This window comes from Carcharodon carcharias, chromosome 9 (assembly GCF_017639515.1).
Source record: "Carcharodon carcharias isolate sCarCar2 chromosome 9, sCarCar2.pri, whole genome shotgun sequence".
NCBI lineage: Eukaryota > Metazoa > Chordata > Chondrichthyes > Lamniformes > Lamnidae > Carcharodon > Carcharodon carcharias.
In genome coordinates, this window is record NC_054475.1 from 33,217,100 (window position 1) to 33,361,278 (window position 144,179).

General features: G+C 41.9%; 1 protein-coding gene and 1 long non-coding RNA gene across 2 annotated transcripts; one reads left to right on the plus strand and one right to left on the minus strand.

The window, feature by feature from the left end:
• The first annotated feature begins 35,579 nt into the window (after positions 1-35,579).
• Positions 35,580-66,705, plus strand: LOC121282129 (LEM domain-containing protein 2-like). The gene is made up of 9 exons (XM_041195623.1): positions 35,580-36,943; positions 43,295-43,335; positions 44,482-44,557; positions 54,973-55,049; positions 56,740-56,819; positions 58,325-58,470; positions 60,689-60,790; positions 63,545-63,647; positions 64,525-66,705. Exons 1-9 carry the CDS (start codon positions 35,581-35,583, stop codon positions 64,676-64,678), a joined length of 2,142 nt encoding a protein of 713 aa, XP_041051557.1. The 5' UTR covers position 35,580; the 3' UTR covers positions 64,679-66,705.
• Positions 36,857-118,990, minus strand: LOC121282130. Its single transcript, XR_005943997.1, has 3 exons — positions 118,903-118,990; positions 39,138-39,241; positions 36,857-36,919 (listed from the first exon to the last, which is right to left on the minus strand). It is a non-coding gene; the product is annotated as an uncharacterized LOC121282130 (long non-coding RNA).
• Positions 118,991-144,179: the final 25,189 nt, after the last annotated feature.

Below are 144,179 nucleotides of genomic sequence, written 5' to 3' on the forward strand. Positions count from 1 at the left end.
TCAAGGCTGTCCTTTTCTTTTCCACTTAATGATTTTCAATCTTTTTCTCTCTCTTTCCTTTGAAATTGTAATTCAAGTTTTTGCATTTCACTTTTATTTTCTTCTCTTGCTCCTTTGGAATTCAAGTTTAGTCATCAGCAACTGAATCCTAGCTAACTCAAGCTGCGTTGGACTAACTTTTTCTTCCTCAAGGTTCAACTGGTGAGTCAATATTGCAACTATTTCTACTTTATAGCACGTACTTTTAACTCAACTTTCAACTGTTCTGCCACAGCTTTTAAATTAACCTTTATTACCTGTTGCAAGCTACCCAAAGACAAACCCTCTCTTTTGAGAAAAGCACAGCAATAGACATAGCCATCCTTAATTTTTCAACAAATACAGGGAAAGTCACTGTGAAATCTTGTCCATTTAAACTGTAACATCTCTCATCGTACCTGCCTCGCCCTGTAAAACTCCCCTAATTTTGTTATGGGGCAGAATTTTATGTCCTGCGGGCGAGCGCGCACCCAACCGATCAGGCGTAAAATCGCGCAAGACGTTGGGCAAGCGTCCTGACGTCATTCCGTGATATTTCACACGGTGGGCGCACACAAAAGTCGGAAGCGTGGCCGCTGACACCTAAGAGGACAATTACGCCCATTAACGGCGCAATTGTCTCCGATTGTTCATGGCCCGTCCAACCCTACGGTTGGCGGACAGACAGATCGGCCAGGCGGACTTTTTTCACCAAACTTCATCCAAGGACGGGATGAGGTTTCTGTTATTAGATAAAATAAGAATAAAAATCTGTGGACAGCATTTTTATCATCTAAACGTTCAGGTGCTTGGTTATGATGCTTGGACATTTTTTTCCTGATTTTCAAAACTTTATTTCATGGATTCTGGGCCTGCTGCTCCCCGAGGCAGCCCTCTGCCTTCAGGACGCTTTCTCTCAGCGTTTGGCCCTGCCCACGGAAACGACATCGCCCAACCTCCTCGCGCCCCCACCCCAGCAGCACTGAGCTTTTCAGCACGCGTTTCACACCGGCTAGCTGTTAATTGGCCAGCCAGCGTGAAATCGCGGTTAGGGGCTGATCGCGATCGGCAGTCCGTTTCCCAAATGTTCCTGAGCCCCTCGATCACGCCCACCTGCCGAGCTGAAAATTCAGGCCATGATCACCACAAGCCAATAACGGTTTACAGAGAAATTCCAGTTTTTTGGTTGAAAGGACAGCACATCAAGATTTCACGTTTTAAAATAACTTTTACCGTATCAGTGAATAAAGACAAAATACTATTACCTAAACACTATTCGCTCTTTGTAGATAAAGGAAATTTAAAACTTCTCTCATACACGGTACCACAACTGACCTTTTAAATAATTGACATCTCTGTAAATGGACATGGCAGTTTCAACTTCTGTCCAACTTGAAATAATCAGAAATAAAGATGGGAGTCCTTTATCGCACATCAGTTTTCTCAATATTTCATAGAGTAACTGGGATAGTTACTATACATACAATTATTTGTTTCATATATTACAATTCAGAATGTTCCCATTGTTTCTATTATTCACTTCTTTATAATTGTAGGTTCCAATATTATGTTAAGTTTCCACACATCACTTTTTACACGTAGCACTGGATGTCATCTAGACCCCTGAATAGTTATTTCATGACTGATAAATATATTAGCCAGCATTTTCTGTTTGGCGTGGGAGGGCGGGCCCTGCCTGCCAACGCGTAAAATGACACACGGTGACGTTGGGCATGCGTCTCGACATCACCGCGCGTCATTCTGATTTTTCATTCGGCAGGTGAGCACCAGAGTCAGCTGCGTACCCACTGAACTGTCAAAGGTCTGTTAAGGCCATTAATCAACCAATTAAACAATTTGACAGGGCTGCCTGTCTAACCTTAAGGTTGGCGGGCAGGTGAAGAGCTCAGGGGGCCTTCGCATTTTTCATGATTCATGAAGGGTTCGTTAAATTGATAAATATCTTTTAAACATTTGATAAAAATGACGCTGTCATATGAGGGGACATGTGTAAATGAATTTTAACTTTCTTTTATTCTGAAGTTTCACATTCGGCACGGAGCTGCCTCAGGGAGATTTCTGCGCTCTTTTGCGCGCAAGCCTAGCTCTCCCTCCTTCTCCCACCCGCACAGGTAGCACTGAGCACTACTGGATGCACATCATGCTGGGCAGGCCTTAATTGGTCTGCTTACGTAAAATGGTGGCGCGCAGCCGATCGTGGGCGGTCACTGGAATTGCGAACCAAGGCACCAACAGAACAACAGTTGGGTAAGACTATCAGAATGCCAATTTTCAAAGCTAATAGTTAGGGTGATGCCGGACTAATCCGAATGCTCCTGATTAGGTTGCTTGCATAATAGATCAACAGTCAGGAAGAATGGATAGCTTCTTACATGCCTTCAATTTCTATAAAAAGCAATTAAATAGCTGAATACATAGAAAACATTAATTATTTTGCAAACCAGGAACACAGTAGATTAGCTTTTGTATATATTTTTATCTTCCAAAGAGTACATTTCCTAAATTGATGGATCATATATCAGCTGATTAAAATTTAAGCATCTCACACAAACAATCAGCTAATTCGGAAAATAATAATTAGCTACAGCAAAGTATCTCAAAGTTCACAGTTTTTGAGGGCACTGTCCTAGTCTTAAATGACTCTGGTTTTATTTTCTCATGTCTGAGGCAAATTAATGAGACTGAAATAAATATCAGTAATCTAATTGTGGTAGACTTATAACAGGCATGTCAACACAAAGCAGGCATCACAACTGGGGCAAATGTGTTTATTTTGGATCACATTTTTGTAAATTCTAATTATGTACATACATATATACATAATTAATTAAATAAGGTTAGTAAAATCTAAGGAGTAGTTTTGTTTACAACATCAGAAACATTTTAAGTAGCATACATGTTGACAAAATTACACCTAATGCCTTGCAAAGTGTATTCCTTATTTTCACATTTTCTTTAGAAATTTCCAGTTTAACTTAAAATGTTCTCGTATGGAATGTCTGTGATAATTTTTGGTATTCAACAATAGATCTAAAAAAGAATAATCAATACTTAGAAGTGACTATAAGACAACAATTTAATCAATGATGTTCAGATAATGTCCTAAACTCTGAGATGATAGTGCTTCCTAACCTGCAACCTCCCAAAATCAGTTGCACGTGAATTACAACAACCCCAAATCCTTCAATCACCCCTTCCTGCACAACACTACACCCACCCATGAATCTCTACTGATTCCTTATTTTCTAGTGCATGAAGTTCAAAATTCTTATTTTAATCTTTACATGTTTTTATGCCCTTGCTCTACTTTGCTTTTGCCATTTTCTCTAACCCTATAATCCAACATGCACCATTCACCTTTCTGATTTTGTTGTACTCCATTTTCCTGTACCTGTCCTTTTGTTCCATTATCAGCATGATAACCATCTGCCACTCCACCCTTGTATTATGACACCATCTGCCATTCCACCCTTGTATTATGACACCATCTGCCATTCCACCCTTGTATTATGACATTCTGTTCTTAAACCTCTATGCCTCATATTCTAAGTTACATTCATCGATTATATCCACCTTCATGAACATTCACTATTTCAAAACCCATCATGTTTTATGCAACTTGAACTGTAAACAAGAATTAAGGTGCATGCTGATTAAACCAAAATAGGTCTGCATGACTTCTGAATACACCTAATTTAAAACAAACTGATACCTCATTCACTTTATTTATTGGTGCTTCATGCTATTTGAACAAGAGAGACTAGTCGACTAAACCATCGCAAATACTTTCTATCCAAGCCATAGAGTGCACATATCTCCTATTTTTAGTTCCAATATGTGTAATACTTTTCATTTGCCTGTATTGAACTTTCTTTGCCTTAACTCTGAATCATTTGCAAAATTAACTACCTTGGATTGAAGTATGACTGCACATCAGTTACGTAGACCAGGAACAGGACGGGTCTCAGTGGAGCACTCCGCTTATTACCTTCCTTCACTGTGACTCAGCCCTTTTGCAACCAGTTGTTGTTTCCTATAATTTAATCTGGATTCAAATGGATGTCATGCAATTAATTTCATCTGAGCTTTCTTGATTAAAAAGTAGCCTTGCAATCACCACTTGGCTATTTCATTAGTCACTGGTGAAACCAGTACTAACAGCTATATGTGCCATTTTAAGCACAATGTTATAGATGACGCAAAGCAGGTACAAACAGTTTCAACATATTCCTGCACTGTTGTTATCACTGTACTGAACCTAAAAAATGTTATGAAGTATAGTTTTTTTGTTATCTTTTAGGCATGCATTTGCTTACGGATAAATGACAGTGGAATGTTGTTTCATAAATATTGTTGAAGTATTGCCATACCTGTTTTCACTTTTGTTTTCACTTTTGTTAAAATAAATTGTACAGGGGTAAGGTGGGAGGGGACGGGTCAGGTTTTTAATCAATAACTTTCAGAATTCAATACAGAAACATGTTGGTACCACAGTCAGATTTCAACAGGTACTGTTGAATGCATGACTGAAATTTTCAGCCACTATTTGAATCTACAGAATTAGACTAAAGGAAACAGCAAATAGTTGCAAAGGGATTGACCGAACCCACAGTGAGGGAAGATAACTTCAGAAGCATTCCATTTATTATGCTGGGATCCCTCTTGTTCCTGATATACATAATTGATATAGAGTCTTACTTCAATCTAAGGCAGTTAAATTTGCAAGTGATATTGAAGTAGGATAGTCACACGAAGCAGCCAAGATTTTATAAAGAGCTTGACAGTGTTTTCACCTGGGTGGATCAGTGGCAAACAAACTTCAACACAAACAAATGAGAGGCCTATTGAAACTAAAAATTGGAGACGTGCGCGCTGTATAGCTAGAACCTGCCAAGAGGGAAGAAAGAAGTGTTTGAAGGGTATTAGTCAACTAGTCATCATTTTCAAATAGTATATGAGGCATCAATACACAAAGTGAACAAGATATTGGCTTATTTTGTTAAAATAGTTGTGCTCAGAAATCATGCAGAAATCATGGCTGGGATTTTCCATGCCTGCTGGCGTCGGGCATGCTCGTTGGTGCGAGTGGACAATATGGCGAGATCAGTTTCACGCTGCCGTAAAACCAGTTTGTGATTGTCTGTTCAGGCCACCGATGGCAGGCCGTGTTTCCTGCCATTGGACGTTGGGAATCTCATTGTAATATATCAGCATACCACTATAAGTTTAGCCCGCCAGACTCATCCCCTGCACCCCCCCCCACCGGATCGTCCACCCATGTCAGTGGGAAAATATGCTGATGTGTCTTGCAACAGCACACAAGCAACATGGACCTGGTGGGCTGCACTTCCCTTGAGCTGGCAGTAAGTGAGATGCTAGTGAATGTGTGATGAGCTTGAGTGTGTGACTTTAGAGTGATAAGCTGGTTGCCATACCCTACCTTGCTTCGGTCAGCACTCACAGTCATCAGTGCCAGGCCTCACAGACAGCACCATATCACTTTTAGGGGGGGCTCACGGGTAGGTCTCTACCTACCAGACCAACCATATGTGGGTGGCTTTTCAATGGTTGCAGTGACTTTAGAGTGATGAGCTGGTTGCCATACCCTGGCTGCACGGATGAGATCATTTGTCCTCTATCTGCATTGAATGGCCAAACTGTTCTGTGCGGCATTGGCACTGACCACCGCTGCCCAGGACCTGCCATGCTGGATTGGTGATGCCGCTGCCCATCCTGCGGCCAGAGCAGGGGTATAGGACATCCTGGCTGGCTCCATGGCGTCAAAATGGCATTCCAGTGACACGTCGATTTCTCATGAGATTCTGGAAAATTGCTGTAGGAAAAGAAAAGAAAGGCTTACATATTTTTGGCTTCTTTCATGAACTTGTCCGCTCCAAAGTGCTTCACAGCCAATTCAGCACTTTTGAAGTGTAGCCACTGTTGTAATGGAAAGCACAGCGGCCAATAGTGCACAGAAAGGTACAAAAACAACAAGGAGACAATGAGCAGATCATCTGTTTTAGTGATGTTGGTTGAGGGATAAATATTGGCCAGGACACTGGTGAGATCTCCCCAATTCTTCTTCAAAAACGTGCCATGGGATCTTTTCTATCCACCTGTGAGGGCAAAAGGGCCCTTAGTATCATGTGAAAAGAAGAAACCTTAAGCTTGTTTTAAACAATTAATAATATTCATAAATAATTTAGAATAATTAGAAATTCACCTTGTTTCTAACTGATAGGTGTATAGCAACATTAACTTCTTGGCAAAGGATGATGAACCTGCGTGTTTGATGCTGATTCTATTCTCTTAGAGCAAGTCTATCTTGTTGTTGTTGTTGTTGTTGACTATTTGAGCCCCCACATCTTGGGTGTGGTCAGGACAGGTGGATGACTATAACCAACCAACCCGAGTAGCCTTTAACAGGCATAGTGATCTGGTCTGCAGTGGCATTGATTTCAGACACAGTACTGACATGATTCACAACAATTCTAATACTGTTTCTTATGTCAGAGGGAAAATAAGGACTGAAATAGATAGCTTTAATCCATGTTTCTGTTGGCATTAATGCAAATTCAAAAAACATTGAGATGGTTCATTTCTATTTTTAATAATTACTAGCACATTTTTAATAAGCCTTTTAGTAACTTGACTCAGAGAAAACATTTTTTTTAAATAGTGTTTATCATTTTTCTCGTACTTAAGAAAATATCAAAGGCCAGATAGGTGTTTGTAATATAAGTTGGATTTTCAATTTAATGCAATACTACTTCAATTAAAAATCATGATACAAGCATTAACCTGTTTGTAATGTGAAATGTTTTACACCATTTAAATAGGCCATCTTCATGAAAAAAGTGTTCGGCAAATCCATGTATTTTATAAGTTTTCGACAGAAGAGTGCCAAAGGCACAACATATGATTTTCATCACTATCACTTATTGCAATTGTGCATTTTAGCATCAGATTGTATTTACAAACAATTATCTGTCAAAGATTTATTTTTGCTAGGTGGTGTCGCTTACAAATGCAAGCTTAAAACCAAAGTGAATGTCAATAAAATGCCAACTTTGTATTTTTTTTTCAACATAGGCTAACCTAAATCTGTGTATTTTATAACAAGAATATTTGATGTGGCAGGCGGTATGTGCCAGGTGGACCAAATCCACAAGGAAAACTTGGTCACACTATCACAATGGTTTTGCAATTTGTATTTATTACAAGAAGATTTGTGTACTGAATTCAGAAGTAATGAGTCCACTACCAACTTCAGAGATTTAAAAAATTAAATTAAAACATTTATTAATAAAAGAAAAGAATTCAAACACACAAGATTATAGTTACTTGATATTGTAACAAATTCCAAAATTCCTAATTAACCTGACTCCCAACTATACACCCCGCTTAAGGCAACAGTCCAGAATAGATTTGAAATTTAAATAGGCAGTCCAGCAAGTTTACCACAGTACCCACCCGATAGTGGAATTCCAAAGACTTTTAACATAACTTTAGTTACTGGAGCAGCACTTCTTCTTCAGAGTGGCTAGAGGCTTCTGTTTCAAGGTATTTCATCCAGTGTACCTTTCAAGATTTTACATGGCTACACAGCCACATTACCTTCCATCCTTCTTTATATTTGTTTCTCTCTCTTTAATGTGTAAAATCCCATTGTTCTACATGTCTTTGGAAATTTACTTTTCCTACAAATATCTTTCATGTCATCATTATGGTCAGCACTTTTGGGAAAAATAAATGTATTGCTTTGCCTCACTTATCTTATTAATTGTAAACATGACAACATCCCTTCGAAAAGCAAACAACCCCTTCACTTATCTAAAAATGCAAATTTCATTCACACCCTATCTGTGGAACCCTAATCCTAGTTTGTCCATCTCCATTTCAAAAGTCTGTTTTACACCTACTCTTTTGATAATCCAATCTTGTAGTCTAAGCATCTCCATTCTAATTAAAGCAGTCACACAGAGAGAACCATCCATACTCACTCCCATAAGGCTACAATAATATTATGAAAAATATGATAGTTTTGAGACTTTTAATTTACACGGGAGAGGAGGAGAAAAGGGTGAGTTTACACAGCATATATATTTTGGGGAGCCCTCTTCATCTGCTAATGAGATTTTCACACATTTCTTCCCAAGTAGGATTAAATCTTCAAACACTGATAGGATCTGATCGAAAGTAAATGTTATCAGTCACTTCTGTGGTGGTACATCAGGATATCTGCACAAGTATGTAGATCATGTGGTTACAGCAGATGAAAGGTGTTAGGGACTGCTAGATTAAATTTGACTATTGAAAGATTTTTGCTTTCGATATTCTAAATTTTTCAATCACAATTGTGAAGTGATAATTTATGGGCACGTAAACAAGCATCTAACTGTGTTTTATATTATTACATTATTCTTGTCATAACCTTCATGGGTGTCCAGAAAAAATAATGATTGCTTAGGTAGCTGTCTAACATATGCTGGCAACAGCTGAGAAAGTGACCATTCAAAAATATTTAATTAATATTTGCATTTAATTTTAGACCCACACTTTAGAAAGATAATAAACAGGTTACAATTGGATTTCAATATTATTTCTGTTTTGCTGAGATTAAATCTGCTACCAGCTGAAAATAAGAATATTCAGGCCCTTTTTTGATAAAATGTGTGATTTCAGCATATTTATTTTGCTTTGAATCTCCAATTTTTCTTTACATTTTTTTCTGAAAAATATCTTTCAAAGAAAATAGTTTGTATTAGGAATATTTTTTGTAGCTTTATTAAAATGAGTGTCCCCTAAAAGTTAAAAGAATTGACACATTAAGAAAATTGTAACATCCTTGTTTTATTAATTCTTCAATTTGGCCTTTATTGCATGGACATTAAACATCATATATGATAGAACTTTCACTCTTCACAATTCTTTAGAAAAAGCAAGTTGTGGAAATTGTACTGACTTTTCCCACCCTTGTCTCCTGTGCTTGCCCGATCCCCTGGTTAATAGTAGGTTACCAGATGAATTTTTAAGAACCTGGAGGGTTTCATTGGCAACTCAAGCCTGTCTTCCTTCATCAGAGCTCAAACTTGTACACAACTTGATTATAATAGTTAGATGCCTAATAATTCAATTAACAATAATGCAAGATTCAGTATCATTGAGGGAAATTTTAACATGGGTGTCTGTATGGGCTGAATTTTCCCCCCATCGGGGGGGAGTTGATGGGCGGGCGCCATTTTACTTGGGGGAGCAAATTAAGGCCCGCCCAGCGTGATGTCCGCACAGAAGCGCTATGCACTCCCTGTGCAGGCGGGGGGAGATCCCAAAATCGAGAGTGTGCTCTTTCGTGCGTGCAATGTCACATGAGTTGGGACATGTCCATAATTTTTACAAAATCTTTATTAACTTTTTAAAAAACCTACATGAAACCTCATCCCACCTGTGGATGAGGTTTCATGTTTTTTCTAGTTCTTGCTGGGGCTCCTGGCCTGCCCACCAACCTTAAGGTTGGACGGGCAGGTCCTTTAAGTACTTAATTGATCCTGTCAGTGGCCGCAATTGGCCATTGACAGATCAGCAGGCACGCAGCTGATATTGAAAATTTAAATTGGGCACCGTGACGTCTGGAGTTCCCCTCGACTTTACCATGCGTCATTTTACGTGTCGGCAAGCGGGCCCCACCCCAGTTTGCCGACTTGTAAAATTCTGCCCTAAAATTAGTCTGGATCTGGGTGGGGTGGGGGTTCAACAGGCAAAAAAAAATGGAAGAACATTAAAATGTTTTTAAAATCAATTCCATAAAACAAATTAAAACCTTGGACAAAAGCATGTCAACTCTACTCAATCAATTATTGGCAAAGAATGGTCAGGACCTTGAACAGAGCTTAGAAATTCTCCATTAAGGGTCTCGGTGCACAGTTATATTACCAACTTTACATTACTGTGGATGCAAAAAAGACAGTATAACTCTAGAGACATAACCCAATCTGAATCCAGTGAGGAATAGTGTGACAGCACATGAAAAGCAATTTAAGTTGCTTGGATACGATGCTTCAGTATGAAAATTGCATTCAAACCTTCGAGAACTTTAGAAACTTACCCTGAGCATTTCGTAACATGTCAAAAAATGGAAAATCATCCTAACACTCACAGTATCAGCTGGAAGTGAAGTTCTGTGTATTTGTGGTGAATAAATAGGCACAGAGCTCTTTACTTATCCGATAAGTGCAATCTGCAGCCAAGTGGTACAATATAGACTGAAATAGAATCTAAAGATACTGATCTAAAACTAGTATAAACATACTGCTGATAAAAAGAGACACGTCTAAGCTTTTTGTCTTACACCCATCAAAAGAGCCTGCAAGAATACCAAAATAAGAGGAAAAGGTTTTCTTGCGAGGTGTACTGATGAGTGCAAGACGAAAAGCTTAGACATGTCTCTTTATTCAGCAATATTCAAGTTCTGACTATTTATAAACATATTCCAAGCTAGGACTAAGGAATAGGCTGCGAAAGAGGAATTTTGAAACATTACAGTTTATTGGAGGAAGTTTTATTGTATTAGGAGTTAAAAAGAGTTGAAAAATCAATATTCAATGCAAAATTTCTGGCAGACCATAATAAGAACAGCATTGTAATTTACAATTTTCAATAGAATTAATTTACAATTTTCAATAGAACATAGCTCATTTTTTTCTGCTGAGTTACATTATAAACAATGAAATAACAGAAAAGAATTATACAAATTTCACTACGAATCTTCCCCATTACTGTACCCTATCCTCCTTTGCTCAAAGAGCTACTTCTGACCTACTTCAGTAAAATAGTTTTTCTTCAAACACTTTGTAATTTTTCCATGCATTATTGTATACTTTTCATCTTAAGTTACCTTCTTTTAAAATCAATCCAATCTGTTATACTGAATTTGATATAATGTGACAGAGTAACCTAAATCATTGGCTAATGCAAAAAAAACCTACAACAAAAAACTAAAACTTTTTGAATCACTCCCAGATTATGTTAGGGGAAAAAAAATCAAGAAAAACTTCATTTTCTTGTATTTTATTGAAAGAGAAAGATAAAATGAAAAGCGAGTTAGAGGATGGATAAACCAGGATAGTGAACTACAATTACCTACTGGTGTGAAACAGCAACGGAGGCAACTCTGAAATAAACTCAATATAAAAGTGACTTTACCATGAGTTGAGATACAATGCACTAATTTAAAACAATAAATTAAAACATGGAAAAATATTACCTTAAAATAGAAATCATTGGATTAATTACTTCAAAATCAAAATTGGAACAATTGTTTTAAATCTTGCTTATACACAACTGCAAATCTCTTTGCATCACATCACTTATCATGCATGATTCACTTAGTTCAAAAGATCAGACTATTACTATATAATGCCAAGAACATAATAATGTTTGGGTATCCACCTGTGTTGTTTAAATGACACCAATAAAACCCATGGCAGCTAGGTCCCTGTCAAGTGCTTCCTGTTTTTATTGCAATTATTTGAGAGATGATTATTTTGTGTATTGTTACAAATACATTAAACTATTTGGTGAGATTCAGAGTTTCCTTCAGTGCAACACTCATTACTGCTGCAATAAAATCGAATACCACGTTTCCCAGTGAGGCCATTATTTTTACATCAGTTCTTGACATACGCAGATATAACTGACAACAGATCTATGCCACTTAGTATAAATTACAGGAATGCGAAGTGATATAGATTAGCTAGAATAGACTTTGCAGAGATAGCATTATCTTTTTGTTTTTACCTATGCAAGCCTAATTTCAAAAACTATTAAAATACTATACAAAAATGCACTTAACTTCTGCAAATAAAATATTCTCAAGCATTAAACATTGAAATGTAGTTTGATTAGTGAGAATTTGCAACCATTCAAATATTTATCAAATAACAAATCCATAAGATATTTCAACATAACCACCTGCTGATTCCATATCCAATTTCAGATTGATAGAAGCAACTGAAGTTAGCTCCATCGATTTCTTAAATTGTTCAGGTTGTCTTTCCTATTGCCCAGTGTGAACTATTATTTTTCTGGTTGATTTTTATCATCCGTTCACTATATTGTCCCACTTACATATTTCACATAGCGTGTCTAATGTCTGCTGTCTAACTCAGTTTTCCTCTCCGCCAATTTTACCCTCTCCTCCTCTTATGAAGGAATTAACTCCTCAATGAGATACATTTCCACAAATATCATAATTTATTGACTGGGACCATTCTCCACCTGTAAGCCACCAGGTTATTTGACCGCAGTGGATATCACAGAAAAATATTGATCCTCAGTAGACACAAGTAAAATTCCAGCCAAACTCACTGGAAAGCTATCGCAAGCTGGTTCCTGTCTGATTTTCTTCTTTCAAACCAGGAAGACTGAGGTGGATTTTAATGTGTCTATCCCCATCTGATTAATATCAACTAATGGTGGAGTAGGGAATCAAACTTGTGACCTTTCTGGTCTGTATGTTGAAGTCACTAACATTTATAACAACCCATATTAATGGTGGCAGTGCCACATAGACAAATCATAAACTTGTGCTTGCTTAAGCTTCAAATATAACTGTTCTCCTTTATGCAGCAGTTATCAGTTTAAAGTTCTGTTCAAGCCAACAGTTGTCATTTGTATTTGAATGAGCGAATGAATGAATTGGCGGCACAAATAGAGGTTAATGGGTATGATCTTACAGTCATTTAGGAGACATGGTTACAAGGAGATCAAAGCTGGGAACTAAATATTCAGGGATACATGACTTTTCGAAAGGACGGGCAGGAGGGAAAGGGTGGTGGGGTAGTTTTCTAAGTACGAGATGGAATAAGTACGATAGCAAGAAATGATCTTGGATCGGAAGATGTAGAATCCATATGGGCGGAAGTAAGAAATAACAAGGGGAAGAAGACATTGATGGGAGTAATCTATAGGCCCCCTAACAGTAGCTATACTGTAGGACAGAAAATAACTCAGGAGATATTGAAGACATGTAAAAAAGGTAGTACATTAATCATGGGTCACTTAATCTTCATGTAGAATGGGAAAATCAAATTAGTAGAGGTAGCCATGAACAAGAATTCATAGAGTGTATTTGAGACAGCTTCCTAGAACAATATGTTATGGATTCCAACCAGGGATCAGGCTATTTTGGATCTGGTGATGTGTAATGAGGCAGGTTTTATAAATGTTCTCAGAGTAAAAGATCCCTTTGGAAACAGTGGCCATAACATGGTAGAATTTAGCATTCAGTTTGAGAATGAGAAACTTGGGTTGGAAGCAGAATGTGGAAGCAACTATGTTAAACTTAAATAAAGGTAATTACAAAGGAATGAGGGCAGAGTTGGTTGGAGTGGATTGGAGAAGGTGTTTAGCAGAAAAGACGTTTGATGAACAATAGCAGACATTGAAGAAAATAGTTTGTCACTCACAACAAAGATATATCCCAGTGAGGAAGAAGGATTCTAGGAAGGGGATAAACCAATCATGGTTAACTAAGGAAGTTAAGGATAGTATCAAGTTGAAAAAAAAACGTAAAATGTGGTAAAGATTAGTGGTAAGCCAGGAGAGTGGGAAAGTTTTAAATACCAACAAAAGATGACCAAAAAATAATGAGGGAAAAAATAAACTTTGAGGGTAAACTAGCAAGTAATATAAAAATGGATTGTAAGAGCTTCTTTAAGTATATAAAAAGGAAGAGAGAGGCCAAAGTGAACATAGGGAGAATGAGAATGAGGCTGGGGAAATAATAATGGGCAACCAGGAAATGGCAGAGGAGTAGAATAAATACTTTGCATCAGCCTCCATGGTAGAAGACACTAATAACCTTCCAAAAGTACTAAATAATCAAGGGGCAAAACAGGGGTGGGGGGAGAAAATAAATACAATAACTATCACAAGAGAAAAAGTACTGAGGAAACTAATGTGCCTAAAGGCTGATGTGCCTTGGACCTGATGGGTTGCATCCTAGGATATTACAGGAAGTAGCTACAGAGATAGTGGATGCACTGGTAGTAATCTTCCAAGAATCCTTAGATTTTGGAAAAGTCCCAGAGGATTGGAAAACTGCCAATGTAACACCCTTATTCAAAAAGGAAGGGAGACAAAAAACAGGTAATTATAGGCCAGTTAGCTTAACATCTGTCATTGGGAAAATGTTAAAGTCTATTATAAAGGATGTAATAGCAGAGCATTTAGAAATTCATAATAGAATGAAGCAGAGTCAGCATGGCTTCATAAAGGGGAAATCACATCTGACAAATTTATTAGAATTCTTTGTAGCTAGTGGAGTGCCACAGGGATCAGAGTTGGGGCCACAGTTATTTGCAATATATCTAAATAACTTGGATGAGCGAAGTGAATGTACTATCACCAAGTTTGCAGATGACACAAAAATAGGTGGGAAGGCAAGCGGAGAGGATGACGCAAAGAATCTACAGAGGGATATAGACAGGTTAATCGAGTGAGCAAAAACTTGGCAGATGGAACATAATGTGGGAAAATGTGAAGCTATGCACTTTGGCAGGAAGAATAGAGGAGCTGAAGATTGCTTAAATGGAGAAAGACTGCAGAAAGCTGCAGCACAGTGGGATTTGGGGATTCTCATGCATGAATCACAAAAAGCTAGCATACAAATTCAGCAGGTAATAGGGAAGGCAAATGGAGTGTTGACCTTTATTTCAAAGAGAATGGAGTATGAAAATAGGGAAGTTTTGCTAAATCTATACAAGGGCACCAGTTAGACCACACCTAGAATACTGTGAACAGTTTTGGTCCCCTTGTCTAAGGAAAGATATACTGGCATTGGAGGCAGTCCAGAGAAGGTTCACTTGTTTGATCCCAGGTATGGAAGGATTTTCTTATGAGGAGAGGTTGTGTAGGTTGAGCCTGTACTCATTGGAGTTTAGAAGAATGAAAGGCAGCCGTATTGAAACATATAAAATTCTTAGGGTGTTTGACAGGGTAGATGCTGAGAGGTTGTTTCCCCTTGTGGGAGAGTCTAGGGCCAGAGGGCATAATCTCAGGGTAAGGGGCTGCCCATTTAAGACAGAGATGAGGAGGAATTTCTTCTCTCAGAGAGTAGTGTATCTGTGGAATTCTTTACCACAGAGGACTGTAGAGCCTGGGTTGTTAAGTATATTCAGGGCTGAGATAGACAGATTTTTAATCAGCAAGGGAACCAAGGGTTATGGGGAATAGGCAGGAAAGTGGAGTTGAAGATTATCAGATCAGCCATGATCTCAATGAATGGTGGAGCAGACTCAATGGGCCGAATGGCCTACTTCTGCTCCTACGTCTTAAGGTATTTCTTGTCTCAGACTGTAACTCTCCTGCGCAGGAAAGAACTCCATGGTCTGAACTTTTACTGCATCGGGCGGGCTCGGCGGGAAAGGGTGGGCGTGGTCGCAGAGTTGACTATTGACTGTCATTTTACGCGGGTGGGCCAATTAAGGCCCGCCCATCGTAATGCACGGCTCCGGCATCAGCTTGAAGGGGCGGGCGGGGACTGGAGCTCAATTTCCCTTGGGTCCAGTGGAACCCGGCAGCCTATTCAAAAACAGCGCATGCAGCCACATGAAGGCTGCCATCAACATGGAGTACCATTGCCATGCAGAACGTAATAGCAGAACAGGGCAGGTGGGAGGGCAGGTTGGCCAGGCAGTTGGCCCCGTGGTTTTCTGACAGGTGTCTCACTGCCCTCCTGGAGGAGGTGGCAGCATGCTGGGATATCCTTGTCCCCAGGGATGGGAGGAGGAGGCCCCCTCCCACCTCACCAAAAATGCCGGGGAGGAGGTGGCATCCAGGGTCAGCTCCCAGGATGTGGTGAGGCATACATGGATGCAGTGCCCCAAGAACTTCAATGATCTCCTGCGATCGGGGAAGAATGAGTACCATGTTGGCGTGAGTCACTTAGTGGTTGCCCCCACCCCCCTTCAAAGTTCTTAGAGCGTGAGTGACAAATGTCAACGAGGCAGCATCAGGGCAAGGGGGTGAACCCTGGCTGCTTGGAATGAATGTCTTGCGGCTCCAGGATCATGAATTGGCTGAGCCCTGCTAGGTGTTCCTCAGGTGGGGTTGGCCAGGGTGCAGTGGCAATGGAGCTACCGGGTGGACTATTCAATGCTCCTCTCTCCTTTCAGAAGAACACAGCTCACAATAATGCTGAGTTGCTGCGGACTGGCGGAGGAGCGCCCCACCTTCTAATCCTGTCCAGAAACGAGCAGGAGGCACTGGAGCTGGAGAGGCACCATGCGGCTAGATCAACCGGCCATGGTGAGGTTGGGGGTGCCACAAGGAGGTAAGAGTGCTGTGTGCTGAGGTCAGAATGTCTGTCATAGCAACCATTTCACTGTTGTCTGTATATTGATGTGAGCCTCGAACATGGAATCCCCATTGGTAATGGGAAGACAAGGGCACCCTAATCCAGGTGCCAGGCATGCACAGTAACAGTGTAGCAACTTCAACTTCATGTCCTTGTTCTTCCTTTCACGCTCACCAGAAGACTTTCGAGGTGAGAAGCCTGAAGGACCACTGCTCACCCCAGAGGACACGGGGGATATAAACGCACTAGCATCACACCATCTCAGCCAGGCAGGGAGCAGCGCAGATACAAGCACCTCAGTGGGCATTAGATTGGCAGATAGTATCTTGGTGCTCAGCGGTGAGGGCACTTCACACTCTCCTGAGGTGCAGGAGGAGGCAGAGAGTGCCCAGGGCGCCAACAGTCGGAGGACTGCTGGGGGCCAGGAACATGCTCAATCAGTGGCTGATGATGTGCCTCTGGAGTCGTCCATGAGGCAGCAGATGCTGGAAGTCCAGCAGGGTGTGTGGGAGGATCTGGCGGAGATACATGAGAGAATGCATGCCATGGTCTCCGTTGTGGAGGAGTCCATGTGGAGCATGAGCAATGCAATGACCCGAGCACACTGCCTCCTCCATGGAGAGAGTGGCGACTCTCATGGAGAGGGTCCTCCAGGAGCTGAATCAGGGATTCCTGGGGATGCACTCGGACCTGCAATCCCTCACAGCGGCATTGACCTCAGGTGGTCAGTGTCAGTATGGGTGATGGATTGGGCACCCAGTATCCCAGCTAGGTGCCTGTCCATCAAAGATGAGCAGGGAGGTCCAAAGTGACCTGACATTGGTGCACGAGCTGGTTGTTGTCTTTGCGGGCTCCTCTCAGGGCGCTCTGGATGACGCAGCAGCTCCTCCACCCCTCTGCTCGTTACCGTGACACCTAGTGAGGCTGCGGCAACTGGGGAAATGCCAGCCGTGCCACTGGCTGCTACCTCCCTGGTGGGGCCAGCACAGGCTCCACGGGCCAAGGACGCTTGTCAAGGTCATCAAGGCCAACAGGACAGCAGAGTGAGCAGGCTGTCTCCAATGCCGGTGCCAGCGAGGGGGGAGCACCTAGACATAGTACCCGTAAACACAAACTTAAAGCACCTTAGGCACAACACAAGCTTAGCATTGGTGTTATTTTATTGCCCCACTTTTAAGTTAGTTATAAGTTGGTGTGATATTGAACACCTTTCCATTTAATTTGAATTATGTATGCCTGGCACCACACCAGTAAATGTATTTGTTTTCATCAAGCCTCTGTGTGTTTCATTACTTCTGCAGGTGAAGGGTAACCCATGATGTTATAAGTGACTCGTTTGTCATTGAGCTATATTGAAATGGCACATAGTGCATGTTGCTCACTGAGCAAATGTTCCTATCAGGTATCGAGTATGGAGCTTGCAGCCCTGGTGTTTGGCAGTGGTTCACCTTTGGTAGGCTAGCTGAAGGAGCATTGGATCAAAGCTTCCCAGGGGTCTCTGCCTCCGTGGAGGTTGCCCAGGTCAGTGTCTATCCCCTCAGCGTTCTCCTGACTATGCTCATCCTCAGACTCACTACTGGACTCATCGTCTGCTGCCAGAGCAGCTGCGTCAACATCTTCTTCCTCCACTGTGTCGTCCCTTTCCAGTGCCAGATTGTGGAGAGCGTATCATGCAACTATGATCAGTGACACATGATCTAGGGGTATTGGAGTGTGCCGCTTGATTGGTCCAGGAATCGGAAGCGCATCTTGAGAAGACTGATGGTTCTCTCTACCACTGCCCTTGTGGAGGCATGGCTCCTATTGTACTGCTGCTCGGCCTCTGTCCTATGGTGACAGAGAGGATTCATGAGCCACCTTTTGAGGGGATAGCCCTTGTCGCCCAGCAGCCATCCATCCAGCCGGGCTGGAGTACTGAAGAGCCCCAGCATCTGGGAGTGTCTCAGGATGTAAGTGTCATGGGAGCTGCCTGGGTACCTTGCACAGACCTGCAGAATCTGCATCCTCTGGTCGCACACTATCTGCACATTCATGGAGGGAAAGCCCTTCCTGTTAACGAAGGCACCCGGCTCACCTGTCTTGATGGTCACACGTGTGTACCCTGGATGTGGGGGAATCCAGCAATCACTGCAAAGCCTCTGGCTCACTCAGCCAATGCTGTCCTCATCCGTGCGGTAGTGAATGAAAGTCAATGCACGTCTGAACAGAGTGTCTGTCACCAGCTTGACACAGCTTCACAAAGATCACCCACTGACCCCTGGAAAGAGCCGGAGACATACAAGTTGAGGGCCACTGTTACCTTCAGTGCCACTGGCATGGGGTGTCCACCCACACTGTTGGAGCTGATTCCAGGGCTGATCATCTGACAGATGGAGGTCATGCTCTCCCTTGAGAGGCGGAGCTTCCTTCAGCATTGCATCTTGGACATATTGGGGAAGCTGCATTGCTGTCTGTAAACCCTGGTGGCAGGATAGTGGCGTCTTCTGCGGCCCCTTCTCTCTTGGACTTTCTGTTGGCCCTGCAAGGGTCTTGTGCCTGTGCCTCTCCTCCCACTGGTCATTCCCCTAGATGCTGAATAGGGACACCTGGCCTCCTCCCCTTCTGGCCCTCTCTTCCTCCTCAGAGGAGGTGCCTCCAGCGGACATCACAATCCCCACTCCCAGGGTACGGGAAGGCTGTCTGATACCTGGAAGGCCCCAAGTGATATGCTCCTCTAGAGTCCTGAACTGAAGCCTGTTATTTATGTCAAAGCAGTTCTGAAACGAAATGAAGTTGTCCTGTTCACAGAACCAAGTAGCAGTAAGTTTTAATCTAAAGTACTAACAAATCACATTAGTGAGCCAACTCACCCCTCTTATCCTGCCCATGGATGAGGTTTTTGAAAATGTGGCCTACCCACTTGCCTGTTGCGCCCGTGCGACACTCTGAAAATCGCGCGGGCTGCAAAAAATCAAATTCAACTCAAGTGGCTTAACTGGCCCGTTAATTAATGGCGGGTGTGCCTCCGTCCTCATAGCACGCCTGCCTACCAAAATATCGTGCTGATGCGCGTAGACCTCAGGGCACTTGCCCAACGTCACGTTCCGGTGTGTTGGGCCCGCCCCCGCACGCCGAATGTAAAATTCTGGCCCATGTGTGTGGTTACAGGCTTGTGCTGAGCTCCCTTTCCCCTCATCAATTTTAAATGTTTTGGAAGTGTGAGTGGAATCGTCTGCACTCTCTAAATATTTATTTCAACTTCCATGTAAGTGTATAACATGTCAAAGGGATCTACATTTCTAGACTAGTTTTGGCACCAATAACTCAAGCAAAGTAGGGTTGCTTTTTCCAGTCCCTCATATCATTGCATTAATGTACCCTTACTTATGCTGTCATTGTAAGTGCTTTAAAAACCAAAGTTCTAGATTTCAAGCTCTTACCTCGCTTTGAACTTTCGAAAATCAGTAGACATTTTTACTAGCCAACTTTTTGAACAAAAATAACACAAAATCACACTGTATATAGTAAGCTAATCATTTGTAAATAACTTTTATGACTTCAACTTTTTCTTTTAGTATTATTTTCTAACTGCAGCAGCTAGTTATTCTAACCCATCTCTCTGAAGCTTCAGCAACTCAGTCTAACTCTATTCCAGTTACCTCAATTATACTCCATTCTACACAGTTAATTTCATTAAATAGCCCCTCCTTACACTGGTTTGCATTTATAACGAGAAGCTAGATGCATTTGCTCTCATTCGAAGTTTTGAAAGTTCCCAGGCAGATTGATTGGCTGCTTGCGAAATAAAATTTCACATTGCTTTCACCAATGCTCCTTTGACAGCACCTTCCAAACCCACGGCCTCTATCACCTAGAAGGACAGGGGTAGCAGAAGCATAGGAACACCACCACCTGAAAGTTTCCCTCCAAGCTATATACCATCCTGACGTGGAATATAATCGCCCTTTCTTCAGTGTCACTGGATCAAAATCCTGGAACTCCCTTCCTAAGAACACTGTAGATGAACTTGCACCTGAATGACTGAATGAGGTTCAAGGCAGCAGCTCATCACCGCTATCTCAAGGGAAATTAAGGATGGGCAACACATGTTGGTTTTGCTAGTAAAGCCCACATTCCATGGAGGAATATAAAAAACATGGAGTTGGAATAGTACTGCAGTAGGTGAAAACTCAAACTACTATGAGAAGATCCCTCTGAGAGTGTGTCACATTGGTTGGCTTCCTGTTGGAATCTGATATTGGAGCTATGCTGACACTTTTGCATTGTTACACAATCAAAATCCATTAAAAGTGATAGAATTGTCGAAGTCTAGGAGGCATATTGAAAAGACTTCTTCATTTTTGTATTTTTGCATATTGGTGAAATTGTGGCATTGCATCCAGGGAAGTTCAGAAACAGATAACAGCATACTATGCCTACATAAGATCAGCCAGCTTTTTAAAAATGTAAATAAAGCTTTGTTGGCTAAGCATCAGAACTTGAAATCAGTCACTTTTCATGAACCTTGTTATGAACAATATTGCTCTTCATTAGGCAAAAGCTATTTTGTGGTCTATTCTTCATTTTGAAAACTGATCTGAATCTCTGATCTGGCATTCAAAATAATGCTAAAACTGTAATACATAAAAATATAACAAAGTAAAAGTTGATCCTGATATTTGGATAGTGACTTTAATGCTATCATCAAAAAAAATTACAGACCATAAAAATAATGCTGCACAAATCTGGATGGCTGAATAACTTACCAATCAATATGCATTAAGCTGTCATCACATTGTAATGTGATTTTGGAAACAATCCTTCAAGTAATATTTTTTCATTTTTATTGCACTACAAGGATGTATGCTCCTCAGAGTAATTATAGAGAATAGGAAACATATTTGTTTCCATGAAAACAAAATATTTTAATGAGAGTTTTTTGTTTCAGAAGGTGATGCTTTATATTGCTATGGTACAAGGAAGATTCATTCAATAAAACAGACATCTCTCCACAATATAAAAGCTCAGCAAGCAAGCATATATCTTAAAAGGAGAATTGCAAAACAGAGAACTCAACCAGGAAAAAAATCACAACGGTGAATACTGCACTTAGACATCAGTATTTTTTATATACGAACTTAAATATGTGTATGCGGATTGATGAATGCAATTATGGGGAGTTATAGTCAAGTCATAAACTTGCACTTATGTTAACCTCAAATTTGGTTGTGTTTTTCTTTACAGTGCACCCATGTATCAGCGACAAGTCCTGAAGTACTAGTTCTTGCAAAGTTGCTGTCATTTATACTGCTAAGAAGAGAGCTCTGCATATGCATGATGACAGGCTTGTGCAGAGCTTCACTTCTGATCATTCATATCTTTCATTTTTAAGTGTCTTGAAAGTTGGAGGGGGAATGTATAATTTTTCTTTGGAGATCCAAGATTGTCTGACCAATTTTTATATAAAAATAGGTCATACTTGCACTGGAAGATGGGGGAGGGATGTAAATGCAGAGAAAAGTAAACCCTTTCAAAATACCTATGTGTAAAAAGTTATTTTTAAGGGTAGGATTAACACTAATCTCACTGGAGAAATAAAGATTGATCTATTTTTTCAAGTCTGTACTAATGCTTCCTTTACTTGAAAGAAAAACATTTTGATGTTTGGGCTGCTAAGTGAGTATTACTAGGGGTATGTAAATCCAGTTACTTTTGAATGAAAGTTTATTGAAATATTTAATATAAATGATTTGTGTTTCTGAATAGTTTTTTCCCCAACAAATCCTGTTTTCTGTTTTGAGTATAACATTTGCAATTATTCACCTCAAAAATATTTATTATTTAATGCATGTAATTTTGATTTACAGTATGTTACTGTTAATAGTTTGAAACTAGTATCTGATATCTCCAACTAATTATAGTTGATATAACTGTATACAAGTCTGGATGAATAACTGAATGGATATATGGATAAATTATTTACTGTGGTGTATTTTTCATACAGATTGACTGATCTTGGTTAAAACATTCATTCCTTAAAAAAGCATGTGTTTTGCTTTTAGGTCAAAGATGATTTCTAAGGGAGTAATGATAAGCCTGATGGTGGTTTGCATTGTAGCAATGCTGGCAGAAGAGACTGAGGGGTTCCTGAGTTTTCTGAGCCCAAGTGATTACCAAAAGAAATTTGTATGTAAAACACATTATACAGATTAAATACTTGACTGTTTGTGTTGTAAATACTGCTGTTTGATTGTCCCATTTTCTGTTTAAAAGTTTGTGATATATAAGTTCTGAAGAAAGAAGGGTCACATTACAATACCTAGTATACAGTCCAGATTTGGTCCAATCTTGCCCCAAGAAACTCACATCTGGTTTTGTTGGGATTCATTTACTGTTGTTGAAATGCCACATGACAATATCTTCTTGTTCAAAGCAAAATGACAGAATCAGAGTGGGAAAAAAGGTGCCAGTGCACCTCCAACAGAGATCTGAAGAAAATAGCTTATCAGAAGAGTTGGATATGGAAGACATGAAAGAAGTAATAAAGGTATGTAAATGCAAAAATTGTAGCATAGTTCTTTGTACAAACTGATGGGATGTCTTGTGGTGCAGTGGGTAGCGTCCTTGCCTCTGAGCCAAAAGCTCAGGTTCAAGTCTCACTCAGGGACTTGATGGTCAAGAAAGGTGCATTCAAAATGCAGTCAGATTGGTTGAGTATCAAATTGGAAATCCTTCCAACATAAGTCAATGGCAGGCAGTAAGAACGGGAGAAATTCCTAGTCAGACCTGTGGTGGAAGGAAATTGGGGCTCCTACCATCACTATTCATAGCTCCAAGCTACAACATGCGTGTAATAGTGCATGTAGCGGGGAATCTGGTGGCAATGCTGTAGATGACGGGGTCCCCCGTCACCCACATTAAATTCTGCCCTATGTTCCTCTGATTCTGTCTCTTACGTAACCCATCTCTTTACCCCATCATTGACAATTGTATGCTTAGCCATCTAGTTCCAACACTGTAGAATTCCCTCCCTAAATTCCCAGTGCTTTTCCATCTCCTTTAAACCCATCGCTTTCCCAAGTTTTTGGACACTGTTCCTGACATCCCCTTTAACTCAGTGTCCAATTTTGTTTGATTATATGTCTGCGAAGCAATGAGAGTTTTTTTTTACATTAAAGGCACTAGACAAATTGAAGTTACTGCAGTGGCCAGATATTGTGCGCAGGAAATATTTGTATTTGATTTTGTAATTTTCTTCTTTAAGAATTTTCTTTTTTTTTTTACAGGTCTGTGTTCCTCTGGAAATTGGAATCAAGATGAACACCAAACAATTTCAGAAGTATGGAGAACTCCTGGTTGAGCTTCTGAATAACATTTTGTCAGATGGCACAAATGGTAAGACAGGTTTTACTCAGTCTTTAAAACATCATCTCCAAGAATTTAGAGAAAACTAAAACTTAAAACCTTGCAATGATCACATTGTAATATACTGCTGATAATTAAATCAGGAATGAAATATATCTCTTTGGCAATTATACTTCATCACTTATTTTTGAATAAATCATTTTAATAAATGGATTTGAGTTCAGTTTACACAGTTATTATTGATCTGATCTAGCTTCAGATTTCAGCTTAGTTGAGCAACCAACACCTCTTAAAAACTGAAGGAGTTTTGAAAAAGTTATATGGTTCTTTGTGACTATACATGCATTATTATTATTATTTTTTAGCAGAACCAACCTCATTCTTTCCCCTCCATCTGTTCCTGGCATATGGGCTATGAATTTGAAGGTTTCTGAGGGTTTCTTGAAATTATTTTTGTAATAAGTTTGTCTTTACCCACACAGACGATAGTAAAGCTTAGTTGTATTAGTCGAACTAATTAGTGTTCACCTCACCATTTACACAGTCAGTCCAACAATGTTTTGATAAAATGAGAAAATAACTAACCTATTGTCTTTAATCTCAAATTTATTTAATAAAATATAAATGCACATTTAAAAATATTTGTGGTAATCTTTGAACAAATTTATTAAAAAATATATATCCAGTCTCAAAAACTACAGTCTCAAATTTTGATCAGCCTTTTAAGAAATTTCCAGCCCTGTATCAGTCTTTACCAGTGCTTTTAAACTACAAGAAAAACAATTTTAGTATTATTCATGTAAAATATGACACAGTCTAATAAACATGGGGAATAAAACCTGTCAGACTGCCAGTTTTTCAGTGATTATAAACATGATTCAGAATTTTCACATTGTGCTAATGAGACTGTCTCATGCAATTCGGTATGAGAAAAATGAAGAAAAAACATAATGGGATCATGGGGTACAAGCCCAATGCTCATTGCATTCATATGAAAATGATTTTTTATTTAGTGAAAGTATGAATACATTTATTCTAAACAGATTAACACTTCCCCAAAATTGTTTTAGATAGCAGCATGAAGTAAAAATTGCAGCACATGCTAGAGATCTAGATTTAGGGTCTCTTATCCCATGGTGTCACTTTAGGATCAGTACAGCTGATTAGAAAAGTTATCTATACTATTAGAAGTCTATTAAGATAATAATTGTCACTTGTTCTTTTTTCACATAAAAACTATCTTGAAATCAAATGTCTTTTTTTAAGGCTTTGACATTGTGTGAGGATTATATGATGTTGCAAAATTTATAACACTGAAGGCAATTTCAATTTTTTTTAACAGGCCAATGACGTCAACAAATCAGACTGATTAATTGTTGATGTATAATTCATACGTTCTGTATCTGTACATAAAAAGGTTGTGGAAAGCTGTTATGTACAGTGATGTTTAGTAATTAATAAAGTTATGATGTAACTATGACTTCTGTGTTGTGTTGCTTTATTCTGCTTATAGTTGCTTCATGCAGCATTAATTAAAACAATTCTGGAGCTGTCTTGGGATTAATTTTTCCTTCACTCTGTGGATTGTCTTAACACTTCCCCATCATGATTCTTCCCTTCTGTCCTGAAAACAGTGACTCATGCTGAGATATGGGGCTAGATTTAATGCAGCCCATTGCGGCAGGAAACATGGCAGTTGGGCCCATTTAACACGGGAGAGGCCTCAAGTCAGTCCCCTGGCGGTGGCAAAACCTCCCCCGATTAAGTCGGAGGGCGGGGGGGGCTGACACAGAATTCTGGGCCGACAATCAGGAGTCAGAATTAAGTTTCGTTTTCACTATTGCTAACCAAGAGACACAGGAACAAACTGTATCGTCCCTATTGCTACGTCACCTGGGACATGCTAATTCAGCAGAGGCAAGCATTGCATTGGAAAATCAGTCAAGAAGTCTTCACTAACAAAGGAAGAGAAAAAAGAAAGCCATAGTACTTTTCATGACCAAATGATATACCAAATCACTTTATAGCTAATGAAGTACTTTTGAAGTGCAGTCAATGTTGTGAAAGGCTACCATATTGTTGCAAAATTCTTTTTAGGTTTGGCATAATTTACAGGACTTCTTTATTATCTGTAGCAATGTATGAAGCAGATATATTTAAGTAAAGTAAGCCAATGCTTATACTTCAGTGTGTCTATCTCACACAATTGGAATTAATGATCCTCAGCTTTATTCGACCCTCTTAATTTTTGTGCTTCCTAAGTCTCTACCATTCGTGAGCTAATTGACACCCATTGTTCCTGAGCCCATCGCAATTTAGTGGTGGCTCAGGGATTAAATGGGGAACACACCCATTTAATCCTGCACCCTCTGAAGTCTGCCTGTTTGCCAGTGGGGTTCGGAGGTTGTGTCCCCCTCATTGTCAGACAGTCTGTGCCTGACCAAGGGACCCAGCACCAGGAATGGGGGAAGGCCTGCTGAAAGCCACCCTCTACCCTTACCTCCGACTCCCCTGTACCTCTCTCCCATGACCTCCAATCCGCAATCTCCATCCAGCCTTCACTTACCTTTGGTCTGTGATCCCACAATAGTCCTGGGCCTCTGGTGGGTGCACTGCTGCCAGCTGCCACTGCTCCTGTTGGTGCTGGTGGCATGAGGAGCCGCTGGCCTCTGATTGGCAGGCAGCTTTTGGCTTCCACCCACAGGGATCTCAGTTGCGGGGAAAATCCCAACGATGGCCAATTAAGTGCCTGAAGGACACTTGATTCCATTGGGCCTTCCCTATGTAACTGATGGGGGGGTGGGTTCTCTGCCAGTTCTCCAGCCAGTGGGTGAGATCCCCATCAGCCCAACAGAATCCCGGCCATGATTCCAGGGGCACAAGCAGCTTTCTGATATCTCTCCTCTGCCTATGAGCTTAGTAAGTATTCCAGTATGGGGTCAGGGCATCACAACTGAGCCCAATCCTCCTCTATCCCTTCACCAATATCCAAACACCCTCACTTTCTCAGTAAGGATCATTCTGCACCAATCAAGAGTCAGAAGTAAGTTTCGTTTTCACTATTGCTAACTGAGAGACGCAAGAACAAACTGTATCGTCCCTATTGCTACGTCACCTGGGACATGCTAATTCAGCAGAGGCAAGTATTGCATTGGAAAATGAGTCAAGAAGTCTTCACTAACAAAGGAAGAGAAAAAAGAAAGCCATAGTGCTTTTCATGACCACATGATATACCAAAGCACTTTATAGCTAATGAAGTACTTTTGAAGTGCAGTCAATGTTGTGAAGTGCTACCATGTTGTTGCAAAATTCTTTTTAGGTTTGGTATAATTTACAGGACTTCTTTATTATCTGTAGCAATGTATGAAGCAGATATATTTAAATAAAGTAGGCCAGTGCTTACACTTCAGCGTGTCTATCTCACACAATTGGAATTAATGATCCTCAGCTTTATTCGACCCTCATAATTTTTGTGCTTCCTAAGGCTCCACCAAATAATTGAAATAGCATAAGTTTGCCTTGGCAGCCAATACAATGGTGCTTGAAATAAAAATAAAGCACAGATTGTTTCAGGAAAATGAAAACTCAGACATTCATTTTATGCCATAAACAGAGGAATAATGACCCTTTTCTCTTCATCACCCCTTTCCCTTTTACCCCAAGATTAAGTTACAGGTATATACTGGTCATTAGGGTAAGTAAACAAATGTATATGATAAAACAACAAAATACAGAAGCAAAAAGTTTCTTTTAAATAGCCGAAATGTCCCGAAGTATTTCACATTGAGTGATTTTTTTTGGAGAATACTTATATATACAAACATTTCCCAAGATCCCTCAAAAAGTAATTAGATCAAAGAATCATAGAACGGTTACAGCATAGGAAGCCATTCGGTCATTTGTGTCCATGCTGGGTCTCCAAAAGAACAACTCAGCTAGTCCTACACCCCTGTCCTTTCCCTACAATCCTGCATGTTTTTTCCTTCAAGTAATTATCCAATTCTCTTTTGAAAGCCACAATTGAATCTGCCTTCACCATGCTTTCAGGAAGTACATTTCTGTGTAAAAAAAGTTTTTCCTTATGTTGCCTTTGTGTTATGGCATGGTTGATGGTAAATTCCAAGTTGCCCAAATCCCAAAGGGAAACTTGAAACAGGAGATCTAAACAGCTATCCCACATAGGCTTCAGCTTTTCCTTAAATGTATTCCTTCCCTTTGATCTCTCTATTGTCTCACCCAGTCTCTTCAGAAATGCTTTCTTCCCAGAATTGATTAAACTAATTTCTTCACTCTAACTCTTAGGCTTTAAAAAAAAATAAACTACCCTATCTTTACCTTACACTTTTTACAACCTACTTTACACCCCCCTTTGAACTAAAACAACTCAATTCAAAACTACTCCTGTTGTTGCTGTATGTAAAATTCTGACTGAAATTCCTCTTGGGTTCATTCACATAGCAAAACCACTTCTTACTGTTGGTTTTAGACTCTCACCGTTACTGTCTCTTACTCCAATTACCATTCTTACAACCCCCAACAGCCTATCTTCCAGTACATAAGAAATGTGACAGTGATATTACCAAAAGAAAAATATTACAATTTCTTGTTTTCTTGACATTTTGATTCTTTCATCATTAGCTTTAAATTAGTGTCTGCTGGTACTCAATCATTCTGCCAATGCTTTTGCAGACCTTTCATGATTCTGGACATCTCTATCAAATCCATCCTCAGCCTTCTTTTCTCAAAGGAGAACAGCTCCAGTTTCTCCAATCTATCCATATAACTGAAAGTTCTCATCCCTGGAATCATACTCACAAATCTTTTCTGCACCCTCTCCTATACCTTCAGATCGCCTAAAGTTGGATGCTCAGAAATTGGATAGCTGAAGCTGAACCGGTGTTTTATAGAGGGTTACCATGTGACATTTAAAAAGGTCAAGAAGTTAGGAAAAGGTGGAGGGGTGGCTCTGTTAATTAATGATGGTATTAGCACATTAGAGAGGGATGACCTGAGTTTATAGAAGCAGTTTGGGTTGAGATGAAGAATGATAAAGGCAAAAAGTCACTTGTGTGAGTGGTGTACATTGTAATGTAATGTAATATCATGTCATTATAACTATACAGTAGGACAGAATATAAGAGAAGAGATAATGGGGGCTTACCAGAAAGGTACAGCAATAATCATGGGGGATTTTAATCTACATATAGGCTGGAAAAATCAGATGGGCAAAGGTAGCGTAGATGAAGAGTTCATAGAATGTTTTCGGAATAGTTTCTTAGGAAAGAATATTCTAGAACCAATCAGAGAGCAGGCTATACTAGACCTGGTATTGAGCAATGAGAGGATTAATTGATAACCTCCTAGTGAAACCGCATGGATCGATTGGAGCAGCAGTTGGATGCACTTAAGAGCGTTCAGATGGTGGAAAGCGCCATAGACAGGAGTTTTGCAGACGTGGTCACACCCAAGGTACAGACAGAAAGATGGGTGACCTCTGCAGTCAGTGCAGAAATCCCCTGTGGCTGTCCCCCTCTCTAACAGGTATACTGTTTTGGATACTGTTGGGGGAGATGGCCTATCAGGAGAAAACAACAGCAAAGCCAGAGCAGTGGCACCACGGCTGGCTCTGTTGTTCAGCAAGGCGGGGTCAAAGCACAGAAGAGCAGGGAACTCTATAGTCAGGGGCTCAGATAGGCGCTTCTGTGGTCGTGAAAGAGACACCAGGATGGTATGTTGCCTCCCTGGTGCCAGGGTCCAGGATGTCTCTGATCGGGTATGGGACATTCTGAAAGGGGAGGGAGAACAGCCAGAGGTCGTGGTACACATTGGTACTAACGACATAGGCAGGAAGAGTGAAGAGGTCCTGCAGCGGGAATTCAGGGAGTTAGGCAGAAAGTTAAAAAACAAGACCTCTAGGGTTGGAATCTCAGGATTACTCCCTGTGCCACATGCCAATGAGGCTAGAAATAGGAAGATAGTGCAGCTAAACATGTGGCTGAAAAGATGGTGTAGGAGGGAGGGTTTCTGATATCTGGATCATTGGGATGTCTTCTGAGACAGGTGGGACCTGTACAAGAAGGATGGGTTGCATCTAAACTGGAGGGGCACCAATATCCTGGCTGCGAGGTTTGCTAGTGTCACTCGAGAGGATTTAAACTAGTATGGCAGGGGGGTGGGAACCAGAGCGATAGATCAGCAGGTGAAATAAATGACTGGGAACTAGTGAATATGGCCTGTAGGACTAAGAGGAAGAGCAGGCAGGGAGAAATTACTGAACGCAGTGGGACTGGGGGTCTGAAATGCATTTGTTTCAATGTGAGAAGTATAACAGGCAAGGCAGATGAGTTTAGAGCTTGGATTAGTACTTGGGACTATGACGTTATTGCTATTACGGAGACTTGGTTGAAGAATGGACAGGATTGGCAGATAAACATTCCAGGACTTAGATGTTTCAGGCAGGATAGAGAGGGATGTGGAAGAGGTGGGGGAGCTGCACTGCTGGTTAAGGAGAATATCACAGCTGTATGACAGGAGGACACCTCAGAGGCCTCATGCAGCGAGGCAATATGGGTAGAGCTCTGGAATAGGAAGGGTGCAGTCACACTGTTGGGGGTTTACTATAAGCCTCCCAATTGCCGGTGGGAGATCGAGGAACAGTTATGTAGGCAGATTTTGGAAAGATGGAAAAGCAATAGGGTTGTTGTGGTGGGTGATTTTAACTTTCCATATAATGATTGGGAATCACTTAGTGCTAGGAGTTTGGATGGTGCAGAATTTGTAAGGTGCATCCAGGAGGGTTTCCTGAGACAATATGTAGATAGTCCAACTAGGGAAGGGGCAATACTGGACCTGGTATTAGGGAATGAACCCAGCCAGGTGGTCGAAGTTTCAGTAGGGGAGCATTTCAGGAAAAGTGACCATCATTCAGTAAGTTTCAAAGTACTGGAGGATAAGGATAACAGGAGTCCTCGGGTTAAGGTGCTTAATTGGGGGAAGACTAATTATAACAATATTAGGCAGGAACTGAGGAATCTAGATTGGAGGCGGATGTGTGAGGGCAAATCAACAACTGACATGTGGGGGGCTTTCAAACGTCAGTTGATAAGAATTCACGACTGGCACGTTCCTGCTGGGATGAAGGATAAGTATGGCAAGTTTCAGGAACCTTGGATAACGAAGGATATTGTGAGATTAGTCAAAAAGAAAAGGGAAGCATTCATAAGGGCTAGAAGGCTGGGAACAGATGAAGTCAGTGGAGAATATAAAGAAAGTAGGAAGTAACCTAAGCAAGGAGTCAGGAGGGCAAAAAGGGGTCATGAAAAGTCATTGACAACGAGGATTTAGGAAAATCCCAAGGCCTTTTATACATATGTAAAAAGCAAGAGGGTGGCCAGGGAAAGGGTAGGCCCACTCAGGGACAGAGGTGGGAATCTGTGCATGGAGCCAGAAGAAATGGGAGAGATACTAAATGAGTACTTCTCATCAGTATTCACCAAAGAGAAGGACTTAGCGGTCAATTTGTCTAGGGAAGAGTGTGTAGACAGCCTGGATCATGTTGAGATCAAAAAAGAGGTGTTAGGCATCTTGAAGAATATTAAGGTGGATAAGTCCCCAGGGCCAGATGGGATCTACCCCAGAGTACTGAGGGAGGCAAGGGAAGAGATTGCTGGGGCCTTGACAGAAGTCTTTGTATCCTCACTGGGTACAGGTGAGGTCCCAGAGGAAAATGTTGTTCCATTGTTTAAGAAGGATAGCAGGGATAATCCAGGAAATTACAGGCCGTTGAGCCTTACGTCAGTGGTAGGGAAATTATTGGAGAAGATTCTTTGTGACAGGATTTACTACCATTTGGAAGCAAATGGGCGTATTAGTGAGAGGCAGCATGGTTTTGTGAAGGGGAGATCGTTTCTCACTAACTTGATCGAGTTTTTCGAGGAAGCAACAAAGATGATCGACAATGGAAGGGCAGTGAATGTTATCTACATGGATTTCAGTAAGGACTTTGACAAGTTTCCTCATGGCAGACTGGTACAGAAGGTGAAGTCGCACGGGATCAGAGGTGAGCTGACAAAATGAATACAGAATTGGCTTGGTCATAGAAGACAGAGGGTAGCAGTGGAAGGGTTCTTTTCTGAATGGAGAGCTGTGACTAGTGGTGTTCCGCAGGATTCAGTGCTGGGACTTTTGCTGTTTGTAGTATAGGTAAATGATTTGGAGGAAAATGTAACTGAGCTAATTAGTAAGTTTGCAGATGGCACTAAGGTCGGAGGAGTTGCAGATAGTGAAGAGGATTGTCAAAGGATACAATGGGATATAGATCGGTTGGAGACTTGGGCAGAGAAATGGCAGATAGCGTTTAGTGCAGACAAATGTGAGGTAATGCATTTTGGAAGGTCTAATAGGTAGGAATTATACAGTAAATGGCAAAACCTTTAAGTGCATCAATGGGCAGAGGAATCTGGGTGTACAGGTCTCTGAAAGTGGCAACGCAGGTGGATAAGGTAGTCAGGAAGGCATATGGCATGCTTGCCTTCATCGGCAGGGGTATTGAGTATAAAAGCTGGGAAGTCATGCTGCAGCTGTATAGAACCTTGGTTAGGCCACACTTGGAATATTGCATGCAATTCTGGTCGCTACATTACCAGAAGGATATGGAGGCGTTGGAGAGGGTGCAGAGGAGGTTTACTAGGATGCTGCCTGGTCTGGACGTTATTAGCTATGAGGAGAGGTCGGAGAAACTTGGATTGTTCTCACTAGAGCAATGGAGATTGAGGGGCGACTTGATAGAAGTTTACAAAATTATGTGTGGCATGGACAGGGTAGATAGTCAGAAGCTTTTTCCCAGGGTGGAAGAGTCAATTACTAGGAGACATAGATTTAAGGTGAGAGGAGAAAACTTTAGCGGAGATGTGCAGGGCAAGTTTTTTATGCAGAGTGTAGTGAGTGTCTAGAATTCGCTGCCAGAGGTGTTGGAAGCAGGTACGATAGTGGTGTTTAAGAGGCAGCTTGACAAATACATGAATTGGATGGGAATAGAGGGATACGGACCCCGGAAGTGCAAAATGTTTTAGTTTGACAGGCAATATGATCGGCGCAGCCCTGGAGGGCCGAAGGGCTGTTCCTGTGCTGTGCTGTACTTTTCTTTGTTCTTTGTTCTTTGAAGGCACCCATAGGTAGCAGTGATCATAATATGATTGAATTTCACATTCATTTTTAGGGAGAAACAAGTGTGTCCAAGACTACTATTTCAAACTTAAATAAAGGGCAATTATGAGGGTATGAAAGCAGAGCTAGCTAAAGTGAAATGACAAATGAGGTTAAGTGATATGTCTATATAAGTTCAGTGGCAGACATTTAAAGGGATATTTCAAAATACACAATATATACATTCCAATGAAAAAGAAAAATTACAAGGGGAGGTCTTGTCATCTGTGGTTAACTAAACAAGTTAAAGACAGTATAAAACTTAGAGAAAAAACATATAATTACACAAAGATAGGTGGCAGGTCAGAAAATTGGAAAGAATATAAAGAACAGCAAAGATTGACAAAAAGGTTAATAAGAGGGAAAAGTTAGACTATGAGAGAAAGCAAGCAAGTAATATAAAGTCAGATAGTAAGAGGTTCTATAGATATTTAAATAAGAGTTAACAAAGTGAGCGTTTGTCCTATAGAAAGTGTGTCTGGGGAATTGATATGGAAAGTGGGGAGATGGCAGATGAATTGAACAGGTATTTTGTTTCAGTTTTTACTATAGAGGATAAAAATAGCATCCTGGAAATAATTGTAAATCAGGAAATGGAAGGAAGGGAGGAACCCAGGAAAATTACAATCACCAGGTAAGTGGTATTGAGAAAATTGTTGGGGCTGCGGGCTGGCAAATCCCCAGATTCAGATGGACTTCAAGGTCTTGAAAGAAGTGGCTAGTGAGATAGCAGATGCAATAGTTTTAATTTTCCAAAACTCCCTAGATTCGGAAAGGTTCCATTAGATTGGAAAATAGCAAATATAATTCCTTTATTCAAAAAGAGAGGGAGACAGAAAGCAGGAAAGTCAGTTAGCCTTACATCTGTCATAGGTAAAGGGTTAGAAGCTATTATTAAAGATGTTATAGAAGGGCACTTAGAAAATTTCAAGGCAATTAGGCAGAGTCAATATGGTTTTGTAAATGGGAAATCATTTATTGGAGTGCTTTGAAAGAGTCACATATGCTGTGGATAAAGGAGAACTGGTGGACGTACTATACTTAGGTTTCCAGAAGACATTTGATAAAGTGCCACATCAATGGTTATTGCAGAAAATAAAAGCTCATGGTGTAGGGGATAACATATGGCATGGATAGAAGATTAGCTAACAAGAAGAAGAGAGTTGGTACAAATGGGGCTGTTTCTGGTTGGCAGGATGGTGTGCCACAGGAATCAGTGCTTGGGCCTCAACTTTTCACAATTTATATAAATGACTTGGTTGAAGGGACCAAAGGAATAGTTGGGAAATTTGCTGATGGCACAAAGAGAGGTAGGAAATTAAATTATGAAGAGGCCATAAGGAGGTTACATAGTGTCATAGATAGGTTAAGTCACTGGACAAAGATCAGGCAAACGGAGTATAATGTCGGCAAATGTGAAATTGTTCATTTTGGCAGGAAGAATAAAAAGGAAGGTTATTATCTAAATGGTGAGAGATTGTAGAGCTCTGAGATTCAGAGGGATCTGAGTGTCCTAGTGCATGAATCACAAAAGGTTAGCATGCAGGTACAGCAAGTAATTAGGAAAGTTAAAAGAATGTTATTATTTATTGTGAGAGGAATTAATTCAAAAGTAGGGAGGTTAAGCTTCAGTTGTACAGCTGGTGTGACCACATCTGGAGTACTGTGTACAGTACTGGTCTCCTTATTTAAAGAAAGATGTAAATGCGTTAGCAATTCACAAAAAGTTTACTAGATTAATACCAGGAATGGGCAGGTTGTCTTATGAGGAAAGGCTGGTGAGGTTAGGCTTGTATCCACTGGAATTTAGAAAAGAGGTGACTTAATTGAAACCTTTAAGATCCTGACGGGTCATGACAGGGCGGATGCGGACAGGATGTTTCCCCTTGTGGAAGAATCTAGAACTAGGGGGTGTCACTGTTTAAAATAAGGGGTCACTCTTAAGACAGAGATGAGGAGAAATTTTTTCTCTCGGAGGGTTGTGAGTCTTTGGAACTCTTCCTCAAAAGGCAGTGGAAACAGAATCTTTGAATATTCTTAAGGCAGAACTGGATAGATTCTTGATTAACAAGGGGATGAAAGGTTTTTGTGGGTGGATAGGAATGTGAGGTTGATGTTACATTCAGATGATCTTATTGAATGACGGAGCAGGCTCGAGGGGCCAAGCCTCTCCTGCTCCTAATCACAGAATTTTAACTGCACAGAAGGAAGCCATTTGGCCCATCGTGTCTGTTCCAGCTCTCCAAATGAGCATTATGACCTAATGCCATTGCCCTGCCTTTTCCCCGTACCCCTGCACATTGCTTCTACTCAAAAAATCATCTAATGCCCTCTTGAATCCCTTGATTGAACCTGTCTCCACCACACTTTCAGGCAGTGCATTCCAGAATGCACACGAACCACTGGTCGTATGAAAAACCTTTTTCCCACGTCACATTTGCAAATTCGTATGTACCATATGTATTTCTAAAGCCCAGGAACCTGTGCACCTTATTAATCCTTTCTCAAGCGGTCATATACCACCTTCAATGATTTGCGTCCATTTACCCTCAAAAGCCTCAGCCCTTCCACCCATTGAACAATAGCCAACCTGGAGCTCTGCCTAGTGCGCATGCTCACTGCCGGCTAGGTGGAAAATGGCGTCGACAGTCAGCGATAAAGATTTGCGGCGCGAGCTGAAGGCCCTGGGCTACACGGCCGGGCCCATCACCGACAGCACCAGGTCCCTGTACTTAAAAAAATTAGACCAGCTGCAGTACGAAAAGAGTCAGAAAGAACAGAGCAGCCGGGCGCCGCGGAGTCGCCAGAGCCTCTGGCAGCGGGAGAAGGACAGCCCGCCCCCGGAGCCGGAGCCGGAGCCGGAGCAGGAGCAGGAGCCGGAGCAGGCCAGGAGGAGGAGGCCCGGCTTCGTCAACAGCACCAGGGCCGAATTAAACCGCGAGCAGGCCGACCCTGAGCCTCCTATCACACATTCTACAGGTTACTTTACAGATCGACCTCATCCTGTGGCTGACGGACACGAGGGGACATCTGACTGCCTGAGTTCGCCTCGATACACGGGGATTTCTGGCAGCTTTTATTCAGACCCCTATGGCAGGAAATCCGACAGCTCATATTCAAATCGATATACAGGGGCATCTGGCAGCCTGAGTTCAGATCCATTTACCAGGAAAGCTGACAGCTCCTATTCAGATCGATTCACGGCAAAATATCAGAGTCTGGATTCAAATCAATATTCAAAAGATAAAAATAGCTGGAAAAACTCAGCAGGTCTGACAGCATCTGCGGAGAGTGATACAGTTAACGTTTCGAGTCCGTGTGACTCTTCATATTCAAAAGAATCTGACATCTTTTATTCAGGCCCATCTACAAAGAAATATAACAGTTTATATTCAGATCCATATACAAGGAAATCTGACAATTTATATTCAGATCCATATACAAGGAAATCTGACAGCTCATATTTAGATAAATATACAAGGAAATCTGACAGCTCATATTCTGCTCCATATACAAAGACATCTGACAGCTCATATTCAGATCCATATAGAGGGAAATCTGACATCCTGAGTTCAGATCGATATACAAGGAAATATCAGAGCCCGAGTTTGGATCCATACACAAGGAAATCTGACAGCTCATACTCAGATCGATATGCAGGGAAATCTGACAGCCTGAGTTCAGATGTATATACAAGAAGATTGAGCAGCTTGTATTCAGATCGATATATGAGGAATTCAGGCAGCCTCTATTCTGACAGTCATTACAAAGGAAAGTCTGATAGTTTGTCTGAAACTAAACGCTACACAAGACAAACTGCTGCTGGGATTTCCAAACAGGGAGAGCAGAAACCTAAGAATCATCTAGATAAATTCGAGTTTTACCTGTCACGATTTCTCCAGGTGGCCACTATTGTCCTTTGTCTTGTTCTAGCGGGGTTAATCTGTGTCAAAACCTTAGGGTTGCTTGAAGGATCTGAAGAAGACATAGGTGAAAATAGTAAGTACACATGTTGCTTTTCAAAGTAACTAATCTTGATGTTTTGTTTACAGCTTTTGATGGTAGTACAAAAAACATTATGAGAAATACTGAGAGATTAAATATATGCAAAACAAAAATGTCATTTGACTCAGTTGAGGTGTAATTTTAAAATTTGGGAGCTTCCTGCATTCAGAAATTGACAGGCAGGAAAAATCTAGCTGCTGCATTAATCCTGTCCCAAACCATGATGACCAGAGCTTTATGACTAAATACAAATTCCCGAACCCCTCTCCAGGAGAATGGTAAAAACTCAAGGATAATAAGGGAGAAAAGATTCTGGAAAATTCTTCTCAAACCCTTTAAGACAATTGAAACTAGTCCAGGAGACTACCTGGACCTTGCGTTATCTAAATATACACTATTCAAGATAGAGATTAATAGAGGAATATGGGGAATAGTGCAGGAAGGTGAAGATGAGCCATGATCTTAATGGTGGAGTAGGTTCAAAGGGCTGAATTGCCCACTCCTATTTCTTATGCAATGATGCAATATCTCCTTCAGTCACCTCCTTCTTGAAGGTATATTAAGAGTCAGCACCCACCACCAGACAGTAATGTATTCCAGAAGCTCATTGCTCTCTGGGAAAAGAAGTTTATTTCTACTCTTGGATCATTTCATCTCATGTCCCCTGGTTCTTTTGAATTGGTTAAACTGAAACATATCAATAGGGATACCACCCAGGCCGCAGAAACTCATCAAGGCTCCTTGGGCAGCATCTTCCAAACCCACAACCACTATCATCAAGAAAGACAAGGGCAGTAGATGCATGGAAACATCACCACCTGGAAGTTCCCCTCCAAGCCACTCACCATCCTGACTTGTAAATATATCGGCATTCCTTCACTGTTGCTGGGTCAAAATCATGAACCTGTCTCCCTGACAGCACTATGGGTGTACCTACACCACAGGGACTGCAGCGGATCAAGAAGGCAGCTCACCACCGCCTTCTCAAGGGCAATTAGTGATGGGCAATAAATGCTAGCCTAGTGAGCAACGCCCATTTCCCATAAATAAACAGAAAAAATCTATACCTGTGAACCTGCATTGCTGTAAAGTGAATGGACCAAGGACCTTGGTCCATCAGAGTAGTTGAAGTTTTTTGAGTGAGGAAACAATGTTGTAGCTCCCCTCTCCAGTCCACTATATCACTCACCATGTGGTAAGATCAAAATTGGGCACACTGCTCCAGATGCAGTTTGACCAGTGACCTGTATAGTGACAAAATGATGTCCTTCAAGTTATACAGAATGGTTCTGTTAATACAACTCAATACTTTGTTAGCTATAGCTACAGTTTCTGATTTGGTAATGGACTTTGTTATCCGTGCATATTAACACCTAGGACTGTTTCTCAAATCTCTCAGTATTCTTCCCTGAAGAGAAGACCTGTCCTCTGCTTCCAAAAATTTTAAATACATCTGTGTTTCAAAACTCATATCCTATATATCTCAAAGGCAGCCTATTTTTACTGTCTCAACTTTGTCCATCTTGGCCACATCACTCCTTCCCTTGCTCATTCTATCAGTATATCAGCCCTTGAACAGTTTCCTTACTGACCTTCCAAAGTAACTCTTTTACCATGTCCAAAATTAACCCTTACTGGATCTCACCACCCTGTCCTCTGACTGTCTCCCAATACAAAAAATTCACATTTGAGTATTACTGAAAAAAAGCCATGCTATCACCAAAGCTTTTTGTCTTTCACTCATCAAAATAACTTGCAAGAAATTACCAAACTGTAATGGGGGAACAACAATTTATACTGCATGAGAGGAGAGTGCTGGTTGGTAGGAAAGTGGACTCTGATTGGTGGAGTGTTGCCGTAGAGAATGCAGCATGGAGCAATTAGATGCCCAGCTTTGTTCAAATTCAAACTGAGCAGGTCGACTGATTGGTCAAGGCATTGCCCTGGGGAATGAAACAGGGAATGACTTTTCCTGAGCTTTTGTTCAGATGAAAAAGGTGCAAAGTTAGACAGTTCCTTCTGTCTTCAAAGGACAGGGCCCTGTGTGTAAATATATGTGGTTTCCAGCATGCTTAAGTTAGCCACACTGCGGGTTCGACTGACAATCCATGGCCTCACTTCACTCCATCTCTGTAACCACCCACGAAGCGCTCCGATCCTTTAACTTTCAGCACTTTCTATGCTTCACCTTTTCTCCAGGAATTCCTCATTTAGTGGCAGAGTTTTCAGTCATCTTGGTCCTGTTCTCTGAAACTCACTCCATGCCTTGTGAATTTCCTCTCCATCATGGTACTGAAACAGAATAATCCTCTTTTATATAGTGATTTGTAGCCTCTTTGTGTTACAGGCATATTAAAATCAGTAGACCACTATCCTACGTTAGAAGTGTAGCAACTGCAGATAAACCTGTTTATCTTTATATTTCTTATTCATTTATTTGTACTGTTTGAAATTTGCGTGCCTGGATATTTGCAAAGGTCTGTTCTTAATACCATTAGTTAATAAATCAGAAGACTAAAATTGGTAATATTAACAGCTTATTGAGAATATGAATTTAAACTTTATCGGCGGGATTTTACAGTCCCTCCGAAGTCAATGGACTTTTGAATGACTCGCCACATTTTATAGCCCCACCCCCGCTGCGAGGGGTGGTAAAATTCCACCCATGATATGGCTCGAAGGCCCTAAAGTATACACCACGTGGCCCAAAAAAATAAATACTTGAGTGCCCATCTCCTGTATAATTATGTGTCTCATTCAGTAGGGACAAAAGCAGCAGGGTTGTTGTGACAAACAGACTTCCTGAAGATTAAGATTAACCATGAAATGTGGGTTAAAAACTGAAAATGCTGGAAAAACTCAGCAGGTCTGACAGCATCTGTGGAGGGAGAAATATAGGGGAGAATTTTCTCCCCATCGGGGGGGTTGGGTGGGTGTGCAGCCAATCGCTGCCCGTGATCAGCTGTGCACCACCGTTTTACATAGGCGGGCCAATTAAGACCAGTCCAGTGTGACGCACATCCGGAAGTGCTGAGCGCTTCCTGTGCGGGCCGGGAGCAGAGGCTGAGTCGGGGCACAGAGCTGTCTTAGGGAGATTAGTTTGATTTTTTAAAATTTTAATAAAGGAAAAATAAGTTCTTAAGACATGTCCTCTCATGTGACAGTGTCACATGAGCTGGGACATATCTATGAATTTTATTGAAAATTTTTATTAATGTTTTAAAGCCTTCATGAAACCTCATCCCGCCCACAGATGAGGTTTCATGATAAATGCAAAGGCCGCCTGGGTTCTTCGCCTACCTGGCAACCTTAAGGCTGGATGGGCAGCTCAGTTAATAACCTTAATTAGTATTTAAATTGTCTTAATTGGCCTTTGACAGTTCGGCAGGCGCGCAGCCGACTCTGCTGCGCATCTGTCAAACTAAAGCTCTGAATGACGCGAGGTGATGTTGGGATGCACTCCCGACGTCACCGTGCATAATTTTACGCGTTGGCACGCTGACCAAAGATTCTGGCCATAGTTAATGTTTCAAGTCCATATGACTTCTTCAGAGCTAAAGAGAAGTAGAAATGTGATGGAATTTATACTGTTTAAGGGGGCCATAGCAGGTGAAGCTGGATAGAAAGTCAGCAATAGGTGGGGGCTAAGAAGAGATTGACAATGATGTCATGGGCACAAGACAAAGGGAGTGTTAATGGCAATGGTAAGGGATAAAGAAGGTGCTGATAGTGGCATAAAGGTAAGAAAGCAGAATGTGTGAATAGCAGAACAAGGGTCAGCACCCTGTGAAAGAGCAACATGGAACAAGTAACAGATGGCCCTTTTTGGGGGTGGTGGTTGAGGTAAAGGGATTAGGGGGCAAAAAAGGGGATAAAACAATTAATAAAAATAAAAACAAGTAAATAAAAAATAAATTTATAGAAAGGGATTAAAAAAGGGGTGAAGATAGAGGAGAGAGTTCATGGTCTGAAGTTGTTTTCAAACACCAGGAGGGAAATGGAAAGCAATGAAGGTGAACAGGATGAAATAGACAAACAGAAATTCTGTTGGAGAGAAGAGCAACACTTCAAGCAGCACTTCTTTGTCTTGTGTCCATGACAATCTCTCCATAGCCCCCACCTATTGCTGACCTTCTATCCAGCTTCACCTGCTCCACCCCCCTTAAACAATATAAATTTAATCACATTTCTACTTTTTTAGCTATGAAGAAGGGATATACGAGCTCAGAACGTTAACTGTTTCTATATCCACAGATGCTGTCAGACCTGCTGAGTTTTTCTAGCATTTTCTGTTTTTATTTCAGATTCCCAGCATCTGCAGTATTTTGCTTTTATGAAATGTGGGTGTTTATTTTCCATTAGGGTGATAAAGTGTTACTTCATTTTGCACAATAAATCCCTCACTTTCTTTGTGAGTGATGGTGCATGTCCACATCTTGTAGTAAATATTTTAGATAAGTAATGAAGGACCTTTTGACTGCTTTTATTCAATCAGGGTGATGTGATCGAGGTGTTTAAAATGTTAAAAGGATTTCATAGTGTGGATAGGGTGAAACTATATCCTGTGGCGGTGGGAATCAAGAAAAGGACACAATCTTGTAATTAGGGCTAGGCCATTTAGGAGCAAAATCAGAGATCACTTTCACACAAGAGATGTGGAAATCTGGAACTCTCTTTTCTCCCACCTCCACTCCATTCCAGAAGGCTGGGATGCTAGAACAATTGGAGTTTTTAAGATAGATTTTCTGTTGGGTTAAGGTTATAGAGTAAAGGTAGATAAATAGAGTAGAGGTATAGATCAGCCATGATGTAGTTAAATAGCAGAGCAGCAGCTAGGGGCTTAATAGCTTACTCCTGTTCCTAAAATTCCTATATTAATAGTTATTATACATCCTGGTAGAAAAAACTAATATCCACAAAAGCTGCTGTCTACTGTGAACGGTCATGTAGCTACTAGTTATATCAATATGCATAACACTTGTGTTTTAATTCTTAAGCCAAGGAATGATGAAAATTGGTGATACAAAAATGTAAAAGCATGCTATGCAGCTTTGGTGCATTTGTATGAAAATACAGGGCAGCCACACTACATTGGGATAATGCAAATGGATTTAGACAGGCACTTGTTTGTCTAATCTATCAGGTTAATGTCTACCTGGTGTTTTAAAAAATAAATCAGCTTTTGCTGTAAAGAACTTCTTTTCCATTTTGTTTAAAGTTTTTCAAATGTCATGAAGTTACTAATTGGCACATTTGAGTTCACTCCCATCTGTCCTTGAGTCAGGTGATGAATTGTGCCATGTGTTTGAGAAACAGAGTGTGCAAAGTTTTTCCCATTTCAAGATAGAGTTACCAGGCACTTTGCCAATGATGCTAAATACAGTTTCTTGTGTAATAAGTAGGTTTAGTTTGTGTCATTGGACATTTATAGCTTCTTAGAAGCAAGAGTAAATTCAGTTCAAGAGAAATAATTAAAGAAATTAGTTTATTTAAGTTGAAATTTAATGCAAGCAGCAAACTTTTTGTAAATGTAAATATTGTAGTTTTAGTTTGTTTCCAATAAAGATAATTTCAAAGTAATTTTAAAATAATTTTCACATAGGTCAAAATAAGTTTAAAACATAAAAGTATAAAATGTAGAAAAATTTTAAGTGCAGCAAAAATGTATCTCAATTGCATTAGCAGTCACTTAAAAAAATGCTCTTTATACCAGGGTAAAAAATTCATGAGGAATTGTAGCCATCTGCATTGCTACATAATTGTAAATGTACTGAAGACAAATATCAATATGATAGGTGTCATCACAGCCAACAGTACCCAGGCCCTTCTCTAATAATTGGATGCAGACGCAAGCGCGACACATGCATGGTCTCACACACACACACACACACACACAATTAGTAACACTGTTGCTCAGGCTTGGATCATTTAGTTCTGTACAGAATGGGAATTAAATCTGGACTATCCCTCTGATTTTTTTTCAAGAAATCTAATGTGTAAGGCTCAGCTAATAAATTTTTAATTTTTCATGCATTGTTTTTTAATTTATACCTGTTATATTTCTGAGATTTCAGCACTTTTTCAACCTTCATCCTGAATCCTTGTTTAACATTTGTACTATCAAATTGCTGATTCTGAATATTTCTTTAAACAAGACTACATGACTGTTTGCAATGATATTAACATGAATTGCTATATTAAGACTACCTGCTTTTTAACCATTTTTCTACATGTCAAACTGAAACCTTTTATAGGAATCCTCTTCATAACAGATTAGATACTCGTATTTAGTTATCTCGTGTGTGTCTACAACATTTTATAATCGGTGTTTTTCTTTCATTTTAGTTAAGATGTTGCCAATGGATTGCAGCGGTAAAACAGATGCAGTGAGTAACCATTTTGTTTTTAGTTACAATTAATTGACCCTTGGTTGATGGAAGATCTGGAGCTTGTTATAAAATTCAATACAGAAATCCAAATTTGATAAACACTCCACCTCTCCACAATATCAGGAGGCTTTGGGAATATTGAGGAGGCACAATAGAAATGCATGGATCTTTTAGTGTATTTAAGCAAGGTTATGTTTCCAATTAATTTACTTCAATCTGTATTAAAATTGTACTTAAAACTTAGGTTTGAATTGATGGATGACTAATTTTCCAGATCTAAGTGTCACCAAAATAATTACAATATGCCTTCTGGTAACCCATAACAAATTAGTTGTAGAACTGCATAGTCTTCTCAACAATTACTCCTGTGGAGCTCTGTCTTCCTCAGTACAGGAACAATCTGATTTCTTAAAAGAACAATTAGCCCTTTAGCAAATCGTGATCAATGTAGCACATTGAATGTTTTCTGAATGGTTATAATTTAACATATACATAAGTTTTACATTGATAACACTGATCCATTCTTGTTCAGATTCTATTTCCTTAATATAAAAGATAGAAACTATTGGTCACAGTAATGTTAAAACTTAAAATTATGGAAGAGTTTGAGAGAGTAAATGATGAGTTTTAACTATAATTTTTTTCTAACATTTTGACTTCCCTACCGACATTGGACAGTTGTAATGTTTCATGGCAAATTCAGATCAAGAATAATCTAAACCTAAGGCAAAATCTGATTCAGACTCATAATGCTGATATATATATATATATATATACACACACACACTATGTTCAGAAGTAGTTCAAAAATGTTGAGCATCCATATGCTGATGCTTGGCTATGGCATTAATTGCTCACTGGAGGTCACTGTTCTGTACTAGATGTGCAGTGCAGAATGCCAGCATAAAGGTTGTTTGCAGTCTAAAGCAAAACTGAGCTAATGAACAGTTCTTTATTTGTTTTTGAATAAAGATAGGCTGAATTAAATAATTTGTGACTCTTCTCATATCTATATATACTTGTTAAAATACAAAACTTTTCACAGTATTTAGTTTAGCCTTTTTTCATTTTTAGATTTATGTTGTTTCATGAATTATTTTTATTAATATTTTAATTTCATTTAGTGAGTTTTCTTTTTTCCAGTTTTGCCAAGCTGAAGAACACAAAATCATGATGCTCATATTGTCTGAAATTTATGAGTATTTGGCAGAAATGGCAGGTAAGTTCAAGGATAATCTCAAAATAGGGAAATACTCTTGCTGTAAATTACAATATCTAACTACAAAAATTGTAAGTTATAAGCTGCTAAGGAAAATATGAGTTTTCCAAAACTGAGTTTAACACCTGCCATACCATGGATTTTTAAGAAGAGAGTAAGTTGCTCTAATTTAATCAGAATTGTGGATAAGATGACATGCAACTGTGTTAAAATTAATTACATCCAATTTAACAAGGCTGGAGGATTTTAGCTGGTCTATGTCATTAACCAAACTCTAAATTCAGGTCTGAGAGGGCAGTTTATTACAAAGACAGTGCCTTAAATCCAGCACGACTCTCCTTCAAAGTGTTTTATAATTTGTTTTAAAGCACTGTGTTATACATCACTGTAACATGTCTGCGGTCCATCAGAATTGAGGATGACATCCATCAGGCTTGGTGAGACTTAAGATGACTGAAGAGCCCAATTCTGGATCCACATGCCCTTCCCAGTAGGGGCACGTTGTTGCTCAGGGGAATGGAAATCGCAGCCCCGGGTTGGCTTCCTTCTCCTTCCTCTGCCGCCGCCATTCTGCCTTGCTGTTGAATCGCTGAGCCTCAAAGTGGCTTGCACCAGGTGGTGCCATGCTGAGGCTATCAGCAGCATTCTCCTCCCTGTCAGTGGTGTTAATGCCTCCATGCTTTAGGGCGACCTTGAGTGTATCCTTATACCTTTTCTTTTGGCCGCCCTTTGAGCGTTGATCAACGGGGAGCTGTGAGAAGAGAACCTGCTAAGGGAGGCGGTTTTTGAGAAACCCAATGTAATGGCCTGTCCATCAGAGTTGGTTTCTCAGGAGTAGGGCTTCAATGCTGGTAGACGCAGCTTCATGGAGGATGCTCGCATTAGTCCGCCGGTCCTCCCATTTGATCCCCAGGATTCAACGCAAGCACCTCTGATGGAAGCGCTCAAAGATCTTAATGTGGCGTCAGTAGACAGTCCATGTTTCGCTGCAGTAGAGAAGGGTGATCAACACAATGGCCTGATAAACCAAAACCTTTGTTGACTTGCAAAGGCCCCTGTTGTCAATGACACATTGACGCAGCTTGAAGAAGGCAGCGCTGGCACAGTTGACTTGGTGTTGGACTTCCTCATTGATGGTAGTCCCTTGGGAGAGGTGGTTGCTGAGCTAAGGGAAGTGTGCACATATTCCAGAGCCACCCCATCTACGTAGATGGCGCAGGGGATGCTCAACTAGCCTGGGGAAGGTTCGTGAAGGACCTTCGTCTTGGTGATGTTTAAGGACAGGCCAAGGCTCTTGTACGAGGTGTTGAAGAGTTGAAGCGTCTTTTGCATGTCCTGTACAGAGTGAGCCATCATGCAGCAGTCATCCACAGACTGAAGGTCATGGATGTCCACAGTGGTGAGTTTTATTTCTGCCCGCAAGTGACTGAGGTTGAAGAGCTTCCCATCCAGACAATACTGAATACTACGAATACTGACACCAGGTGGTAGGTCATCACGGATGAGATGGATCATGCCAATCAGGCAAATGTTGAACAAGGTGGGGGCAATCACTCAACCTTGTTTGACCCCGGTCCAGATGTGAAAGGTGTTAGTTTCAGGTCCTCCACTCAGGACCGTGGTGGTCATGTTGTCATGCAGGAGTTTCAGGATGGTGACAAACTTCAATGGGCAACCAAAACATTGGAGGACGATCCATAGAGCTTCATGATTTAAAAAATCAAACGTTGTGGTCTGGTCGACGAAAGCAAGGAACGATTCTTGATTTTGTGCCCGACATTTTTCCTGGATTGTCTAGCCAGAAAGTCCATGTCCACAGTACTCTGGGACAGTCTGAAACCACACTGGGTTTCCAGGAGGATCTCCTCAGCGACGGGATGAAGGCGGTTCAGGAGGATGCGGGCCAGGATCTTACCCACGATGGACAGGAGGGAAATCTCCCTGTCGTTTTCACAATCAGATTTGTCCCCCTTCTTGTGAATAGTAATGATGGTCGCATTTTTTAGATTCTGGGGGATGCCCCCTTTGTCTCAGAGGTGGAGGATGAACTGCTGGAGCCATGACATGAGCTGATAGCTGCCAACTTAGTAGACCTCTCCGGGTATACCGTCTTGCCTGCAAACTTTGTTGATTCATCTGTTGGATGGCCCGCTTAAGCTCATTGATGGTTAGTGGATCGCCAAGGATATTGTGGTGTCTCCTCCAATATGGTAGAATCCTGATTGAGGAGCAGTTTGACGTGCTCCTTCCAACACTGACGGATGGCATTGTCCTCATTGAGGAGCCGGGAGCCGTCCTGTGATCTGAGAGGTGTTTTGTCCAGTCAAACGGGGTCCATAGATCGTCTTGGTAGCCTGGAAGAAATTGTGCTGGTCAGTGTAGGTCATAGAGTCATAGTGGTCTTCAGCACAGAAAAATGCCCTTTGGCCCAGTGAGTCTATGCTGGTCAAACAAGTACCTAACTATTCTAATCCCATTTTCCAGCACTAAGCCCATAGCCTTGTAAGCCGTGGCATTGCAAGTGTACATCCAAATACTTCTTAAATGTTACTGAGGTTTAGAGGGGCTGTGAACAAGAATGTTTTCACCCAGAGGGTGGTGGGAATCTGGAACTCACTGTCTGAAAGGGTGGTAGAGTCAGAAACCCTCATAACCTTACCTTAAATCTATGACCCTGGTTATTGATCCCTCCACCAAGGGGAAAAGTCCCTTCCTGTCTACCCTATCTATGCCCCTCATAATTTTATACACCTCAATCATGACCCTCCTCAATCTCCTCTACTCCAGGGAAAATAATCCCAGTCTATCCAATCTCTCCACATAACTATAAGTCTCCAGCCCAGGCAACATCCTGGTAAATCTCCTCTGCACTCTTTCTAGTGCAATCACATCCTATAATGTGGATACCAGAACAGTACGCAATACTCTAGCTGAGGCCTAACCAGCATTTTATACAGTTCCAGCATAACCTCCCTGTCTTATATTCTATGCCTCCGTTAATAAAGGCAAGTATCCCATATGCCTTCTTAACCACCTTATCTACCTGTCCTGCTACCTTAAGAGACCGGTGGACATGCACACCAAGGTCCCTCTGATCCCTGGTACTTCCCATGGTCCTACCATTCATCATGTATTTCCAGTGCTTTGTCTGAATCTCGTGTCCTTCTCCACCCACCAGTTGTTTTTCATGCCTCGAATGTGTCACTGGACCTCAGCCTTCAGTTGGAGGTACACTGCCATCATTCGCATGGCTGACTTTGCCAGGTGATGAAGGCTGCTCACTTCTGCTCAAGGAGACCGTGGATCGTGGTGTCTTTGGCGTCACACCAGTCCTGGTTCTGTCGTGGTGTGAAGCTGATAGTCTGTGCACAAGTGTCTAGGACAGGGGACTTGAGTTGATCCCACTATGCTTGGATGGAAATGGCATCAGTGGCAGGCACTTGCTCCAGTGCACTGTGCAACTGAGCCTGGAACTCTTCCCACAACCTCAGGTCTTTCAATGCTGCAACATTCGCCTTTCTCCATGCAGCTTTTTGGGTCCTCTGGTGTCTTGGCGCCAGGCAGATGGTCATCACGGAGCGTACAAGTTGATGATCCATCCATCAACATTCTGAACCCTTCATGGCCCTCGTGATAAGCATATCCCTCAGGCCTCTGCCTCGGACAATGATGTCGTCCAGGAGGTGCCAATGCCCCAACCTTGTGTGCCTCCATAGTGCCTTAAATCAAGCACGACTATCCTTCAAAGTGTTTTCTAATTTGTTTTATAGCACTGTGTTATACATCACTGTAACGTGTAATGTGCAGCCACTTTGCACAACTTGGATTGGTACAATGGGGAGTTCTGAATAGATGTATCATTTTTAAGAATGACACAGATAAACAGCTATCAGATGTAATATTTTTCTCTTTCTGACCCTTTTCTGGAAATGTTAACTCCTTGCCCAGTTGGCCATTATTCAACATCAGTGACTTCAACAGCGTAAGCCTAATTTGTGCCACTTGGTATTCCCAGTGATGAGAGGATCCTGGCCAGTTTGTTCCACTGAAGCAATGAGGCCTATTGTAGCACTCTCAGCTAAAATTCAGCTCACTCTACATAATCAAGTATCAAACCTGAGATCTACCTGGTTGTGTGGCTTAGCTGCTCAGTGAATTAATTTACTAAGTCATCGGTAGAGCCATTTTGCAGATGCTCAAGCTATTAACCCACTCTTTCTACACAAGATTTTGCCCAGTTCAGTAGCTGAAAAAAATTGCAGTGGAAACATAAAAATCCTTTGAAGGCCTGACAATATACTTGCATGGAGTCTGTTTTCCCTGCCTGGTGAGTAAATTTAGGGGTCATAATCTCAGAATAAGAGTTCAGCCATTTAGAATTGAAATATATTGACTCAGAATTCTATGCCCAGAAAACTGCATGCTTAACCATTAGATATATTCAAAACTGCACATGATAGATTTTTTGCATATTATGGGATTTTGCAAATAGAATGGGAAAATGGAGTTCACTAGAAGTTAGCTATGATCTTATTGAATGATGGAGCAGGTTTGAGGGGCTGTATGACTTGCTCCTGCATCTAGTCCTCATGTGTAAGCCAGTTTCATTCAATAGGATGTTTAGGGTATTATTGATGAAGATAAAGAGTCTAAATATTTTTGGCACACCTCCATGTTTTTGTGTAAAATTCTTTATTTTGCATCAATCAAGCCTGCACATTTATACTTAACCCCACTTAAAATTAGTCAGTCTTTAGTTTTTCACTGGTTTTGAATCCCGTGCATCAGTCATAACTATAACCAAGAGATGTAAGTAGGCGATGTATTGGCTGCACTGTCTCTTATCAGTCATTGAATGATGCCCAGTGATGACTGACCTTTCTGTGTGGAAACATATACCTCTGCTTAGCTACTTTCCACACCAATGCATAGGTTATCAACCCTGCAGGATTACTTGGAGTCTTCAGAAATTCTCCAAAAAACTGCTATGAGGAACTCAGGAGAAAAATCATAGAAGTGTAAAAATATTTTTTGTGGGTTTTTTCATTGAACACATCTGTTTATTAGTTCTAAAAATACTGGAGTTGGGGTAAACAAGGCCTTTTGGCTCGGGCAAATGGTTGGAGGTGAGAGGTCACATGATTGAACCTCCAGGAAAATGTTACAGCAGAAGTTACAAGAAGTTGCACTGGAAACAAATAAAAATTATTTGAGAGCCTGATAAAGTTCTCGCATGGAATCTGCAACTAACGTTGAGATAGGAGAGATGGTGAACATGGGTTCTTGACTGATATTCTGCCTGTTGAAGTTACTGTTTAAAGTAACTAATGGAACTATTTAAATTTACTTAAGATATAGTGGATTAATTGAATTTTAGGAACCATTGAAACATCCTCTGAAATCATATGCTTCTGGAAAATGGACAGAAAAATGGCATATTCAACTGAGTCTCCAAGATGATGCATTCTCACACAAAAGAGTACATTTCACTGTTTAAAATCAGTGAGGAGGGAGCTGGGAGCTTCACTGTTTAAAATCAGTGAGGATGGAGCTGGGAGCTTCACTGTTTAAAATCAGTGAGGAAGGAGCTAGGAGCTTCACTGTTTAAAATCAGTGAAGAGGGAGTCGGGAGCTTCACTGTTTAAAATCAGTGAGAAAGGAGTTAGGAGTGCGGCCATTTCAGCTGCTGAAGAAACTGAGTGATTTGCCATGGCACCATGGTACAAGAAGCTGTTCAAGCAGGAGAGCAAAACACTAGGTGAAAGTATGGTGACGGGGATTGACAATATTCTTTGCAGCAAAGAGCAAGAGTGCAGAAGGCTGTGTTGCCTGCCTAGTGCCAGGATTCGTGATACCTGTTCAGGGCTGGAGAGGAACTTGCAGTGGGAGGGGAAGGATCCAGTGGTCATGGTACATGTAAGTACCAATGACATAGACAGGACAAGGAAAGAAGTCCTACGCAGTCAATATGATGAGCTAGGCATCAAATTAAGCAGAATCTCAAAGGTAATAATCTCTGGATTATTACCTGAGCCATGTGCAAATTGGCATAGTGGAAATAAGATTAGAGGAATGAATGTGTGGTTCAAAGACTGGTGAGGGAAAAGTAGGTTCCAGTTCGTGGGGCATTGGCACCAGTACTGGGGAAAGTGGGGGCTGTACCATTGAGATGGTCTACACCTGAACCATTCTGGGACCAGTGTTCTTGCAAACCGCATAAGTAGGGAAGTAGAGAGGGTTTTAAACTAAAGAGTGGGGGCAAGAGATCAAAAGTGGGAAGATGTGGTATATCAAAGAGTAGAGACAAGGTAAGAGGAAGATATTAATATGGGAAATGATAGACTGACAGGAAGGGACAGAGTGTGCAAATCCAAGAGCAAATCAACAGATAGGGCTAGAGGTTACAAAAATAATAAAAGGACAAAACTTAAGGTTCTGTATCTGAATGCCTGTAGCGTTCGAAACAGAACAGATGAACTGATAGTCAAATAGAGATAAATAAGTACAATCTAATAGCCTTAATAGAGACATGGCTGCAGAATGGCATAAATTGGGACCTGAATATTGAAGGGTACATGACGTTTAGAAAGGACAGGAAGCTAGGAAAAGGTGGAGGGATGGGTCTGTTTATTAAAGATGACAGCACAATATAGAGAGGGATGACCTAAGTTCAGGAAACCAGGATATAGAAGTGGCTTCGGTAGAGATGAGGAATGATAAAGGCAAGAATTCACTTGGGGAGTGATGTACAGGCCCCTAACAGCAATCATATGGTAGGACAGGGTATCAAGGAAGAAACAGCGGGAGCGTGTCAGAAAGGCACAACGATTATCATGGGGGATTTTAATCTACATATAGAAAAATTAGGTGGGTCAAGGTAGTGTAGCTGACAAATTCATAGAGGGTTTTATGGATAATTTCTTAGATCAGCATGTTTTGGAGCTGAGCAGGCTGTACTAGACCTGGTATTGTGAAATGAGGTTGGATTAAATAATGATCTCAGACTGAAGGTGGCCCTAGGTAAAGGTGATCATAAAATGATTGAAATTTACATTCAATTTGAGAGAGAGAAGAGTGGGTCTAAGTCTAATATTTTAAGCTTAAATAAGGGCAATTATGAGGGCAGGAAAGCAGAGCTAGTGAAAGTGAACTGGCAGTTTAGTTAAGGTATAGGTCAATGGGAATGCAGTGGCAGACATTTAAGGGGAAATTTCAGAATATACAGAATAGATACATTTCAACAAGAAAGAAAAATTCCAAGGGGAGGATCCATCATCCATGGTTAACTGAACAAAGTTAATGATAGTATCAAACTTAAAGAAAAAGCGTATAATTGCACAAGGATGGGTAGAAGGTTGGACAAAATATAAAGTACAGCAAAGAATGATAGAAAGATCAACACAGAGAGTCCGAGAGAAAGCTAGCTAGAAATATAAAGACAGATAGTAAGAGTTTTTATAGCTATTTAAAAAAGAAAAGAGTTAACAAACTGAGTGTTGGTCCTATGGAAAATGAGTCTGGGGAATTAATAATGGAAAATAAGGAGATGGCAGATGAATTGACCAGGTATTTTACATCGGTCTTCACTTTAGAGGATACAAGTAACATCCCAGAAATAGCTGTATCAGGAACTGGAAGGGAGAGAGGAAATCCAGAAGGTTACAATCACCGGGAATTGGTACTTAGCAAATTGCTGGAACTGCGGGTTGACAAGTCCCCGGGTCCTGATGGATTCCGTCCTAGGGTCTTAAAAGAAGTGGCTGGTAAGATAGTTGTTGTGTTGGGTTTAATTTTCCAAAATTCACTAGATTTGGAGAAGGTTCCATTAGATTGGAAAATAGCTAATATAACTCCTTTTTCCAAAAAAGGATGGAGACGGAAAGCAGGAAACTATAGGCCAGTTAGCTTAACATCTGTCATAGGGAAAATGTTAGAAGCTATCACTAAATACATTATAGCAGGGAACATAGATCACTTCAAGCTAATCAAGCAGAATCAACATAGTTTTGTGAAAGGAAATCATGTTTAACTAATCATGTGCTGTGGATTAAAGGGAACCAGTGGAGGTACTGTACTTAGGTTTCCAGAAAGCATTTGAGAAGGTACCACATCAAAGGTTATTGTGGAAAATGAAAGCTCATTGTGTAGGGTGTACACTGTCATGGATAGAATATTGATTAACTGACAGGAAACAGAGTGTAGGTATAAATGGGTCATTTTCTGGTTGGCGGAATGTGACGAGTGGTGTGCCACAGGGATCAGTGCTGGGGCCTGAATTTTTTACAATTTATATAAACGATTTGGATGAAGGGACCAATAGTGTGATTGCTAAGTTCGTTGATAATACAAAGACAGGTAGGAAAGTAAGTTGTGAAGAGGACATAAGGAAGCTACAAAAGGATGTAGGTAGGTTAGGTTAGTGGGCAAAGATCTGGCAAATGGAGTATAATGTGGGAAAATGTGAGGTTATCCATTTTGGCAGGACGAATAAAAAAGACGCATATTATCTAAATGGTGAGAGATCGCAGAGCTCTGATGCAGAGGGATCTGGGTGCCCTGGTGCATGAATCACAAAAGGTTAGTATGCAGGTGCAACAATTAATTAGCGAAGCTAATAGAATGTTATTGTTTATTGCAAAGGGAATTGAATACAAGAGTGGGGGGGGGTTATGCTTCAGTTATACAGGGCATTGGTGAGGCTACATCTGGAGTGTTGTGTTCCATATTGATCACCTTATTTAAGGAAAGATGTTATTGCATTGGAAGCGGTTCAAAGAGGGTTTGCTAGGCTAATACCTGAAATGGGCAGATTGTTCAACGAGGAAAAGTTGGACAGACTAGCTTGTATCCGCTAGAGTTTAGAAGAATAAGAGATGACTTGATTGAAACTATAAGATCCTGAGGGGCCTTGACAAGTTGGATGTGGAAAGAACGTTTCCTCTTGTGGGAGAATCTAGAACTAGGGGTCACTTTAAAATAAGGGGGTTGCCCATTTAAGACAGAGATGAGGAAACTTTTCGTTGTCTCCGAGGTTTGTGAGCCTTTGGAATTCTCTTGCTCAATAGGTGGCTGAGGTAGAGTCTTTGAATACCTTTAAGGCAGAGACAGATAGATTCTTGATAAGTAAAGGGTGGTGAAAGTTTATCAGGAGTAGGCAGGAATGTGGAGTTGAGGTTAAAATTAGATCAGCCTCGATCTTATTGATTTTTATTTGTCCAGCCTACTGTGGCTCCGAATTCATATGTTCATATATTTATGTTTATACTGAAATCCTTAGCTTATCTGCTTCATTAATCCAAATCCTTCTGAATGATAAAAACAAAAAGCGACCGCTTTGCAGAACACCTGCGGTCTGTCCGCAAGAATGACCCAAACCTCCCTGTCGCTTGCCATTTTAACACTCCACCCTGCTCTCTTGCCCACATGTCTGTCCTTGGCTTGCTGCATTGTTCCAGTGAAGCCCAACGCAAACTGGAGGAACAACACCTCATCTTCCGACTAGGGACTTTACAGCCTTCCGGACTGAATATTGAATTCAACAACTTTAGGTCGTGAGCTCCCTCCCCCATCCCCACCCCCTTTGTTTCCCCCTTCCCTTTTTTTTCCAATAAATTATAAAGATTTTCCTTTTCCCACCTATTTCCATTATATAATATATAAAAAAAACCCCACTAGAGCTATACCTTGAGTGCCCTACCATCCATTCTTAATTAGCACATTCGTTTAGATAATATCACCAACTTTAACTCTAACACCTATGTGTTCTATTGTACTATTGTCGTTGACATCTTTTGATGATCTGCTTCTATCACTGCTTGTTTGTCCTTACAACCACACCCCCCCCCCTCCACCTCTCTGTCTCTCTATCTCTCCGCCCCCCACACACACACCTTAAACCAGCTTATATTTCAAATCTTTCTTGGACTCGAACTCAAGTTCTGTCGAAGGGTCATGAGGACTCGAAACGTCAACTCTTTTCTTCTCCGCTGATGCTGCCAGACCTGCTGAGTTTTTCCAGGTAATTCTCCTTCTGAATGATGTTTATCTTTATGTTTTTCACCCAGTCAAGGGGTTTTGTGGTTGGCAAAGGCCAAACATAATGTGTTCTTCACGTCAATCCATTAGCATTTACCAAGTTACATTCCAACTACAGCAATGCGGTATACTGTTAAAATATAACTTGTTACTTTCCCTTTGTGCTGCTTAACTGAATAAGTAATTCTTTCTTGGACTGATTTTAAAATAGCGGCAGTCCATGCCAGAATGAACTAATAAATTGCATTTAGATGGATTTATGCTTCTCATTAAAGTGTCAGTTAATTTTGGATATTTGACTCTCCCTTAGAAATACACATTTTAGTTATTAAATGGATGATTTGTATTTAAAACGAAATGTTTAATTTTTGAACTTCTAGGTGAATTTGAATGTGGATCTGAATATCCACTGAAGAGCAAATGTATACCAGTCATTGATGTAAAGCATCACTTAGCAGTAAGTAATGCATTTTAACCTGAAAGTATTTTTCAAGCTGAATACAATCAGTTAAAGTTTAATTGCGGCTCAGAGGATGGGGAGTTTTGGGCTATAAAACATGACCATAGAAATTAATAAAGAAGATATGGGTGAAATTCAGATGTGTAATATTGCCATATAAATGTCAAAGCGTTTATCAGAGATTTGTTTTCCTACATGTTAATGCTGACATTGACCCATTTAACTTTGAATGAGTTAATAGTCTTTTAAAATAGTGGACAAAAGAGACTCATACAAATATGCTACTGTTGTTTTATACTGGTATTGTGCATAATAATTTCATTATTTAATGAATGTCAGTTTAGAGGAAAGGGAAATGACATTAGAATAATGTAGCAAACTATTGTTGGAGTATGCAATGAAAATGATCACAATTGCTCTTTTAAACTAATCACTATAAAAATTAATTATGTTTTTTTCAAGTCAGCACATAAGTAACACCACTATATTTAACAATAACCATTGGTCATTAAAAGCTGCAAACATAAATCAGAATTAGTCTTTGGCCTCAGGAGAGAAGAAGCAAACTCTTGCACTGAGTTATCTCTTATCACTGGATTGATTTAATTGACATTGTACATCAGCAGAAACCAAAGAATAAGTATGAAAAACAAATTGATTATATTGCCGTGTGTTGTTTCCAGCAAAATGTTACAACCATGTTTACAAGATTACCTTCAGTTTGGAGCTGGAAAATTTGACTATGATATTTGTTTTTACATCTTCTCTATTCCATTTGTCTAATATTCCTGGTATTGAGGGGTAAAAATTTAGATTTGCTATTCCTTGCTGGGTGCTAGGAGCGTGTTTCATAAAATAGCACACCCAAAGGCCATAATTTTCTGTTTGTTAACTATAATGTATGAAAAATTGTGACCCGGGAGTGCACAATTTCGTAATATGAGCTCTTGACTCACATGAAGAAAGAAACATAAACATTTTTACCCCTAGGTTATAGGCCTGAACATTCAGGGCATTAAATCCTTTCACTAACTAATTTTCTGTTACCCTTAAGAAATGTGCTGGCCATGCTTCTTTCTGAAAGATGGGTTGTGTGCAACCAATGGCAATCTCAATGTAAGTTTACTAGACTTTGCTAAATTCTGCACTTGGAGCGATCTAATAATGGATCTTTTCAGCAGCCTTATTTAATGAATCAGACACAATTACTGGTAATTGTGAATGACCTGCATGTTGAAAGTTAGAAGCACTGATAGCTCTGTATATCCTGTGTAAAAGCTGATGTAAACACTTGATTGGTGACTTTGGAAACTAGTTTGTTATCAAGCAACGTTTCTGCATGATTTTAATATGCTGATAGTGCCACTAGCACCTTTCGTAAGAGACCACTTTCTACTACTTTCCTTCATTTTTATTAAATGTTGATTTTTGTCGCTGAAATTCCAAGGCTCAGTAACTGGATTAGCAGGAAAATCTTATCCTCAAACTATCTGTGGTTCAACGTTAAATTTAGGTTTGAATTCATAAATCTCGTAAATGCACCCTGAAATTCCTCTTAAATGACCTGTACCATTTTGACTGTGACAAAAAAGAATTTTTACAGGATCATCTAGCAGAGTGGCTGAAACATTTTTTTAAAGTCTCCATTTGTTATTGCTTACTCATTTATATTAAATTGCATTCCCAGATTTCTGATGTTTCGAATTTAGAAAAATTTGATGAGGCACTAGTGTGGATCATTCAGAGTACCCGGGACCTAGGGATTAGGTGAGTTGTGTGTTTTCCCATATTTTAGCTGGAACTAATTCTTGAAGTATTTGAATGCATAAAAAGGAACATAATTTTTTGTAATTGTGCATGGGATTCTACCACTTTTTTCCCCATATCTTTTTTTAAAAAATTTTAAACATACAAAATGATGAATTGGGAATACAGTTCAAATTTCAATTACTTTTTGACCAGATTTGAAATAGTATTTTTATCTCCTCCTTTATTTCTTTTGAAAGAAATTTTTTGAAAACTGCACTTGTTTCCTATGCAAATTTCACCAAAATGAATAAGTAAACTTCTGCAATGGCCATATGACTGTGTCTTAGAAGGACTTATATTTCACTGTTAGAATGTATGTACAAATTAAGAACAAGAAAATGCAATTAAAATGTCTTTCCTGGATGTCAAGAGTTCAAATTTAAATCCATTTTGGCAAACTCAGGAAAGTTCACAATTGGCAAAATGTTCAACTGTTTCAGCATTTAAGTGTTATATTAATAGAGTTCAAACGTTTTTGTAAAAAGATAATGTTTGAACAAGTAACATTAATGCAGTACTCCTCTCAATAAACTGTAATCCACTTTGTAAATTTAGATGGATTGATGATAAGAAGTTAGCTCATTTTCTTTTTTCTTAGTCATTCATTTTTTGAAAAATTAAGCTGCTTTGGGTTCAGCAATATTAATCAGTGAAGTGGTAAGATGTGGCTTTGAACTTGGGATTTGGCACGCAACAAGTTGTCAGTTTGAGGCCCTCCCTTCATGGAAGGTGCTGTTTTCAACTGAAATGCTTTCTCATAGGACGAGAAATCAGTGAGCCTTCCCCTTCTATTGGTGGGATCAAAAGCAGCTTTGGTTGATGAGGTAACAAGACAACAAAAATTAGGTGCTATAAATTTTCCCTTTTGTCTTTATCAAAGAAAATCCCATCTGCTTTGTACTGTCATGAGACTTTGTTTTTGAATCACTGTTCCTTAATTGGAAACAGCATACAGAAAAATTACAGCTTCATGGAAGAAGTCAAGCCATGTGTCATATTAAAGGTTTTCAATATTAACTTTCCTCCATAAGAACTATCAAAACAATGGCTGGGACCACATGGTTGGTTATTTTGACCAAGAATTCTCATAACTGTTTGAACTTAAAATGGACAAAAATATCAACAACTATAGAAAATTGTTTCTATTATATATGTTCTCTAAATGGTACGTTGCAGAAGCTTCTGGTTAAAATTATGCCTAAGCTACTTGATGTATGGTAAAAACAATCAGTTGACTTGCGATGGCCTCATAATTAATGGCCTTGCAATTATAGGTCCTCTCGAGCAAAGTACCACAACACATTTGGTAGTTATCCTTAATAAAGATTATCACTGTCAAATTTCAATAATTGACTTGAAACACCTTATCTTATATATAATTGATTTAAAAACTTAGTGACAATTGCAGCCATGTTCTTGAAGAAAGTTCACGTAATTGTCATATCTTGCATATCTTGTTATAGGCTAGTTGGTAAAGATTCTGAAGCAGAGGTGACTTCAGTGGATCAAGTGACTTGTCTTGAATCTACGCGCCCACAAATGAATTTGTATTGTCGCCTCCGTAATGCAGTTTTTAATATTCTTCACAGAACATTAATCTTTATCTTGGGTAAGTCATTGGAAGTATTAATCTGTGTAGATGTAACATAATATTTTAGATTTTAAAATGATCAGCCTTACAGTAGTGGTAGTCTCAGGCCAAGAACAGTGACAGATTTGGCAACAATCTTAGCAAAAATAATCATCTCAAAAAGTTCACGATGCAAGATAAGAGGACCACTCATGCTTACTTCTAACGAGGAACTAGCAAGAATCGCTCTAATCCAAATCTCATGTTTGTTGCATTATGGATATAATATGTGGGAAAATGTGATGTACCTTAATGCATTTGTTATTTTCAGAAGGTTACTTCATCTTTATTACTTCTTACTCAAATTTTTTAATGTTAACAATATCTTTCCAACTATCTTAATGCATGGAATGAAAAACACTGATCATATTCTGTTGTTCATTGCAACAAAACTATAATTTTAACAAACCACCTCACCTCTATAATTTGATTATTGTGGCAAAATGTATATCATGAAATCACTACTTGTAGTAATAAATCTACTTCTGAGTTTGTTATATAAAGGAGCAGGTAATCTCAATAATTAGTATGGTTTTGCACACCTGGGGCTACCAAATGGACAGTATCTAGGCTCCATAAATCATCACCAAAAGTGCTTTTCGCTTTTGTATAAGTTGTACGCCAAAATTCTCTTATTATTTTTCACAATTCTTATTCTACCTTTAGCCTCTTCCATTTTCCCTGGTCTGCTTTCACATAACTTTCACCTCTAAAGTGTCAGCTTGACTTAATGGTGATATTCCTGGCTTTGAGTCAGAAGATGTGGGATTGTTCGACTCCAGGATTTGAACACACAATCTAGGCTGACAAAAACCAAAAACAACTTGTTGCTGTTTGTGATATTTTACTTATACACATTGGCTGCTGTATTTGTCTAAAAATGAACAGTTTAATTATATAAAACAATTTATTAACTGCGAAGCACTTTCGGAACATCCTGAAGTTTTTTTTTATTCATTCATCGAATGTGGGCATCACTGGCTAGGCCAACATTCATTGCCCATTCCTAATTGCCCTTGAGAAGGTGGTGGTGAGCTGTCTTCTTGAATTGCTGCAGTCCTTGTGGTGTAGATACACCCACAGTGCTGTTAGGGAGGATGTTCCAGGATTTTGACCCAGCAACAGCGAAGGAATGGTGATATATTTCCAAGTCAGGATGGTGAGTGGCTTGGAAGGGAACTTCCAGGTGGTGATGGTCCCATCCTGAAGTTTTGAAAACCACTAAACAAATGCAAGTTTGTTCTTTTAATCCTATTGATGTTGCTTGGTGTTTTACATGGATTAAATAAGTTTCATTTGTGGTTTAAACAAGGCAAACCTGTAGCCCACTCACTGGCTGAACAGAAAAGTAAACCCTAGTACTCTACTACTGCCAGTGGACCACAGCATTAATATGTAACATTGATCCCAACAATTACATATACGTCAGGTAAGGATGGCAGGTTTTCTTGCTAAAAGGACATTACTGAACCAGTTAGGTTTTTACAACAGTCCAGCCTTTTACTTGCAGAGTTTGTTTAAATTGATTTCAAATTCTCAAACGGTTGGGATTGGGACTCGTGTTCTTTGGGTTGTTAATCTTGGTCCCTCAATTATCAGGCCAGTAACATAACCACTGCGCCACAGTACTCAGCTGTCACTATCCGTATCGCAGCCTTCACTTTTCCTAGCTCTATAATTCCTTCCCTAAATCCCTCCTCCATTAAAAGCTTCCTCAAAACCTACTTCCAGATGAATGTCTTGTAGGTATGTAAGTCCTAATGATTTTAACCACTGTTGTTTATATTAACCATAGATTAACTATTGCATATAAAGTTCTTTGTGAAACTCTGAAACCTTACATTCTAATGTAAGGACTGATGCAACAATATACATATAAATAACACCTGTAATCCCAAGCAGTAGAAAAGTAGGATATGATAACCAAAAGCGTGGTTAAAAAAGGTTTTTCAGAGATTTTTACAGGAGAAGGAACAAAGTGGAAGGATTTAGGGAAAGTGTTCTGGAGAGTAGAGACAGGACAGCTGGAAGCTGCAGTATGGACAATGGAGCTGAGAAGAAGTAGACACAGAAAGCCAGAGCTGGATCTTTAAAGATCATTCCTATTGTAGAACATATAACTGCTTAATCAATTTATTACAAAAGAGCCAGAAAAAATAATTTGTGAGCTTATGAGCTTTTCTGTGTTTTTATAAAGTTTTAAGCCTTTTGTGGATTATGTTGATACTTCTGAAGTACCAATTGAAGAAAATGAAAGAACAACAACAAGCTGTGTACGAAATGGTGAACAAAATCATAGGTACTGTATGATTTTTTAAAAAATCTGTATGACGTTGCTAAAATTGAGAATGTTTAGGTTTGAGTCATTGCTTATGTCTCCTGAGTGATCAGATAAATATAACTTATCAGGTGGTGTTCATTTTGTGACTGGCACACATGCCCCAATGTTCTTTTTCTCATGCTTTCTGTTTCTCACTTAAAATCTGTCGCCTCTTACAGTAATAATGTCACAGTTCTGTGTTAATATATAGAGTTAAGGCAGCTAGAAAACAGTTTCTTTCTTCTCAATAGTGGCTGGCAAATTAAGCTAGTCCCAATGTAGTTGTAAAACTGAGCATTCAAATCAAATGATATTTCTGATCTGTTTTGAAAGCAGTTTGGAAAATTCTTTGTCAATTCCATGAATTCATCTAATCAATCATACATGTCGGAAAATCCCAGGTTTAATATCAGGTTATTGAGAGGTACCTGATCTCACCCAAGCACCAATAGAGTCACCACACTTGTAATCAATGGCCCAGATCTTCCGGCCTCTGGAAAGCTGGAGGCTGGATGTACCCCAAAAATTACACATGGAACCCAAAGGAAGTCCTGATGGAAGCATGTCCCGAGTACTTACAAGGGAAGTTAAACTTCCGATTTTGGGTTTTTACCCTGCCTGGATTGCTCTGTGATTGACTAGAACCACACAGACTTTGGTTGTTTGCCCTATACTTACCCTGGTTTTTGCATGGATTTACTTAGGGCTGTAACTTCCGATGGAGTGGCAATTGAGTCGGATTGCCACTCTTGGAAAATTCTTAGCTTGAAATCCAAGCAATTCTATCTCACCCAATCTTCGGACTCAGGCTGGGCAAGATTTGGGCAGTGCATTGCATTCCTGGGGCCCAGCATCGAGGGCAGTTCAGTTGCAGGTTAGGAAGCCATGCCCTCTTTTTACAGCACTAGCTGCTGTAAACCAGGTAAGTTTAAACATCCGGCTAGGCTTAAAGGTCTTTGACAAGCATGGGAGAAGGTAAGTGTGTAGGATTGAGGAGGTGCAGATTGGGCCTTGGGGGGTTGCGTCAGGTCAGACCTTGGAGTGGGAGGGTGAGATGTGGGGTGGGGCAGGGGGTGTTGGGTCGGGTCAGGCCTGGGAGGAGGTGGGGGCAGGTGTTGGATCAGGTCCTGGGGAGAGGGGCAGTGGGTGTCAGGTCCCTGGGGGGAGGTCAATATCGGGGCTTGGGAGGAAGGACATTGTGGGGTTGGGCCTTGGGGGCTGGGCTGTCAGGGTGGGGTGGGGTGGGAGTCAGGTCAGGCTTTGGAGGGTGGGGGTGAGAATTGGCTCTGATGGCATCGGGGGGCAGTGGATTGGAGGTGGAGAGAGAGGCAAGCCTGGTTGGGGGTGGGGGAATCCCGTGTGCTGGAGAGTTAATGTCAGGAGGGTATAGTTCCTTGGGGGTGGGAGGAGTACCGTGGGAGGGGTGACCTGTGGGGTGCAGTCAGGGGTAGGGGTGGGGGTGTCCCCTCGGGGTCGGGCGGTGGGGAAGTCCTGTTGGTGGAGGGGTGGATGGGGGTTCTGGGGGGTGCTGATGTGGATCAGTAGAGTAGTTACCCAGGAGTTAGAATAGTTTTTAATTCTTCTGACGTTTTCTGGGCAACTACTGATGTAAAACGGTTGGAATCATCCGATGTTTGCAATTTAAATTGCACTTTCAGATGGTTCCTAGTGCAGGGCAATTGCTCTTGGGAAGTTTGCGCTTACCAGGCAATTGCCATCATGCAAACCTTACCTGGGAACTCAGGGGTGGGGTTCCCAGCAAATCTTTGGGGTATTCCCCAATATGACACATTGGAGCTTGGAAGTTACAGCCCTTAGAGCCTTTCAAAACAGGTATAAAGCCAGTGAAACACCAAGTAAATCACCTCCAGTTCAAAGCACCCCAAAACCCACAGCAATGTTCACCCATCCCGGACAGTGCTCACCCCAATCTCCTGACTGGCCACTTCACCCCCAAACACCCAACTCCCCCCACTCCTGACCAACCCCCCCCCCCCCCCCCCCCCCCCCCCCCCCCCCCCGCCATTACCCCCAGCCCTGACATCCTCCATCACTGACCCACCCTAATCCCTCATCCACTTACCTTACACACTTACTTTCTCTAGTGTCAAAGTGGCTGGGACCTTTAAACTTCACTGGTTTAAGGCAGCTAAAAAGGGGGAATGCTTCACTTCGCTGACGCTGTTGCACTGCGCTGAAGGGATTCCAGGAGATGCTATGTTGCATGTATCTCAGCAGGCCTGGGTTGGAAGTCTGGGCAAGAAATGTATTCCAGTCTAAGGTAAGTAAAGTGGAGCAGAATGGCAATCTTGACAGTGATCGCTGCTCCTCAGAACTTCTGAGCCAATGCTTCTAAGTTAGGATGGGGGGAGAATTGGCTCTGGTTCCCACTTCTTTTTATCATCTAAAGCATCCCTCCTCAAAGCAGGCTAATATGAACATAGGTAAGGATATGATTCAACTTGCCATTGATTCCAGAAGAGTTGAATACCTTGCTGGCACACACTGTTGAGAGTTTCACCTACAAAATCACAATTTTTGTCAGTATTCAAGGTTAATTAACAATCATAGGACCGTATTTCATCAAATAGTCAGTGCCAAAGGAACAAATTGTGTATTTCAGCTAATAAAGCAGAATAGGTTTAATTGGGCTCTTTGTTTTATGATTATGTGTATCAGATTTTTGGATTCTCAAATAAAATTTGATTTATTTTAATTTTATTTTTAAAACAGGTGTTGTTCGTGCTCACAATCAAGACTGGGAAAATGATTTAGAGCTCATTCCTTATGTACCTGTTCCCCATGTCCGTGACACACTGATTCAACCTGAGGACAGGTGTGTTTATTAAGTTACAAGAAAGAATTCTGTATAACTGTTCGTGTACCTTTCTTTCCAAACTCCCACAGATGGACAAATAGATATCTGTACTATGCAGATCAAACTTGTACTGTTTTTTCGTAGAAACTTTTTATTATTTTAACCTTCCTTACAATATTTAAATCGACTAACCATCACCTGGGTCTTATTTTTCACAGCTTCCTGCTGATTAACCTCATCAGCAATGTAGCACTATTTCTGCACCAAAATCAAAATATTATTGCAACTATTCATGCTACCATCCAAAAATTAAGTATCCTTTTTGGTAGTGAGTGATAATTTAGTTTATGCTAATATTGCAAACAGACTTTCCATGCTACAAATGTTTTATTTTTGTCAAGCAGTACTAGAAAACAATAGAATGTTAATTACTGTGCTGTTCACTTTATTTGCAGTAGGTAAAAAGCTACCTTTGCTACGACTGTGGCAGTGATACTGACCAAGAAAGTAAAAACCTGTTGGTATATATAACCAACCTTCTCTGCCCCTTCCTTTCCACTACTTTCAGTTGGAAAATCATGCTCTAAATTCCATGTTTGTGTACAAGAATTTCTCTCTCACTTTGAGATAAGTTGACCACTGAATCTGCATTTCCATCATCTTGTCAGCCATAAAAATACCCAGGTGATAACCTGACACTACCCAAAAGAGAAAAAAAAGGTGTGTAAGAACACAGAGTATGCCAAGCCTTACAATTCCGTGTCTATTTTGCCTCAAAAAAATTTATCTGAGACACATATCTCATTGTTTTTAACGTGTTTCTTTTGACACAACAAAAGTAAATTTTAATTTTAAACTTATAAAACTTTTACTTTTTAAACCTTTTTTGCATCAGGAAAAAGCTGAAGAAGACCTGGCAGAGGGCCGTTCAGTTTCTTGAAGCAAATGAGTCCCGGATTCGTACAGAGACTCAGAGAATAAATGGGGAGGATTTCTTGGTTTGGAGGTGGACACAGCCTTCATCCTTCTGTGACTCCTTCTGTGACTAAATGTGATATGTAACTCGATATAAGATGCAGAGAGAAATAAGAGCCAACCTACTGTTGCAGTTGGTTGGCATACCAGCACGCTTTACCATGCAGTGAACAAATATGTGTTTGTGTGTCTGAAGTTCTCCACGCAGCAGTTGATCTTGACTGGTTCATTTGAGGGAAAGTGGTAAGCACTACCCCATGAGAAGGGAGAGGAAATCAGTGGATACCCTGGGATATCTTGCAATGCCTGTTGACAGATTTAAAATTATTATTCATTGTTGGGTTGGGGGAATCACTAACAAGGCCAGTATTTATTGCTCATCTCTAGTACAACTGAGTGGCTTACTAGGCCACAGCAGAGAGCAGTTAAGAGTCAACCATGCGTTGAGGAACTGGAGTTGCATATAGTCCAAATGGGACAGACAGCAGATTTTGTTCTGATAGGAATAACAATTCAATAGTTGTCAATTTCCAATTTAAGATAAAATCAATTCTCATGTTGAGATTTGAACTCCTAGTCTCCTGAATTATTAGCTCAGGCCTTTGGATTACGAATTTAGTAACTACACCATAGCTGTATTTATTAAAATTGGTAGAGATATAGAAGCAGATCACTTGCCTCTTCTAACAGCCAGAGGATGTGCATAGTAAATGGATATCCAAAAAGGCCAGGGAAAGAGATTTTCAATCTGACAGCATTAAAATGATGCATAGCTTCTATTTAAGAGGTCTTTAATTATGGTTGCCCTAGTTTTTAAACACTTGTTCAGATTCTGATTCTTTGTTGTATTATCTTTCATTTTGCTCTACCAACGAACTTTGTGTCAGTTTTGTCAGAGATTCTGTCACTTGTATATAAGATACTACACGTACTTAAGCTATTTTACACATCTTTGGTAGATTTCCTTTCGTACTGTATATAACAAATATATTCTTTATAAACAGATTTAAAACTTAAGTACACATCACAGCTGTGTATAAATTTTATTTAAATTGCAATATTGCTAACTCTTCTGAACATACCCAGACATGTTGAAATATATTAATTGTGCTAAACTGACCTACTCTTCTTTACCCACATTTGCTTTATTTCTGTTGCATATCTCCAGAGTAGCTCAGACTATTTGTAAATGTGTTTTCTTCCAAAAGTTAAGTTTTGTTGACCTTTGTTTCTTAAAATGCAAATTCATCCTTTCTTATTCTAAAGCTTCATGTATAGCATAATTCATGCTTCATGTATAAGATAGTTATCTAATACCTGATCTAAACTGACGGCTGAGCTGCAGCTCTATGACTTAATAAATGCCTATTAATGTATTTTATATGGGCAACTTAATTGTTTAGCATATTAGAGGAAGACTATTTGGCAACGTTTAATGGGAAAACTATTTGGTAATGAAAAATGGAACAGGCAATGAGTTTGAGTTTTATAATGCTTAAAAATTAGAGGTTTATTTATTTATTCATTCAAGGGATGTGGATAGGCCAACATTTATTGCGAATCCCTGATTCTTAGTTCATAATACTTCTTCTTTTGCATGAAAAAAATAAATGGTTAAATTGCAATATGCATATCTTAAAACATAATAGTGCATGAACTAAAGAATGATAACACATTAGGTAAAATATTTCTTATTACACAGTGTCTCGTTGAATCTTATATAAATGAACCTTTTCACGGTTTATATTTTGTGTATATTTTAGAGGGTTATGCACACCATGTGCCAAACTGCTCCCAGTAAGGAAGTTAAACTTCTTAGAATTGGAAACAGTAATTGGTCTGTTAATTATTGCATGCTTTTAGTGATTTCAAAGGCCAATTTAGCTCCGTGTCTCTGCACATATTAGGATGGAGGCTTTGGTTGGATAAGAGAAAACTGGCTCATTGTATTGTTTTCAAATGTTAAAACTTAATGGTCAATTTCTATTAAGCATTCAGTAGAGTTTTTATGTGGGCATGGGTTTTTAATCTTTTTGTATTGAATTTCACATTTTTTCAGAACCAAAAAATCTCTGAAGAGTTTAATAAAATATTAAAACAATGCTTGTGAATTTATTAAATATGAGTATGATTAAAAATTCCAGTTAAATAAATGATTACAGAAGAATGATGTGCCCCATTATAAATTGAAATTGCTATTTTAAAGACATTATCAGCAGTTTAAAGTGAATCAACACAGACATAAAATACTTATTTTTTGTGGTAGATCCATTTTCAGCTGTATTAATCAAACTTTTACCTGCTTGCTGCTCTTAAATATATGAAATGATATATATTTTTTTTTTAAATTTCTTTTTAAAATAAATTGCAACTTAAAACGCTGCCTGTTTGCACTGAGCCAGGGCAGGTATTGCATTTGGCCACATGCAAATGAATTTGAGTGGAAACTCGTGAGGGTGAGGGGGGAAAGCTTTTCAAAACATGCATAATTTGCACTGGAGTCACTGAATGTGCCTAAGGTGGAAACTACTCCATAGTAATCAAAGGCACTAATTTACAGTTTTCACTGACAAATGGACAGAATTGTATAATTCGACCTTAGAGATGCTGTTAAACATCCTAGAATGTCAGGAGATAATTGGGAAATTTGACTTCTTTAGTAGATCAGTGGCCTTGATATTATTAAATTGTGCACATTATATAGTAGCCCTATTATAAAACAATATACCATCTAACTCAACCATGAACAGCACAACTAGACAATATGTTATTTAATATATTAAAAGTGACACGTCTGCGTACGGGTATTTTGTTGCACTTGCAAAATGACCTTCAAATGTTGGGCACTTCTGAGCATCCTGTTCTGCAAAGTTCTTTGACAATCAAGCAATGCCCTGAGGCGTTGCTGACTCAACACTGATTTAACTTTGTGACCTTAAAGTGACTAAGCTACATTTTGGAATAATACATTGCTTGATACAACATTTAAGTCCTCCTAACTGCTTCTCTGCCATAATAATGTGCCTCAACTCAAGTTTAGAAGAGTATTGTTTTACTATCTCATTATGTTTCATTGTGATTATTGCAACCAAGGAATTTAGAAGTGGTGGCAAGGTAGAGCTGGGTGTCATGTGCACATGTCCACATGAGTGTACATGTGAATCCAAGTGCTTTCTGATAATGCTACCAAAGAGCAGCATGCAGATGAGAAATAGGAGCCAAACCTCTTTCCACTGTAAATTTTCTCCTCCCATATTGCTCTATTCTCTTCTCACTTATCTGTGTATCAAGTCTCCCCTTCAATGTGTTAGTGCTATCTGCCTCAATCATTCCACATAGAAGAGTTTCACATTCTTATTGGTCTCTGTGTAAAGAAATTCCTCCTAACTTATTTATTTGATCTGTTGGATGTTATCTTGTATTGATGTCCCATTGTTCTGAACTCTCATTCTCTTCTCATCTACAATATCAAACCCCTCCAATAGTTTGAAAAATCTGTCAGGTTCCCTCTTAATCTTGAAAAGAGAGATAGCTGCATCCTCCAAATTCTGGCAACATCCTTTTAAATCTTTACTTTCTGCTGTGCTTCATTGTATCTTTATTAGTATGGAAAAAGCAGCAAAGATTATGGGCATTCTGGCATGTGATAATCAGCACAAGATCCAGTGGATATTGGATGGAGCCAGTGACGGCAAATGCATGAACACGAGGAGCCAGGAATTGTGCCAAATGTTCCATTAGTGTTAAAATAACATTCTTCTCATCCTTGCCCCCTCATTCCCATGGCACAGAGAGAAATAGCCAGAAATAGTGCAGCACCTTTTCTCTGACTATATTTAATTGGTAAAATGATCACCGAGATAATGTTCTTTTAACCAAACACCAAGAATTGCTCTATAGCAGCACCCAGTGGCCAAACTGCATGCAGAGTGAATAAAGGTTATTTTAACCTACAGGGCCTGGATTTTACAGCCCCTCCTGCCTGGAAAGATATGATGGTCCCATCGAATTGAATGGAGATTTAAATGGCTCACGCATCTGCTGGGGGGCAAGACACTGCGGTTGGGCTGTAAAGTTCTGGCCCATGTACATGTGAAAACAGCAGCAGCGACATTAGCATTGCAAACACCTATGACAGTATCACCTATGTTACGATCCTTGGCCAGACCCTGGAACGTCGGGGGGAGGTCTGTTTAGGGATCAGTAACGTTTTGATTAAAGCAGTAAACGGTTGATATTAAAGACACCTGCTGTTGGAAGAAAGCCACAAGATTTCACAGGTTTTGAACAATTTACGACACAAGTTTAGAAAGATAAAATAATTTACACGATATATCTTATACTCTAACATTCAGAATTAACTTGTAGTACATGTAAATTAACAGACAAACTGTGGTCAAATACACCACACTACAGAGCTGATACAACCAAAAGATTTCTCAAGAACCCACCCAGGTGTGTTAGTATTTACTGTGAGTTACACAAATTCTTTAAACTGTGCCTTCTTCACAAGGGATTCCAATTCTGTACTTTCAAAGATCTAGGCTCGGAACTCCCTCAAAGGGATTCTGACTCAGTATGCCTTAAGGACTGCTCCGTTCCAGGGTTTTTTTTGTCAGGATTTCTCCTAAGCCCTGGCTGCCTGCAGACAGCTCACCACAACATCTCTGCTGCCTGGAGCCTCTTCTCCGCCGCCACCCCCCCCCCCCGCCGCTGCTTCTGAACATACCATGTGATGTAGGATTTCTTGAGCCCCAACTATTGGCTGCACGGAGCTATCAATGGCTCCCAAAGCTTCTCAGCAGCACAGAACAAGCAAATGATTCCGAGCCGCAATTGCACAGTTACCAAATGGCTCCCAGGGTTAACAGTACAACCTCAGCTAGTCACCTTTTTCTTCACCTGCTCCTGACTCAGTGGCTAAAATTGACTGACCCTTGAACTGATCTGAGGAACCTATCAACACACTCACCGTGGGTCCCACCCTTGTTACTAGGCAAGAACCACTGTAACAGCTTTGGAACATGCTGTACCTTAAATGTTACAATCTCCACAGGGACACAGATCATTAAATTTCCTAACACCTACAGGTATATCAGGATTTGTAGATAAACACTTCTACAATGAGATTTGTCACACAGCAAGTTGACACAGGACTAGAATGCTGTTCTGTAAATGACATTAGTATACAATAGATAATTCATGTATTTGTACACCAAGTGGGCACGATACCACACCTTGTTCACTAAAAGAATGAGAAAGTCCCTGATTATTTAGTTAGAGCTTCTTGTTCCTGAATATTAAGCAATAAATAATTAGCATTTGGATTTTTGCCTATGCAATATATTTTACAAGATAATGGGGTGGAATGTAAAAGCAAATTTGTGCAAACACCCTGTTTTTGTGCTTTGAAAACTAAAACGTCTGTATTGCTTCATGACAACAATTCTTTGTGGAAAAGTCCATAAAAGGTGTTCAAATACGAACATACAAATTAATAGCAGAAGTAGGCCACTCGGCCCCTCGAGCCTGCTCCGCCATTCAATAAGATAATGATTGATCTAATTTTAACCTCAACTCCACATTCCTGCCTACTCCAATCATTTTTCATTACAAGATGTTATACCAGAGCCTGTTTGGCTATTAACAATATATTTTTAATGTAACAGAAGCAAGGGTATGGCAACTAGTTGTCCATTAAAGACTTCGAGGCCAGCTGTATGTATCTGCTCAGACACTGTTTCAGAGGTTTGACAGGAACCAGGCCACCCACTCATACATGGGAATCTCTAGTGTCGCCGTTCAGAGCTTGAAGAGAAAAATTTATACAGAATCCTTTACAAAAATTACACATTATAGTACAAGGTGCACTGTACCTGCTGAGTGGGAATTAAAACGAGGTTAAAAAATCTCATTTTGTTCTATAAATTACATATAATGTTTAACGGCAAGTTTTATTGCTTAATTTTAATAAGTTCAAATCTAATGAAGTTTGATATCTGTATGTTAAAATTAATATGACAGTGCAGAAGTTTTGGAGATAGCACCATTTCTTTGAACAGTCTTCCATTATTCTCATTGATTACACAAACTCATATAGAATCTTAACATTAAACGGATGTATCTATTCAAGTGTAGTCTTTTTGTGAATTTTTAAACATTATTAAAACAACTGGAAATCTGAAATAAAAACTGATAATGCTGGAAATGCATTGCATGTTCTTCAACTGAAATGGATGCAGATCCTCCATCAGAACTGGAAAGGTTCAAAACTTGATAATGCTGTATTGTGCCAATAATATCAATGTGATACACTAAGTTGCAGAATCTGTATTCTGCCTTGCAACCTGAAATCAAAATTTGCACTTTTTAAAAATCCTTTAGCCCGGTACTATACCTCTATTTGACATGCATCATTGCCACCCGAGTGTTGTTTCAAGTCAATTATCCACTTTGCACAGTAACTAGCCATTGTGTCAGCCTGTGCAGATGGCCTAGAATGCCTATGCCGAGACCATGAATTCATCATGTGAGAAATCATGGTCGCATTTCATTGCTCATCATCCTTACTTAGTAGGCTGTTGTCTCGCAGAGCAGTTCAACATCACAAAAGTGCTCCTTTAATTGAAAGCATCACACGACTCTAAGCTGTCAAAAAAAAAGGCCACTTTCATCAATATATTTTACCTACAATTTTGCCTGACAACAATATTCCAAGAAAAGATGACAGCAGCTGAATAATTCATTCAATTTACAAATTATTTAAGTTTGAAATCGACTTTCACTCTTTGGATTTCAAAATTAAAAGAGTTTATCAAGAACCAAGTCTGAAGTCATGTTAAGTGCAGGGAATTTTTGCATTGTTTATTTAAACGATATCACCAGTGGATCATTTAAACAATATGTTTAATTTTATTAACATTTGATAACTGTTCGTTGCCTTATAGTTACTTATTGAAATTATGCGCATCAACTGGATAAACTAAATATTTTTTTAATTAACTATCTAAATCAATTTTATTACTGAGATCATGATGACTTCTGTATACCGATGACTCCTGTTTAGCCAAGAACCTAGTCTCACAAAAGTTTTTCACTTTGAGGTTTAATTCTCTATCAGGGATCTGCAGTTCCATGTTTACCTGAGGAATCCCTGTTCCCACTAGGAGAAATACCAAGGGAAACTGCGACTTTAAAATTAAACATGAACAATAGCATTTAACTTTCATCACACCTTATTCATAAAATTAAAAGTATGGAGATCAATTGAGTTAGTGAAATGTGAGGCAAGTTATAGTACAAAATCAAAAATCCCAGCTTTACCCATACTTCACACCAATTATTGGTGTCTTGCAGTACCAAGGTATTACCAGTTGATGGCATTGTTTTGAACACTCATTCACAGATATAGACATAGCTAACATCAATATGTATTTATATTACGGTTTTAATGCAACTTTTACTTCGCAGGAGCGTTATAAAGAAAAAAATTGATGCTGAGTCATTTTTGGAAGTATAAGGACAGATGGCCAAAGAGTTAGTTTTTAAGGAGCATCTTAAAAGAAGAAAGAGAGGCGGAGAGGTTTAGGTCCTTGAAAGCACCGTTTTTTTAATTCTTTCATGGCTGGCAAGACCAGCATTCATTACCTATCCCTAATTGCCCTTCAGCTGGTAATTTCAGAGTTAAGAGTCAACCACATTACTGTGGGTCTGGAGTCACATGTCAGCCAGGCCAGGTAAGATGGCAGATTTCCTTCCTATTAATGAACCAGATAAGTTTTTACAATGATTGATGATAGTTTCATGGTCACTATTACTGAGACTAGCTTTATATTCTAGATTTCTTAACTGAATTCAAATTCCACCAGCTGTCATGGTGGGATTTGAACCCAGGTTCCCAGAGCAGTAGCCTGGGTCTTTGGATTACTAGTCCAGTGCCATTACCACTACACCACCATCTCACCAAGTGGTTCCCACTTCCCAAGTAAGCAAGAGAAAATGGTAGTGACGGGGACATCAGTGGAAAGTCCTCATCAGAAGGTACCACCGATTCCAAGATCTGATCAACTGGGCAGAGATGCTATACAGTTGTCAATGAGCAGCAGCAATATGTGATGTACTGACAGGCCTTCCAAATACACTAACCACAATTGCAAGGCATTATAATGATGTCTTCTTGCATGAATAGAGTGGCCAACTGCATGGAACATCAGCTGGAGCAATCAAATGAATCCATCAACACCTTGACCTTGGCCATGCAGGCTCTCTGGTTATCTGGTTCCTTGAATAACACAAAAAAAAGGCCATTTGCCCTATCGTGCCTGTGCCAGTTCTTTGAGAGCTATCCAATTATTGCACTCTCTTGCTCTTTCCACATGGCCCTCTAACTGTTTTCCCTTCAAATATTTATCCAGTTCTCTTTTGAATATTGAACCTGCTTCCTACACACTTTCATAGGATGACAAGTACCTTAGCCTTGGCCTTTCAGTATTTCACTGATCTGCACAAATTTGTCCACCACCACAATGATGACAGTGAAGTATGGTGGCCCACCAGAGGGATGATAATGTAAAAGGATAGGGAAGTGGGGACTCCACTATTCATCTCTTGCCTGCTCTCTCCTAACATGCTGTCTCCTAATGGCGGAGTCTTCCCCTGCACAGGCGAAGGCAGAGCAGTCTAAAGTAGGGCCATCACAAGCTCCAAAAGACAGGGGCCATAAGCCAAAAGCTTCTCAGCAACAGAGCAGAGCTTCCAGCAGCCTGCTTCTACCTCTCCTGAAGACACAGAAGTTGCACTACATAGGAGTGCTCAGGAAAGGAAGAGTAAAACTTTATAAATAAGAAAGTGCATACCCATGGTGTCTGGATATGCACCCCAAGTGCTGTAACCTGCAGGGCTGCAGACTAAATGCTGGAAAGTGGGATTAAGCTGGGTGTCTCATTTCTCAGCCAGCGCAGAGACTATAGGCCAAGTGGCCTCTTCCTGTGCTGCAAACTTTCTATGGTTCTATGGGTGTATGAGAAAATATTACTTTGTGAAGTTTCCATTCTTTAGTAGAATCTGATCATTTTTATCACTTGGCACCGTTTTCCCGTGTTGCCAATTCCTGTGTGGCAAGTCATCTTTTCAGTTGCTTGATGATCGAAGGTGAATGATCAAGATGTGAATGGATGGGGGCCACTGAGAGGATGTGCATTGAGTGCTTGGATAACTTTTTGTCAGTTTGGGACAGCAAAGAGAAAGAGACCTGGCACACATTATATTTCCTTTGACTTCTTCTATAAACAACATTTGTGTTTATAGCATCTAAAAAGTTTTAATTCTATTCTTCCTCAAATGGATGAAGAACCTTATTCAAGTTTGCTACTGCCACTCCATTTTGAATGTGATGTAATTGACTGAACCTTGCATTAATAAGGGAATCTTTGATATCCTGGGCAGCAATCTGAGCGGCTGGTGCTACACTGGGGTCATATTGTTCCTCCTCCTCGTCTTCCTTGTTTCCCTTCTCCTCCTCCTCCTCATTTTATTATTCTGCATAGAATGTGTGCTCTATGCCTTGTTCCTCCTGCAACTTCCAGTCTCACTAAAACACAATGTTGTTCACATCATGACCTTTCTAGAGACCCTGGGTGCTGTGTACCAAAGGCCATCTCCAGATCTGTCCAAGAAACTAAAATGAAGCGCATGTTGAGCATGTCGATCACTTGCTCAATGGGCACATCCGGTGGCCATTTGGTTTCTTTGTACCATCCAGGGGTTCATTGGTTGGACGTTTTGAGGGGATGAGCAGACAGTTATGAAGAGTATCTCTTGTCTCCTGGCGGCAGTTTAAGTCTATTTCCAAGTCCTAAGGTGTCAGGATGTTTGGACTGCTGCAGGATCATGATGTCTCCTCAGGAACCTTGTGCACAGCTACAAAAGTATTGTTTTGTGGTTGCACACACCCGATGGACATTGATGGAGTAGAACCCTTTGTGGTTTGCTGGTACTCCTGCTAGATCTGGGAGTGCATGAATAACCACGTACGTGCAGTTGATGATACCCTGTACCTGTGGGAAGCCAATCAGAGACACAAGCCAAGTGCCCACTCACACTGACAGATGTCACTTAGGGCAAATTGACATAATTGGCAGCTCTGGCAAATTGCCCATCTGCCTTTGTCACTTGCGCACCGTCAACTGGGAATTCCTGGATATGTCTCCTACAGAGTCCTGGAAGGATCCAGAGACAAAGAAAGGTTGTAGACAGTGGTCACTTTGACAGTTTTTGTTAACCCATTATCACCCAGTTCAGCAGACAGCAAATCATCTTCTAGAACTTGGTGTCACTGTTTAAAAATGTAGGGTCGCCTATTTAAGACAGAGATGAGGAGAATTTTTTTCTGAGAGTTGGGAGTCTTTGGAACTCTCCCTCAAAAGGTGGTGAAAGCAGAGTGTTTTGGTAAAAACAATATATTAACCAGTCTGAGTCTGTGATTCTTCAAGCAAATAAAGATTTTAATTCAAGCATGTGCTGAGAGAGATGAATCCTGGTTGGGCTTCAGGGTCCCTTTCTCCGATTAAAAGGCTTTGTAAACAATTAATAGCTTTTAGATATCACAGTTCACTATACAACCTGATACAACCTTCAATATTTTAATGCATATATCACTAAAAACCTATTAATGAGTTGGATACTTCAAGTTCACAGATTTTCCCTGTTATCCCACTCTTTAGCCCTGGGAGGCTGTTAGTGCCTAGAGTCTAACAGCAACCCCTGTCTCTTCTCTTATCACCCTAACATTTGTTTACTCAGCCTTAGAAGGTCATTACATTTTACAACATGTAGTCTTGGCAATCTTCCCACAGTACTGGCTACATATCCCATCATGCTTAGAAAGAGCTCTCAAATACATTTGTCTATTCTAAAGCTAATGAAGCAGGTTTAATATCAACAAATATGAAATTATTGCAGTTGTCTCATTCAGAGTCTTTGAATATTTTTAAGGCAGAGGTAGATAAATTCTTGAAAAGCCAAGAGGTGAAAAGTTATTGGGGGTAGGTGGGAATGTGCAGTTGAAGTTACAATCAGATCAGCCATGATCTTATTAAATGGCGAGGAGGCTTGAGGGACCAAGTGGTCCATTCCTGCTCCCAATTCATGTGTTCACATGTATATTCGTAAAGCAGTAGATGTTAGCCATCACCTGATGTGACTTAAGCCTTCAGAAGCCCTGCTCTTCTGGCAGGTCAAAGAGGCTCAGCTTGTGCCTGTACACCGTTTCATGGGTTGTGCCTCCTGTCAGCTTCTGCTGCTCCCTGTTACTCACAACAAGAGGTTTTGGTGGAAGAATTAATCCGGGCTGGTCTCTTGGTTAAAGCTGGTTTATTTCCAAGACAACACCTCAGTGCTACTAACTTCCTAGTAGCTTCCACACAGTGTTCCAGCTGTACCTTTTTATTCCATTTAGATGGGATAATTAATGCCCATCACCTGTTACACTTACACACACACGAAACAAAAACAATTTTTTCCTTGCATCATTATAAGACACCTCTCTTCCAACACATTTAATATTTTTTTTATTGGGAGCGGGCACTTATTTTTGTAAAAAAGTCTGATAGTTAGTGACTTGTGTCAACCTATTTTATCTTAGAGATCTCTTTTTTTTCTAGCATCTCTTTTATGCTGGTTAGGTCTATTCATAGTCTTTTTTCCGTGACACTTTTCATGGAATGAACATTGTTCCAGAGACCAGTTATCAACATAACATTCTATGGGCAAACATTTCCCACGTTGCCCCTTATATAATATTTGTCAATATATTGGACAAGTAAAGCCCCATATCTAATGCCTCTACTGAGGCTAGCGTTTCAGCAGCTAAGGTGCTTTTCACCACCCTTTTTATTTTCTTGGCCTCCCAAGCCAGTGGGCAACATTTATTGTTCTTTCCCACCAAGAATTTGATAAACCCTGCTGTGCTAGAGTACCCATCTGGAAGATTGGCATGTGAAGCATCACTAAAAATAACCAACCTCACATCTTCTGGATCACCCAAGGTTGGAAACTTGAGCACACATCTCTCAGAATTTAATTTTTTTTAAGAAGTGTTTTATTTGCTCTCAGAACTTGCTCAACTGTAGCATGTTTCATCATGGTACTCAGCTCCAAGGCATTATAACTAGTGTCAGGCCTAGTCTGAGTGCACAACCAGTTCAACTGCCCATTCAAACTTCTCAACTGTTCCATTTCTTCCTTGATATTAGAATCCTCTTTTTGTGTGGATCTACCATGAGTTATTGGGATACAATTAACATTTTCTAAATAAAATTGAATCAACAACATCACTCCTAACTTGCTCTGCTTAATGTCTAAACCTATGTATTTAAAGGCCCCAGAAGCCTGACTTCCGACCTGGAATTCCCCTTCTTCATTTTCTCGATTACCCATTGTTCAAATTCTACAGATTCTCCCCACAGGAAATCATCAACATGCATGATTAAGATCCCAGCTAGTTTCTCCTCATGGTACCAATAGAACATCGCGGGATCTGTCTTTAACTGAATGCAACCTATTTTCAACAAGGCAGACCTCACGGAAAAATACCATACTCTTGATGCATCATTCAACCCACAAACATATTTATTCAATTTCCATAGCTTTCCTACTACATCCCTGGCTTCTTTGGATAGTTAAAAAAAAAAACTTCCCCTTGAAACTTTTCCACCTATAAAAGCATAGCCTTTATATCAATCGATTTGCACTCTGAGGAAATGCCAAAATAGCTTTAAAAAATCTTCAAACTCACTTTCCCCACAGTAGGTGAATCTGACATCCTGGTGTCCTAGTCTCTCTTCAAAGCCTCGGGCTACTAATCTCACTTTGGCCTTATATGTGCCATCTGGGAGTACCTTTTCTGTACAGATCCATCTGTGAGATAAAGCTGGCTGTCCCCTGTCAGGTATTTCAGAATATGCCCCAAGTTCCTTCCAACTTTCTAACTATTTCTGTTTGGCTTCCTTTATCAGCTTACTTTCCAATTTATTAGCAGCTACTGGAATCCCTCCGTCATAAGGGCTTGTATTTCTATTGAGTTTGCTAGCTTGCTCTCTAGTCCTCCTTGTTAATCTACGGACTCTACTCATATTCCTCTCCCTTTCTGGACTGCTACTATATGATTGTCCTCCCATGTGAACAGAACTCCGTTTGCAAGTCCATGATCTTTTTCTAGGGTCACGACCACTTTCTGGTCCATGATCAGAACTCATACTGCGCTTTTTGTGTTTCCACATCTTTACCTCAGTTTGCCAATCGATAGGTCTGGTCTCCTGTCCTTCATCCTGCACATTTAGCCAATGTTTGAATTTACCAGTGGCTTTTCCTATGATGGTGGCATCCCTCCACACATTGGTCCCTTCTGGCATGTATGTTACCTTTGTTCCTACTTTGAGTAATTGCCCTTTTGGACAAATAGCGTTGTCCGGTGACTCAGTATTACTTTGTTCATAGTCAGTCAACTCTGTATCTGCCGCCATCAGCTCCTCATAACTACCCAGTGTATGTGTATGTGAAGTGCATGTTGCCCCCTCACATCCAATGTCCTGTTCAGAACCTGTAAAGATATGGTCAATACCAATTAACCATGAAGAATGTACCCTAACAGTTTGATTACCATGTTGCACAATCACTACTTTCCCATCACTCCCTATAACCTTGCCAGGTCTTTTCCACTATTTCTGGCCTTCCCTTTTAATAGTATACCATGTCTCCTTGTCTAAACTGTATTCCCAATGGTCTTATGAGGTGCCGTAGGGCCTGCCGAGTTTTCTCCGAAACCTCAGCTTTAGTGAAAGCTTTTTTGCCCACGTGCAAAGTGTTCAGATGAGCAGAAAAAGTGGAGTTAATGCTAGTCCCTTCTAGATTAGAGGGAGCATCTGACAACACCGAAGGTAACTTTGGATTTCTTCCGTACCCCAACTGATACGGACTGTAGCCCCAACCATTTGCAGAGAGTTATTTGCGTGCACCGCCTATGCTAGCGCCGTTTGCAGTTTACAACCTGGTTGATCAGCTAATATTTTATGTAACATGTCATCTATTACTGCATGGTTTCTTTCACAAAGACCTTTACTAAATGGGCTCTCAGCTGCAGTGTGCATAACTATGATGTTTAAATTTTCACACTTATCTCTAAATTCCTCATTGGTGAATTCCCCACCATTATCTGTGAGGAATTTCATTGATGTTCCTAATCCTGTTCCTACCCATTTCTCCATGGCCTTATCGACAATGGTCCTTTTGCCTTTACTATGTATCACAGTGGATAGACTAAATCTGGTTGCCATATCTATGAAATGTAGTAAAAAAAATACCCCTATCCTTGTCCCAAACTTTCAAATCCATTGCCATTGCATCGTTAAACTCCCTGGCTAATGGCAAGCTCTCAACAGGACGTGGTGGGTGTCTTGCAATGTTTAAGGCAAATTTCACACTGAGCAGTGATTTGTTCAATATCATCATATCCTTTATCGACCACTCCCACATCTTGAAGCAGAGTCTTCAGTTTCTGTGGCGCCAGATGTGCAAACTGTCTGTAATTTCCAAATGACCCTTTTGTTCACCAAATTCTCATTCTCAGCAGTTAACAAAACTTCATGAACTTTTTGATGAGAAATCTCTGGCTTTCTTAGTGGCAAGCAGTAATGGCCTGACCAAGTAAAGAACAAAGAAAAGTACAGCACAGGAACAAGCCCTTTGGCCCTCCAAGCCTGCGCCGATCATATTGCCCGTCAACTAAAACATTTTGCACTTCCGGGGTCCATATCCCTCTATTCCCATCCTGTTCATGTATTTGTCAAGCTGCCTCTTAAACACCACTATCGTACCTGCTTCCACCACCTCCTCTGGCAGCGAATTCCAGACACTCACCACCCTCTGCGTAAAAAAACTTGCCCTGCACATCTCCTCTATAGTTTTCTCCTCTCACCTTAAATCTATGTCCCCTAGTAGTTGACTCTTCCACCCTGGGAAAAAGCAATTGGCTATCTACCCTGTCTATGCCACTTATAATTTTGTAAACTTCTTTCAAGTTGCCCCTCAATCTCCATCGCTCTAGTGCGAGCAATCCAAGCTTCTCCAACCTCTCCTCATAGCTAATAAACTCCAGACCAGGCAGCATCCTGGTAAACCTCCTCTGCACCCTCTCCAATGCCTCCATATCCTTCTGGTAGTGTGGCAACCAGAATTGCACGCAATATTCCAAGTGTGGCCTAACCAAGTTTCTATACAGCTGCAGCATGACTTCCCAGCTTTTATACTCAATACCCCTGCCAATGAAGGCAAGCATGCCATATGTCTTCTTGACTACCTTATCCACCTGCGTTGCCACTTTCAGTGACCTGTGGACCTGCGCACCCAGATCCCTCTGCCCGTCAATGCACTTAAGGGTTCTGCCATTTACTGTATAAAATGGAGATCCACATTTCCCAAAACATGGCTGCTCTATCACTCTTCATATCAAGCGTCATCTGAGCCTTCTTCATCACAGATCTAGCGGTATCTCACTAGAAACCACATTAGTACCGATAAACAGATTGATCCCTGCTATCTTATAAGGGATGACCACTCATTTGGAGGATGTTAATGTATTGTCATCTCCGAACCTGAAGCAGGTAGAGCTTTCATACTCCTTGACCTTCTGCCAGTCTGCCACATCGAGAGACTCCAGATATCAGTCAAGCCAGTACATGCCATACACCATGGAAGTGCAACCACTGTCCAGTGCTGCACAGTTGAAGGAATCTGCCAACAAGATACTCATCACTGGATTTAAACTCTAGGTGATCAATACAATTCCATCATGGCAGTCACCATCATCAACTTCAGTTTCAGATGAATCCGTCTCGTGGGTCACTTCAAAAACACGATTCCTTTCCTGTGGGCAGTTCATTGCTTAATGGTACTGGGAATCACACCAAAAACACAGCTTAACCATTCCCCGTGTGATTTTTGGATTTAAATGTCTACGCTCACCATCCCAGACACGCTTTTTGTCCCGACTCTCAAATTAGCTAGGGTTACAGCCATTTTAAGACCTCTTGTCATTAAGCCCATCTTTGTATTGGAATCATCATCTAATATTTGGTCGACCGCAAAACTCAGTCATCATTGAATCCTCCATCCTTTGTTTTACAACATAGTTGTTCACATTTGCTAAAAAAGTGGCAGCGAACAAATGTTTCCCCAGAAATTTTTTTAGGGCAGTAGCCATTTGATCTAAGAGAGATTCTTTCCCCCAGAACTGAACTCCTGTTAATACTAAAAGACTATCAACATGAGAAATGAGAGCACAGTCCAGTAATTTAAATGCCAATACTGATTCTGGAATTTCAAGTTCAAATCGCTGTTCTCTCCTTTATCAAAATTTATCAAAATCCATGATATATTCTTCCATGGACTGATCATCTGATTTCCTAAACCTATCAAAGATTGTTCAAGCTTCATACACTTCCAGTAACTCATCCCTTTTGTAAAACTTATCCAAAAATTGTATCAGACGGTTTAATCCCTCTTCATGATCCAAATCATCCACTTTCCATTCTGAAAATACCTACCTCCTTATCTTATTACCAGCCAAAAGTAACTCCAAAGCCATACCTTGCTTCTTCCAGGGTATTGAAGTAACCCAGGTCTATATTTCAACTCCAGCCCTCCATTGCTGATAAGGTTCAGAGTCAGAAAAAATTGGTGGATGGTCAAAGTTTGTGATTTTGCACCGTCCATAACTTAAATTGTCGGCAACAGTATACTTCCCTTCCTTCAGAGAATTGAGACAGAAAGCTTCATATACAGCAATCAATCAGCAAAGCTTAAAGTTCATCCTCTGCTACCATGTTATTCACAATAAGATGTTGTGGTGGAAGAATTAATCCAGGCTGGTCTCTTGGTTAAAGTTGGATTATTTCCAAGACAACTCCTCAGTGCATTTAACTTCCTAGTAGCTTCCACACAAAGTGTTCCAGCTGTACCTTTTTATTCTATTTAGATGGAATAATTAATGCCCATCACCTGTTTAACTAGCAATTGGTTTTAACAAGATGATTGCCATATTAACACTCCCTTCTCTGCTGCTTAATCTCTGCTGGTCCTCTCTCTGCTGCACTCCTCTCCCCACCGCTCCCCTCCCCGCTGCTCCCCATTCTCCGCTGCTCCCCATTCTCTGCTGTTCAGCTGTAGGTCTGTTGATGGCAGATTGCTGCTGCTTCTGATGGTCATATTGCTCTTTGTTCCAGGTCCAATCTAAAGCAGCATGGTGTTACCTGGTTTGATCTGATGCTGAAAACCTCAAAAGTGTACAAAGTGAGTTCTCAGTAAAAATGAACAACCCCTTTCCCACACCTAGATACAAAGGCAGCTGTGATCGTTGAATATTTATGAAGTGTTTGCCTTACTTTTAATAAGCTCCATGAGTTGCCCTTGTGTCTTACCTTAATTTCAATGAAGAGTTGCAGAAAGCATGGGGAACTGAGTATGTGCCATCAAGGGGAGGCCGTGGCTTTGTGGTGTTGCTCTGGGGACCTTGGTTTGAATCCTACCATGACAGATGGTGGAATTTGAATTTAATAAAAAGAATCTGGAATTAAAAGTCTAATGATGACCATGAAACCAATGCTGATTGTTATAAAAACACATTTGGTTCATTAATAGCCTTCAGGGAAGGAAATCTGCCATCCTTACCTGGTCTGGCCTACATGTGACTCCAGAACCACAATAATGTGGTTGACTCTTAACTGCCCTCTAAACAAGGGCAATTAATGATGGGCAATAAATGCTGGCTGAGCCAGCAACGTCCACATCCCAAGAATGAATAAAAAATAAGTTAGAAACTATTTGAGTTATTTCTGCAATTGAGCTTTTAATATATTTATATTGTGAACACTCCTCTTCTGAGCAGGTTATTCTTAAACAGCCCAAAGTGAGTAAGATGGTGTACTGGAGCCGGCTTCCCGACATAATCACTTCTTTGCTGGATTTAACCCTTAACCCGCACCTAAACCACATATTCTCCGATGTTAAAATACACCCAATGGCTCAGTTTATTGAACAACCTCCTTTAATCTGAGCATATAGGTTCAAACCTAACTAATGGTTGTTGAGGCTCACATGTTAAATGAGTTTCCAGAAGACATAGGCATTAAAGCAGATAATGCCATGTTCTCATTCAAGCCTGGAAAGAAAAGTACTTATAGCTTCATAGGCTTATCAGAGCAGGTTAAAGAGACAGGATCTTCATACCAAAATATGCACAATATTATAGGAAAATTGCCCAAATTGTTGCAGAAGCAATCAAAATAAATTGTCAAATGAAACTGAATTCTAAAGGCTGTACTAAAGACAAGTATGCATTCAGAATAAAACCATTGAAATGGTCATTTGGTAGTGCAGAATTTGAGTGTTGCTGAAAAGAGACATGTCGAAGTTTTTCATCTTGCACTCATCAGGACACTTTGTTGCAGAAATAAAGAATCATTTTGAATATATGAAAGTTACAACAACCTATTATTGTGCTCAGTTGGAGAAAGGATTGCTTTTGAAATGAACGGGGGTGATGGAGTAAAAAGAAACATAAAGCTAGACAAACAGTATCTTATCATGCCACCCACAGAGGAGTCCCTCAGTGATTTGTGTTTGGCCCTGCTCTGTTTCTCATATTCATCTTCATCCTGGTTAATGTTACCAGAAGTGTCATACCTTGTGTTGGTATTCTTGTGAAGTGTCCTGATGAGTGCAAGACCAAAAACTTTGACATGTCTCTTTTCTCAGCAAAACCACTGAAGCCCAAATTTGAATATTTGAAGTCTGATGTGGTTATTTAGTTTTTCATCTCGTGTTCTTTTCCAAACATTCATCTCACTCCGGAAAAATGCCTTGATTTTGTGAGAGAAACTATTTGAACAGTGGAACGCTGAGTGATAACTGATTGTTGAAACAATCAACTCATTGGAATCCTATTTTCCAAATGCCAGGATTTATTGTATCTTGAGTCCATGTAGGGTATTGGACTCTGCAAGTTAACCATAATGAGAATGTGAAAAGAGCAGCTAACCCTGAGAAAAAGTGGAAAGAAAGGGAAAATAGATGTAACCACAAGAGTTCACGAGAAATAAAAATGGAATGCGGAAATTAAAACTAAAATGTTGCAAATACTCAACGAGGAATAAAGAATCATTTTGAATATATGAAAGTTACAAAAACCTATTATTGTGCTCAGTTGGAGAAAGGATTGCTTTTGAAATGAACGGGGGTGATGGAGTAAAAAGAAACATAAAGCTAGAAAAACAGTATCTTATGCCACACGTAGAGGAGTCCCTCAGTGATTTGTGTTTGGCCCTGCTCTGTTTCTCATATTCATCTTCATCCTGGTTAATGTTACCAGAAGTGTCATTGCTTCCGCCCTCAAAGGAATAATCCACTCCTCATCAGAAATGGGGGTGGGGGTTGTGGTAACGGTGACATGGATAAATCATGTCAAAGGCTGCAAAAGTCAATGAGGGCCCCAAGAGATACAGCCCCAACCACAGTTACTGAGAATGTTATTCACGACTTTGGTTAGGGCTGTATCAGTGCTGTGGGATAATGCAGTTTGCAAGAATAGAGAGGGTCAAGGGATTTTTGAGCAGGGGGTTGATGATAGTTTTGAATGGAAGAGGGACAGTGTCTGAAGCGAGGCGACCATTTAAAATCTCAGCTGCCGTTGGGAAGTTCAGCAGTTTGTTGGGATGTGGTCAAGGGAGTAGGAGATAGGTCTAATGAATGAGAATAAATGGGAAAAAATTAGAAAGGGGTAAGGGTTTAAAGCTACAGCAGAGAAGGACATGGGAGTGGGTTATTTGGTGGGCAAGGAGAAGCTGCAGACACATTCTCTTCCATGTCAATGAATTTCATGAGTTCTTGTCCCCATTGTTAGACAGTCAATAGTAGAGAAAATAAACTGGGAACAAACTTTTTTCATCAGGATGTCAGAGTGAGTGATTTTGCCAGAGGAGAAAGAGAACTGGTACAGTTTAATACGTTCCAACCAGATCTGATGTGTGATGTCTGAAGCAGTTGTGCACCAGATACACTCAAGTCTGTAAATCGTAGACTTGAGGAAAGAAAGATGGGAGCCTTTACCATGGTTTTACTGGTGACAAGGGTGAAGAACAGGTTGAGAAAACTGACAGCCAAAGAAGTGCCATAGTGAATGGAGGTCAAAGACTAGGCAGCTGGGAGTTTAAGAATACATTTTCAAACTAAATGGGGAACTGCTTTTTTTCAGTTTTGGATGCAGGAGGAAGTGGGCTTGAGATGGATAGGGGGTGCACTTGATGAGGGATACGAGGAAATGTTTGCAGATGAGTGAGGCCCTGGGAGTTGATAACCATGGGGAATGGCATGGTGGAGAGGATAAACGTGAATATGTTTGGGAGAGTTTGTTTGGAGGGACAGATTTAGATAGGACAGAATAGGAGGTTGATGAATTCAAAGAGATAGGGAGAAGTGAGGCCATTGTGGGATTTTAAAAGAAGGATGAGTACTGAAGACTTGTACTCCAGAACAAGCTGCACATCTGGCCAAACTGCTCCATTACAGCTATGACACTAGCATCTATCTGGCAATGTGGAAAATTAGCTAGGTATGTCCTGTACACAAAACACAAGATAAATCCAACCAAGCCAATTACCGCCCAATCAGTCTACTCTCAATCAACAGCAAAGTGATGGAATGTGTCATCGACGGTGCTATCCAGCAGAACTTACTTAGCAATAACCTGCTCACTGACACTCATTTTGGGTTCCACCAGGGCCACTCAGCTCCTGACCTCATTATAGGCTTAGTCCAAACATAGAATAAAGAGCTGAACTCAAGAGGTGAGGTGAGAGTGAGTGCCCTTGACATCAAGGTCGCATTTGACAGAGTGTGGCATAAAGGAGCCCTAGCAAAACTGGAATCAATGGGAATCAGGGGGAAAACTCTCCACTGGTTGGAGTCATACCTAGTACAAAGGAAGATGGTTGTGGTTGTTGCAGGTCGGTCATCTCAGCCCCAGGACATCACTGCAGAAGTTCCAAAGGGAGTTCCAAGGAGTCTTAGAGCCAACCATCTTCAGCTATTTCATAAATGACCTTCCTTCCATCATAAGATCAGAAGTGGGTATGTTCACTGATGATTGCACAATGGTCGTCATTCACGACTCCTCAGATACTGAAGCAGTTCATGTCCAAATGCAGCAAGACCTGGACAACATTCAGGCTTGGGCTGACAAGTGGCAAATAACATTTGCGCCACATGAGTACCAGACAATGACCATCTCCAACAAGAAAGAATCTAACCATCTCCCCTTGACATTCAATGGCATTACCATCACTGTATTTTTTTTGCTGAATCCCCCACTATCAACAATCTTAGGGGTTACTGAATTGCACCAGCCATAAAAATACTGGGCAGGATCTTTCCTTGTCGGGTGGGCATGCGCCCTACCTGAACAGGAGAAAAATAGTGCGCGATGACATCAGGCAAGCGTCCCAATGTCATTGTGCACTCGCGCAATATTTCAATTGGCTGCTGTGCACGAGAGTCGGCAGCACACCTGCCGACAATTAAGAGGGCTGTTAAGCCCATTAATTAAATTGATTTTTTCCTTGCCTGCCCAACCTTACGGTCGGTGGGCGGGCGAATAGGCCAAGTGGCCTTTGAACTTTTTGCGAAACCTCATCCACGGCCAGGATGAGGTTTCAACCAGTGATCTAAAAAAATAAAAAAACTTTTAAAACTCATTTTTAACATGTCCCTGCTCATGTGAGAGTCACATGAGGGGACATGTTTTCCTTATTTTTCAATTGTTAATTTTTAATGTTAAAAACCTTCAGCTCCCTGATGCAACTCTGTGCCTCCAAGGAACTTTCACTGAGCGCACCCCCATGCATGCGTACACTTCAGCGCTCACGCAACTCCCCACCTAAGCAGCGCTGGGTGTTGCAGCACATGATGCACGCTTGCTGGCCATTAATTGGCCAAGCAGCGTGAAATCACAGTCTGGGCCTGATCATTGGCGACATTCGGTTTCATGGCTACTCCAGGGCCTGCCTGCCATGCCCACCCGCCATGTTCACCCAACAAATCCTGCCCACTGTGTCTAGAAGAGCAGGTCAGAAACTGAGAATTCTGCAGTGAGTAACTCACTTCCTAACTCCCCAAAGCCTGTCCGCCACCTACAAGGCATAAGTCAGGAGTGTGATGGCATCCTCTCCACTTGCCTGGGTGGGTGCAGCTCCAACAACATTCAAGAAGCTGGATACTATCCACGACAATGCAGCCTGCTTGATTGGCAACCCATCCACCAATTTCAACATTCGATCCCTTCACCAATGCACAATGACAGCAGTGTGTGCTGTCTACAAGATGCACTGTAGCAATTCACCAAGGCTCCTTCGACAGCACCTTCCAAATCTGCAACCTCTACTATCCGGAAGGACAAGGGCAGCAGATACATGGGAACATCACCACTTTCAGGTTCCCTTCCAAACCACTCACCATCCTGTCTTGGAAATATATCGCCGTTCCTTCACTGTCGCAGGGTCAAAATCCTGGAACTCCCTTCCTAACAACACTGTGGATTTATCTACACCACATGGACTGCAGTGGTTCAAGAAGGCAGCTCACCACCACCTTCTCAAGTGCAACTAGGGATGGGCAATAAATCCTAGTCTAGCCAGTGACACCCGCATCTCATGAACAAATAAAGAAAAAAAAAGTTCAAAAGAGTATTTTCAAATTGAGCATTGCTTAACCGGGAGCCAATGCTGGTCAGCTCCATGTCCCATTCTGACATTGTGATCCCTGTCTTAATGCCATTGGTTTCAACATGGGATGAGGGGCCTGCCAGATTCCAGTGAAATTAATGAATATAAAACATTGGGACCTCAATGGCATTTTAACCCACTCCTGAGCAGGGCATCCAGTGCGCCTTATCCAGTAAACTGTTGGAAGAATCACTGAAGGAGAATGGTGTGGTCAACCATGTCAAAGACTGCAGATGGGTCAAGGAGGGATAGTCTATCATGGTCACAAACACATGGGATAGTAGGGGCTATTTCCATGTTGTGGCAGAGCAGAAACCTGAGCAGAACGGGTTCAAAGATAGAGTTGCAGGAAAGGTGGACACGGATTTAAGAGGCAACAAAGCCTGGAAAGAAACAGGAAGTACAAGGTTGGGCAGTGTTTGGATCATGTTTGGGTTTTTTAAGGAGGAGAATGATGGCAACAATTTTGAAAGGAAGATGGACAGTCCATGAGGAGAGAGAGCCATTAACTACATCAGCTAACACAGGAGACGGGAAGGGAAATTGGCTGGTCAGCAGTTTGGTAGAAGTAAGGTCAAAAAATGCACTAAAACCCACTCAGCCATGCCTTAGGGCCTATATGGCAGACAAAGCTTACTTTTCACAGCCATTTTTAGAATTTTTGCACAAGTGAAAGCTTGGGGAAAGGAGTTGCAAAGAAATAGGCCAGGTAAGCAATTAAACATTACAAACATTCTCCAGATTCATGTGGTGAGCAACACCACAAGAAATCTGCTAGTTTAAAAAAAAACTCTAAGTGTGAGCAGTGTCCCCCACTTTTTTTCTTTCCTTTTTATTTTGGGAATTACTGTTTTTACCCAAACATCATCAGCAGCATCATGAAACCTGCGAGTGACCTCATTTCGAGGTTGTACTTTGCTTTGAGACATTGAATAGTGAATTCATTAATTTTTGGCACTGGTGACCTCCAATTCATTTCTTGTTTGGGAAATAGGAAATGTGTAATGTTGTTAAAAAAGTCTCAAGCTCAGGTTAATATTACTGTCGTTCTAGATCACATAGGAAGTGGTAGGTTTGGAAAAAGTGCCATAATCTTTTTGATAGATTGGTTTGATGAAATAAGAGCCCCTTAGTCTTCAATAAACACTGATGCGATTTCATGGAGTTGCAAAGCATATTTTCAAATTTGACTTCCATCAGAAATTAATGTTCACTCTGGGTTTAATTGAGTCTGGCTATGGCAATAGTTACTTATTTTTATGTTGGTCTTAAAGTCTCATTCAATGAATGTTAAAAGGAAAATTGGTTTCATTGTAAGTGCTTTGGCTTTATATCGAAACTGCATGATATTCAGCAATGCGGCTGACTGATAACTATCCTCTAAAATAGCCCAGAAAACCATTCAATTGTATTCAGGAAGGCAGCACACCACTTGTTTCTCAATGGCCATGCCTCAACTGTTCAATTTTCCCACATATTAGGCATCTATAGAACATCTGTAAAGGCAAGATAGCGAAATTGGAGATTTGGAAATCATCTACAACTGTCTCTTTCCCATTTTTATTTATTTGATGGCTGAATTCTATCCTCAGGATGAGCCTGAAGTCCGTGCGGCTGGAAGCGGATGTAAAACCCGCTCCTGGCCGAGATCGCACTGTGAATGCGATCTTATGTTGGGTGGCCAATTAAGGCCCGCCCAGCATGAAACACGCCTGCCGAATGTTTGTTCCGTGCACAGGGACGGGAATGCGTCAGGCGCCAGTTCCAATGGGGAGTTGGCAGGATGTTCAACAACAGAAGAGGCAGCTCCCTGAAGGCTGCCAGGTATTGTGGGGGTGACTGAGGGAGCTGCCTGGAAGCTGTTCAAGAAATGTCCTGGTGTGCAGTCATGGCCTCAACACCTGGTGGTCATGGAAGGCAGGAGGGCAAGTTGGGTGGGCACTCTGCCCCCCTGTTTCTCAGATGAGTGCTTGGGAGTTGCTAGTCGAGGAGGTCAGTGCCAGGTAGTATATCTTAATGCCCAGGGACAGCAAGAGAAGGTCGCCCTATCTGATCAAGAAGGCCTGGACAGAAGTCGTCACCCAGGTCAGTGGGCACGATGTGATGCACCACACGCGGCTTCAGTGCTGCAAAAGTTCAATGATCTTTGGCAGTCAACAAGGGTAAGTGCAGAGATGGCATGGACCTATGCAGAGAACTTTAGCCAGGTGCTTGTTGCTTGGAACGTTCAGGGGTCTAAGAGTGTGTATGCCAACTAGCACTGAAGCCTGCCCTGCCAAGGCTGGGATGTCAGCACAACTGGCCTGAGTGCATTTCAGGGTGAGATGCACCACAGTGATACAGCCCGCCTAATGCGGCTGGGGGGTGGAATCCAGGAAATGACCTTCAGGGAGATGGAGCAATAACGACGCTTTCTATTTTTCCTGTCTGGAGAAGAGCAGTTATAACGCTGTGCAGTGCTGCAGAACATGTGGAGAAGTGCCAAATCTGTGCATTCTCAAAACATGAAAGCAATGTACCAGAGCTATATGCCACCGGCCAGCTTGCTCCTCCGATTGCTGTGAGGTGGGGGGCTCAGAAGAAGGACACAGTGCAGGTGATAGATGCGTGTGTGGTGGGTATTGGAAACATAACAGGCTCCTCTCATCAGAAACTGAATTGTCATAGCCTGAGAGCCCATTGAAGCTCCAATGCAGATGGCACCATGCAGACGGTCTCCTCTGTCTCCTCAGCCCGCTTACCGTGCATAGTGACTATGATGATTGAACGTACTGATCTTTTGTCTCCCTCCCGCAGATGTGCCATCCACAGGAGCCGCCAGCGACTCTGAAGGCACCCCATTGAGCTCTGACGAAGACATCACACCTGCTTTACACTGTCTCTCAGAACCAGGCACCAGCGAAGATACTCACACATCAGCGGGCATTAGTTCTTCAGCTCCATGGGTAATGCACAGTGGTGAGGGCACATCACAATTGCATGAGGAGCTGGCAGAAGCAGAGAGGTCCCAGGGAGCTGACAGCAGGAGCACAGCTGGAGACCAGGACCATGTTGTGTCCGAGGCAGATGACAAGCCTCCGGAGTCGTCCATCAAGCGGCAGATACTGGATATCCAGCGGCATGCGTAGGGAGAACTGGTGGAGATCTGAGGGTCTGAGTGCCATGGTCTTCATCATGGAGGAGTCCATGCAAAACATGAGTTCTGCGTTGACCCATAACACCGAGAGCACAGCCTCATCTATGGAGAGAGTGGTGACTGTCAGGGCGAGACAGCTTCAGGAGCAGACTCAGGTTCCTGGGGTTGCACTCAGACTTGCAAGTCCTCAAACAGGCAGTGTGAGAGAGATGGATGAGGCACCTAGTCGCTTTGCTGGGTGCCAGTCCATCAATGGTGAGCACAGAAGTGCAAACGCACCTCATGCTGGCAGACAAGCTGCGTGTCATCTCTTTGAGTTTCTCTCAGGACGCTCCGGATGAGGGCACCAGCTTCTCCACCAGTCTGCCAGTGGCCGCTGCATCCGATGATGCCACAACGACTGAGGAGTGCCCAACTATGGGGTCAGATGCACCATCAAAGGCAGAGCCTGCTCAGGCTCTGGGGCCAGAATACGACTGCCAAGTCATGAGGGCCACGCGGACAACAGAGCCAGCAGGCTGCCTCCAACGCCACTGACAGCGAGGGGTGGGGGCACCAAGACACAGCACCTGCAGACGTAAGTTGAAGGCACCTTGAGCACAAAAAGGGCATGTCACGGGTGACATTATTTGCATGAATTATTTTGATGCTTGTGTTAGGGATGGACACTTTGTTTGTTCAGGTGAAGTAACATAAACATTTATTTGACTTAAATGGGATGAGTTGTCTGGATGGTTTCAATAGCTGCCAGATGCAGCACAGGCTTGTAAAAGTATGGCATTTTGTGGTGTTGCCGTTATGTGTTGGGTTCTCAATTGTTGATTGCTAGCAAGGGAGATAGTGCCATTGGATGCCCAGCAGAAGGTTCACTGGATCAAAGCATCCCTGGTGTCCCTGCCTCCAGGAAGGTTCCTGTCCTCTGCCTCGAGGTCCTCACCCTGCACCACCCCAGGTTCTTCCTCTGAGCCATGACTTGAGTCATCCTCCGTGGCCCGTGGAGCTGTCTCGCTTTCCTCAGCCTCCAGTGGGTCCCCACTTGCCAGATCCAGGTTGTTCATGCGATGACTATGAGGGAGACATGCTCTGGAGGATACTGCAATGCTCTCCCTGGCTGGTCCAGGCATCTGAAGCACATCTTCAGCAGCCCGATGGTCCTCTCCACCACCACTCTTGCGGAGACATGACTCTTGTTGTATCTCTCCTCGGCCTCAGTTCTTGGCTGACGGAATGAGGTCATCAGCCAGCTCTTCAAGGGATAGACCTTGTCACCCAGGAGCCATCCATCCACTCGTGCAGGAGCCATGAACAGCCTTGGTACCTGTGTGTGCCACAAGATGTAAGCATGGCGTGAGCTCCCAGGGTAACAGGCACAAACTGCAGAATCCATGTTCTGTGGTCACAGGCAATCGGAACCCCATTCTGTTTTTGAAAGCTCCGGGCTCACTTGCTGGCACCTTGATGGCCATACGAGTGCAACCTATTACACCTAGGACACGGGGAACCTAGTCATCGCAGCGAAGCCTCGTGCTCTCTCCGACTGGCTCGCCTTCTCTGTCCGGAAGTGGATGAAAGTGCGGACGTGTCTAAAGATAGCATCAGTCATGAGCTTGATGCAACTGTGTGCAGCTGATTGAGAAACGCTACACAGATCCTCCACTGAGCCTTGAAAGGAACCAGAGGCATAGAAGTTGAAGGCCACTGTGGCCTTCAAAGCCACTGGCATGGGGTGTCTACCCATGCAGGTGGAGGCGATTTCAGGACCTATCATGTGACATATTGCTGTCATTGTGTCCCTGGAGAAGTCCGCGGAGTCTGCTGTGGCACTGGACCTCGGACATCTGGAGATAGTTGGGGCGCTGCCTGAACACTCTAGCCGCTGGGTAGTGGCGTCTTTAGCGTGCCCTCCTGCCTTGGCCTCCCTGCTGGCCCTACACCAACTAAGCCCCTGCCTCTCCTCTTAAAGTCCTGACCCTGGGATGCTGCCCACATTCACCTGGCCCCCTCTCCCTCCTGCCCCTCCCTTCTTCTTCAGAGGAGGTTCCACTGGCAGAATACACTATCCCCATTAGATGGGATGCAGAGGAGCAGTGCCTTGAAAAGGAGCACTGTGCTGCTCCCAGGGAAGATGAGGACCTGAGATGCTGAAAGGCAGGCTTGGCAATCAAACAAGATGCAAAGGAACTCTGCGACAATGCTGTACTCACACATGGCAATGACAGAGAAAGTGCTGCTGCTCTGGGGTCTTTTACACTGTGGGTGGATGAATAAACAATTAAAACGTGATGTCTGCCCACCCATTTTGCCCATGTGACAAGCTAAAAATCGAATGGGCAATGTAAAATAACGGTCAGTAGGTTTTTTAATTACCTTAATTGGCACTTCAATTATCAGCAGATGCGGCTTTGACTCCCACGCATGCCAGCCGACATCAATATTGTACACGTGTGTGATGATGTAGGATGCATGCCCGACATCATTTTGTGCAATTTTACGAGCATTTGGGTCGGGCACATCCCAAGCCTTGGAATGCAAAATTCAGATCTATGCTAAGACTTTTGAGGTGAAGTTTTAAGCACAGAGGGATCATTCCCACCAGCACCATTAGGGCATGTGAGCGCTGAGGAAATTGGGTGAGAGTTCTTTGTCCAGTTATTTGAATATTAAAATGCCTGGGGATCAGAGTACCCATTCTCATTGTTGTGATGGGTTTACACTGTGCACTCAGCCAACTGATAAGGAGGTCTGAATTCTTAAAATTGCATAGCCCCTTTTACTGAGTGTTTTAATGTTACTTTTTACATTTTTGGGTTTTATTTTGCTTTATGTGTAGGGAAGAAAGAGGTCCTCCAGACACACAAAAAGCAGTGAAAGCAGATAGCCATGGAGGTTAATGCCAGGAGTCAAGCCCCAAAGACCTGGATGCAGTGTCATAAGAAGTCCAATAACCTCACGAGTGGTCAAGGTCAGTGAAAACATCTACGAATGCCATATCCCACCAACTGCACCACTAACCTCAGTCACTGCTCAAATCACCACACCCCATCATTCACCTAACAACAATTTCTATCAATCAGGCCTTATTTCTAACATTCATATGCTTCTCTTCACCCTCACACCCATATTTCACAGCTTGCACAAACTGCCAGCTATCCAACCATGACAGACAAATCAGCCAAACAGTTTGTATGATACTCACAGACACGTTTTCCTCTTTCTTGTAGGACACGATGGTGCATAGCTGGAGGCAGCAGGAACTAGCCATTGGTGGGCCTGAACCCAGAGAAGATGATGGTATCCTCATAACTAATCCTCCAACTCACATCCCATTGCCCCTCATCCCACACACTCTTTGGATATGCAAGCTGCATCTTTTAATGCAGTTGGTGTAAGCATACACTTCTTAATTTCCCTCTTCCCCACACTACAACCTTACCATTATGTTTTTTTTTTCTTTCTGGTATCCAAGGGGTGTAACCTGGCCAGGCAGTGGAGGAATACCAAGAAAACAGTAATGATGAAAACACATTGTCACTAGATTTCACACTTGCAGCTACCAGCTCAGATACTGACACTGCCAAGATCTTAAAGGATAGCCTAGAGGCAGGTTCTGCACATGGTGAGACACTGGGCAAAACTGGACACTGGACTGCAGCCAGGGCAGGGGAAAGGGCAGCACAGATGTCAGCCTGTAGATGGGGAAAGCTTCACATGGTTTCCACAGCAGAGGATTCAATTGAGGAATTCGATGGGTCAGCCTGCAGAAGAACATTGAACATTGTTGGGTATAAACAATTAAATGCTTAGTGCCTTGGGAAGCCTGCCAGGAAAACTGCAGTCAATGTAAAGGAGCATGGAGGAGTCCTGCACCAATTTGGCACAGGACTTTGTGGAGAGGTTGGAGCCCATCCCTTCCAGCATGGAAGTGGAGAGCAACTCCATTTGCACATTTGTGGACTCCACCCTGTGCAATATCTGATGGCCATTCAAGAAGTAACCACCTCGTGTCTAATTGCTGCTGTGCAAGCTAAGACTGCTCTGATGCAAGGTCACCTTGCTTGCATGCAAGATCAGATTGCTACCATCATGGCTGTGGATTATGCGGTGCAAAGTTTCTTGCTAGGTGCCACAACAGACCAGCAATTGGTTCTCTAATAGATTACTAGGATTGCTGAGGTTCTGCTCTGGGAGTTAGGAAGTAGCTCCATGGAGCATAAAGCTACTGCCCTCACTCAAGAATTCAGCATTCATCCTCCCGTCACTGCTACTCTATCAGAGCTCTTGCTATCTGTCAGCCATCCAGCCCAGACTGCTGCATCTATATCAAGGTCAGATTAAGATGATGCAGGTGCAGCTGGGTATTCTGGGCCTTGAGTTTCTCAAGGGCATCCTCCAAGGCCATCTGCAGTCTCCTCCACTGTGAGTCAGCAACCTTCTACCAGCCAGGCTGCAGCCACTGAGGTAGCACTGCATACGAGAAGGACAAGCAAAGGTACACAGTAGTCAGGCACTGTGGGTTATTAATTGACTTTTGTATGCAAATTAGCTTTGTTTCATTTATAAATTTGGTTCCGAATGTTTATTTTGTGGTGGCTTGTATTCTTGCACAGTGGCCGAGCAATTGCTCTGATGGTCAGTGACAGAAGAAAGGGAATGGCCGAGATTTTCTGGCTGTCGCGGGTGGGACCCACTGCTAGCAAGGCGGCGCCTCAGCCAGCAGCCCATTGACTTTTGGTGGGACCTGAAGATCCCAGCAGCGGGGGGGTGGGGAAAATCCGACCCAAGGTGTGGGACTCCTCGTGGAAGGAGAATTAGGATCACGGTTACTGGTATTGTACTCAGATGAGTGCTTCATGGAGAGACCAGCTAGAAAGGGGCTATCTAGGTTGCCTTCTCCCTTCCTATTCCTCTTCTTTCTCATCCTCTTTCTCCTTGTCCTCACGTTCTTCCTCCTCAGCAGATCTCCTCATGATGACAGTATGTAGCCGACGACCACAAATCTTGGCGCACTCTCTGACAAGAACAGCAGGGATCCTTCAGAGTGGCTTAAGCAATGGAAGCATTATTTTATCATGCCAGTGATCTATTCTATTACATTTCATTGGCAGCATTGCTTTTATTGTATGTATGCTGCCCTCATTTGTGTGGGCTGGATATTGGATTCATGAGCCATGCCATCAGTAAATAGCCCTTGTCACCAAGTAGTCATCCTTTGTTTTGCAACAGTGGCTCAAATGCAGCTGACACAGCAGAGACTCCTACAGAATGAGGGCATCATGACTGCTACAGCATACTGGGCATTGACCTGCATGACTGACAGCTAACAAAAAAAGGAAATCCAATAATCTTCTATAGGCATATAAATAATGATGAAGGAAATGGGGCTGATTAGGGACCAAAAAGGGGATTTATGCTTGGTAGAAGGGGGAATAACAGATGTATTAAATGAATACTTTGCATCTGTCTTTACCAAAGAAGAGATGCTACCCTGGCCACAATGAAAGAGGAGGTTAGTAATACACTATAAGGATTTAAAATTGATGAGGAGGTATTAGATAGGCTGTCTATACTTAGTTGATAAAATACCAAGACTGGTTTAGATGCATCCCAGCATACTGAGGGAATTGAGAGTGGAAATTGCAGAGGCACTGGCCATAATTTTCCAGTCTTCCTTAAACTTGGGTTTTTTTGTTCTAAAAAGGGTATAAAGATAAGGCCAGCAACTACAGGCTAGTCAGTTTAACTTCAGTGGATCCTTCTAGAAACAGTAATTCAGGACAAAATTAAGAGTCACATGGACAAATGCTGGTTAATTAAGGAAAGCCAGCACAGATTTGTAAAGGGAAAATTGTGTTTAATTAACTTGTTTGGGTTTTTTGATGAGGGCAATGATATTGATGTGGTGCAAATGGATTTCCAAAATGAATTTGAAACAGTGCTACACAACAGACTTGTGAGCAAAGTTGGACATGGATACAAAATTAGCTGAGTGACTGGAAACCGAGAGTAGTGGTTAATGGATGTTTCTTGGGCAGGGGGAAGGTTTGTAGTGGAGTTCCCCAGAGGTCAGTGTTGGGACCCTTGTTCTTCCTGATACATATTAATGACCTAGACTGTGATGAACACGGCACAATTTCAAAATTTGTGGATGATATGAAACTTGGAAGCATTGTGAACTGTGAGGAGGTTGATGTCGAACTTCAAATGGGCATAGGGAAGTTGGTGGAATGAGTAGACAAGTGGCAGATGAAGTTCAGTGCAGAGAATTGCGAAAAGATTCATTTTGGTAGAAAGAACATGGAAAACCAATATAATATAAAGGGTACAACTCTCAAGGGGGCAGGAGCAAAGGGATCTGGATGTATATGCGAATAAGCCTTTAAAAATAGCAGGACAGGTTGAGAGCACTGTTGATAAAGCATACAGTACCCTGGGCTTTATTAATAGGAGCACAGAGTACAGAGCAAGGATGTTAGGTTGAACTTGTATAAAACACTAGTTTGGCCTCAACTGGAGCATTGCATCCAGTTTTAGTCACCGCACTGTAGGAAAGATGTGAAGGCATTAGAGAAAAGATTCACGAGAATGGTTCAAGGGATGAAGAACTTCAGTTATGAAGATAGATTGGAGAAGTTGAGGCTGTTTTTCTTGGAGATGAAAAGGCTGAGAGGAAATTTGATAGAGGTATTCAAAATTGTGAGGGATCAAGAGAATAGATAGGGAGAAACTGTTCCCACTCGTAAAAGGCTTCAGAACAAGAGGGCACAGATTTAAAGTAATTAGTAAAAGCGATGGGGGAAAGTTTTTACAGTCAATGAGTGGTTAAGGTTGGAATGCATTGCCTGAGAGTGTGGTGGAGGCAGGTTCCATCGAGGCCTTTGAAAGGGAATTAGACTGTTGCCTGAAAAGGAAGCATGTGCAGGGTTACGGGGAGAAGGTGGGGGAATGGTACTAAGTGAATTGTTCATTTGGAGAGCCAGTGCAGACATGATAGGCTGCATGGCCTCCTTCTGTGCTGTAACAGTTCTGTGAATCAATGATGCTGCCAATGGCCACACACCAGCTGAATGTAGAAGGAATGGAATCTCTTTTGGTTCTGGTACATGGTACAGTTGACATGCAGTGCCCACAAAGTGATGTGCCTACAGTAAATTGCACCTTGCAGCACAGAAAAGCCTATGATCCTAGTGAAGCTGTGTGCTTGCTCTGCCTGCTGTTCTTTGGCAAGAGAGAATAAAATGTAGCTCGCTGTCAAAGAATAGACCTTCCTTGCACAAAACTGCAAAATGTTGCAAATAGCTCCAGCTCCAGCCTGGAAGGAGCTAGATGAAAAAAGTCCATTATCACATTCACCCTCACAGCCACTGGTAATACTGTCCTCACCCTGCTCTGAGTTCACAGCTGTGGCTGCAGCAATGGCAAGTTCTAGTGATGAGCCTTACTGAAGGGCAGACTTCTGTTTGTTGCAGAGTTTCAGGTCGAAGAATTACTTCCTGAGCAATCAGGTCGGATATGGCCTCCTGCTGAGAAGCATTCTACCATTCCTCCACCTCCCTCATTCTGTGTGGCTTCTGCTCATTCTCACCATCATGTAGTATTCCAAATGATTTCCCACTAGTCCAACCATGCCTGGGAGTAACTAGATTGTGCAGGAGCCTTGAAATCATCAAAAACTCCTTCGGTGCCCACCACACCGCTCCCTGCACTGTCAGAGGTGCTATATTTTAGATGAGATATTAAACTGAGTCCCCAGCTATTTGCTCAGATGGATGTAAAGAATGTCATGACACCCCTCAGAGAGCGAAGGGGCATGACCAAGGTCCTAACTCAAATAACACTATTGAAACAGATTAACTTATCATCAGTTGGAATATTGAAAACGTATGTATTTTTACTTAAGTTATAAGATTGCGTTTTTTGCTCATTTTTATTTCTGACCTTTTTTGTGATCGGCAGTGGACAGAAGCACAGCTTGAAACTAGCTTAACCTTCATTTTGTAAGTGAAGTTTAAACCATGGGCAAGAACACAGCCCAGAGACCTAACTCAACACAGCAGGACGGCAGCTGTGTTTTGTCTTAAGAAATTCCACAAGCAACTGAAAAAAGCTGAAAATGTTCACTTTCCCAGTCAGTGTTTCACTAATCCAGTGCAGAGTGCTGATGGAAGAGTAAAGTGGCCACTCAGAACATTCTGGGAGGGCAGTTACATTTCAAATTGCTATTTTAATTAATTATTCAAAGGTAAGTAAGTAGAGTGTTCCATTGTCCAGTTTGTGTATGAATGCAAACTTGGGATTAATAAAGTTTGATGCAAAATAGAGGACAAACAATAGAGACAGCAGCTTCCTATGGTTAAAGCAAACATGCAGCTTATTTACACTGGAATGAGGAGCCACTGATGAAAGTACAAGGAGCAACTGAGGATTGTGACTATGTCAAGGTCCCTTTCATTTTCTGATGAATAAATTGGAATTCTCTTTATAAGGTAAAAACATTTCAAATAATTTTTACCTTTTTTTTTAAACCATAAATGACATTTTTTTTTGGATGGTGGATTGATAAAAAATAATTTTCTCCAGAATTTGAATCCTGCTTCACCCAACACAGCTCTAGAGATAAAAGCAAAAAAACTGCGGATGCTGGAAATCCAAAACAAAAACAGAATTACCTGGAAAAACTCAGCAGGTCTGGCAGCATCGGCGGAGAAGAAAAGAGTTGACGTTTCGAGTCCTCATGACCCTTTGACAGAACTTGAGTCAAGTTCTGTCGAAGGGTCATGAGGACTCGAAACGTCAACTCTTTTCTTCTCCGCCGATGCTGCCAGACCTGCTGAGTTTTTCCAGGTAATTCTGTTTTTGTTTTACAGCTCTAGAGATACCCTTGCTTCCCATCTTTGTACCTGGTGTGTTGCCTGTGCCACACTGACATAGGGTTGGATTTTACAGGGTGCTGTGGTCCCAACCACTGTCCCCCCCCCCCCCACCCCACCACCACCACCCACCCCACACCCCAGCTAAAAAGTCAGGGGAAAGATAGCCCACCATCCCGATGACTGCCCCTCAGCAATTTAATGATGAGGGGCAGATTTAATTGCTTTAAGGCAAGACTTCTGCCCCTATCTCGAGAGGAAGTCTTGCCTTAGAGAGCAGTCAGCCAGTAGGATGGCCAGCAGTTCTGTAGTCCTAGCTGCACCAGCAGAAGTGATGGCCACTGCTGGGACTACAGGCAGTCCCATCATGCCGAGAATCTTAGGTAAGTCTGGAGTCAGGGCCTTAGTGAGAGCGATGGGGGAGGTGGCAGCCTGGTTCAAGAGTTTGGGGGGGGAGAGTTAAAGCGGGGGGGTTGACCTGGAGGTTGGAAATTTCTCAAATGGGCTCAGGAGGTCTCCTCCTTGCCCGACCCCAGTCCACACAGCTAAAGCTGGCAGATTTCCCGCATGGCGTGAGCCTTCTCCCCATACTGGCTAAAATACCAACAGCCTTAAGTGGCCAGTAATTGGCAATTAAAGGGATTCTATAGACCCAAGGGTGACTTGGCCACCTGACACCTCCGCCACACCTTATAAAATTTTAGATCGGAGACGGCAGGAAGGTGGCAGAAAGGCCGCCTGCTAGGTTTTACTTTCCCTGCCCTGCTGCCTTCAAACCCACCAGCGAGGGAGCAGAAAATCCAGCCCTCATATATAACACCCACATATCTCTGGTGCTGAAGTTTAGCAGGAAAAGAAATCAGGATGTGCAATTTCTGTTACTTTCTTCAGAGGATCTGGAAGTTCTTGGATCTAGACTATGGGAACTTTTCACTGCAGCAAACAAAAGTATTTCATTATTAGCTAGTCAAGGCACATAACAACTGTTCTAGGCAGGTGCCCTGGACACTTGGAAGTCACCATGGGAGATTGGTCTTCCAGTTCTAATTTTTTGCCCACAAAAAATGGGCACGGCAGCATCTAATTACTGCCCTGTTCCTTTAACTACACCCTTAATGATTGTTGCAACACAATTAGAAATCTGACATACAACAGCACACACAAATGATTCTTGGCTTTTGCTGCATCACAATGTGTTGCTTCAGAACAAGTACAATAATTTACTTGTGGCAGAGAGTTGCTCATGTTAAAATGAATAAGGGAAGGTTCTTACATGGATTAAAGAAAAAGAAAGAACTTGCATTATCACAGCTTTTCTATTTAATTAGGTACTTTTGGAGTTTAGTCACTGTGGTAATGCAGAAAATGTGGCAACCAATTCGAGCACAGAAAGGACCCACAAACAGCAAGGTGATGATGACAGATAATTTATTTTAGTGATGTTGGTTGAGGAGTAAATATTGGCCAGGACACTGGGAAAAATTCCCTTGTTCTTCTCCAAAATTGTTGCATAGGATCATTCACACTCACCTGAGGGGGCTGATGGGACCTTGGATTGACATCTCATCGGAAATGCTGCACCTTCCAACAGCGCAGTGTTCCTTCAGTGCTGCACTGAGATGCCTAAACTCTGTGTTCAAACCTCTGGAGGAAGATGAACCACAACTTCTTGACTCAGAGGTGATAGTGATACCATTGAGCCACAGTTAACATCTTAACAAGTTGCCCTTATCAGTATTATTGCAGTAAAACATCCTAATTATGAATCTGAAACCATAAGCAACCTCTAAATACTAAAGGAAAGTGCTTCACATAAAAGAAAATATTAGCCACATTGTTTCATAAATCACCTCTGACATTAACACAGAAGCAAAGCATCATGGTATTACCATGTGTTTTCCATTGTTTGAATAGTTGCAAAGGAAGGAAAAATAATAAAAAAAAAGTCCCACAATTTAACAATGTATGGATTCAGTCACAAAATGCCTGGCAATCCTGCTTTTATGAAAATTTCCCTAGACAATGTTTGCCCTGTTTTTGTTTGTATTTCCTTAATCCATAAAGTTTCTTTTTAGGTGCTTGAATGAGTCATGCAGTACTCATGACTTCTGATTCAGCGCAGACAGCTGCCCCTCACATTCCAGGCTTCCGAAAGTTTCCTGTTAGAGGATGTGGACTACAAGAAGCTAATCATAACCTGTCAGTGAAATATCCAGGAGGGACTACTGAGTCAGAACTTAGGAAATATAACATGCAGATTGACATACTCTGTTAGCTTAGTTTGTGCAGGAAGATCCATTTTTACAGTCATTTGAACTGTATTATTGCTGGAAAATATTTTACAAATATGGAGGAGGCTGAATGAGAGCTTTAAAAGCCAAGACCCTAGCTTTCAATCATAATTTGTGAAAAAAAACTGTTCAATTTTTAAAATGAATCACCCAAATAAAAATTCCCTGTCAGGATGATTTTCTTCAGAAAGAAACTGCAGAAAAGGCATTTTTCATAGAATGTGTGCCTGTGTAAAAAAATGAGCATATTGAGTCTCATGTATTTTCATTCATGTTATCCTGTGTTGCAACTTCTCCTGGTTAAATAATAATGATCATTTCTATAAGCAAAAGGTTTGTCTATCATACAGAAAAATCATGTTTCACCTTGTGAGTGTGACACCAGGAAGGTTCCGCGTTCATTTAGAGGCTGTGCTGAGTTTGTTGACCTCAACTCAAGTGGTGTTGGATGTGCTACAGTTTGTCCTAGTATCTCTTAATTAGGAAAGGAACATCAGCCAGGTCACCTTGTAAATGGCAACCATTAGGATCTCGCACTGACATGTTTGGGACCTGGAAAGTCTCTCAGTGTTTCCTAATACAAATCAGCACAACTGTGTTGACCATCTGACACCCACCCACCTCCAGCATGCCCCAAGCATCCCCCAACCTTGCACCCTTCATCACAACTAAAACCAGGCCCACTAGCTAACACATGGGACAGGACTCACACTTCCTCTTCACTGTTCTCACTGTTAAGGACCTAGAATGCAGATAAAGATTCTAATGAGAATGACCATTTTCATTTACTATACAGGAGTGGCAATCAGTTAGCAAGGGAAGTACATGGAGCTGTCTGGCAGGAGTGAGCTGTAGCAAATGCATTCCAAGTCAATGACCAGAATGTTTGGCAAGGAGACAGAGTAGAAAAACACATAGGAAAATGTTCAAGGAAGGGAGGGGTCAAATTGCATATCGACAGGAAAGTGGAGGGTGGGTAGAAGGAAAGGAAGAATGGAATGCTGAGAAAGGAGGAGAATGGAAGATGGCAAAAGTGAAATCAATGACAAGGAGGTAAGTGGAAGGATAAGGAATAGTAATGTAAGGAAGGAGAAAGGAAACAGGAGCTGGGAGTGTTGCTTTGAGATGAAGAAGTGAAAGGATTGGAGTTATGTGGAGAGTACCAACATTAACTGTGAGGAAACAGGCAAAAACTGTGGCATCATGAACTAGAAGAGTACCAGCTCAGTAGGTTGGAAGTGGAAATGGTTGAATTGGTGAAAGTTAGAGTAAATAATGCCAGTGATAATGGGGATTATCTCTGTGAAAGCTATTCTGTGGGTCATTGGGCGGGATGTAGTGTCTCTGTGAATTGGATCTGGAATGCAGAGACTGCTTTCATGCACTGAAATGGGGAGTGGGGGATGGGTGGCAGGTGGTAGGTGTTGGGTGTAGGAGGGTTATTCTTGAGGAAAAAAACAAAAATCTAATAATTGGGAGTATATAAGCACTTAAAATGAACCAGAATGCATATTTCCTGATGTACAATTCCAAGTTTTCAGAGACGGAGGTGGGAGGGCATGTCTAACTGTAATGCAAAACCTAACACATCCATTTTATGTTCTCAACATTTTGATGTCACCAACAGGCCTTCATGTACTATTGTTATTTTATTTCCTTCATTGAAAGTCATGGAATGTTGGGTATACATACAGATTAAATTGCAAAGCACATTCAACTCTTGGGCCGGAAACCCCAGCAGCGGGGTTCATGGCAAGGGAGCAGACAATACATCGGGAACTGAAAAATTAATTTCTCGAAGTAGTGAAATAATGGTGGGAACTTGCGGTCCAGACCATCATGCTGGGATAATGGCAAGTTGCCATTCCTGCCAGAGGCCATCGGGTAGCCATTTTGCGCCTCAAAGTCTGGAGTCAAAAGAACGCCTGAACAGAATATCCTCCCACACCCCATCCTATCGGCCAACCTGACAGCAGGACTCCATGCCGGTTTAGAACACATCCGGACCAACATGGCATGCACAAATTGGGAGTTAACTGGATGGATGCCTTGAGTAGCAAGTGGAGCCTGAGCATACGAACATATGGATATATGAATTAGGAGCAGGGTAGGCCACTTGGCCCTTTGAGCCTGCTGTGCCATTCAATAAGATCATGGCTGATCTGATTTTAACTTCAACTCCACATTTCTGCCTACCCCAATATCCTTTCACCCCCTTGCTGATCAAGAATCTATTTACCTCTGGCTTAAAAATATTCAAAGATTCAGCCTCCACACCTGTTGAGGGAGGGAGCTCCAAAGATGCACGACCCTCAGAGAAAAAAATTCTCTTCATCTCTGTCTTAAAAGGGCACCCCTTATTTTTAAACAGCAACCCCTAGTTCTAGATTCTCCCACAGGAGGAAACATCCTTTCCACATCCACCGTGACAAGTCCCTTCAGGATCTTATATGTTTCAATCAAGTCGTCCCTTATTCTTCTAAACACCAACGGATACAAGCCTAGCCTGTCCAGCCTTTCCTCATAAGACAACCCACCCATTCCAGGTATTAGTCTAGTAAACCTTCTCTGAACTGCTTCCAATGCATTTTCATATTTCCTTAGATAAGGAGATCAATACTGTACATAGTACTCCAGATATGGTCAGACCAATGCCCAGTATAACCAAAACATAAGCTCACTACTCTTGCATTCAATTCCCCTCACAATAAACAATAACATTCTAATAGCTTTCCTAATTACTTGCTGTACCTGCATATTAACCTTTTGGAATTCATACACTAGGACAACCAGATCCCTCCACATTTCAGAGCTCTGCAATTTCTCACCATTTCCATAATATGCTTCTTTTTTATTCTTCCTGTCAAAATGGGCAATTTCACATTTTCACATGTTATACTCCATTTGCCAGATATTTACCCACTCACCTATCCTTTTGTAGCCTCATGTCCTCTTCACAACTTACTTTCCTATCCATCCTTGTGTCATCAGCAAATTTAGCAACCATATCTTCAGAATCTTCATCCAATTCATTTATATAAATTGTAAAAAGTTGAGGCCCCAGCACCGATCCCTGTGGCACATCACTCATTAAATCTTGCCAACCAGAAAATGATCTCTGTTTCCTGTTAGATAACCAATATTCTATCCATACCAATATGTTACCCCCTACACCATGAGCTTATATTTTCCACAATAACCTTTGATGTGGCACCTTATCAAATGCCTTCTGAAAATTTAAGTACAGTACACCCACTGATTCCCCTTCATGCACAGCACATGTAACTTCTTCAAAGAACTCCAATAAATTGGTTAAACATGATTTCCCTTTCATAAAACCAAGTTGACTCTGTCTGATTACCTTGAATTTATAGATACATTCCAATGAATTTATAAGTGCCCTGCTATAACATCTTTAATATAGCTTCTAAAATTTTCTCCATGACAGATGTTAAGCTAATTGGCCTATAGTTTCCTGCTTTCTGTCTCTCTCCCTTTTTGAATAAAGGAGTTACCTTAGCTATTTTCCAACCTAATAGAACCTTCCCTGAATCTAGTGAATTTTGGAAAATTAAAACCAATGCATCAACTATCACACTCGCTACTTTTTTTAAGACCCTAGGATGAAATCCATCAGGACCCGGGGACTTGTCAACCTGCAGTTCCAACAATTTGCTAAATACCAATTCCCTGTTGATTATAATTTTCTTGAGTTCCTCCCTCCCTTCCAATTCTTGATTTACAGCTATTTCTGCAATGTTATTTGTTCAATTCATTTGCCATCTCTTTATTTTCCATTATTAATTGCTCACACTCACTTTCTATAGGACCAATGCTCACTTTGTTTACACTTTACTTTTTCAAATATCTATCTTTATATTGCTAGCTAACTTTCTCTCTTCTCTAATTTTTCCTTCCTTATTAACTTAGTAGTCATTCTTTGGTGTTGTTTATATTCTGTTCATTCTTCGGGCCAGCCATCCATCTTGTCACAATTATATGCTTTTTATTTAAGCTTGATACTATCTTTAACTTTTTTTTAGTTAATCATGAATGGTGGATCCTCCCCTTGGAATTTTTCTCTCTCATTGGAATGTATCTATTTCCATAATTGTCTGCCACTGCTTCTCTGTTGACCTATCCCTTAACCTAAATTGCCAGTTCACTTTTGCTAGCTGTGCTTTCATGCCCTCATAATTGCCCTTGTTTAAGTTTAAGATATTAGTCTTCGCTCTCTCACACTGAATGTAAAATTCAATCATATTAATGTTCACTGCTACCTAGGGGCGCCTTCACTATGAGATCATTAATTAATCTCGTCTCGTTGGTCAATACCAGGTCTAGTTTAGCCTGCTTGGTGCCAGAACGTTCTGAGAAACTGTCCCAAAATCATTCTGTGGATTCCTCATCTAGACTACCTTTGCTCATCTGATTTTACCAGTCTATATGTAGATTAAAATCCCCCATGATAATTGCCCTACTCTTCTGACAAGCTCCATTATTTCTTCTTTGATACCCTGCCTTACCATATAGTTACTGTTAGGTGGCATGTACACCACTCCCGCAAGCGACTTCTTGCCTTTAACATTCCTCTGTTCCATCTAAACCACTTCTATATCCTGGTTTCCTGAACTTAGGTCACCCCTCTCTGTTGTGCTAATGTCACCTTTAATAAACAGGGCCACCCCTCCACCTTTCCCTAGCTTCCTGTCCTTCCTAAATCTCATGTACCCTTCAATGGTCAGGTCCCAATCTATGGCATCCTGCAGCCATGTCTCTGTAATAGCCATTAGATTATACTTGTTTATCTCAGTTTGGACTATCAGGTCATCTGTTTTGTTTTGAATGCTATGTGCATTCAGATACAAAGCCTTAAGTTTTGCACTTTTATTATTTTTGTAACCTCAAGCATTATCTGCTGATTTACTCTTAGGTATATACTCTCCATCCCTTCCGTTCATACTCAGTTTATCATTTCTCACATTAATACCTTCCATTCTTGCCTTGTCTCCATTCTTTGATTTACTACATCTTACCAAATTTGATCCCTTACCCTCACTATTTAGTTTTAAACCCTCTCTACTTCCCTAGTTATGCAGCTTGCAAGAACACCGGTCCCAGCATGGCTCAGGTATAGAATGTCCCAATGGTTCATACTCACTTTCCCCAGTACTGGTACTAGTGGCCCATGAACTGGAACCCACTTCTCCCACACCAGCCTTTAAGGCATGTATTCATTTCTCCAATCTTACTGCCCTAAGCCAATTTGCATGTGGCTCAAATAATAATCCTGAGATGATTACCTTTGAGGTTCTGCTTCTTAATTTGGTGTCTATCTCCTGATACTGACTATGCAGAGCCTCTTTCCTTGTCTTAGCTATGTCATTGGTACCTACATGGACCACAACAACTGGATCCTCCGCCTGCCACTCTAATTTTCTCTCCAGCCCTGAGCAAATATCCTGAACCCTGGCACCAGACAAGCAACACAGCCTTCTGGACTCTAGCGCTTTGCTGCAAAGAACAATGTCAATCCCTTTCACTATACCATTCCTTATTATTGCTACATTCCTTTTCGCTCTCCCTGCTTGAACGGCTTCCTGTACCATGGTGCCATGGCCAGCCTGCTCATCCACCTTGCAGACCTCACTTTCATCCACACAGGTCGCAAGCACCTTACATATGTTTGACAATTGCAAAGCCTGAGGCTCCCCCACTATTGCCTGCTCAATCCCTTTACCTGCCTCACTCAAAGTCACATTTTCCTGTCCCTCACTGCTGACAAAAACAGATGACCCTATTTTGAATGTGACTGTCTTCTGGAACAAAGTGACCAGCTATTTCTCCCCCTCCCTTATGTTGCATAGTGTCTGCAGTTCAGCTTCCAGATCAATAATCCTGATCCAGAATTCCTCTAGCTGCTTACACTTTCTGCAGGCGTGTTGCCGTGAATCGCCTTGGAGTCCAAAAGCTCCACATTCCACAGCTGCAACATAACATCTGTCCTGCCATTGTTACTTGTTATTCAACTAATTTAATTTATTTTCTTAATTAACTTATAATAATTCTTATGTATGCTAGAATTTATTGTGCCTATTCAATGCAAATATCACGTACAATTAAAAGTTATACTTTTCTTAATTACACAGGTATGTGTTTTAGGTATTTACCTTAATGATTTTATTTATTTTCAAATTTTAGTTCTTTTTATTTAACAATCTACCTTAACTCTGGTGTCCTAAGTTAGCTGTTAACACACTGTCCCTTACACCAAGCACATACTGGCCAATCAACTTACTAGTTTCCTATGATGTCGGACTTGTTTTATTCACTCAGTTTCTTCAGCAGCTGAAATGGCCGCACTCCCGACTGACTCTGCTGCATGCCCAGGTAAGAATGGCTGCGCTCCAATTCCCGGGCTGTAGTTACGATGCTCCGAACTCTCGACTACTTCCAGGCATGAAAGATGATGGAACCAGGAGCTGCAGGGGGAGCCTCTCAATGTGGGGGAGGAACTGCAGGTGGAGCCTCGGGATGTTGGAGCAGGATATGCAGGTGGGGTTTCGAGCAGCCAGTGGATCCTCAACCAAGTAAAGCCTCAACCAAGTGAAGCCTTGGCCAAGTGGAGGCTAGGCCAAGTGGAGCATCCAGCATCAGGTGTACAGCTGCAGCAGGTAATGGTGCTCAACAAGATCCTTTGTGGGGGTGGGAGGGGGAAGAAGATGGGGAGGAGAGGCACAAAGAGGTGTGGCAGGTTTGGATGCCAAAAGTTGGGCAGAGGGGTGTGCAGATGGAAATTTTGTGGGGCTCTTGGATTAGTGCAGTGGGGAAATGGAGCAGGAGTGAAAGAAGAGCTTGGGAAGAATGGGGCCATGAGTGTGGAGTGGGGGTTGCACATAGACAAGGGTGAGTATGAGGGAGGGTTCGGAGGGAGGGGGTCTGTGGTATCAATTGAAGAACACTGAGGGGCAAAGCAAGGGAATTGGTGGTATGATGGAACAGTTACAGTTAAAGGGGGCAATGGTATGTGGTAGGTTGGAGGGTGAGGGTCCTGCGATGATGGGTGAAGGGGCAGTAAGGGTTGTTGGAGGGGAGACAAATTGAAACACTGAAATTTAGGGTGGGAGGGACAAGAGTGGGCATTGGAACAGTGACTGGGGTAGGCTCTTCGGGGAGGAAGGGGACTATAATGGGCTGAAGAGTGATGGGGGGTGGTGGTTCAAGGGTGACCCTGGGGAGGTTGGCAGTGACACCGTGGGGATCAATGGTGATGGGGGGTGAAAGGATGTGGATAATGGGGGGAGGGTAAAAGGTGTTTGAGCAAGACTCGAAGGACACCCCCACCATGGTCGCTCCAGGCATACCCTGTGCCTCAAAGTCCAAACATGGAAATGCTGGATGGAAATTGAGTCATCAGGTGGGCGGAACTTCAGGTCAGCTCAGCTGAACAATTAAAGGGGAACCCCAATATGTCATTCTGACAAGGCATAGGTGATTGGATCGAAAAGGCTGTGATGGGCAAAGGAGCAACTTTTCAGGGGCATGGCAAAGATCGATGCCTCGCTGAGCTTACATGGTTCTGGAGGGATATAGATCCAGGCAGGGTTGTCCCCTTGATTACAGGGGCTGTGCATAGGCATGGAAGCAAACTGATGCAATGAAAAGACAGCAGACCTCCTTAATGTGTAACTGTGCATCTATTAACAAGTGTGCATCAACAGTGAACAATGATAGTGCACCCGTGCCACTATAGTGAGATCAGTACTTCTTTATTTTACATTTCCTGCCACTGCATCTAGGTGCTCCCCTGACATCCACAGCAGGATTGGAGGCAGCCTGCTCACCACTGTGCCCTGTTGTCTTTGATGTCTTTGGTTGGCGTCCTCTGGAGCCTCGAAGCCTGGAGGGCCCTGGCTTAGTTTGGGTCTCCTGCTCTGGGGCAGGCACACCTCTGTGGTTCCTGAGGCCAGAGCTGATGGAGTCCCAGACAAAGGGGAATTGGTAGGGCCAAGCACCCTCAAAGAGTCCGGAGTGGAGGTCTCAGGGGTGTCCACCTGATGCTCCTCCACCCTTTGGGTGCCCGAAGGCCCCCCCCTGACTCCATGAGGGAAAGAGGCACCTGGAGAGAGGTCAAGGCGCCCCATCCCTCTCTGGCATAGCCACTGTAAAAGCTCGCTCATGGCCAGAGCAATGGAGTGCAGGTTTACAAGCATCTCCAGCAGAAATCGGGTATTCTGCTGGACCAAGTTCTCCATGGTGTCCTCCACCCGCCTCCATGGAGAGCTTGATGCACGCACATGTTGGCACCACTGCATCATCAGCCAGCAGGCTAACGGACTCCTCCACCTCACATGCCACTCTGTTGAGGACCTCTGACACTTCTACCTGATGTTCCCCTGCCTCTTGCTGCATCTCTAGCATCTTGTCTAGGACTGTTCACAGAGCTCGTCATCTCACTCAGACTTAGCTGAAGCCTCTTCCACAGCAGTCCTCCGAGTGATGAGAACTAGAGTGTGAGACACCACCTGAATTAGATCTCCTACCTACTGAGGTGTGTGCCTCTGGGCTGGTGGAGGGTGTAGGTAACTGTGGAGACAGATCTACAGGTGCAATGCCTTCATCACTCTCATCATCCTCGCTTCTCTGCAACTAAAGTTGGTGCTGGACTCAGTTTCAAGGTCAGGCCTCACCCTTTTCTTGTTGACACCTCTAATTGAAAGAGGAGAGAGTGTGTGACTATATGTGCTGCCTACAACATGGCACTAAGCATGACCCTTAGGTTTCTACGAAAAGAGAGTAAGCATGGTTCCTTACAAGACGAAGGCTGGATGCCGACCTTGCTGTCTGCACATGAACAGTCCCAAGCCACCCCTGCTAGCTGAGCACCCACCTCTTGAACAGTGTAAGGTGCCAGAGGTCAGCCATGCCCCTCTCCCTCTTGCACTTGCTGTGTGTTAACTTGTCCTGTGCAAGAAGAGAAGATGGTTTGAGAGTAATTGGGATGCAGGTGGCGTTCACATGATGCCAGTTTTCACCATCAATCCACTGGCTACCATATTCCTTATGAAGGATGCACTGTAGCTAGTCCACAAGGATTATTCGGCAGCACCCTCCAGAGTGGTGAGCTCATGCAGATAGAGGATAAGGCTGACAGGGGATATGACATCAGCAGCGAATGCTAGTGCCCTCAACTTCAACCACCACCCTCCCCTCCCACTGATACACACAATATGAGATCTCTGTGTGGCACAGTCAAAGACCCGCAGCCGCCTTTCTACCTGCAGACTACATGGACTGCAATAGGGATATGAGGCATCACTACATCAGGTTGAGACAGGCATTTATGTATAGGCAGCATAGCTGGTGGCCTTGCCACTGAGGCCCATGTCCCAGTTTCCATTCAGTGAGGTGAGTATGGGGAGTAGAAGGTTCATTTACCCTAGCAGCATGGAGGGGGTCATTCATCCTTTTTCTGCACTGCAGGGCTGTCCTCTGGTGATTGCAATTGGTGCTCACCACCCTGGCAGCCGCCCGCCATGCAGAGTTGGTAAGTCGGGCAGGTCTCCTCCGTCCATCCCTTGAGTAGAGGGTGTCCCTCCATTGCATTCAGCAGTACTGCCATTGCTGAATCTGGGTACTGGTTCTCCTTGGCTTCAGCTTTCCACACCCTGGTCTGTAGTTAAGAGCACGATTAAGTTCTAACTGTCCGGGTGCCTTTTAAACTAGGTGCCCGGATCTGACAGCAGGACGTCTGACTTCCTGCCTATCCCGCCGCAAACAATGTCGGAAACCCCGGACTACATAATTAATGAGCCCAGTGTCTCATGAGTTCCCACTGGGCTCCATGGAGGACAACACTCTCGCTTCCCACCCCTGGCATTGGACTTAGGCACAGAGCAGTAAATCCTGGCCTTGTCTTAACATATTAGAACCATTCTTGAATTGGAAGATTTGGGAATGTGTCAGCTTTCTTTAAAGCTGTAGATGAGCTAATTTCTAGTTTGGCATGTTTGCTGGTGTTAATTATTAGCACTGTTGAAAGGTGATGGAAGGAGCCATTATTTGTGAAATCATATTGACAACGACTCACCACGAAGTTACTCTTTGACACTCAGCTCAAGTTACACCAGAATCACAAGTGTACCCAAGCTAATTCCTGTCAGGAAAAGCATGCTATTTCCAAAGCAATGCTCAGATATTACAGCAATTTAGCGAAGTGGCCCCATGCAACATGTTATCACAGCTGTCATGGGCCCCCAGCATCATGAAACAACAAGTCAATGCTCCCTATTCATAATATTTATAAACGTTCATACAATAAAACTATACAAAAACTTTGTCATTGTACATGTAGTGCTCGCTCCAAACATAAGCCAACTTTATACATTCAAAATTTGAAAATACAAGCCAAATTGTTCAAAAGTGTGCACTAACTACATGGTACTCAGCTACATACACACTGAATCAGACCTTTCACTGTATGCAGCATGTGCCAGCTTGAGGCTATTTGATGGAAATGAATTAAATATGCGGATTGCTAAACAAGACAGATTTCTTTACGTTCTAGGCTGCTTGCGATTGGAGCAACAGCTTATGAAGCCCATGTGAACGCTAAAAATAAATCACATGATTAAAACCCTAGGGAGCCAAATTTTCCAGTCTCCAGATTGTTGGAGATGGTCGTACGACTGAGATGCACATCAGACTATTTGAAGTCTGTGATGTTTCAATTTCTGATGGGCAATTTTCCCACTCACTGGGACCCTCTGCGAGTGTCCCTGACTCTGAGAGTTAGAGACTTGGGACAGTTCCGTTACCCAACTGGTCTCCCAATCACCAACCCCTCACCCTGATCCCCCAACTCCCTGGCTACATTCGCATGCCAACCACCACCCCCACCACCCCAAATCCTCCTGACTATCCTCCTGACCCCAACCACCACCCCCCAATCCTCCTTCACTACCCTTCCGATCCCCCAAATATCCACCGACATCCCAAATTTCCCCCTACCCCCCAACTACCATCCCAACCCCACCACCATCCACCCAAACTCCACTGCCCCCCCGACTATCCTACTGACCCTGGCCTTCACCTCCCCAATCCCCCCAGATTACCCTCCCAACCACCCTCCTGACCCCGCGACTACACTGCTGACCCACCCAATTACACCCCCAACCCCCATACCCTCCTCACCCCCTGATTACCCAGCTACCCTCCCAATCGGCCAAATACTCTCCTGACCTGACCTGACTAACCCCTAACCTGACTACCCACTCACCCACCTACCCCCTACCCACCTAAGCATCTAACTATTTCATGCACATACCCCCTACCCACTTATCCACTTACCCTCCTACCCACTTACCACCTCAGCAATCTTCCCATTTTAGCCACCTACCCCTTACCCACCTACCTACCTCACCTACCAAAGCCCTTAACCACTTACCCACCTCATCCACCTACCCATTCACTCATCCATTCACTAACATCAATTCACTAACATTTAGACTGGAGATTTAAACTTACCGTACGGCAGCTAGTGCCATAAAAAAGGGCATGTCTTATTTTCCCCTGACTACTATGATCCGATGGAGTTCTCTGAGGGACGCCGTATTCCACATTCCTGGGACAGCCGGGTTCAAAAGGCTCTGGTAGAAATGCAGAGCAGCGTCGGGCCAGGAAAATTTCCTGACAATCCAATGACAATTGCCGCTCCTCAGAAATCCGGGCCATATTCCTTTGCTGAAATGTCAGATACACCTTTCTGCAGGGCTATCTGATATTAAGAGAAGAAACATTCAGCCTCTTGAGGCTGCTCTGCCATTCGTTTAGACGTTGGCTGATTTGTACTTCAACTTTGTTTGCCTTTGTAGAAACACTAACTACTTTGGAAGGTGGCTTATATTTTGGAATAAAACTTCTGGTATATTAAAGATAGCCCCGTATAAAATAACAATGGCTTGCAATTATATAGCACTGTTAATACTGTAAAACACCCCTCAGGTGCATTGATTTGACAAAATTTGAAACCAAGCCACATAAAGAGATATTAGGAGAAGTGACCAAAAGTGGCAAAAGGAGATTTAAAGGAGGGGGTCAAGACACAGCAAGGTTGTTTAGGGTAGGGTATTCCATAGCTTTGGCCCTAGACAGCTGAAGTAAAGGCTGCCAATGGTGGAATCATTAACATCAGGTGTGTGCAAGAGGCCAGAATTGGAGATTTAATTTTTATTAATTTCCAGTATGTGGGCTTTGTTGGAAAGGTCAGCATTTATTGTCCATCCCTAATTGCCTTTGAGAAGGTGGTGCTGAACTACTTTATTGGTTTGTTAGGCCATTTAAGAAGGCAGTTAAGAGTCAACAACATTGCTGTGAGTCTGGATTCACATGTAGGCCAGGACAGCAGATTTCTTACCCTAAAGACCACAAATGAACCAGATGAATTTTCACGACAATACAGCTGCCCATAATCACCATTACTGATCCTCCCCCCATCCCCTTAAACCAGCTTATATTTCACCCCTCCTTATATTCACTCAGTTCTGTTAAAGGGTTATGAGGACTCGAAACACCAACTCTTTTCTTCTCCGCTGATGCTGCCAGACCTGCTGAGTTTTTCCGGGTAATTCTGTTTTTATTTCTAATACTAGTTGTTTTATTCTAAATTTTATTAATTAACAGCATTTATATTCCCCAGCTCATGGTGGGATTAGAGCTCATTTTCCCGAACATTAGTCCAATACTCTGTGTTATGATACTCAGTAGCATTGTCACTTTGCTACTCTATTTTTTTCCAGAGGATTATAGGGCTGGAGGAGGTTAGAGAGATAGGGAGGGGTGAGGCCAAAGAGGGTGTTGAAAAGTAGGATGTGAATTTTAAAATTGCAGCATTGCCGGAACAGGAGCCAATAAAGGTCAACAAGCACTGGCGCGATGAACAGAACTGGCTGAGAGTTAGGATACAGGCAGGAGGGTTTCTATGAGTTCAATTTACAGTGGGTGAAAATTGCGAGGCTGACTAGGAGAGCATTGGATTAGTCAAGTCTTTTGCCAGCTAAGGTTTGGATGAAGTTCTCGTCAGCAGATGAGCTGAGGCAGGGTATGAGACAGCCAATGATACAGAAGTGGAATTAGACAATCTTGGGAATGGAGAGAATATGTCATTGGAAGATAAAGCCAGGATTAAATAGATCAAGGTTGTGAGCAGCCTGATTTGACCTCAGACAGTGACCAGGAGGGATGGATATGGTGGCTAGGGAATGGAGTTTCTGTTGGGCATTGAAGACATAAATCTTCTCAATATTTAACTGGAAGAAGTTTCTGCTCATCCAATACTGGATTCTGTACAAACAGCATGACAAATCATAGGCAGTGGAAGGGTTGAGGGAGGTGGTGGTGAGATAGAGTTGGTTGCTGTCAGTGTTCGTGTGGAATCTGACGCTTTACTTTTAGATGATGTTACAGATCACTATGTGGTGTCAGAACGAATGGGAATATTTAAAGTTTAGAGTTAATTTCCAATGAGAAGACAATGTCATGGAACAAATCTTTGAATTATATGCCGGTCAATACTTCACCACATGTTATAGGTGGAGAAGCAATAATAGTGTACAATGCGTTTTGGCAAGGGAAATAAAAATGGAAGCTAAGCTGCTAATGGACAAGTTGGAGAAATATTTCGCACCTAAGAAAAATATTACAAATGAAAGACAGCTGCTTCATACAAATCATGGAGAAACCATAAAACCATGAAATGCTAATTTAATGTCAGCACTGCCAATTTGGAGCTCAACACTTCAGATAATGCATCTCTTAAATACACAAGGCTGAACACATGCTAAGCAGCAGGGAGGATCCCAAGAGCACTACTTAAAGGTATCAGCAACTACTTTCAGGTTAGTCGCTGATTGATTGCTACTGGCTATTGCTACGATTGCACAAGTGCTTGGTGCTTTGTAGAGTTCTTTAAAGTGCTGAAGTCTACAGGAGTGGTGTGGCATGTGTTGGTCCTGTCTTCAAGGCTTCTGGACAAACCAGTTTCTCCCGGACATGGGTGCAGTAGTCAACATTCCCCTTGGAACACAGCATGACTGAGACAATGAACAAGAGCGACACAGAGCAGGATGTGGAACAGAGCAAGCGGAACAAGGAGAAGAAGGGCCCTCTGCAGAAGGTCATTTTCGGCCAGCACATTCAGAGAACAATTCTACCTGAACCTCAGCAAGAAATATGCATGCAAATTCTTTGCTTCACTGAAGAAGATCCTCATTGAAATCTACCCACTACTGCAGCCATAACTGCAAGCTCCAAGCAGAGTGAGGATCACATTGCCAATAGCTGTGAAGGTGACAATGGCCATGAATTTTGATGCATCAGGTTTCGTGCAGTTGGTGCTGGAGATATTTGCAACATCTCTCAGGTGCAACTTTGGAACTCTCTGCCTCAGAAGGTGGTGCAGGCGGGATCATTAAATATTTTTAAAGCGGGGATAGATTCTTGTTAGGCAAGGGAATCAAAGGTTATTGGAGGTAGATGGGAATGTGGAATTCGTAACAGAAACAGATCACCCATGATCTTATTAAATGGCAAAACAGGCTCAAGGGGCCAAATGGCCTACTTCTGCGCCTATTTTATATGTTCATATGTGCGTACAAGGGTGAGGTTGTGTTAACGATGTGAGGAAGGTGGGCTAAGTAAGAGGTGAATACCATTTGTGTGTCCGTGAGAGAGAATGGTTAAGGGTGAGTGTAAGTGCTTTACCTGTGTGCATGTGTACAAGTGTGAATGTTTGTGTGAGAGAGCATGAGTGTTTTGTCTGTGTGCGTGTGTCCGAGTGTGGGTGATGTGTGTGACTGAGTGAGTGTGAGTGTGAATTAACATTTGTGTGAGGTCGAGAGTGGGTGGTTATGTGAGTGAATTTGAGTGTGTGTTTGTGGGGGAGAGTGTAAGTGTTCTATCCGTGTGCATGTGTGTGAGTATGAGTATGTTTGTGTGTGTAAGAGAGTGAGTTTTGTTTGTGTGCAAGTGTGTGTGAATGTGGGTGTGTGCATGAGTGTGTGTGTTCCTGGCATATGTGAGTGTGTCTGAGTGTGGATGGAGTACGAATGAGTGTTTTGTGTGAATGTATGAGTTTTTTTAACTCATTAATGGGAAGTGGGCATTGCTGGCTAAGCCAGTATTTATTGCCCCTCCCTAATTGTCCTTGTTTGGAGGCATTCAAAAGTCAACCTCATTGCTGTGGGTTTGGAGTCACGTGTAGGCCAGACCAAGGAAGGATGGCAGATTTCCTTCCCTAAAGGACATTAATGAACCAGATGGGTTTTTATGACAATTGACCATAGTTTTATGGTCATCATTAGATTTTTATTTCCAGATCTTTATTGAATCCAAATTCCACCATTTGCCATGGTGGGATTCAAACTCCAGTCCCCAGAGCATTATCTGGGGTCTCTGGATCTACCCCAGTGTCTTCTGAGCATTTGTCTGGAGGGCCTCCTGGCTCCCTGGGAATCAAACACATCACTCCTACTCTGCTCCTTCTCAACCAAGGGCCTGAGAACCTTGGACATGCTCTTTCCTAAGTTGTTCCACCATTCAATCTTTTTCCATATCAGTGACTTGTACAAGTATGTCCACCACTTGCTTTAGCCGCAATGTGTCTCGCCTAATGCAGGTTTTATAAGTTGTGCCAGTTAGTTTTAACTTGCACTAGTCTCTCATGATTTTGGACCCCCTTCCGAGGCATGCAGCCAGTTAACAGAACAGTTAACACCGGCTTCAATCATAGTAAAGAGCAAGCACCACAAAGTTGATATGCTGCCTGCATCACATTGACTGGTTGTGAGGTAAGCGTTCATCGTAAGTCCTGCATTCAGTCTCAGGGACTGGCCAATTTAGCCTCCATCTTATTTTCTTTTAGTAAGTGAACTAAATATTAGACTTGTGGAGAAAAATTACACTTCACTTCTGGTAGAAGTAATGAACTGGCGGAAAATGAACTAAAACTGAATTTTTTTGTCAAACTCAATGTTCTGCTTGGAGAATTTACTGGCAATACTAGGCAGGGCTAAGGGAGCTTTTGTGGATACATCAACAAAAGATTAAGGAGCAGGCAGGATATCCTCGGTAAGGTATAAATTGGAACCTGCTACCACAAGAGCAGTTGAGGTGAGTAGCATAGATGTATTTAAGAAAAAGCTACATATACACATGAGGGACAAAAGAAAGGAAGATTGTTGGTGGGGTTAGGTGAAGAGGGGTAGGAGGAAGCTTGTCTGGAACATAAACACTGCCATGGACCACCTGGGCCAAATGGCCTGTTTCTGTTGTGTAAATTCTGTGTAAATTGCAATGTGACCTAAAGCACTGTAGACTCAGATCTTTCTACTACTGCCCGATGGACAATGTCATACATAAAGCAAGTATTTTATGTGGTTTCCCCATTCATAATAGAGCCAGAATTTGGGGTGTGTGTGGGAATTATAGGGTTACATGGTGCTTCAACATTTTTAAAATAACTAAATGCAAAATGCAAGTTTGGTATTTACAACCCTGTACATGTATCTGCAAGTTCCCTTTTAAGTGGTTACACCGACTTTCTCTAAAATACCACAGTTAAAACCTACTTGGAACGAAGTCAGGATTCCTGCACCAGCTGGCCTGCATTTTCAAAACAGTACTCATAGAGGAACATCTGGCTCTATTTCAAAAATAAAATATGGAACGAACATAGAAAAAAAACACTGGTCTAAAGTAACATACATTAGGGGAGCACGTGCCAAGAATAACATACGGCGCAGAAAATGGAATTTAGTAACCGGATTCACAGAAAAATATGAAAGTGGTTTTAATCCAGTATAAACTGACATGACTATAGTAGTCGCTTTCCTTCCCTGTTTTGTTCTGATGTGCCTACATTGCTGGGGGGTGGGGTCATCGGTGGTGAATTTTAGGAGACAGTACTAATGTTGTTGGGTGAGAAAAGCAGCATTTTAAAATCATTATAACTAAAACCTAATCTACACAATATTCATTTATGCCAACTTTGCTTTTTTCTTAAAACAGTGCTCTGGAATGTTATATTTTGTAGAAGACTTTCTGATAAATTTACAAAATGATGTAATCCTGAGTTTTTAAATTTGTCTTAACATAAGAATAAGAACAATCAGATATATTTACCTTTGATTCTAATCACTTCTCACATAGTAGAAACTTCTCAATGGGAACAACCCTATGTCGAGTAAAGCATTCCCTTTACCCAAATGTTCCAACTTAACAAAGACCGTTGAATGAATGGGAAATGAGTCAGTTCCTGAGTAAATGTTCCAATAGCAGGGTGCCCATTAATGTGTATGTACTGTATCATGGAATGTCATTACAACAAATGTTAGGTGATGAAAAATGGAACTGTCTGCAAAGTGATGGCTTTAATAGATTTAGATCACGAAGATGATAAAATGTACTTTATAGATTTGGGTTGATGGATATTGTATTGCAGCATTAATGTTTTCATTTGTAAAAATTGCACACTCTAAAGGACAGCTCATTGCTGCACTTAATCAAATGTAATGATATAAGTCTTTATTCTTCCTTTGTCACATATGATATGTTAACAGTAATTTGCTATCACTCATGGTTTGTGCAAATGTGTGTCTCTTCTATGCGAATGTGAACAGTTTTCCTTCCACCTGCCAGAACTGACAACTTTTAGCTTATTTGTCAAGATATCTGTTTCTCTCTCTACAGATACAGCCTGACCTGCCGATTTGCTTCCAGCACTTTCTGATTTTAAATTCAGATTTCCAGCATCCTCAGTATTTTACATTTGACTGAATGCCGAATTTTTGAAATCCCTCTTCATAATCTAGCTCTTAGAGCCCTGGTAATATTCAGGAAAATCTGCTTTACACTCATTCCAAGGACAATATATCCTTTGAGGTATGGTGCCCACAACTTTACACAGTATTCCAGAAGTGGTCTAACCAGGGCTTTATATAGTTGTAGCAAGACTTCGGCCCATTAATATTCTAGGGGTGGAAACATCCCAGATTTGCACTTAGTGTGGTAGCAGGTGGGAAAAATGACATTTTATCTTCCGGCCGCAATGGCAGCTTCTCTCTCCATATTGTCCCAAACCCATCGCATTAATTATGCATTCCCGGGAAACACGCTGTTTCTATGGCGGGCGGGCTTTCATTTACCTTGCATGTCATCACCTCACCGCTACATCACGCCAGGCGCCATATTTGAAGTGCAGCTGGGCGGACACCTCTCAGTGCTTCGAGCCCACGACTGCTACACGGAAGACAGGGTGGTGGTGGTAGTCCTGCAAAAGAGGACAACCACCCAGTGCTGTTGTGAGGATGAATAATCTCCTTCATTCCTCTCAGCTCACACACACTCAAACCCATCGCACATCCACAGGGCCCTCACTCACTGCCAGTTCAAGGGACATCACCATTCACTCTCTCTCACACACCTCCATTGTCCTCATCCCCTCCATGGGACCATGCAACTCCCACACATGCCAGGCATACTTATCATCTGGCCTGGCAGGTGTCCTGCTTACACTCTCTCCATCCCTATTCATGCAAGACAGGCTGGCACATAACAAAAGGGGGAGGGTTTCAGCAGATTCCTCATCTGAGCTTCCCTCGGGGCTTGATCAGAGCTCCTGGGTCATGGATTCTCTTGGCTGTTTGGCAGGTGTGCTTGCGAAAGCAAGGAGAGGCAGTCGTTTAGTGGTATTGTCATTGATTAGTATTCCACAGACCAGGGTAATGACCTGGTTTTGAATCCAGAGGCCACGTCCTCACTTCATGTTGTCATCCTCCTCCTGCAATTGAGCGACTATTAAGGCCTCCAGTGCATCTTCATGACAGGAGCATTCTCAGAGGATATGTGCACTGCCATAAGCCTGACTGGAGTCAAACGTTCATAGATGTAATGTGAGGATCTATGGTGCCTCTTCACTTTTTATGTTGTCATCAACCTCCACAAACCTAGCAGCTCTGAGGGACTCCCAAGTGTGCCTGCCTCGTCTGGCCAGTGCAACGGCCTCATCTCCATAATCAACTCCTTCGAGGACCTTTTCACCCTCATCACCTTCGATGTCATCCTCATCAGAGGAGACCTCCAGTTCCTGCATCTCCTCCTCAGCCAACCCCTCCTCCCATTGCAGCACCAAGTTGTAAAGGGTGCAACAGATGACGACTATGCATGACACCCTCTGTGGACTATATTGCAGGGCTCCACCAGTCCAGGCACAGGAACCTCATTTTCAGCATCCCGATGGTTTGCTCCACCAAGTTGAGAGTTGCAGCATGAGCCTCGTTATACCTTCGCTCTACTGCAGTGAGGCCACCGCACAGGTGTCACCAGCCACATCCGCTGTGGGTAGCCCTTGTCCCCAAGGATCCAACCCTCCAGCCTCTGCCTCTGTGTACCCTGGAAGATGTCAGGGGTCTGTGACTGATTGAGAGTGTAGGAGTAGTGCACATTCCCTGGAAACTGTGCACAAAGCTGTGTGATGCATTTGTGGTGGTCCCACTCCAGCTGAACATTCAGCAAGTGGAACCCCTTGCAGTTAACATAGTTGACTCCTTGTTACGACGGAGATCTGAGTGCCATGGGAGTGCAGTCGATCGCACCCTGCACCTGTGGGGAAACCTGAGATCTGGACAAATCCAATTGTTCTTGCATCCTGGCTGTCCTGATCCCAAGCGAAATGCACAAAGCTGGGTGCCCTTGTGAAGATGGCATCCGTGACTCTATGGATGCATTTGTGGGTGGAGGCTTGTGACCTACAACAGAGGTCACCTGTGGAGCCCTGAAAGGCACCACTGGCATAGAAATTGAGCGTCACGGTTACTTTCACGTCCACTGGCAGTGGATGTCCTCCATGTCTCCATGGTGCCAAATCCTGCAATGGCTGGCAGATGTGACCAACCAGTTCCAGAGACATGCACAGTCTTCGGTAACACTGGTTCTTGGCCATCTGCAGGAATGAAAGGTGGCGTCTATAGATTCCAGGGTCTAGCTAGGCACCGACCAGTGATGGCTCGCTGTGGATCTCCAGCAGCATGTGCAGCAGCCCCAGCCACCCCTTCATCCTGAGGGTGCTGCTCCTCCCTCTGCTCAGCCAGGTGCCTCCATCGCTCTCTTAATCCGTCATCTCCACTCTCTGTAAGCCATGAGGCATACAGCTAATTCACCAGGCTCCATGCTCCTGGTGTACTCCTCCTGCAGGATGAAAGACAGGTGTTTGGGTTAGCATGGGTGTCCTAAGAACCTCTTTTGGTTCAGTCTGAAGGCACCTTAATGCACCCCAGTGTGCTGGCCAGAGTTTATTGAGCTGCATGGCTGCCCAAAATCCCAACCACCTCCACCCCTCTCCACCTAAACAATTGGTGGCAGCCTTGCCCAGTTGACTGCATGCTGTGCTGTCAGCTCAGTTACAGGCATTCTCCTAACCCGTGTTGCAAGGCTGCACTGTTAGCTTGAACCATGGGGGGAACTGATCCAAATCGGAATAATGACACTGCAAGGGGCTGTGAGCACCTCTAGCAGTGACTGTTCCACAAACAGCTTTAGCAAGGAGATTATACAACATCCACAGTCCTCCATCTCTTCTGCAATCCACTGAAATTCTCATTAGTTTGCAGTCTATGTCCAAGGGGTGAAAAGGTTTGGACAACTTTGGTGGCACTCTCATGCCTCTGAAGTGCTAGAGGCCCAACTCCATGCGTGTCAATGTGGCTGTGCCTGAACTGTGTCAGCTGCAGAGGATTGATCACTTTATTCAAGGTTTCCCTAATACTTCACGGCCCCCACACCCCACACATGCTTGTGCACTCCTTTCAACCACAGAGCAGCCCCTACCCCCACCCCCAACGCACCTCAACCACAGTGCAGCCTTGCGTCCACCCTCCTATGCACCTCAATTTGGAGTCCAACAGGCAACCAAGCAGACGTTGTGCAACGTTACTGTGCACTCACCTCCGAGTTCCCCTCAAAGTGCACACTTTTATATATGCTGTTGTGAAACATGTTGGCATGAGGGTGCACGATCCAGTGGCAGGAGGGGGTGGTGGTTGGGGGAGGGATCGGGGTTGGGGGGGAAACGATTGCAGCAGGCTAGCTTTATAATGGTATGTAGATGATCTTCACGATGTCATTAAACCATTTTCCGGCCTTCTCACCATATTGTCCACTCATGCTGCCAAGCACACAACACCAGCGGGCATGGGAATTTCCATCCCAGATCTCTAGTTATAACATCGAGCCTCATTGAATATTTTATGTATCTGATACATTTTAATGATCTGTATACATGGATCACTTTGGCCTCTCACTGTTTCCAGCTTTTCACTATTTCAAACTTTCTGGGATCTATTGTTTCATTGTCTAAAATAATTGACCACACTTACCTGTATTGAAATCCATCTGGCAGTTTTGCCCACTGACTAAATCCATCAGTCTCGTTGTAATTTTACATTACAGCAAGTCCTTGGCTTAAATCACCCTGACTAACGTCATTTTGTTTTAAAGTTGTTTATTTTCTTAAGGGCATGGTTTCCAATTTGCGTTGCCACTTTTGTTTTTATGCCATTTGCATGGGTTGTTGGAGCTCTGCATCAGAGACGCAGATGAATAACAGTCCTAGTGACATGAATCTGCAGAAATTCAGGCAAAGGATACTGGAAACCCATCTGAAAGTGATTGGAGGGCTTGGGTCTGTAACACAGGAGTAAATGTTTTCTTCAAATGGTAAAAAATGCTCAGGAAGAAAATGATTGCATTTAATTTCCCAATGTGCAGAGATAAAAGATATGAAAATGTAATGCAGCGTTTCATGGTTTAAAGGTTATCAAAACACTTTTTTAAAAAATGCATTTAGCTGTAAGACTGGAAGAAGAATGCACTTAGGAGATAAGTTAGCCGATGGTATGGTGGGAAGGCCAAAAATTGGTTTCACGCCATAGTGAAACCAATTTGTGATCGTCCGCATTCCCTGCTGCCGCATATTGGGAATGTTATTTTAATACATTTGCATCTAATTATAAGCTCTGCTCACTGGAATCACCCCCCCGACATCAAATTTACTGCCCACAAAATACGCAGGCCCAGAACACATCCGATTAAATGTGACGTGCAGAAGCCGGGATTTACCTTTATGGCCTTGCTCACATCGCGGACATCCGAGGAGCAGAAGATACTGGAGCCCGGTAGCTACCAGACCCTAGAGGAACACATGCATTGCATGCTGGGTGGATTCTCATGGACATGGCTCTGCTGTGAAGCAGCTTATGGAAGGTGAGAGGTCGCTGTTGATGTCTGGTGTCTGCTTTGGGACATCACGGTTTTAGCCATGGGCTGCTTTGGATCATAGTCGGGAGTGGGGGGAGAGGAAATTCCAGCTGCGGATTGAGAGTTTAGGAGGGGGGGATCGAAAGTGTTGAGGGAAGTGAAGTTGGGAGGTGGGGAATTGAGGTGTTGGCTGGGGGGGTGAAGTTGGGAGGAGGGTAATGAAGGTGTTGGGGGTTGAGGTTGGGAGGTGGGGAGGGAGTACGGGGTGGGGGGGGGTGCGTGGGGTGGAGAGGGAGTAGCAGGGAGAATGTGGCAACTGGGGAGGCAGGTGAAAGAAGGGGGGAGAAGGTGTAAAAGAAGGAGTTCAGAGTGGGGTGGGAGTCCAGGGGAGGAAGGAGCCTGTGGGGAAGGAGGGAGTAAGGGTGAAGGAGGGAGGAAAGGGCGGGTGTCCAGGTGAACATGCAAGGGAGGGTCTGTGGAGTCAATGACTGCTTCCTGGGGAGCAAATGATGGTGTGCGTGGTAGGAGGGAATGTTGAGAATGAGAGGGGGCAAAGTGAGTCGGAAAAGTGGGAGGGTGGTGGTGTGATGGTAGCGATAAAAGGGACAGCAAGGATGGTTCGCAGAGATTCGGAGGCAAACATGGACCCTGGGGGTGGGAAGGAGGAGGTCAATGTTTTGCCCTCAACCCCATGAGCTTTATTTTGAACTGACAGTCTTTCGTGGAATGCCTTCTGAAAATCCATATAAACTATACCCGTACACATTTCCTTACCTGCCACTTTAGTTACTTACTCAAAAAATCCAATTAGGGCTATTAAACGTGACCTACCCATTATAAATATATATCATTCTCTCTAATCAGCTCAAATTTTCCAATGTATTAAGTCACTCTGTTGGACTGACAGGCTGGCAGAAGGGATTGGCAGGCTGGGCCTCTTCGCTCTTGATAAAAAGAAGGCAAGAGGAGAGACCTAATAGAGGTATTTAAAATTGAGTGAAAACAAAGAAACTATTTCCTCTTGGGGGGAGCAGCATAACTGGAGACCATCATTATGGGGACTCGATAGGGAATTCAGAAGAAACAATAGTGGCAAGAATGTGGAACTGGCTACTACAGGGAGTCATTGAAGCGAATGGTACAGATGTATTTAAGAGGAAACTAGAGAAGCTTATGAGGGAGAAAGGAATAGATGTTTGTTATGGTAGATTTAGATGTGAAAGAATGGTAGGAGACTTGAATGGAGCATAAGCTCAAGCATAGACTGTTTGTTTGGGTCGAATGGCCTGTTTCTGTGTCGCATATTCTATGTAATGTGTAGTTGAGAACCAAAATTTCCTGTTTTTTTTTTTTCTCTCAACTTTCTGAAATAATGGAGATAAATTTGCAATTTTCCAACTGAAATTGGACAGTTCCTGAATTGAGGGAACTTCGGAAGATCATGGCTAGAGCCCCTATAATTTCCTTACCTACTTACTTTGAAACACTGGAATTGAAAGTGTCAGGTTCTGGGATTTTGTCAGTCTACAGTCCCAGTATTTTTTTTTTTTAATACTGCTTTCATGGTTATGTTAACTTTAGTGTGTTCCACTCCTTGATTCATTATTCATTTCCCTGGAATGTCATGTAAATTATTCTCTTCCTCTGTTATGAAGATTGACTCAAAGTAATTATTCAATAAGTCTGCCATTTCCTTATTTTCATTAGCAATATTACCTGCATTTGTTTTTAAAGAGCCCATGTTCTGTTGACAGCCCTTTTTATTATTACATAATTATAAAAACTTTGTTTTAATGACAACATTGCAAGTTTCTCTTTGTATTATTTTTGCACGCTAACTTTATATTTTTGGCTTCTTCTACTGTTCTTTATATCTATCCCAATCCTCTGGGTCTATACTATTTTTTGCACTTTTATATGTTCTTTCTTCGAGCTTTATGTTACCTCTCACCTCTTGTGGACCACAGCTGTTTTATTTGACAAGGAGAGCTCTTGCCCCTCAGGTATTTACAGGTCCTGTATTAAGGTAAATTCTTCTTTTTAACACCTCCTTTTGTTTACCTGTAGTCCTGCCCAGTAATAGTTTTGACCAATTTGAGACAGAGACTGATAATAGCAATCTGCAAAAGTTAGTCTTGCCAAAATCTAAGTAACTGTATCTTAGTAATTATGTCCTTTCTCCTTTTCAAACCTAACATTGAATTTGGTCAAATTATATTCACTGTTAGATAACTGTCCCCTTATTGTTATATATGTTGTACTTGTTAGATAGGACCAAGTCCTGCAGAATCTTTTCCACTATCTCCTCTTGGTTTCCCCCCAACCATGCTGACTGTACCTGTGTTTTCCTCTGATGTTTGACTGTGTTCTGGAGAAAACTCTCTCCCTTTGTGTTGACAGTATCTCTAATGCATACTCCAACAGCTGCTGAAGACCGAGGCAGACCACCTTGACCCCCTGAATTCAAGAGGCCACGAGGAGGACAAAATCCCCTTTGTGTCTGGGAGACAAGATAATCTGGGTCACGTGATCATTTGACATGAACAATAAAAGCTCCACCGACTGATCTGTGCTACCTGGCTGATTGGAGACCAGGAGTTAAACTCGCAACAGTATCCTGGTAGATTTGAAGCTTTGGCTGTGAATGTCCATTGTAAATAGTTTGTTTCAGTGAGCTAAGCTCTTCCATTAATGTTTATGAAGATCTGATGCCAGTGGAATAAAGAATTTATAGGTTATAAATAAAGGTTTTATAGCCTACTTGCAGTTTGTTTCATGTTATAATAGTTTACGAAAGGGAACTTGTGTTTGACAGATTTATTAGAGTTCTTTTGAGGATGTAATAAGCAGGGCGGATGAAGAGATACCAGTAGGTGTAGTGTATTTGGATTTCCAAAAGGCATTTGCTAAGGTGCCATTGAGTTGGGAGTGATATATTAGCTTACGTGAATTGGTAGAAATTTAGCAGATGGCATATAACATGGGAAAATGTCAGGTTGTCCACTTTGGCAGGAAGAGTAGAACAGCAGAATATTATTTAAATGGAGCGAGACTGCAGCAGGCCGCAGTATAGCAGGATCTGAGTGTCCTTGTATATGAATCACAAAGTTAGCATGCAGGTACAGCAGGTAATTAGAAAGTCAAATGAAATACTGCCCTTTATTGTAAGGGGGATGGAGTGTAAAAGTAGAGAAGTCTTCCTACAACTGTACAGGGTGTTGCTGAGACCACACCTAGAGTACTATATACAGCTTTGGTCTCCTTACTTAACGAGGAATATACTTGCATTTGAAGCAGTACAGAAATAGTTCACTAGGCTGAGTTCTGGGATGAAGGAATTGTCTTATGAGGAATGGTTGAGCAGGTTAGGACAATGTTCATTAGAGTTTAGAAGAATGAGAGGTGATCTTATTGAAACATAAAATTCTGAGGGGGCTTGACAAGGTAAATCAGGGTTGTTCAACAAACAGCCTGCCGGCCACAATCTGGACCACCAATGGTTTATATCCGGCCTGCCAATGCTGCGGTGATCCCTTTAAATGGAAGGTGCCATGTAAGCTACTGTAAATGTTGAATTTCTCCAAGGATTCATGGATTTTCCCACCAACCTTTCCGGATGTCGACATTTAAAAGTGAAGACTGGACACGGGCCGAGTCTTTGCTGTTAGGGCTGGGTCAGTGAATGGGACTGGGATCATGTACGGGGGTGGTACAGTTCAGAAAATGGCTGCCACCATGGAAAAAGCAGTGAGTGAAAGAGAGGGAGAGAGGAGAGAGAAGCAGAGAGGGTGAGGGAGGTGAGAGAGAGAAGGTAAGAGATAGTGGGGAAAGAGGGAGGAAGGGAGAAAGATTGGGGAGACAGACGGAGGGAGGGAAGGAGAAAGAGATAGAAAAGAGACGATGGAGAGAAAGAGAGAGGGGGGAAGAGTCTCTCTCTACCCATACAATCCCTTCAACAACACCCACCAGCCCCCCACCCCTGCTCTTATGGGCCCATTAGCCCCCCCTACTTCTATGGACTCACCAGCCAACCCACTACCCCCAGTCAGTTGCCAGCATCTCCCAACCCCCACTCCCGTCTCCGCTTGCCCAAAGCATCACTGGCCCTGTGTTTGAGAAAAGAATTGAAATGTGGCCCCTCACACAAAAAGGTTGGACACCCCGGGGTAGATGTCGAGTGGATGTTTTCCCTTGTGGGTGAATCTAGAACTAGGCAGCACAGCTTAAAAATAAGGGGTCTCCTATTCAAGATGGAGATGAGGAGGAATTTCTTCTCTCTGAGGGTCATTGGTGTTTGGAACTCTCTTCCTCAGAGAGCAGTGGAGGCAGTGGTCATTGACCAGGTAGCAATGGTCATTTAATATATTCAAAGCTAAGTTAGACAGATTTTTGATCCACAAGGGAATCAGGGGCAATGGGAGGCAGGCAGGAACATGGAGTTGAGGCCACATCAGATCAGCCATGATTTTATGGCGGAGCAGGCTTAATGGGCTGAATGGTCTACTCCTGCCCCTATTTCTTATGCGGTACTAAAATATGAAAAGGTGAAGCAATGCAGTTGGAGTTTTACCTGTATTGATGTGGAAGATAAAAGTGAAGCAGTAAGATAAGGACAAATCTCAAATTTCACTTTCCTGCTCCTCCTAGCACATAATCATTTTATACTTAATCCAAATCAGCATGAAGTAAAAGTCAAATAAGATTATTCGGGAGATTTTCTTGTAAAAATTTATAAATTTGTGTCACAAAATTTTACAACACAGCATGCGGAACTTCTACTAAAGTGATATCCTACGGGTGCTGGAAATTTGAAATAAAAACAGAAAATGCTGGAAATACTCAGCAGGTCAGGCAGTATCTGTGGAGAGAGAAACAGAATGAACATTTCAGGTCGATCATCTTTCATCGGAATTGCAGAATTTCTACTTTTTTATATTCAACTAATTACACTTATTTGTCAATTTAAAGAGGCAGTAAAAGTGGCACCACTAATTAACTTAAACAGAAAATTTGAAGGAAACTTCACTTAAGGGACCATTGCTGAGGCGAACAAATTTCTAAATCCTTTTATTCAACCAATAATGACAGGAATGACAATGGTAAGTGCCCCTTTCTTAAAGGGGCACACATAAATGGGTATGGCCATTGAACTTTCTTTCAATGGTTTAACACTTAAAAATTATTAATAGTATTGTCCCTGAGAACTCAGTGATATAAGAGTTTAATGGTTTTGTACTGGTCTCTAATCGCACTGTTACCAACTTTATCTTTGCAAATGTTAACTACACAAATACATTTATATTTGTGTATTCAGTATATTATGCCAGGAGTAATATTTTTTATCAGGGGATTTCTATGGTTCTTCAGTGTTGAAGCCAAAGAGTGTATATCTTTTCCATTTGATTGATAACAAGAAATTATCACAAAAAATAACATGTGGAACATGGGAAAAAGTAATTTATGTAACTAAGAGCAAAGGCTAATCTGAGATAAGACATGAGGGAAAATAAGAAATAAAGATGGAAAACTTACTGTGTGGTGGCAGGAAGTATATAGGCAATGTCTAGTTTAGAATGAAATTTAAATAGTATAGAAAGCAATCGTGTAAATGCTAGAAGAATGATGGAAAGAAATGATTCAGCCACTATCAGAGGACCTACTGTGTCAGTTCTGGTTCAGTGGCAACACTCTCACCACTATGTCCAAATGTTGTGGGTGTGGGTTCAACTTCAGAAAGGTAATCATAAAATCTCAGGTGACATTTCAGTGCAGAACTAAGGGAGAACACTATTAGAAGTATTGTGTTTCAAATGAGACATTAAATTGTCTGCCCTCTCAGGTGGATATAAAAGATTCTATAGCATCATTTCAAAGAAGGGCAAGGAAATTCTTCCCTGTTTTTTTGACCAATAGTAACCTCTCAACCAGCACATAAAAAATTCTGATCATTTTCATATTGCCATTTGTGGGACCTTGCTGTTTGTAAATTAGATGTCATATTTCTTACATTACAACAGTGACTGAACTTCATTGGCTCTAAAATGCTTTGGCACATCCTGAGGTTGGAAACAACACTATATAATTTCCTATCTTTTTTACTGTAAACAATGCTTCCTCACAACTATTTCATTGTTTTAATTGGCAATCCTACTCTGAAAAATTCATTTTAGCTTCTCCCTTTCTTCTCTACTGAATTCATTAAGCCGTTGTTGAGCAATTTCAACCTATGTTCAATGGTAGCAATCCTGCCTCTCCATCAGAAACTTGTGGGTTCAAGTCCCACTCCAGGGACATGAACATAAAATCCAGGCTGTCACTCCCAGTGGAGTGCTCAAGGAATGTTGCATAGTTTAAGATATTTTCTTTAGGGTGAGACATTAAACTGAGGCCCTGTCTGCCCTTTCAGATGGGTGCAAGAGATCCCGTGGCACTATTTCAAAGGAGAACAGGGGAGGTCGCCCTAGGGTGCTGCTCAATGTTTATCTCTCAATAAGCATTATTAAAACAGATTAATTGGTTATTATCACATTTCTGTTTGTGGGAACTTGTTCAGTGTAAATTCACTGCCAGGTTTCCTATGTTGCAACAGTGAATACACTTCAAAAGTGCTTCATTGGTTGTAAAGTGCTTTGGGACGGCCTGTAGTCCTGAAAGGCACTATACAAAAGCAAGTTCTTCTTTCTTTACTATTCCCCAGAAGCTGTCTCGATTACTTTGCCAGAGTAGCCATTCTTCATGTCTGAGTCTAGATATTGTGGACTGCTTAGGGGTCATCACAACTGAATTCAGTCCTATCCTCATTAATCTACACACATGGGGCAGAATTCTGCCCTTGACAGGTGGGATTGGCGGGGTTGGGCAGGGCCGGCCAGGAAGCTGACTGCTGCCCGTGATTTGGGGGCCGGGCCGCGATTTCACATGAAACACATGCAGTATCACTCAGCATTGCCTGTGCCGGGGCGGGGTGGGGGTTGGGACGAGCATGAACTTTGTGCACAGAACTGCCTCAGGGAGATGAAGTTTTAAAAATTAGAAATAAAGATTTTTAAATTGTTATAAAATATGTCCCCATGTTATAAATGAAATTTTTAAAAAATTATTTAATCTTGGAAACCTCAGCTCGCCGTGAATGAGGTTTCCAAAAGAATGCAAAGGCCACTTGGCCTTTTCGCCTACCTGCCACCAACCGAAAGGTTGGACGGGCAGTGAAAATTTTGTTTCAATTGCCTTGTTAGTGGCCTTAATAGGCCTTTTAATTGTCAGCGGGCGTGCTGCCGGCTCCAGCATGTACCCGCCGACTGAAATATCGCATGACTGCATGTTGACGTTGGGATGCTCGCCCAACATAATGCACGTTATTTTACACTTGAGCGGGTCAGGCGCATGCCTGCCTGCCGAGGTAAAAATTCAGCCCATGTTCTTCCAGCAAGAGTAGTGAATTTTTCTCTTACTAATATCGAGCTGATGAGACCAATAGTAGCAACCCTACCCAGTTCTCAGCTGAGATTGAATAATTCTACACAGTCAGTGTGTTTTAGTTTTATTTTTATTCATTCTTGGGATGTGGGCTTCATTGGCTGGGCCAGCATTTATTGCCCATCCCTAGTTGCCCTTGAAAAGGTGGTGCTGAATTACCTTCTTGAACTGCCACAGTCCATGTGGTGTGGGTACACCCACAGTGCTGTTAGGAAGGGAGTTCCAGGATTCTGACGCAGCGACGGTGAAGGAAGAGTGATATATTTCCAAGTCAGGGTGGTGAGTGACTTGGAGGAGAACTTCTAGGTGGTGGTGTTCCCATCTATCTGCTGCCCTTGTCCTTCTAGATGGTAGTGGTTGTGGGTTTGGAAGGTGCTGTCGAAGGAGCCTTGGTGAATTCCTGCAGTGCATCTTGTAGATGGTACACACTGCTGCTACTGTGGTCGGTGGTGGAGGGAATGAATGTTTGTGGATGTGGTGCCAATCAAGCAGGCTGCTTTGTCCTGCCTCTTGAGTGTTGCGGGAGCTGCGCGCATCCAGGCTAGTGGAGAGTATTCCATCACACTCCTGACTTGTGCCTTGTAGATGGTGGGCAGGCTTTGGGGAATCAGGAGGTGAGTTACTCGTCATACTATTCCTAGCCTCTGACCTGCTCTTGTAGCCACAGTATTTATATAGCTAGTCCAATTCAGTTTCTGGTCAATGGTAACTCCCAGGATGTTGATAGTGGGGCTTCAGTGATGATAATGCCATTGAATATCAAGGGGTGATGGTTGGATTCTCTCTTGTTGGAAGTGATTATCGCCTGACACTTGTGTGGTGTGAATGTTACTTGCCAATTGTCCGCCCAAGCCTAGATATTGTCCGGGTCTTGCTGCATTTGGACACAGACTGCTTCAGTATCTGAGGAGTCGCGAATGTTGCTGAACATTGTGCAATCATCAGTGAACATCCCCACTTCTGACCTTATGATGGGAGGAAGGTCATTGATGAAGCAGCGGAAGATGATTGGGCCGAGCACACTACCCTAAGGAACTCCTGCAGCCAGGTCCAGGAACTGAGATGACTGACCTCCAACAACCACATCCATCTTCCTTTGTGCTAGGAATGACTCCAACCAGTGGAGAATTTTCTCCCTGATTCCCATTGACTCCAGTTTTGCTAGGGCTCCTTTATGCCACACTCTGTCAGATGCTGCCTTGGTGTCAAGGTCAGTCACTCTCACCTCACCTCGGGAGTTCAGCAGTTTTGTCCAGTTTGAACAAAGTCTGTAATGAGGTCAGGAGCTGAATGGCCCTGGCAAAACCCAAACTGGGCATCAGTGAGCAGGTTATTGCTAAGCAAGTGCCACTTGATAGCACTGTTGATGACCCCGTCCATTACTTTACTGATGATCGAGAGTAGACTGATGGGGCAGTAATTGGCCGGGCTGGATTTGTCCTGCTTTTTATGTACGGGACATACCTGGGCAAATTTCCACATAGCTGGGTAGATGCCAGTGTTGTAGCTGTACTGGAACAGATTGGCTAGGGGTGTGGTAAGTTCTGGAGCACAAACCTTCAGTGCTATTGCCAAAATATTTTCAGGGCCCATAGTCTTTGTACTATCCAGTGCCTTCAGCAGTTTCTTGATATCACATGGAGTGAATTGAATTGGCTGAAGACTGGCATCTGTGATGCTGGGGACCTCCGGAAGAGGCCGAGATGGATCATCCACATCGTTCTGGCTTAAGTTTGTAGCAAATACTTCAGCCTTGTCTTTTGCACTGATGTGCTGGGCTCCTCCATCATTGAGAATAGGGATATATGTGGAGCCGCCTCCTCCAGTGAGTTGTTTAATTGTCCACCACCATTCACAACTGGATGTGGCAGGACTGCAGAGCTTAGATCTGATCCATTGGTTGTTGGATTGCTTAGCACTGTCTAAAATTTGCTGCTTATGCTGTTTGGCACAAAGTAGTCCTGTGTTATAGCTTCACCAGGTTGACACCTCATTTTTAGGTATGCCTGATGCTGCTCCTGGCATGCCCTCCTACACTCTTCATTGAACCAGGGTTGATCTCCTGGTTTGATGGTAATGATAGAGTGGGGGATATGCCAGGCCATAAAGTTACAGATTGTGTTTGAATATAACTCTGCTGCTGCTGATGGCCCACAGCGCCTCATGGATGCCCAGACTTGAGTTGCTAGATCTGTTCAAAATCTATCCCATTTAGCACAGTGGTAGTACCACACAACATGATGGAGGGTATCCTCAATGTGAAGCCAGGACTTCATCTCATGACAACTGTGCGGTGGTCACTCCTACTGATACTGTCATGGACAGAAGCATCTGCTTCAGGTAGGTTTGTGAGGATGAGGTTAAGTAAGTTTTTCCTCTTGTTGGTTCCCTTACCAAATGCCGCAGACCCAATCTAGCAGCTATGTCCTTTAGGACTCGGTTAGCTCAGTCAGTATTGGTGCTACCAAGCCACTCTTGGTGGGGGACATTGATGTCCCCCATCCTGAGTACATTCTGTGCTCTTGCCACCCTTAGTGCTACCTCCAAGTCGTGTTCAACATAGAAGAGCACTGATTCATCAGCTGAGGGAGGGTGGTATGTGGTAATCAGCAGGAGGTTTCCTTGCCCATGTTTAACCTGATGCCATGAGACTCTTGAAATGCCATGAGACTTCAGGGATGATGATGGTGGTGTCTGGGTCATTATCTGTAAGGTATGACTCTGTGGAGATGACTATGTTAGGCTGTTGCTTGACTAGTCTGTGAGACAGCTCTCCCAATTTTGGCACTAGCACCCAGATGTTAGTAAGGAGGACTTTGCAGGGTTGACAGGGCTGAGATTGCAGTTGTCGTTTCCGGTATCTAGGTCGATGCCAGGTGGTCCATCTGGTTTCATTCCTTTTTTGTGACTTTGTTATAACTGACTGGCTTGCTTGCTAGGTCCATTTCAGAGGGCATTTAAGAGTCAACCACATTATTGTGGGGCTGGAGTCACATGTAGGCCAGACCAGGTAGGATAAAGATTTCCTTCCTTCAAGGTCATTAGTAAACCAGATAAGTTTTTACAACAATTGACAATGGCTTCATAGTCATCATTAGACTATTAGTTCCAGATTTTTTACTAAATTCAAGTTCCACTATCTGCCGTGGCAGGATTCAACTCCGCGTCCCCAGAACATTACCCTGGGTTTCTAGTCCAGCATATCACTATGCCTTCACCTCCCCTAAGTTACCAATATCTTAAAGGTCAGAACCTTTGGGAAATATGTATCTTGTACAGTCTTCTACATGTTTCACGAGCAACTGGCCACTGGTATCATTATCAAAATATTTTATGAGGGCCAAACCTGGAAAGAGCTGAAGTCAGCACCCATACTCTGTATTGGTACATTATTAAACAGGAAAAATGTGCAAGTGATTTACTATATATTGATACAAAAGCAAAATACTGCAGATGCTGGAAATCTGAAATGAAAACAAAAAATGCTGCAAAGGTTCAGCAGGTCAGGCAGCATCGATGGGGAGGGAAGAACAGTGAATCTTTCAAGTGTTGACCTTTCAATGGTCACCAATTTGCAATGTTAACTTTGTTTCTCTCTCCACATATGCTTCCTCACCTGCTGAGTATTTCCAGCATTTTCACTTTTCATACAATGCTTTGATACTGTTTTCAACTTAGATCATTGAATCACTGTTAGAATTGGACACAACACTGAGAGAGTATAAGACAAGAATTATTCTATACTGAGAAAAAATTCTTACTAGCTAAAGGTTTGTGTAATATGGTAGACTGCACAATTTACATTTAATTCAACAGAAAAGATCATATAAAGAAAGAAAATAAAGTCTTATTGGACTCTGATTTGAACATGGAAATTCATCTGTTTTGATATATGTTTTAAGAAACCAATTATCCATCATTCAGAAGGAATCCTTATTTAAAATGTAAGTTTGCAACCAACATTCATTATGCATATTGCAATATATCCGAAGTAGTGACTCTTCGGATGAGTATTTGTATTAAAAAATGTCAGAAATGTCAGAAAATTAAACCCAGAACAATATTGCTTCTAAATATTACATCATCTGCCTTTTTCTTTTGTAGGTGGCTCAATTGGTAGCACTCTTGCCTCTGAATCACAAGATTCTGGGTTCTCTCCAGGTCTTGAAGACACAAATCAAGGCTGACACTGCAGTGTAGCACTGAGGGAGCGCTGCACTGTTGGAGGTGCCATCTTTTGGATGAGATGTTAAGCTGAGGCTCCATCTGCCTGCTCGGGTGGATGTAAAAGATGCCATGGCACTATTTTGAAGAACAGCAGGGGAGATATCCTCTGTGTGCTGGCCAATACTTATCTCTCAATCAGCAACACAAAAGACAAATTATCTGGTCATTATCACATTGCTACCACTGCACCCTTTTTCAAAGCTGTGCGTGTCCCCAGTTTCATTTTATTCTTCGTCTCATCCGACACCTCAACAAAAAACTTTTTCTCTTTCTCTCAAGTGCTAAGGAACGCAAGCTCTAACAACTCATCGACACCAACACCCATCTAGGACCCTCCACCCCTACCTGTCCCTCCATCCCCACCCCATCTTCCAATCCCAGCTCTGGCCGTGTATTCACTATACCCTCTGACCTTCCCTTCTCCGATGTTGAATGTTCAGTGCTCAGCAAAGACTTAGTTCCAACCATTACACCCTCATCTCAATGAATTTCGGGCTCGGCACGATGCTGAACTCTTCTTCTGCCGTCTTCGTCTCCGTGCTCACTTCTTTGGGCAGGAGTCCTCTCCCCGTTCAACGGATCCTTTTACCCACCTCCAATATTCTCCCTCCACCTGGACCCCTCCCTCTGGATTCTTACCTTCTCTTGATCTTTTCATTGACAACTGTCGACGTGACATTAGTCATCTCAATTTCTCTGCTCCTCTCACCCATTCTAACCTGTCTCTCTCTGGACTTACTGCATTCCGTTCTCTCAGGTCCAAGCCTAACATTGTCACCAAACCCGCTGACAAGGGTGGTGCTGTTGTTGTCTGGCGCACTGATCTCTACCTCGTGGAAGCTGAGCGTCAACTCGCAGACACTTCCTCCCACCTCTCCCTGGACCATGACCCCACCACTGAACATCAAGCCATTGTTTCCAGGACTGTCACTGACCTCATCTCCTCTGGACATCTTCCTCCCACAGATTCCAATCTGATAGTCGCCCAACCTCGGACGGCCCGATTCTACCTCCTACCCAAAATCCACAAACAGGACTGTCCCGGCAGACCAATCATGTCAGCCTGTTCCTGCCCCACGGAACGCATTTCTCGTTATCTTGACTCCCTTCCCTCCCCCCTTGTCCAGTCCCCACCTACATCCGTGATTTCTCTGACACCTTACGTCACATCAACAATTTCCAGTTCCCTGGCCCCAACCGCTTCCTCTTCACCATGGACGTCCAATCCCTCTACACCTCCATCCCCCACCAGGATGGTCTGAGGGCCCTTAGATTCTTCCTCGAACAGAGGCCCGAACCATCCCCATCCACCACTACTCTCCTCCGTCTGGCTGAAGTTGTTCTCACACTGAACAATTTCTCATTTAACTCCTCTCAATTCCTCCAAATAAAAGGTGTGGCTATGGATACCTACATGGGCCCCAGCTATGCCTGTCTCTTTATGGGGTATGTGGAACATTCCTTGTTCCAGTCCTACTCCGGCCCCCTTCCACAACTCTTTCTCCGGTACATCGATGATTACTTCGGTGCTGCTTCATGCTCTCGTCAGGACCTGCAAAAATTTATTAATTTTGCTTCCAATCTCTACCCCTCCATCATTTTCACATGGTCCATCTCTGACACTTCCCTTCCTTGACCTCTCTGTCTCAATTTCTGGTAATAGACTGTCCACCAATATCCATTACAAGCCTACCGACTCCCACAGCTACCTCGACTACAGCTCCTCACACCCCGCTTCCTGTAAAGACTCCATCCAATTCTCTCAGTTCCTTCGCCTCCGTAACATCTGTTCTGATGATGCTACCTTCAAAAACAGTTCCTCTGACATGTCCTCCTTCTTCCTAAACCGAGGTTTTCCACCCACGGTTGACAGGGCCCTCAACCGTGTCTGGCCCATCTCCCGCGCATCCGTCCTCACGCCTTCTCCCTCCCTCCCAGAAACATGATAGGGTCCCCATTGTCCTCACTTATCACCCCACCAGTCTCCGCATTCAAAGATCATCATCCGCCATTTCCGCCAACTCCAGCATGATGCCACCACCAAACACATCTTCCCTTCACCCCGCCTGGCGGCATTCCGTAGGCATCGTTTCCTCTGTGACACCCTGGTCCACTCCTCTATCACCCCCTAGTCCTCAACCCCCACCTACGCCACCTCCACACTTGCCCCTTCACTTCCTCTCTCCTCACCATCCAAGGGCCCAAACACTCCTTTCAAGTGAAGCAGCATTTCACTTGCATTTCCCCCAACTTAGTCTACTGCATTTGTTGCTCCCAATGCGGTTTCCTCTACATTGGAGAGTCCAAACGCAGACTGGGCGACCGCTTTGCAGAACACCTTCGGTCTGTCCGCAGGAATGACCCAGACCTCCCTGTCGCTTGCCATTTTAACACTCCACCCTGCTCTCTTGCCCACATGTCTGTCCTTGGCTTGCTGCATGGTTCCCGTGAAACTCAACACAAACTGGAGGAACAGCACCTCATCTTCCGACTAGGCACTTTACAGCCTTCTGGACTGAATATTGAGTTCAACAACTTTAGATCTTGAACTCCCTCCTCCATCCCCACCCTCTTTCCATTTCTTCCCCCTCCCTTTTGTTTTTTCCAATAATTGATATAGATTTTTCTTTTCCCACCTATTTCCATTATTTTTAAATCTATACCTTTTATACCCTTTTAGTCTATTTCACCCCACCCCCACTAGAGCTATCTAAAGCTTGCTTATCCTGCTATCCATTCTTAATTAGCACATTCTTTTATATCATATCACCACCTTCAACACCTCTTTATTCTTTTATCTGTGACATATTTTGGTTATCTGCTCCTATCACTGCTTGCTTGTCCCTACAACAACCCCCCCACCCCCCCGCCTTAAACCAGCTTATATTTCACCCCTCTCCTATTTTTACTTAGTTCTGTTAAAGGGTCATGAGGACTCGAAACGTCAACTTTGTTCTTCTTCGCCGATGCTGCCAGACCTGCTGAGTTTTTCCAGGTGTTTCTGTTTTTGCTGTTTGTGGAAGTTGCTGAGCACACATTAGCTGCCACACTTCTACATTACAAGTGACTGCACTTCAAAAGTACTTCATCAGCTGTGAACTGCTTTGAGACATCTGGTGGTCATGAAAAGTGCTATATAAATGCAAGTCACATTCTTAGGTCTCATAACTATCAGTATGCTGCAATTAAAAGTGTAAATCTGTTTTGAATAAGATCATCATATTGCTGTGAGTGAAACAAAATAAAACATCTACTCCATCTAGCATATGTGTGAACTAGTCATAAACATTCAGGGCAAAAACAAATTCTCAAAAACCTGGAAACTATTAGTTGATATCTGATGATGTTGTTTTTAAAGATAGATTTGCTTTTTGGTTGATCCCTGGACAGAACACACATCTCAAATTCCCAACAATGTTAACGCTTAATGGCTGTCTTGTAGCAATGCTACTCAGCGGCAGTATTGATGTGGTACATGAAACAGAAGGCGATTCCTTGGGCATAATAGGATCTATGTTCAATATCACTGCACCCATTTTATTAGCCTAAAACAGGCACAATAAATAATCAGTTTCCCAGCATGGTGACCCACACCCAATCGGACCACATATTTTGGGCATTGGTTGTGTATTTCAAAAATTGCTATATACCCTTCACTTATTGTGATATAGTGGTTGTTTGTCACAATATTGTTTACCTGATATTAGCAATTTTAATTAAAGGAACTGTAAGAAATAAACTAACCCTTTCAGGGTGTACCGGACAGCAAAAGGACAACTTGAGTAAAGAGACTACTCATCAAATAGTTTCAAAGAATAGCTTCAAAGGTACAAAATAGTTGTGAAATAAGATTTTTTAAAATGTTGTGATTTGAAGTATTTTAAGGTTGTTGAAAATCAATTTGCATATGCTAGCTCTAAGAAACATAGTACTTTGTATTTATAGTAGTTTGTATTTATAGTAACTTGTACTTATATGAGTAATGAATTATTTACCTACTGCACTTTGGGTGTTAAAAGACATGGAATAAGAAAACGGCCAGCCAGTCCCAGGAATGCTTCCCTGACCTGTCTTTGATCTCAGTAGGAATAATTCCTAAAGGAAGTATACTGGAGTCTGCATCATTCAATAAGGCTGTTTGGGGTTGCAATTTCAAAAAGCAGGAGAAAAGTTTAAGTACAATGCTACAGACCTCCATTTAAGAACCACACAAACTGATGCCTATGGCATATTAAAATGTTAGTAATTCTGTTATCAGAACCAGAGCCTATTTGAACATAGAATAAGACCAATTACATTAATTAATGTGAATAAGTAGGAAGACCCAAGAGGCTGTTATGAAGCCTTTGTGGTTTATTTCTTTTCCAGATTGAATACTATCAGTACATTATCCGAGACTTGCATTCTTAAGGTGGTTACAATTTGCATTCATGCTTAAAGATTAAAATGTCTCTGAAGTTTTATTTGAAGTGAATTTTAAAAATGTTTGTTGATTTAAAATTAGTCATTGAAAATCAGTTTGACCAGTTTGTTGATCCCTCCATTGAACATAGATATTACTGCAAAATCAGAAAGCTTAGAGGGGAAGTCTCTTAAAGTGACAATCTCCTTTGGAAAGAACTACAAAAAGATTTCTAAGCGATTTTAGAAGTTGAGCAGAGCTCCACAATTTGGAAACTGACAATTTTTTTTCCTCAGCAGAAGGCATTAGAGGATCCAAGTCATTTTGCAAAGTTGGAAGTATATCTATTTAAGTGTTTTACAAAGAGCCAACAATTAGTTCGATCATACAAATTTAGTTCAGTTGGTAGTACTCTTATGTCTGGACGAGAAGATTGAGTTTAAGCTCAATAACAAGCACTGAGGAAGTGCTGCATTTTGCGGGCACCATTCTTTGAATCGTGCTTAGAGTGTAATTTTCCAACTTCATGCATTACCTGCCAGCAGCACATATCAAAATCTTGGACCCATGTGGCATATGATCTGGTGAATAATTAACTTGGTGGTTGGAAAATTGTGCACAGCACAAGTTCAAATTTCCAGTATGCACCCTCCACTGTAAGGCTCCCTACTGGAAGCAAGAAGCCAGAAAATACTCACATTTAAAACAAGGTTGTGGTGGCCTTTTCTTGTGGTTTCAGGTTTTGAAGGAGATTAGGCAGTTCTCTGGATGCCCTCGCTCAAATAATCCTATTAACTGACAATTAACCTCATTAATCCTAGTGGGACTACTGCAGAATTTCTGCTATTTTTGGACTTCAAGGCATAGCCTGTTGTATGTGGTGCACTGATACCTTTTGATGTGACAATGTGTTATTTAAATTTTATTATAAATCTGTCTTAATAGTGAAGAAACCATGGCAGATCTTGTTTTGCTCCACATAAGAATAGTTTCAAAGGTACAAAATAGTTGTGAAATAAATTTTTTTTAAAATGTTGCAATTTGAAGTATATTAAGGTTGTTGAAAAGCAATATGCATACACTAGCTCTAAGAAAATCAGCACCTGTAACAACACCAGCTTGTATTTATATAGTGTCTTTAATGAAATAAAACATCCCAAGGTACTTCACAGAGGCAATATAAAACCAAATCTGACACCAAGATGCATAAGGAGATATTAAAGCAGAAGATAAAAGGCTTGGTGAAAGGGGTAGATTTAATGTTAGATACCGTAGAGAGGTCGAAAGAGATGGTGGTGATGTAAAACTGGGTGTCGTCAGCATACACGTGGAAACTGATGTGTTTTTGGACACTGTCACTGAGGGGCAGCATGTAGATGAGAAATAGGAGGCCAGGGATATATGCTAAAGGGACATCAGAGGTACCTGTGGAGGAAAAGAAAGAGGCCATTGATGGTGATTCTCTGCTACAATTAGACATACAAGTATGAAACCAGGTGACAGCAGTCTCACCCAGCTGGACGACAGTGGAGAGTCATTGGTCAACTCTGTCAAAGGCTGCAGGCAGGTTGAGGGCATCAGGAGGGATAGTTTGTCTTTGTAACAGTCACATAGGATGTCAATTGTGACTTTGATTAGAGCCATTTTGGTACTGTGGCAAGGCAAATTGTAGGTATTCAAACATAGAGTTCCAGAAAAGGTGGGCACAAATTTGAGAGGCAACAACACATTTGAAGAGGGAGGGGAGGTTAGAGATGGAACAGTAAGAATGGTGGAGTTGAGGTTTGGTTTTTGAGGGGGGGTGATAATATCATACTTGAAGAATACAGTGAAATAGAATCTGAGGGGAAACCATTAACAATGTTAGCTAACATGGTAGCCAGGAAAGAAAGTTGAGTGGTCAGTAATTTGTGGGAACTGGGTCAAGGGAACAGGAGGTTGGTCTCACTGAGAGGATGAGTTGGAGATGGAATGAGGGAAAATAGGCGAGAAATTGGAGAAAGATACAAATTCAGGGCAAAAGCAGCAGGAAAGCCTGAGAGGATGTTCAGAACAGTAGCTGGGGGAATGGAGGGAAGTGGCAGATACAGCTGATCGGGTGGTCTCAATCTTGATGAGAGAGAAATCCATGAGCTCCTTGTACTTTTTATTGGAGGTGAGGGTGGAGGAGACAGGGCAGTGGGTCTTTAAGAGGGCTTTTTGCAGTGGAGAAAAGAAGCTGTAAGTTATCTTTGCATTCCAGGATGATCCTGGAATTGTAAGCAGGTTTTACAGATGAGCAGAGGACACAATAGTGCTTCACGTGGTCCAAACAGGTCTGGCAGTGAATGGCTAAACCAGTGGTCTGCCATGTCCATTCAAGTGTGTGTTCCTTGGACATGAAGACGCAGAGATGACGGTCAGATCAGGAGTGACCCTGATGAGAGAGATTAATAGTTTTAATGGGAACTAGAGCATTGAAGATGGAGTTGAGGGTGTGGGTGAGAAGATCAGTAGCTGCAAAAATGTCAAAGACAATTTACAAGTAACATGACATTGACTGCAAAATTCAGAATGGTGACTGGAAACAGGCTCTTTCAAGCGAAAACAATAGGTTTATAAAGGCCCATGTCAAATTTTTTTTTTTAGCCAGAAATCAAAGGTATTACCATCCATTTACCAGATACTAAACCTTTCTGGGGCATATTTGATGGTACAATAGTTTTAATCATTGGCATTAACCACTTGCATTATGATACACATTAAAGCAAAATCACTGTGATACATACTTTTCACAGCAAGGTAATCTATTCTGACTAATGTAGTATTTTTGGGATGGGTGTAGAGTAGCTGACCTGATGGCATTCACTGACTAACCATCCCAGGAACAATGTCCGTGAGACAGTTAACCAAAACCTTTTATTTGGGGATATGGTGATCCTTTACAGAATTGCAACACATCATTTAACAACATTGTTGATACTATCAAGTCAACATCACACGTTACTCTGCTTGCTAATACCTGGTAAAACCTTCTAATGTTTAGATTTCTCATCTCTGATATGACTACATTAGGCTGTATTTCTGATGCATCTACCTATGAATTTTAAAGCATCTTTGTCTCTGATGGTCACAGGCCATTCTCTAAATTGTCATTTTACTGCATTATTTTGTACAAGGAACTTAACTGGTCTTACACTAAGTTTATGCAAGTCTATAGCATGCACTGGCCTTTTCCTTGCCAATCCAGATTATTGGTCAACTATATGCCAACAAGTCTATTTTAATTATTTATTTTATTACATTTTCTGCCAATGAAATTTAAACAACCTATCAATCTCCATTTTCTAATTTTGATTAAATGTGATAGTATCATCAGAGAAAAATGTTAAATTAACTGCCATGCAATAAACATAAACATAAAACAAATACACTTTGTGAATACAGCACAATTCTCCAAAAATACTGATTATATTTGCAATTTAGAGAAAACTGCAAATACTTGTATCTCAATGATGTGACAATGTATAATATAGAAAGCAGAAGATTGTGCTGTGATACAAGGTAGTGGTACAATGCATTTAATTTTTTTTTCTGTTAGTGGCTGTAATGGCACCAAATAGCCTAAGCTCCCATGATTAAATGTGTGTTTTGAACTGCAATGATATGGGCTTTATTTTCCTATATGTTAAAAAGAAATAGCGATCTTTACATGTATTATAAATGTGCATAGGTGCATTCTTCAAACATGAGAATGGACAGTGAAGATGTGAAAGTATCATTGGTCAGCAAATGAATATGGATCCACTGAAAAAACTGAGGCAAACAGAAGTAATTAGAAGTGATTAGCAACAGGGAAAGTTGATAGAAGCATGCTCTATTTGTGCACTTTAAGCTTCCTTCATCCAACTTTGATGTAAAAGTAATCTACCTTTTATGGCAAATACTAATATTTTGGGTAGGATTCTACAGGTCTTGCAATCTTGATGAGCTTTTAATTGGCATGTATCTTGTTTATGTCCAATTCATTTATGAAATATTACATCTCAATGTAGCATTTCAT

Bases quoted from the DNA above. Each gene is read 5' to 3' on its own strand.
- LOC121282129 (XM_041195623.1), top strand. From the start codon at position 35,581: ATGGCGTCGACAGTCAGCGATAAAGATTTGCGGCGCGAGCTGAAGGCC. The intron at 44,558-54,972 runs GTAAGTTCAAGG...TTGAACTTCTAG, and splicing joins GTATTTGGCAGAAATGGCAG to GTGAATTTGAATGTGGATCT. The intron at 63,648-64,524 runs GTGTGTTTATTA...TTTTTGCATCAG, and splicing joins CTGATTCAACCTGAGGACAG to GAAAAAGCTGAAGAAGACCT.